At 38.5% G+C, this 144,179-nt stretch overlaps 6 protein-coding genes and 2 long non-coding RNA genes across 10 annotated transcripts in view; 6 read left to right on the top strand and 2 right to left on the bottom strand.

Annotated features, from left to right (window-relative positions):
- Nucleotides 1–92, top strand: part of LOC145804644 (uncharacterized) — a 4,628-nt gene extending 4,536 nt beyond the window's left edge. Inside the window, exon 3 of the long non-coding RNA XR_014346846.1 lies at nucleotides 1–92. This exon is cut by the window's left edge and continues 494 nt beyond it. This is a non-coding gene — a long non-coding RNA (uncharacterized LOC145804644).
- Nucleotides 1–3,655, top strand: part of LOC145804643 (uncharacterized) — a 16,357-nt gene extending 12,702 nt beyond the window's left edge. For both annotated transcript variants that reach the window (XR_014346844.1, XR_014346845.1), the window contains 2 exons: nucleotides 104–259; nucleotides 3,217–3,655. This is a non-coding gene — a long non-coding RNA (uncharacterized LOC145804643). The remainder of the gene's footprint in view (nucleotides 1–103; nucleotides 260–3,216) is intronic.
- A 15,807-nt stretch (nucleotides 3,656–19,462) lies between these two features.
- Nucleotides 19,463–32,881, top strand: LOC114262400 (kinesin-like protein KIN-12E). Of its 2 annotated transcripts, none has more exons than XM_028202758.2 (22): nucleotides 19,463–19,853; nucleotides 20,548–20,703; nucleotides 20,789–20,872; nucleotides 21,155–21,274; nucleotides 21,877–21,990; nucleotides 22,122–22,214; nucleotides 22,990–23,079; nucleotides 23,201–23,271; nucleotides 23,387–23,461; nucleotides 23,613–23,700; nucleotides 25,580–25,638; nucleotides 26,020–26,083; nucleotides 26,429–26,494; nucleotides 27,378–27,533; nucleotides 27,616–27,720; nucleotides 28,071–28,306; nucleotides 28,768–28,837; nucleotides 28,914–28,970; nucleotides 29,068–29,130; nucleotides 29,797–29,856; nucleotides 29,948–30,027; nucleotides 30,689–32,881. In XM_028202758.2, the coding sequence occupies exons 1-22, from the start codon at nucleotides 19,608–19,610 to the stop codon at nucleotides 32,769–32,771; spliced, it is 4,236 nt and encodes a 1,411-aa protein (XP_028058559.2). In that variant the 5' UTR covers nucleotides 19,463–19,607; the 3' UTR covers nucleotides 32,772–32,881. The 2 variants fall into 2 exon arrangements, with proteins under 2 accessions (XP_028058559.2, XP_082755454.1); XM_082899328.1 differs by having other exon boundaries at nucleotides 19,509–19,853; nucleotides 20,789–21,041.
- An 8,175-nt stretch (nucleotides 32,882–41,056) lies between these two features.
- Nucleotides 41,057–53,309, top strand: LOC114262401 (outer envelope protein 61). Its single transcript, XM_028202760.2, has 11 exons — nucleotides 41,057–42,041; nucleotides 42,980–43,210; nucleotides 43,844–43,900; nucleotides 44,040–44,168; nucleotides 44,500–44,577; nucleotides 44,700–44,770; nucleotides 45,221–45,270; nucleotides 45,392–45,590; nucleotides 50,068–50,626; nucleotides 51,556–51,699; nucleotides 52,759–53,309. The coding sequence occupies exons 1-11, from the start codon at nucleotides 41,751–41,753 to the stop codon at nucleotides 52,903–52,905; spliced, it is 1,956 nt and encodes a 651-aa protein (XP_028058561.2). The 5' UTR covers nucleotides 41,057–41,750; the 3' UTR covers nucleotides 52,906–53,309.
- Nucleotides 53,310–53,392: 83 nt separating this feature from the next.
- On the top strand, nucleotides 53,393–76,410 carry LOC114262402 (uncharacterized). The gene is made up of 3 exons (XM_028202761.2): nucleotides 53,393–54,821; nucleotides 74,707–74,870; nucleotides 74,972–76,410. The coding sequence occupies exons 1-3, from the start codon at nucleotides 54,194–54,196 to the stop codon at nucleotides 76,064–76,066; spliced, it is 1,887 nt and encodes a 628-aa protein (XP_028058562.2). The 5' UTR covers nucleotides 53,393–54,193; the 3' UTR covers nucleotides 76,067–76,410.
- Nucleotides 55,909–60,007, top strand: LOC145804645 (uncharacterized). Its single transcript, XM_082899330.1, has 4 exons — nucleotides 55,909–58,116; nucleotides 58,227–59,039; nucleotides 59,137–59,255; nucleotides 59,348–60,007. Exons 1-4 carry the CDS (start codon nucleotides 57,156–57,158, stop codon nucleotides 59,810–59,812), a joined length of 2,358 nt encoding a protein of 785 aa, XP_082755456.1. The 5' UTR covers nucleotides 55,909–57,155; the 3' UTR covers nucleotides 59,813–60,007.
- A 2,029-nt stretch (nucleotides 76,411–78,439) lies between the features above and the next one.
- On the bottom strand, nucleotides 78,440–85,677 carry LOC114262403 (uncharacterized). Its single transcript, XM_082899329.1, has 7 exons — nucleotides 85,534–85,677; nucleotides 84,264–84,615; nucleotides 83,366–83,857; nucleotides 82,111–82,608; nucleotides 80,563–81,072; nucleotides 79,533–80,027; nucleotides 78,440–79,180 (listed from the first exon to the last, which is right to left on the bottom strand). Exons 2-7 carry the CDS (start codon nucleotides 84,537–84,539, stop codon nucleotides 78,644–78,646), a joined length of 2,808 nt encoding a protein of 935 aa, XP_082755455.1. The 5' UTR covers nucleotides 84,540–84,615; nucleotides 85,534–85,677; the 3' UTR covers nucleotides 78,440–78,643.
- Nucleotides 85,678–98,045: 12,368 nt separating this feature from the next.
- LOC114262422 (uncharacterized) lies at nucleotides 98,046–99,619 on the bottom strand. Its single transcript, XM_082897088.1, has 3 exons — nucleotides 98,960–99,619; nucleotides 98,249–98,545; nucleotides 98,046–98,195 (listed from the first exon to the last, which is right to left on the bottom strand). The coding sequence occupies exons 1-3, from the start codon at nucleotides 99,617–99,619 to the stop codon at nucleotides 98,046–98,048; spliced, it is 1,107 nt and encodes a 368-aa protein (XP_082753214.1).
- Nucleotides 99,620–144,179: the final 44,560 nt, after the last annotated feature.

Consider the following 144,179-nt stretch of genomic DNA (forward strand, 5'->3'; position numbering starts at 1 on the left):
AGAATATATTTTGACCTAAGTATAATGTTTAATGAAAGCTCTCACCTGATTAAATTAGTATATTGATTTTTTTTTATTTTTTTATTTGGTGTGGGTAATGAAGCTCTGGGCAATCCCAGATGATGGGTGGAGCGAGCACACAGAAACTAACTACCAATGATGCATTGGCATATCTCAAGGCAGTTAAGGACATATTTCAAGATAAAAGGGATAAATATAATGAGTTTCTTGAAGTTATGAAAGGGTTCAAGGCTCAAAGGTTTGGTCATTTATTCCTTCTTTTACTTCCAGAATCTAAATAAAGTTCTCATTTAAACAATGTTAATAAAGTTCATATATCCTCTTTCTCAAAACAAAAGTTCATTTAAACAATGCTGTAGTCCAAACTCCAATGACATGTTATAAATTCTTAAGCGCCATTTTATTATGCTCTTTATATAACATGTCACTATATTAGGCTTTGATAGGAGACCCGAGAAGAACAATCCAAGTTGATCTTTTGGAGTTCCAAAAATTTCTGAAGTGCAGTTGCTGCAGCAAAAGTGGCAATATTATCCGTTATAGTTTCACCCATGTGTTATAAATTAAATGTTAGGTATTGAGATATTATTAAACATTTAATCAATGTAGTATATCATAACATTTAATCAATTAAAACTAAATGTTGTCTGCTATGATACCATGTGAAGTTATTTGGGACCAATTCATTTAAAGGCTTAATTGTTTTAGAGAGGGGTAATTTTATTTAGCCTTTCTGCACATCCCCCTTTATTTTTAGTGATTTGTTGTGCCTTTGGGTTGAATACCTGCGTTGTGTTGACAATATTACTCATTTATTTATCGAGATTTCTTGGGTGCGTGACATGATATGGATTCTTCTTTGTTTAGTTGCTAATGGGTTGAGATTAATTTTATGGGTTTTAGAGTCCTTTGCTGTAGTATCGTCGCTCTGATGATGCAGTGTCAATGTATCATTTGAAGAAGATGAACTGGTCACTTGGGGTTGTAAATTAAATTATAACTTGACAGAGCAGGATCGAAAAAACGAAATCGATTCACGTAGCCAATCCCAATTGATTGTAACATAAGGCTTAGTTTGGTTTGATTAGGTTTTTGGGTAGATGATTAATTTGTCTAAGCGAAGATAATTATTGCTCATGTTTATCTGCTTTACTCTTGACTTTTAGTCTAAAATTCTGTACTTTTTTTTTAATCAATGTAAATTTTTTTTTTTTGGGGGGGGGTGGGGGAATGGTGCCAAATCAAATGGTGGATTTTGCCAGGTGCATTAGGCTGTTGTACCTTGCTTTGCTTCAGAAAAAGCAAGCATTGCCTGTCCGTAGGAGTTGTGAAAATATCCTAATTGGAGATGGAGGGTCAAAATAATATGACTGTGAATGCTCTTCAGCAGAGAAGTATGCACTCTTATTTCCTTAATATGTCGGAAGCATGCAATTAATTACATTGGCCTATGAAATTGGTTAAACTATGATTCCCTTTAGGCAATAGAGTCCAATCAAGTTATGAGGAGCAACTTTTAATTATTCGAATATCAAATATATTTTTATAATTGCATTTTAATCTTAAATTTAAATAGTGTTGCGATTATAATTATATTATAATCCTAATATTATTTACACCGTGCCTTTAGGCACGGGCATACGCTAGTAACAGTATAACTTAGTGGTCTGATTTAGGATTTGTAATATAGAAATTAATTAGGGTTTGTATATATAACAGTATAACTTATATGTAATTTAGAAATTGATTTAGGGTTTGTGTGTATATATGACTTAGAGATTGATTTAGGGATTCTATTTAATTTTCTTTTGAAGCAAAAAATAAAATAAAATAAAATAATAATAATAATATGTTGTTGTTGTTGTTGTTGCTGTTGTTGTTGATATATACTGAAAAGGGTATGAGCATTCTGAAAACCTTCTTCTTGTTGTTGAGGTTGAGGTCCAGTCTAAGCATTATTAATAGTACAAATGAAAATCAGTTTCGGATCAAACTGTAGTTAGGTTATATAAGCTACTTCATTAAAGATGGAAACAAAATGTTACTTTTTTGAACTCCTGAGCCCACCTGATCCATAACATAGACGTGCTGAAAAAGAACTGTAATCCACCTGATCCATAACATATGCCATTGCAAGAGACCGAGAAATGTTTATAGCATTTAATCTCTGCTCAGCAGTGAACCTGTACATTTCCAATTGGTTATCCTTGAATGCTTGAACTTCCCATGATTTCATATCCATATATGGAGGCAAAGCATAAGATTCCTCAGGCAAAGGGCAGTGTTTTATATCATGCTCTTCCCTTTCAAATTCCATCTTAGGAAGTTCAGCAACCAAAAAACCACCACAAATGGATGTTTCACCATAGGAAAAACCACGGCTCTGCACTCGGGAATAAATTCTGCCTACAATTCAAATCAACATCGTCCCTAAATTTAAATTAATGAAGAGTGATCAGGAACAACAAAGAATGGAGGTTCAACTTATATAGGCACAGAGTCAGAAAAATATCATGCTTGTTGATTTGAAATGGCAGCTTCTGCCACTCTTAACCCTGTTGGAACACTAAAATTACTGATTAATATCACAATATCAGCTGCATTAACTCTTTCCGTAGACAATCTTTGGCCTCCCATGAGAATTGAACTTAGAGTCCATTTCATATATTTCCTTCTCTTAGTATTGTTCCAATTCCAAGCTGGTAGTTCTACTAATTTATTTATTACAGCTCAGTAATTGCTTAGATATTTGTAAACAAAAGTCTACGTGTCTGTATGTATATTAGATACAGAAAGAACTTCACCATGGTGAAACCTTAGACAATTGAGTGTCCCCATGCTGTAGGTGCCTTTTCCTGGACTAGAGTTGTATACTGTTTTTTTTTTTTTTTTTTGATAGAATTATATGGCCCTGCTTTTCAGACTGGGTATGCTTGTTCAAACTTCATTAGTCAGGCTGCTAGTTATCATGATGGTATAATATCAGATGTTCAATATTCTGCTATTTCAACTGAGTTATTTTGCTTTTGTTGATGTTGGTGTAATATCATAAACCATTTGTTGTTCATGTTGGGATGGTATAATACCAAAGTGTAGCTCTTGTTTGCTTCCATTTAATTCAAACCTTTCCTACTTTTTAAATAGTTCTCAGACTAATACACTAACTGATTGAGATTTGGCTTCATATTTTTGTAGATGTCAACTTCAAATGCTAGCGGCAGTACCTCAGATCATTTGAAGAACAAAGTGTAAATGGACAACATACCAACCGTCACCGAACAACTTCGAAGTATGGGTGAACACTTGCAATTTCAAAGCGAACAACTTCAAATTCAAAGCATGCAGATGCAAAAATTGCAGACAGACTTAAATCGAAGTTGGTGTTGCATTTATGAGATCTTTTGCTTCCTTGTAATTATTGTTGTATTAGTTACGAATATGTAATAATTTAAATAACAGTTAGAAGTTGAAATAGATGATATGTATGAAAATTTATGATATATGACAGTTATTTTGGAGGAGTATAAACATGTAATCTGTTATCTATTTGTTTGTTTGTTTGAAGAATGTTTGAACACAGGTTGTTAAAATTATGTTTGTTTGTTGGAGGAATGCTTGAACACGGGTTGTTATATGTTTGTTTGTTTGAGGAATGTTTCAACACAGGTTGTTACATGTTTAACGAATGCTTGTTTGTTTGAAGAATATTTTGACACAGGTTGTTATATGTGTTTGTTTGAAGAATGATTGCATAGGTTTTTTGTTTGAAGAATGATTGCACTGGTTTTCCGACACAGTTTTCTGCACAGATATTTTAAACACAGAATTTGAACACTAGTTTTTTAACACAGATTTTGAAGAGAGATTTTTCACATAGCTTGTTCAAGACAGATTTTTTCACACAGGTTTTTGAAGACAGATTTTTTCACTCAGGTTTTTTAGCACAGTTTTGAGGACAGATTTTTTTACACAGGTTTTTAGAGACAGATTTGATGACTGATTTTTTTAACACAATTTTGAAGACAGATTTTTTCACACAGGTTTTTGAAGACATTTTTTTTCACAGGTTTTTTAGCACAATTTTGAAGACAGATTTTATGACACAGGTTTTTGCAGACAGATTTGAAGACAGATTTTTTCAACACAGTTTTGAAGATTGATTTTTTTGCACAGGTTTTGAACACAGTTTTGAAGACAGCTTTTATCAGAGGTTTTTGCAGACAGATTTGAAGACAGATTTTTTCACACAGGTTTTTGAACAGAGCTTTGAAGACAGATTTTTTCACACGGTTGCACTCCATAAATTTGATTCAAACCAATCTCCATTTCTGCTCATTCAAAAAGAAGTCACCACTGTTCGAACCAATCTCCATTTCTGCTCATTCAAAAATACCATATGAAATCAATGATTTAATAGATTTATAGAATAACCTGTTTCATTACAATAGAATAACCTATTTAATAGAATAATAGAATAAAAGAATAACCTATTTCATTACCACTTACCCTTTCAATAACAAATTATACCAGTCACCCTTTCAATGATGTAAGCTCTTGTATGTTTCATTACAATAGATTATTCAAAAATTAACAATAGATTATAACATATTACCCTTTCAAAAATTAACAGACTATAACAATTATGTATGTTTTATACCCTGTATAAACAATATAATCCATCAATACTGAACCACTTGTATCCATTATTAGTGCAACCTATACCCTGTATAAACAATATAATCCATCAATACTTAATATATTATCAACCATTCAACAACGTGCACACATTTCACTTCCAACCATCCAAAAAATTTATATTCAACGTCCAATTTTAAATGTAATACAAATTCCATACGAACCAAGTATAATTCAACCCCAATAATTTAATTCCATACATAATAGAGGATTAACCAAATTTAATATCAAAAGGAAATCTATACCACACCAAAAATTTATTCTGTCCTCCTCTCATTAGTGCCAAAACTATCACTATGACTTTCCCGGAAAATCTGGGAAGTAGTTTCTCGAGCAAATCTAGTCACACGAGAGAATTTCTCCAATACTTGCATTGAAAGATCTCGAGCAAGATCCTGAACCTTTTGCATCCGCCTCCCATTGTTTTGTATATGACTGCCACTTCCATCAATCCATCAGTCCTCTCTGAATTATCAATCACCCCCAAATCATCAGCTGAGACTGATGAGGATAGCCCGTTACCAACAACAGCCCTAGGCAACTCCAAAGAGGACAGAGTTCTCTGTCCAAGAAAATAAAACAAAAACAAAAGGGAAAGAAGAAGAAGAAAAAAACACATATTTCAAATACAAATAGGGCAGACATGAAATATCAGGGTAAATGTATTTATTGTGAAGTGTTGCAGCAGTTAAATAAAGAAAATTAGATAATTGTTGGTGTAAACTTCACCTGCCCTCCTATTTCCATAAACCAAAAATCAATGTAGAATACATGCCAAAAACTAAAAGAAATACTCTATTTTTTGTAACTTCTAACAGAAGCAAGAAATGTTGGAAGGAACATAAAAGCTCTGACCACGTGACAGGAATGACCATCTGGTAATCACAAATCTGATTTAGTGTTTGGTTAGTCAAACCATTTATAAACATGCTACAGCCCCAAAGCCCTATTCAATCACCCCCAAATCAACCCTAATCCCTTCTCCTACTTATAAGCCTCTAATTTAACCATTACAATCCTAAATTACTCACTGTTTAGGCCATCAAATAACCTCTATTACGAAAATCCAACAAGCTGTCCTACATCAGCATCCCAACTAAACTGCTAAAACAATGAATTGTGTTAAACCAATAGCTGAGAATCCTATCTCGTAACCCTAATCCCAACCATGATAACAAAATTCTCTAGTCTTTTTAGAATCTCTCAAACAAGTGAATCCTGGAACACTCCAGTATATTCCATTAACTGGTATTTTTTCCCAAATAACCTGAATAATACAAATAATTCCTGTATTTTTCCGAGTTTCTTGAAATATTCAGAATATTTATGGAAGGAGAACTCATGTTTTTAAAATTTCTAAGCATACCTTGCATTGTTATTAAAAAGATTTCTCAAACTTTTCACAACTACTTGCGATATAGAATTATCTTATAATTGAATAATTGAAGAATCTCAAATTTATTACGATGATCCCAACTTAGAAATAAAAAACAAGGTGGACAAACCCGTGAAGGAATAATTTCGTTATCCAAAGCTGAATACGAGTATACAGACTATCTTTTGCCAAAGAGGTGATATCACTAAATATAAAAAATTAAGTTGAAACCAACTTTAAAACGATGTAAAACTGAATATGTATTGGAGACAAACATGAAAATTTTAAAATGGCCTAAAACCAAGAAATTACCTTCTGGAATATACATTTATAAGGGAGCCTTTACCATCGACAATTGGAATTGAACTTATTTGAGCTGGAAAATAGAAAAGGAAGATGGGTGAAATCGGTAATATAAAACTGTATATGCACCCCACATAGTTGACCAAAATTTAGATAAATTACTCGCCCAAGCAACAACTTAACTAAAAATTTCAGATAAGAGATTTGTAGAATAAAAAAACAGACAAAAACATAAAAATCAAAGTTTGGCTTTTACAACCCATCTAGATATAATGTTTGACTAATTAGCAATCAAACTAATAGATGGTAACACCAATTCAACTGAAGAATGATGATATTGGATCATTAAATGTTTTTAAAATATGGCAATGCATAAAGTAGCGGCCTAAAAGGAACATTTTGCAGAACCAGCAATTTCATGTAAAAAAAATAAATTGAGTGAAAAAATGTGTTCGTTCAATAACAGAAATCGATTATACTGCAATGTCACACTAAGAGAGAGAGAGAGAGAGAGCATGCAGGCACATTTTTTATTATAGAAATTGTTCGTGTGTGGGGTGCAAGTCAGGTATACATAAAAGTAAAACTTTAGGCTGAAATATTAGAAAAGTTGATGCGCACCTTCTATCAATATATTAAGAGCATAACTAAGAGTTTCATTGGGACGTAATGCTAACAAATGACCATGTGCTTCTCCAACTTCACTTTTCCATTTACCTAAAGGGAGGCTACCGACCGGTTGTCGTGGAATAGGTAGACAATCAAGATGGTTTTTAAAGTGCCTGCATATATCTAAGTTTTACGAGAAAAAGAGAGAAGAGAAGGTAAGCTATTAACAACATACACAATATTACTAGAGAATGGATCTTTAAATAACTTGACAAAGCCGCCCACATTTTAGTATTCCACCGAGGCATGCTATGTGTAACAACAGTGGGCAAGATTCCTCTATTGTTGAGTATATAATGGGAACAGTTGATATCTTATTTCGCAAAATCATCAGAGCCACATCTTTTAGAGACTCATCGGGACCAGCCTGTGGGTTACAGTAAAAGGGCAAAGAACTACAATATTAAAATCTATGAAACGCTACCATATGAGAATATAACCATATATCTCATCAATTGAAAAAATGAAAAACTGAAACATTTATTAAGAAATCTACCACCAAGAAATTCAAGTTTCCTTTACCAAGTTTCATGTGTGTGTTTTGCAAAAAGATGGGGGGAGGGGGGATTAGATGATGGGAACATGAATAAAAGCAAAAAGGCCCAAATCCCCTGAATATTCTATGTGGGCAAGAGCACTCACCCATATTAAAGGCCTACCAAACATCAGCTGTGCAGCCCTAAACGCTTCTTCATATTGTTGGGATTTCCCTTCTTTCCAGGCAGATATTGTATGCACTTCCAGCTGTTCATCAGTCAGTGTTGCACGATTTCTATGAAGCTGCAGAAATTAACAAGCAAACATAAATTGATTATCCAAAAAACAAACATCTCAAGAAGAGAGCATGACATACATTGAATTACAAGGGATGCAAACAACAACATAATAACCAAGTCATATCTCCAAAAGATAAGCAATGAGTTGCTAGTAACTGATTGTAGAAGTCAAATTGTCAAAATTGAACTATTGACCAGCTAACCAAATGCATGCACCATCAAGAAAGATGGGAGCCCACAGAAACAATGTGCAGTGTAAAAGCTGTCTGCAACTTACAGGTTTATGCTAGAATAAGCACCTAATTCTGGCTAGCAGATAAGAACATGCATTAATACCTCCATCAATATCAAAATGAAATCAGAAGCAGTCAGCATCCCCGAAATTTGTCTGCGATTGCTATCCCAGATTGGCACAACAGCAAGTCCCTGGGAAAAAAAGAAAAAAAAAAAAGAAAGAAGAAATAATCAACATGGTTAACATAAAAGAAAAATGAAAGCATTGATGCAAACAAGTTGAATTCCTTGAGGGAGAAGAAAAAAGAAAAGGAAAGAGAGCACATATATAACCTTATATACCCTATAGTTGGGTCAAATATTGTACTAAATTCAGTAACTGCCAAACATATTTCAAATCGAGGATAATGAGCATTCTGACACCTCCGGGTGGATTTGCTTGCCAGTGACCATCCATCGATTACTAGTACATGGATAATTATAGACACGTTGTATGTACAATATTTCATTAGCTGTTTGGTGACTTCTCTTGTATTAAATGCCTCTATTCTTGGATTAAGTTGGGTGTTGCAGAGATCAGCAGATAATTTCGCAAGGATAGTAGTTGAAGGTCTGTAATCGTCCCTTTTCACAAGCTTCAGAAGCAATACTTCTTTTCTTTTCTAATGCACCTGAGGAGAAGAATCTAAAAACTTTGAAGACAACAAGATCTGTACAGTCTTAAAATTGCATTTTCCAGATATCGTCTCTCTTAGATCTAAGTCAAAGCAGAACAAGATAAATTCTCTGTGATTTTGAATCAATTTGGTAATGGTATGGGTGGAACCATGAAGCGAGAGGCATGCCTAGCTTGATCTCTAGCCAATCCAGTGTTGTTTCTTTCTAATCAATACATTTTCCACCATAAATTATCAAATGATCAAGTTGTCTACATTTTGGACAACACAAACTTCATCTAAATAACAATGGTCTCCTGCTTAGATTCTTAAACTAGCTAATTTTGATCCCTTCCTTTGTGGTTGGTGTGAAGACTAAATAAAAGGTATGCTGAAGAGAAAAACCATTTTCCACTGCACAGATCTAACATACAGGGGCATGCTGGGTACAGAGTGTCAGGACCTTCAAGTCGTATGTATTCAAGATATACAAAATTCAAAAGCAACAGACTTCTAGGACAAAGTAGGCATGCTCAAAGAAGATCAACAAGCTTCCACATAATATGGCCCCCAAAATGATATCTTAGAATCTACTAAATGGGATTGGGAAAAAAATAATGATTCATATTGGTAGCAAAAGAAATATGTAAACATATTATAGAGTAACCAGCAATAACTATTTTAAATACCCACCTAAGAAGGAACGGATAACAAGACAGCTCCCAGTGAGGCATTTCCCTTCTTTACACTGCTCAAATCATGCATAAAACCCCTAGCGATGCCTATGCAAATTCTGATATTTGAGAATGAATCCTCGGGTATTCTGAAAGAGATGTAATCAACAAGCCTTTGTTCACGTGTTTTATAAGTTGTGACAGCCTCAGAAGCTTCCTATAGAGGAAAAGAAAACTGTTAAGAGTAATTTACTTGTAGGGGCTAAACATAAATTACTAGGCAGGCATCACCGAGGCACGATTATGTTAAAATCTAATCTCGTACCATATCGCAAATTGAACATATGGACATGCCTCTGTCATTCGAAAACTATTCATCATCACACAAAAAAAGGGTATAGGACCAAAAGTTTCTTCTCAGATAGCATAAACAGGCAGTAACACAATTTCAATGAATTTGCACTCTTATTAGTTATTAGTGTTTGTGCAGAGAACATATGAAAGACTCATAAAACATATCGAGAAACCATCATAAAAAATGAACCAGAGATGTAAATTAGCAACCAATCCAAATATGGTTCCCCTTTCTGCAAGTTAATATCCTGTCCTTCAGAGAAAATGTTCCAGTTATGAGATTCTCCTGTATTAAGTGGTGGTCAACTAAAATGTGCTTGAAGTTGCTACAATTGCGATAATAAAGAAGCCGTATCATCACGCTCTATATTAATGGTTTAAATTTACAAATCGTCATGCCAATCAACATCTCATAAACATAAATGGCAAAATGGGTGGATTGGGGCCCACACCAATTGAAGATGTGAGCCCCACTCCCATTGTGAGTAAACGGTAGAAAATAGAGCGTCTGTAATCTTATTCAAAATTTGATTGATAGCCACCCCTTCCAGCACAAAAGGTGATAGAGATCTAGTTCTTTAGACCATCCACTTCCGATGATATTTTAGCAAATAAGATGATTTGATTGGTCAACTAAGAAGGTTTTTATTTTTTTAAATTTTTTTTTTCACTATGCACCAACTCATAGTCATAGCTATTATTTAAATTTTTAATTTTTTTATCAGCAACTCATGGCTAATAAATTCCACGATGACAAGAAAAGAAGAACTATTTCAAACATACAAAAGAGGAATTACAAAGAAAACTTGTATTAAGTTCCACGAATTTCAAAGAAAAACAGATATCCAATTTATCATGCAACCTAGCATGTATCAAATTTGAAAGACAACCTTATGTGCTGAAGGACATACCTGGTAGTATGATACTGATGTAGGAAAACTTAAGGACGCAGATTTTGGTGAAGATGCAACTGGAAACAGTCGCAACAAATCCTCAAAAAGTATCTCAACATGCTGCTGATAAGGACATGGCAGAAGAAAATGCCTTTGTTCCATCCATAGCAGAGATAGTTGCTAAGCTTCCTCACTATGTTGTAATTGTTGTTCTTGTCACACCTTTGCAATCTATCCTCCCTGGAAATGATGAAGTCAGGGCCTATCACTATTCTAGCTCTGAATCTTTAAGTAGCAGTAGTTCATAACTCTAGCTCAATCGAAAGAGATTCCGTTGAAAAGATGGTGCTTGTTCCTCAAATCCTGAAACCCAAACTACTGAATCAGAAGAACAAAGGATGGAAAAGCAAAAGCCTGATGTTAGGCCTTAAGCTTCCTCAAAGCCTGAAACCCAAACTGCTAAAACAACAGAACAAAGGATGAAAGAGCAAGAACCTGGTGTTAGGCTTGAAGAAACCATCTCCAATATGAAGAGGCAAAGTCTTGAAGCTGAGGAAACAAACCCCTTGATCGACCCAAAACCTACTGGGTTACATCAAGTGTCTGATAGCCAACTCCCTTTAGAACACACCTTGCCACCTCAGGGTAAGTCTCCTTGTTTTATTTTCTTGCTGTATCTCCTTTTATTCTTCTGTTTTCCTAATCATGTATGCAGTAACCATTTGTAAGGCCATTTCTGAACTAGTCGATAGAACTTTTCTTGGGCCTCATCTGGGCCACATACTCCCAAAACATTCTGATCATAATCATGCCCTTGAGAGTGACCCTATCACAGAAGGTACCATTTACTTTTTTTTTTCTTTTTTTTGCTTATCCTTTTTCAGTTCCATATGACCCTAGAAACTTTTTAGGTCATATCCCTTCTTCTGTACTTCCCCTACTAGCTTCTTCAGACTCCCCTTCTTCTATTTCTGAACTAAGGTTATCATTTTTTGGGCCTTCTAATATTTCTCAAGCGCTACAACTGATTTATATTCCCCTAACAATGGATGAACCATCAACTCCTCCAATAGACATGGTTAGCACCACCGTCATTGTAACTCCTACCACTGAGGTTGACATTCAGACTTCTCAAGCAAGTCTTATCAAGAGCACCTCTTCTTTTCCTGCTACTACCACTGAGGTAACCTTTTTTTATTTTATTTTTTTTATTTTTAATTCTAGACTTCCATTATTATGCATTAATCTCTACATTAATGTGACCAAGCCAGGAGTTCTCCAATGGACTTAACTCCATATTTGCTAAAAAAGACCAGTGCCTTTTAGTTGTCAATAGCCAGTACTACCTATGAAGAAGGGTTCGACCAACTAACCTCTTCTAAACAACAAGAAATCGACCAATTATTCCTACTGCTTAGTCATTTTTTTGAAGATCTTGCCCTCACCAGGGTTGAAAACTTTCTGGCAGCTTTCAAAGTTTTCTACCACTAGCAGCAAGAATTTTAGATCTTGACCAGCTTCAAATCCTCCAAGACTTCATGGGTCAACTTCTCCAATACCTTTCTTTCATGACATAATTTAAAGTTCAGATTGAGGCTGCTAATGCACAAATGGCCTTTGTAAGGCAAGTTTCTCACACATTGGCCAGTGCTGCTGCTTTGCAAAGAAAGTGCCTTCATCAATGAGAAGAAGGCTTCCAATATTGCACAAATACAACAGTTGCAAGCAGAACTTACTGTAGCTGATACCTAGCAAACTCTCTTAATGAAGGAGCAGAGTAATATTAATCAACAAATGGACCAGTTGTTGGCAAAAGATGGCCCCACTGCCCTTAGAGATGTCCAAGTGAAGGCCAAAAGAAGGGCAATCCTCTCAGCTTGGGCTAGCTTTGTAATTGTTCTTCAAAGGGACTGCGATTTTTGTATTTATTTTTTCTCTTTTTTAGAATAGACATTAGAACTTTTTTTGTGTTTAAATTTTATAACGAAAAGAAAAATTTTTTATGCATGTCTTCTTACTTTATGCTTGTCTAACATTTTCCTACATGGTTGGATAATATTTATTTAAATATTTACTATTTATAACTTTCCTATGTGGGACCCCTTCCAAGGATGCAAGGTGATAGGCTCCTCCTCTAAGGACCTTAAAAACCTTAAATGGTCTTTCCCAATTTGGGGACCACTTTCCAAATTTTGGATCCTTACTGCCTATAGGTAAGATAGTCTTCCACACCAAATCCCCCTCTGAAAGTATCTTAACTTTTATCCTCATATTGTAGACTCTCTCCACTCTTCTTTTTTGGGCAACAAGATAGCTATAAGCCATAACTCTTTTTCCTCTAAATCTTGTAACTCAACCATCATGGCCTCAGTATATTCATCAATTGGAATATCATAGTGTAAGGCCACTCAACTAGATTGGACAATCACCTCTCAAGGCAACATTGCATCATGGCCATATACCAATTCATAAGGTGTAGTACCAGTACTGTTTCTCTTGGAATTTCAATAGGCCCACAATACATTAGACAATAAATTGTGCCAATATCTAGGGTTCTCCTCAATCACCCTTTCCAAATTATTCTTTATTATTCTATTACTCAGCTTGCCCATTAGGCTGAGCATAATAAGGTGATGAATTGAGGATTGAAATGTCATATTCCTTGGCAGATTCACTAATCTCTTCCCCATTAAACATAGTTTCCTGATCAACAGTAATCGATTGGAGTAGACCAAATGTATGGATTATATGCTTTTTCACCAAGTCAATTACATGCCCTTGGGTTGCTACCATCAACGGCACTGCTTCCACCTACTTGGTGAAGCAATTAGCTACCACCAAAAGGTAAGAATGCTGTTTTGAAGAAGGAGAAAAAATTTGCCCAATCAAGTCCATTGCCCATCCTTTGAAAGGCTATGGCTTTATCACTGAATGCAAACCAATTGCAAGGACTCTTTGAAGGCTATCATGCTTTTGGCATGCCTGACATCTCTTAGCATAGGCCATACAACCCTTCCTTACTGTAGGCCAAAATAAACCATACCTGTTGATCATTCACCTCATTTTTTCTCTAGCTTGATAGGCACCACATATGCTTTCATACACTTCATCCATTACTTTCATCTGTTCATTTTGGCTAATGTATAATAAGGTCATACCATCATGGGCTCTATTGAATAAGTCATATCCCATGATGACATAATTCAAGGTTTGATACTTAATCTGCCTACTAACCTTCTCATTGGCATTTATAAAATATTTTATCAAAGGATGTCTCCAATCCTCTTTTGCCACTTCCAAATTCATTACTGTCACAAAATTTCTCTTTTGGATCCTAATTATTCTTTATTGGAATCCTTTAGGAATCTTTAAACAAGAAGCCACTTGAGCCATTTCATTAGCCTCATTATTCTCCAATCGAAACATGTGCTAAAATGTCACATGGCTGAAGAAACTCACCAACCATTGAACCTCAACTAAATACTCTTCTAAGGCCTTGTTAGTGCACTTGTATTCACCTTTAACTTGCTTGATAACCAAATGTGAATCACCAAAAACTTGCAAACTAGTGATTATGAATTCTATAGCCAATTCTAAACCTATAATCAAGGCCTCATACCTAGCTTGATTATTTGATAAGACATGTCGTTCATCTAACTAGTAAGAAAATTGATGTACTTGCTCATTAGGGGCAACAAACACAACACCAGCTCCAACCCCTTCCTTAGTTCTAGAGTCATCAAACATTAGTCTACAAGGGGTGTTTTGTATACAATTAATTTCAAATAAGTCCTCATTAATAGATGAACAAGGGTGTTTAGCTAAGAAATCAACCAAAGTTTGGCCTTTTACGACTTTTTGAGGGACATACTTGAAACAATACTCTATTAGAGCCAACAACCATTTGTCTTGTCTTCCCCTCATTATGGGTTTAGACAACATGTACTTGACCACATTAGTTTGTGCCACCACAAATACTTCTAAGGGGAACATGTAATGCCTTAACTTAATGGCAGCAAAGTATAATGGCAAGCATAATTTCTCCATTGACTTGCTAATTCAAATGATAGAGCAAGCAACAACGAGGTGGAAAAAAGGCATGTTTCCAATCATATGCAAAGAAAAATACTGCAAATGGCTACCAGTTATGCTCTTGTCTCTTAGAAACATCAACAAATTATAGAGAAGGAAACAAGGAAAGTAAAAAAGAAAAAATGTTAGTGGTAAATTGTACTTACAATTTTTTTTTTTTTTTTTCTTTTCAAACTTGTTCCAGTTTTTCTTTTTAAATTTTTAGGATGTAGACCTAGAAAGCAAACTATTTTTACTCAAAATTGGAAAAAATTTAAAATAAAATAACGTATTCAGGGTTGGTTTGAGTAAAGTGTAGAAAATTCATATTTGAGAAAACAAAAAGAGAACAAGAGCATAGCTGCGAAGTAAAGAACAAGAGAGAAGGGCATTGAAATTGATTTCTGTCCGACTGTCTTTGTATCAATAGAATTTGGGTAAAGTAGATAGAGAGATAGAGAGAGATACCCAGCGAGAACATCGAAGTTGTTAGCAACGACCTTGAGGAAGCTTCCAGCTCTAGATCCCATCTCCACCACTCCACGATCTCACTCTTTCTGAATCAGAAGAAGAAAATAGAAACTGTTAAGAGTGAGTGAGGGTTTCGATCGTCGGTTTGTGAAAGTGGTTCTTTTCTGATTAATTATGAGAAAAGAAAATGATCTTCCAGGAATTTTAGCATTTGGATTGGCGAAATGTTAGTGGTAAATTGCTATAAGATTTTAGGGGTTTGTAATGGCAGTAAGACAGCCTTGGATTAACCAATCCAAGTCCAAATCCAACCAGGTATCTCAAGGTAAAAGAGGACCTGTTTTTAATATAGAGGAAGGGAGAGAGAGAGAGACCGAGATCGACAGAGACGGAGAGACCGAGATAGACGGATCGACAGAGAGATCGGCAGAGAGAGAGAGACCGAAATCGACGGAGATCGACAGAGAGAGACCGAGGTCGACGGAGATCGACAGAGAGACACCGAGATCGACAGAGAAGAGACAGATCGACAGAGATAGACCGAGATCGACGGACATCGACAGAGAAGAGACAGATCGACAGAGATAGACCGAGATCGACGGACATCGACAGAGAAGAGACAGATCGACAGAGATAGACCGAGATCGACGGAGATCGACAGAGAAGAGACACAGATCGACAGAGAGAGACCAAGAACGAGAGAGAGAGAAAAAAACCTGCAACAGCGGCAGTGGTGATTTGCGGCGGTGGCGTGCGACGGTGGCCAGCGATGGTTGGGTGGTGAGCGGGAGTGAGGTTTGGTGGTAACTGTTCTGTGTGTGTGGGTGAGAGACAGAACAGAGAAACCGTTGGTGGTAACTGTTAAGTGGTTGTCCCAAAATGTTTACTCCTTCTGTGTTTATGAACCTTGAAATGAAGACTTCCTCCTTTTTATGGTTACGTTGGTGGCAGTGGTTGTCCCAAAATATTTACTCCTTTTGTGTTTATGAACCTTGAAATGAAGACTTACTCCTTTTATGGTTATGTTGGTGGTAACTGTTCAGTGGTTGTCCCAAAATGTTTACTCCTTTTGTGTTTATGAACCTTGAAATGAAGACTTACTCCTTTTATGATTATGTTGGTGGTAACTGTTCAGTGGTTGTCCCAAAATGTTTACTCCTTTTGTGTTTATGAATCTTGAAATGAAGACTTACTCCTTTTATGATTAGTGAAACTTATACGTTTTGTAAAAATAAAACTTACACATTTTGTGAAGTTATTTACATCTTTTTTGAAATAACTTACACTATTTTTGAAAAGTTACTCATTTTGTGTAAGAATTTTTGACATAACATTTATACTTTTTCTTCGAACTTACACCTTTTATGGAAGCCCAACTTAAAACTTTTTCGGAAGTCACTTATACCTTTTGTAAAAAATAAATTCATCAAATTTATACCTTTTGCTTAAGCTTATACATTTTCGTGGAAGTGCTTATATTTTTTTTGAAAAGTTACTCCTTTTGTGTAAGAATTTTTGGCATAACATTTATACTTTTTCTTTGAACTTACACCTTTTGTGGAAGCCCAACTTAAAACTTTTTCGGAAGTCACTTATGCCTTTTGTGAAAAAATAAATTTATCAAATTTATACATTTTGCTTAAGCTTATACCTTTTCGTGAAAGTACTTATATTTTTTTTGAAAAGTTACTCCTTTTGTGTAAGAATTTTTGGCATAACATTTATATTTTTTCTTCGAACTTATACCTTTTGTGGAAGCCCAACTTAAAGTTTTTTTGGAAGTCACTTATACCTTTTGTGAAAAAATAAATTCATCAAATTTATACCTTTTGCTTAAGCTTATACCTTTTCGTGGAAGTGCTTATATTTTTTTTGAAAAGTTACTCCTTTTGTGTAAGAATTTTTGGCATAACATTTATACTTTTTCTTCGAACTTACACCTTTTGTGGAAGCCCAACTTCCGAAAAAACTTTAAGTTGAGCTTCCACAAAAGGTGTAAGTTCGAAGAAAAAGTATAAATGTTATGCCAAAAATTCTTACACAAAAGGAGTAACTTTTCAAAAAAAATATAAGCACTTCCACGAAAAGGTATAAGCTTAAGCAAAAGGTGTAAATTTGATGAATTTATTTTTTCACAAAAGGTATAAGTGACTTCCGAAAAAGTTTTAAGTTGGGCTTCCACAAAAGGTGTAAGTTCGAAGAAAAAGTATAAATGTTATGCCAAAAATTCTTACACAAAAGGAGTAATTTTTCAAAAAAAATATAAGCACTTCCACGAAAAGGTATAAGCTTAAGCAAAAGGTATAAATTTGATGAATTTATTTTTTCACAAAAGGTATAAGTGACTTCCGAAAAAGCTTTAAGTTGGGCTTCCACAAAAGGTGTAAGTTCGAAAAAAAAGTATAAATGTTATGCCAAAAATTCTTACACAAAAGGAGTAACTTTTCAAAAATGGTGTAAGTATTTTCACGAAAAGGTGTAAGTTTAAGCAAAATGTGTAAGTTTTCGTTTGTTTACACCTTTGGTAAGTCAACTCACAAAAGGAGTAAGTGTTCATAAAAGGTGTAAATAATTTCACAGAAGGCGTAAGTTTTCAGAAAAAGGTGTAAGTTTTCAGAAAAGGTATAAGTTTTTACAAAAGGCGTAAATTTTCACAAAAAATGTAAGTTTTCAGAAATCAGTTACGCCTTTTTCTGAAATTACTTATGTCTTTCGTGAAAATATATGCCTTTCGTGAAAATTTATACCTTTTTTGTGACCATCTACACCTTTAGTTATATAATATATTATTTTATTAATTTACTTGGAAAGTGACCTACTTAGCAGGTCACCAATGTATAAGTTTTCAAATATTTTTATATAACCCAATACATATAAATGTGTAAATATAAAATAAAAAGGTGTAAGTGCCTTGCATACCATATGCAAGGCACACATGAGAGAAGTCCATCTACTTATTTATCTACACCATCTTTATGTTCATGTGTCGTCTCACTATCTATCCATATGTCATCTATATGACGTTATCACCACACAAAACAAAAAAAAAAAAAAAACAAACAAACAAACCAACAAATGCTTCTTAAGCATTGTTTAATAAGGAAATGTGTAAAAAGTATTTTAAAAATATGTGAAAATATTGAAAAATGTATTGATTTGAATAAAAATATATTGAATTTAGTAAAGTTGTTTTGTATTTTTCATTTTTTTTTGATATTTTTATTTGTGTCCTATAAACACTTGTTAACAAGAAAAAAAAAAAAAAAAAAAAAAGTCAAACCTTAAACCAAACAACATCTGGCACTATGTGTACTTTCCTTAAGTTTTGTTTGGTTTCAATTTTAGAAATTATTTTTAGATAGATTTTCATTTATTTTTATTGAACTTTTTTTCATATTTTGATCATTTTGTTTAATTTTTAAATATATCAAAGATTAGATACATATAAAAAATAATAAAGTTTAGTTAAAATATAAAAAAAAAATCATTAAAAACAAACAAAAATTTGAAAACAAATGCACACAATTTTTTTGGTACGAATTTCCGTTTAATTTTAGTGATATTTTTAACATTTAAGTCATTTTTTAAATATGTATCTTAATTAGTTACATTTAAAAAATATAAAAAAATTTACTTAAAATATACACAAATTCATTAAAAATAAAAACTCATCTAAAACAGTTTTTGGGGGAAAAAAAAGGGTAAATCACATTGACACGCCTTGAGGTTTGGTCCAATTACAACTCACCCCTTGACGTTTTGAAAATTATATTTCTACACCTGTGGTTAATAGTCTCATTTCACAAACTCTCTGCTTATATAAAAAATAATAACTCTTAGTAAAAAAAACATAAGAAATTACATTGAAATAAAAAGTAAAGGAAATGTGAAAAAAGAGAGAAAGTAAAGCAAAACAAAAAAGAGAGACTATATGAGTTTAACATTTTCGTTTAGTCTAAATAATTTCAATGATAGGGGAGTTAGTGTAATTTTTCAAATGTCCAGAAATAATATGTATTAAACCTAAATCTCAAGAGTGTAAGTGTAATTTACCCCCAAAAAAATTCTAAATCCAAAACCCAAACGGTTCCTAAGGCCAAGTTTGGCTATCTTAAATAAGTACACACTTTTTATCTTTTTTTTATGACATCATCTTTCTACTTTTTTACACATTTTTTCATTAAAAAAAAATATACTTACTTAGTTCATCCCAAACGACCCCTAAAATTTGAAATCCCCTCCACCGTCCGATAGCTTCTCCCCCCAAAATCTGTGTCACATTTTCAAAACCACAACACGTCACAGATTTCGCTTCCAACTTCAACTCTCACAGTTTCTCTGCAAGGCCTAGTCCCAGACTCGCAATTCACGCCCCACCATTCCTAATTTCTACAAAAATCACAGAATCCTAAACGATGCCATTCATATCAGAGGCTGCGAGTGCCATAAAAAGCCGATTCGGGTTCCAAGACCAGTCTTCGGAGTCGATGCCGTCGGTTCGGAGCTCTCCTGACCTCTTGAAGTTGGCGTCCCACGATAGTCTCTTCCAGTCCTCGGCGGTTAGGGTTTTCGGCGAGAGAGATGATCTCGGCGCTGGACCGGTGAACCAGAGCTTTGATTTGAGTGAAGATCCTTCTTTCTGGAAAGATCACAATGTTCAGGTACTGATTTGTAATTGTTTTTTATCTGCATTTTGTTTGGTTGTCGAGAAAATGTAGGTAGAGAAAACAAGTAAATGCCTCAAATTGAACTCTGAATTAGCATAATACAACTACTTAGCTTAGTTTAGGTCAGATTTTGTGTTTTTTATTTTTTTTATCAGTTGGATTTGTGAAATCATGATCAAGTAGTTAACTTTGGCAACCTTTGACTCTGCTGAGAATTTTTTTGGTGATAGCTATGAACCATGCAGTCACATTGGGCTTGAAATAGAAAGAATTAGGTCATGCAGTACGTTGATGGATAATTGCTGTGGTTTAGATAACTGAACATGTCCAAATTGGTCTTATACCTATTGATAAGATACTACTTGAAGTTCTGAGTTTTTCTGCTACTATTTAAGGAATTTGATTGACACAGAAACAGCTTGGTTCTAGCCTTTAAGAGGCAGAGATTTTTTAAGACACAGAACTTTATGGATTTGATGAATAAGTTCTTTGATTCATATGGTTCAGTATCCAGCAAGATTGAAACTGTACTAATCTGAAAATTCTGTAGCTCATTTAAAAATATTAGATATTTCATGGTTCAGAGAGTATATGACATAATGATAAGCTATATTCAATACTGATTTTAATTTGGTTTTGTTTTTATTTATCATTTTATTTTGTTCTATTTTTTGTTTATGATATGCAGGTTATAATAAGAGTACGTCCTCTGAGTAGTTCCGAGATATCACTACAGGGATATAGTAGATGTGTTAGACAAGATAGCTGCCAGTCAATTACTTGGACTGGGCATCCAGAATCACGTTTTACCTTTGATGTTGTTGCTGATGAGAACGTTAGCCAGGTATACTCTAATTACTATTATTTCTTTCTTTTTAGTTGTTAATAATCTTTGTTATGTCACTGACTTCATTTCAATGATTTATCAGGAGAAGCTATTTAAAGTGGCTGGGGTGCCAATGGTAGAAAATTGTGTGGGAGGCTACAATAGCTGCATGTTTGCCTATGGCCAAGTTAGTACCCTACCTGTGTTTTCATTCATAATTATTATTTTTTGTTTTCTTCTCACGGATAATGAACTGTTTATATGTTATGTTTCCTCTACTAAGTAGAGTTTAGAGAGTGGAAAGTTTTCTTCTGTTGGGGTAGTGCTGTTCTTTTGAGCTTATTCTTGTTGCTTTGGTTAGTTTTACTAGTGTACATTTCTGTAATTTTTGACGATGATTTTTTCCTATATTGACTTATTTGATAGGTTGCATTCTCACATGCCATATTTTTTGTTGTTTTGAATGTAGACTGGAAGTGGAAAGACTCACACAATGCTTGGGGACATTGAAGGGGGCACCCGACGACATAGTGTCAATTGTGGGATGACACCAAGAGTCTTTGAATACTTATTTTCAAGAATTCAAAAGGTATGTGTTGCTTGAATTAAAATTACTTCTAAGGTTTTAAATTGAAAGTGGCGAAAATCTTAATTTTAGGATTAGAAGAAACATTTTCTTTAACATGACCTCACTAATTCATTGTGGTCTTTTGGGTTGTCAAGCACCCCAAAAAAAAAAGAAGCGCAATTTTTTTTTTTTTTGACATTGATATTGAAATGATTTAAGAACTTCTCCATTTGGGAAATTTTTTGCCTATGATATGTTCATCTGTAGTTATAAAGAAATATGGGCATTATGGGTCTATGGAATAGTTTTCTCGTGGTAGATGTATCTTCCCTTTTTTTCCCTAAAGTTTCTTCGATATGATTGTAGCTCCCCCTTAGTTATGAATCTGTAATAACTTGACTTTTATTTTTGTGCCAGGCCTTTAGATATGTACATAAGTGGCTTTTGCATAATGCAAAATTTTACTTTTTCCAACATTTATGTGCATGTTGAGCTTTTGGGACATGCATATTATTATCTAGTTCTTAAATTGAATTTCTTTTTCTTATTTTTGTGGATTAGTTCCTTCTATATCATGCCAAGATTCTAATGCAATGTTTCATGTTTTAATTGTGGTGTGGTAGGAAAAGGAGGCACGAAGGGAAGAAAAGTTAAAATTTACCTGTAAATGTTCTTTCTTAGAAATATATAATGAACAAATTCTTGATCTATTAGATCCATCCTCCACCAATTTACAGGTAATGATCACTAACATATTGAAATTTCCATCTATTTGTTTCTTATAATCTTTGTTCTATGTATATATATATATGTTTATTTTTTCTACATTGAATTGATTGCTCAAAAAGCTTTGATCTCAACATTGTAGATAAGAGAAGACACCAAGAAAGGGGTTTATGTGGATAATCTCACTGAGGCTGAAGTTACATGCGCTCGAGATGTGATTCAACAACTTGTGCAAGTATGCAATTAGGTTCTTAATTTGCTTCATTGTTTGATTATATAATTGCTAACTACTTTTAATTGTTTTGTTGCATGATTTGAATTGGTAGATGTGGTCCAAGTTATTAAGCACAATGTAATGTGTTGGATGTAATAATCTCATATAAAATACAGTATGTAATTGTTTAGAACACAATAGATGAAACATACAATAAATTTATCATACTCAACAAAAACTATACAATATCTATAAAATGCGCTTCGCTTCAATGAAGCCTGTGCCTAGCCTTGCACCTAGGCTCCAAGTGACTTTTCTGTCTCAGTGCACCTCTCGCCTTAAATAAAACCGGTATTCAGCTTTCCTTTTTAATTATTTTTTGTGTATGAACCTTGAATGCATTTTTTTTAGAAATATGAATATGTTAAGAAAGAAATCATCGACACATTTAGCATATACTCAATAAAAAATTATCTTCTATAAAGGAACCTGATATGCAATTTTAATAGATTATTATTCAAAATGTAAACTTTTTGAAGCTTTGGACATCAATGAGAATGCTACATATCTTGATATAATATGTTCACAATTAACTTTGGTTTTCTCAAGTTGGCCCTCAAGTTTATAGAACTTAAAAAATATTCCTCAATTTCTTGTTTATTTTGCTTTGGTATTTGGTATCCATGCTTGCTTATGGATGATCCACATGTTGTTGGACTAACAATGTGCTACATAACGGTCTTTTAAGGAACAACTGTTTCTTATCCTATATCCCACTAATGTAATCATGTTTCAGGGTGCAGCAAATAGGAAGGTAGCTGCGACTAATATGAATCATGCAAGTAGTCGTTCTCATAGTGTGTTTACATGTATCATTGAAAGTAAGGTGAGTAGCTCTCCTTTCTCTTTTTAATTTTCCTCCCAAGTCATTAAGTGTCTCGATGTTCTTGTTTTTCCAATGGTTTTTACTTGGGTGTTGGGATGCTAATTCAACGGTTCATGTTTAGTGGGAATCCCAGGGCGTAACTCATCATCGGTTTGCTCGGCTTAATCTTGTGGATTTAGCAGGTTCTGAAAGGTAACATCATTGGATGATGTATAGTGAGTACCTAGAAATGGGGCATTCTTGTTGACAACACGATTGAATCATATACCATGGATTTAACATAGTTATTATCCTTTTCAAATTGTAGGCAAAAGAGTTCTGGTGCTGAAGGTGAACGTCTGAAGGAAGCTACAAATATCAACAAGTCTCTTTCAACATTGGGGTTTGTTCTTCTTTCTTTTTCCATCCGTACTGTTGTAAAGTTAATTAAGAAGTTCAACATCTATCCTTTTGAAGGGTCATCGTGGGATTCGAATCTGATTTATTGTTTTCCTTAAATTGATATTTTATTATTTTGGTTTTGGGATGTTCAGGCTCGTGATTATGAACCTTGTGAATATATCTAATGGAAAGTCACTCCATGTTCCTTACCGGGATTCAAAGCTTACATTTTTGCTTCAGGTGAATGATGCAACTTTTTTATGATGGATGAGTCATATACCAGTATCATATTTAGAAAATTATGTATAGTTTATTTTGAATCTATGCTGATGCTGCAAGGCTATTCCAGAAAAAAAATCATGTATTGAGAGTTCGGAATACATGGTTCATGTACTGAGAGTTCGGATGATTGTATAGACAATACATGAGAGTGTAGAATAGATATTTTACATGTACTCAAGAGTTGTCATCTAGGACATAGGAAGTATTTCTATACAATAGGCTTAATTTTCTTTTAAACAAAGTATTTCTATATGATAGGCTTAATTTCCTTTTATTTTAATGCTCTTGAGTACATGTTGCTACTATTATGTGAAGTACTTGTAACTTCAAACTCAAACTATTTACAGGCCAAGTATAATGGATGTCATTTATGTAAAAAATTATATGCCCAACTCATGTAGAAGGATAGCGCATACAGTTTTGCAGTTCTTTTATTTTTGCTGATCAGAGATCCTCACTTACAAAAGTTAATTTATGAGATCGTTGAAAGATTCAATAGTTTACAATGTTCAGTGTTTCTTACTATTAAGGCCAAGTTTGGGAAGACTAAATAAGTGCACTTTTTGTCTTTTTGGACTAAAAAATTGAGGTTGAAAATATGGATGTTTGGGTTAACTTTTTGACTTTTTATTGAAAAATGTGTAATAAAAAATTGTAAAAATTGATTTGTAGGGAAAAATTTGAATTGGGAATTGTGCAGCCGTAATTGTTGACTTTTGGTGAATAGTGTTAACTTTTTAACTTTTTGAGTAACTTTTTGACTTTTTGGCTTTTTTGGGAGTACCCAAACTTAGCCTAAGTCACAAATTGTCCCAAAAGCTTAAGCTATTAGGAAAGGGACCCAACAATGTATATCGAGCTATCCAACACCGTCCCTCTCATGCAATCCCATCCCTCTCGTGCAATCCCGTCTTGCACGTGGAGATGCAAATAAACATACATAACAAATGTAAATGGAGAGACTTGAACCCAACAATCTATATCAAGCTAAGTTGTCCAACACCTACGATATATTAGCTTAGTTTGGAGAATGTTTGTCATGTGTAAAGCTTTGAGTTCTTCTTCTATTATATATATATTTTTTGATAAATAAGTATGTGGACTTTATTGAGAAAGTATCAAGATAATGCAAAGAATACAAAAGTCCCAAAGGGACAAAAAACACCCTCTAACCTATAACCTCATCCAAAAACTCTAAAAAACCAAACGTATCCAGATCAATTTTCATTTCTAACCAACTATACAAAACAGTCATAAGATGACTCTCAAGCCAACTAATTGTGCGATGAATCTCCTGAAATGTGCGCCTGTTACGTTCCAACCAAACTAACCACATCAAATAAAATGGGACCAAATACCACATGCCGCCATCGACGACCAACCCGAGCCCTGCACCAACTCCACAACATGTCCATCACCCGCCGCGGCTGAACTTAAACAATCCCAAAAAGAGAGAAAACAAAGCCCCACACACGGAATGCCACCGGGCAATGCAAGAACAAATGATCCACAAACTTTGCATCTGCACAACACATACAAAACCGATTTACTAGAATGTGACCACGCCGCATCAAGTTATCAATCGTGAGATTTCGACCCAAAGCCGCCGTCCACATAAAGAAAACCACCTTAGAAGGAACTCTTGGCATCCAAACACTCCTCCAAGGAAAATCCCGTCTCACCTCCCCCACCATGCTCCAATAGAATAACGAGACCGAAAAACACCCCTTAGTCGCAACATTCCACCCCAAACATCCTCCCCCACCCCAATCACACCTAACCCATACAAGTAACCCCATAACTAACCATTTATGTCTTATCTTTGTTTTCTTTTCAGGATTCACTAGGAGGGAATTCAAAAACGATTATAATAGCAAATATTAGCCCAGCTTGTTGGTTAGTGTTTCTTCTTTTATATTGCTTCTAGATTTCTGCTTCTAGCTCTGCCATCCATGCTTTGTGCTTCTTCTAGCTCTACCATCCACATAAATGGTTTCAAACCCTTTTCTTGATTTTTTTTTTGGCCCCAAGTTCTAAATCTGAATCTTACCTCCAGGAGAGCGAAGGCCAAGTTCATAGTTCTACAATTGTTATATTTCCTGAAACAGTTGTAAACTTCTACAAGCTGAGTCTTTTCAAATGACTGTAGTCTTACTAAAATTTTAAATTTGGCAAGTTGCACTCACAGCCATATATTTTGTTTAAACAATTTGTTCTTTTGTTTATTTTTGCAATAAATGGTTACTTTTATACAATTATTACTTGGGCCTGTTGCAGCTGTTCATTGGAGACTCTAAGCACATTGAAGTTTGCACAACGTGCTAAATTCATCAAGAACCATGTATGTAATCTTTACCTGGTCATTTTATATGCATTTGTTTTACTTATCATCTCAACATGGGATAGAAGTTTATCTGATTCTACAGATTGAGTACCTTTTTGAGTGTTAAACCTGATTTCACCACTCTTCACCACTCAAATATGTATCATTTGGGTCTGTTTTTCAATTTTTCTGCCTTCTAGTGGTTTTGAATGTCATTTGTGATTGTTTGTGACCTTTTGGCCTATAGGAGTTTGCTTATGTTTCTAGCTTTTCTGCCTTCTCAGCTCTTGTTTATTTTATTCTTCTATTTATTAAGATTATTTTTTAGAACTACTGCAAATGGAAAGCTTCTGTATTTGTCAGGCTATTGTGAATGAAGATGCTTCTGGCGACATCATTGCTATGCGGGTGCAGATTCAACAGCTTAAGGTATTATGCACATTCTGAATTTTTTGCCTTCATTTAATATTTACAATGAGATTCTACACTTCATTATATTATTTGATAATTGGTCTTATAAAGTGGCTTGTTTATAGAAGTTCATGTTTATCTAATATAGTAAGGTCAAAGCTGATTGTCCATTAGGTATAATAACATTGTAACAAAGCAACATTTAAAAAGTTTTCATTTGGAACTTAGATTAGATTTGGGATTTGTTTGATTTTTTTTTTAACAAGATGCTTACATTTTTGGTGGTTGGCATGTTAGTTACATGCCATTACCAGAATTTCATTTCATGTCATGTCATGTGCAATGCAGATTTGTTGCACATAGAGAGATGTTCATATAAGATTGAGTTTCATTCATTTGAAAATTTCTACATGCTCAAACTATTACAAATATGATTTTGTGTGATAATTTGATTAATTGGTCTCATGGTTGGTCACTCTAGATATAAGGTTTGTTATGATGTTACTTGGCTACCACTATATAATTTCTTACTGAGATGCAAATGCCCTACAATGATTATTGAAGATTTATTTCAAATGTCAGAATTGGTTGATTGCCATCCAGTAAGCTGTTCATATTGTATTTAGGAAATTGGCTTTTATGAATCTTTCCTTTCCAAATTGCTGGACAGCAAATTCACTTCACTTTGAAATTATTTAATTTTTTTTTCTTTCTATTTTTTTTTATTTTTCTGGGAATAGAAATTCTTATACTAGCCATAAGAGTGTGAAGTAGATAGATTACTTCTAATCACTCATGTCAGCGATGAGGTTGATAAATAATTGCTGATATGAGATTTTAGCTCATAGCTTTTGTGCTAATTCGAAGATTTTTATTTATTTATGATCTGTGTTATCTCCAGAAAGAAGTATCTCGTTTGAGAGGTGTAGTCAATGGGGGAGAAAACCATGAAAGTGATGCTTGGACAGTATCCTTTCCAGGATCTCCAGGATCCTTTAAGTGGGAAGGGCTTCATGGATCACTCAGTCCACTTGTATCTGATAAAAGGGTGTCACATGTATGTACCGTTCTTTCTTAAGATTTGGGAAAATGTTTCTGACATGTGTTGGTTCTAATTCGTGGTCTTTAACTTTTTTCAGAAGAAAGAATATGAAGTTGCCCTTGTTGGTGCTTTTCGGAGGGAAAAGGATAAAGATATTGCATTGCAGACATTGGCTGCTGAAAATAAGGCAGCTCTGCAGTTGGTAAGTTCAAAAGAAAATTCTTAAATCTGATAACTATTTGTTTCTAGACATGTGAGTCAATGCCCAAAGAATTTATCATGAGAACAGAACAGAGTCAATTGCTTTGAAATGATGAAATGTATGGGTGCCGCTTTCTTTAGGAGAAATAATTGTCTCATACCATGAAGTTATTTACAGATGTGGATTATATAGCCACCTAATGCTTCCATGTTTCTATTTTTGCCAAACAGTATTCTGCACTAGAATTTGAAAATGTCCACTTTTTTGCTCAAAAAAAAAAGAGAAAAGGATATGGTGCTGGAAATACTTCTGAAAAACTGAAATTCTGGAAATTTTTTGGGGTGAATCAGGCCAAACAAAGAGAAGATGAGATACAAGGCTTAAAAATGCGATTGCGGTTTCGAGAAGCTGGAATAAAGAGGTTGGAGGCAGTTGCTTCTGGAAAGATGTCAGCTGAGACACACCTGTTAAAAGAAAAGGAGGAACATTTGAAGGAAATAGAGGTCCTACGTGCTCAGGTGGACCGGAACCAGGAAGTGACCAGATTTGCCATGGAAAATTTGAGGCTAAAAGAAGAAATCAGAAGGCATGTAACTGTTCCTGTCATGCATGCTCTTCACTTTGTGAATAAATACTATACAAGCATGAAATAAACTGCAAAAATACATATTTGTGGGATAATAAAAAAAAGTTCAGTCAGCAGCTGTCCTGATTTAAGCCAAGCATTGAGTTCGATAATGATTGAGAAGTGACGATGACTGCTCATAGAATAGAATTATAACTAGGGTTGGAACTAAAAATATCTTTAACATCAGTAGGAAAGCCCTTTAAAGATTAACAATAAAAACATGATGTCAATCTTTCAGAAAGAGACAGGACAAAGTACTCTAGTTTTATCTGAAGAACACTAATAGGCTGTGTTATAAGTTTTTTCATTTATCCCATTAATTGTATTCTAGGATTATAAATCATTACTCTTCGCACAATTTATTTTGAAATTTTGAAAAGTTCATATTGTTATTGCTTATTCATGATCCAACATTGCAGATTGAAGTTCTTTTGTGAAGAAGGTGAATGGGAGAGGATGAATGAACAGATCATGATATTACAGAATAAGGTGGCTCCTGTATTCACACTTGCTTCTCATGTTCCTAGTTATGTATGCGAAACTTACCTTATAAGTTAACATGCAGTTGCTAGAAGCACTCGATTGGAAACTAATGCATGAATCAGATCCTTCAATTGTTCAGGTTGTTTCCAAGCATTTTTATATAATATGAAGATGAATAATTTTTTGCAGAGATTTATATTTTCTTTAGCAAAGCTTATGAATGTTTTATGCTATAGAAAGGCAATTCAGATCTGGCAACTGATATGCACAGTGATGGTAATCTACTGGTGTCCTCCCAGGTAAGTCCGTCAAAGTTTCCGACGTGGCTAATTTCTTCGTATATGATTCTTTTTAAAACAAAATGGAGACAATAAATGTATCTTGAATTTTAGGCTGTATTGTCAGTTACAGATTATCAATGTCACTGCATTGTCTTTTAGCTGCAAAACTGCTTGACCCATACTTCTACCTGACTAAAGTACTCTTTTTTGATCCACTCTCCTTCAAAACTCTGATTCACATGGAACCAAAAAACAAAAGGTTCATGTGAAAACCTGGACTTTGAGATGAAAACAGAAACTTAAGCATAGTTTTTAGAGTCTAATTTAATGGAAACAATGTGAAATTCTTTTTTCTTTTTCTTTTTAATCAGAATCCAGAAACTTTATTACAGAGCAAAATAACTTTAATTAATTGTGTGCTCATATACATCTAAAGAAAAAGAGTATTTAAATTACAGACTAAAGGAGGGACATATGCATATTTCTTACCTCATTTGAACACACTATACAAAATAGGCCTTGATTTTAACAGTAGGCTCACCAATTGATCCATTTCCATTTAGGCTTCAGTTTTAGCTTGTTTTGTAATACATTAAAAAAAAAAAATAAAAATTGGACTAATATGGATTAATTGTTAAATTCAAGTACTTACAATTTCTTTCTTATGATGCATATGTTGAACAGGAGCCAGGATCACCTTGGCGTACTTCAATTAATGAGGAAAATGAGTTCCTCCGCATGCAGGTAATCTACTTCAAATCAAAGTTATGTGCTTTAATTCTAAAGCGTGGTTACACATAAACTTCGTTTACAAACATAGAGAGTTCTATTACAGGCTATTCAAAACCAATCAGAAATGGACGCACTTCACAAGAAACTAAACTTCTGCTTTGAAGAGAAAGATGAATTGGAAAGGTAATATTTTTGTTAAGACTGGATTCTTCCTATTCATAACCAGTTTTAGCAATTGAAAGAATTCTGGAGATTTCCATATTTGGGTGATTATTTCTACCTTGTTTCCCCTACATATGGACTCTGGTACATGTGTTGGGTTTCGGAATGTGTATGCATTGGATTCATCTAATGCTCATGTTCAGGAACATTAGGGCACAACTATATTACATGTTTCTTAAATATTTTTATTTTTATTTTTACGGTAAAATGGTGCTTATGACCCTAACATAAAGCATGTTATATGTAAAATAGGAGCCTAATGCATACATATATATATATAGTAAACTTGAATATTTACATAGTCATACTTGTTGGGTGCATGCCCATGTAGACATGTTGAATGCATATTCCGTACCTTCACCCTAGTGTCAAATGTTGAACACGGAATTTCACAAATTTAGATGAGTTCATGGACATAGGTTTTCCCTTTATTTCTAACTGATGGTGCTTCTCTAATTAACAAAATAGAGAATAGTTATATGAAAAATCTTGGGTTCTTGTTCTTTAGTATATATTTTTTTCTTTCTTTCTATATTTATTATTATTATTATCTATATCTAATAGAAGCAATGACCTGTACTGTCTTTCTGGCCGCAATGTTCTCTAACTAAGAAACTTGCAGGCATGTTAGTGATTTGGTAACGGAGCTAGAAGCAGAGAGATCTTCCAAAGCACAGAAGGAAGAAGCACATAAATTGCAAATTGAGCTCCGTTCTCCAACTACCGATCAGATGGTCAACACTTTGAATGACCAGCTAGAGCTCAAGGCAATGGTTGATGCCATTGCAGCTGCAAGCCAAAGAGAAGCAGAAGCTCACGAAACAGCGATTATCTTGTCCAAAGAAAATGATGAATTGCGGATAAAGCTTAAGGTCTTAATCGAGGATAACAATAAACTGATAGAAATGTATGAAGGAGCAGTTTCAGAAAACACCGATAAAAGTGGGGATAAAGTTCAGAATTGTCAAGAATACAACACTGATGATCACATCAATAATTTCGACAGATTTGCTGAAAAGAAGTTAGGGGTAAAAATGGAAGGTGAAAACTTAGAACATCAACTTACTGAAATGCATGAAGAGAATGAGAAATTAATGGTTTTGTATGAGAAAGCCATGCAAGAGAGGGATGAATTTAAAAGAATGCTTTCTTCTGAAGGAGACATTGTTCAAACTAAAGGAGAACTTCATTGCTCCGAAAAGCTTGTTGAAGTGGATGAAGTGAAATGTCACAAGGCAAACGAATATCTTGTTTCTCGAGAGGCAAAACCTTTAAGAGAGGAAACTCGTTTATTTGGATCATACGTGCAGGATGGAGGAGAAAGTCTCGAGTTAGAGAGAACTGCTGGATCTGTTGAAGAAGAAGCTTTATTGGAGGGAGTGAATTCCTCAAAATTAAATATACAGGATAATTCCTGCCATTGTTCTGGAAATTCCCAAGAAAATAATTTTCTTGAGTTAGATGAGCCTCCGAGTCGAGATGGTGGGTTAACAAAGGAAATTGGTTTTCTTAGTTTGGACACACAAGATGGGTCCATCCCAGATACAGAGAATCAGATTGATACTGAAAATGATTCTATCATTGAAAACAACTCATTGAATCTCACTATGGTAAAGGTTTCTGAAGATTTGGATTTGGTTAGAATGAAGCTGCACAGAGCACAAGAGAAGCTTTTAAATTCTGTTGAAACTGTCAGTTTATTTGGGTCGCTTGAGAAGGCAATCACTGAGGTTGATACTCTCGAGAGAAAAATTCAAGCAGTGGAAGTTGCCATTCAGATGAAGCAGCAAGAGTATGCGTGCCTCAAACTCCTTTCTTGTGAGACAGATGAAAGACGAGCTCTAATTGATAGAAAATTAATGGCTCTCAAATACTCATTATCAAACTTTTCTTCGTCAGTTGGTTATTTTGAACAGCGGGAAGTTCAAGCAAGGGTAAGGTTCAATGCTTCATTGTCTTACGTGGATCGAAAGAAAGAGGAACTAGCCTGCCTTGAAGCCTGTAAGAATGAAATTGAGGGTGGTCAGAGAAAATTTCAACGACTTGAAGTTGAGGTAACAAACAACATTGCACAATTGATTTCAAAAATGGAGGAAGAAAATCAAAGGCTAGAGAATGAAAAGGTTCTTTTTGCCATCGATAATCTTGAGAAAAAAGACATTCACCCTTCCCAAAGAATTTGGCATTTGAGTGGTAAAGCCACTGAGTTACTCAAGTCTGAGGAAGAGAAAACCAGAACACAAACCGAGATCAAGCAAGCACGAGAAAAGCTTGTAATCCTGAGAAAGGAAAGTGAAGATTTGAAAAAGAAAATTTTGAAGGTGGAGAATGAAATGCAAATTGTTCAAACAGAGATACAAAAAGGATTGAAGTCCGTGGAGGAGATGGAGCACAAGCTTCAATCTGTCGTTCAAGACAAAGAGACGATATTGGAGATGAAAGAGAATGGAAGCATCGAAGTTGAAAATATGATTCTTGAATACCACCAACATACATTTGAAGCAGAGTTGAAGGAGGAAGAGATGAAGATCTTGGACGAAGAATTGCATATTGAATTTGACCGAGTAAGAGAGTTGCAGAAAGCGAAAGTTGCAGCAATTGAGAAAAAGAGCCAACTATTGGGAGTCATAAGGTGTGATTCATGCTTGGAAGAGATCCAAGATATTAGATTGTCAGTTATGGAGTTGTTGGAGTCATTGTTTTGAGACGACAGTTAAATAAGTCTTTTGTTTAACTGTCACCACACTATGAACACTATGTTGTTAAGATTGACAGTGATTTATGAGCTTTAATTAATGCAATCTCATTCGTGCAATCTCCTTAATTTATATGACTATTTTACATTTATTGAATATATAATGGAGATCCCATTACTCTTTTTCAATTTGATTTTTCTTGCAACATCAAAGAAGGAAAAAAAAATTGTATTGTAACCCTGCTTCTATATACTTAAGCCTAACTGTTTTTAGATCAAGTTAAAGAACGTGTCCAAATCACACTTTCAAGGGCATTTTTTTTTTTTTTGGCATTGTTCAGCCGCTTAATACTATTTTAACGGGGATTTTTTTTTAAGGTCTCTAATATTAAGATTTTATATCATAAAAGACACTTAATATTTTCATAATGTTTAAAGTCCCTCAACATTGATACAGAGAAAATTTAATCCAGAGAATATTTCTGGATACATCACAGAGAAAATTCCGAATTTCTCTGGATACATCACAGAAAAAATTTCAAATTTCTCTGGACATATCACAGAGAAAATTCCAAATAGGGCAAAGAAAATTGAAATTTCACTGGATTCAAACTCTTTTAACATATATTGCAAACAAGTTAGAATCTTTCAAACCCCAAACATCTGTAATCTCATGATGAGTTTAAAATTTACTCAAAACCAAACTATTGCACATCATGGTTGGTGAGCATTGAAACCAAGAAATATATACAAACAAACTATAGATTTCCAAACTAGAGAATTTCTCTAGTCCAAACCAGAGAAATTCAATCAAAAATTCAATCCACACCAGAGAAAATTTGATTTCATAGAGAAAATCTTACCAGAATTTCTTTAGACTCACTTCAACCTAGAGAAATTCACAAAACCCCAGAAAAAATTTCTCTGAATTTTTGTAGAACTTTTTAGTTCATAAATTTGTGGGTCATTTGATTAATGGTGAATATTGTAGTGGGTAATTCCAGTCTTGTTCAAATATGATTTTTGGTTTGTTTTAACTTATTAACAGTTGTTGGAATAAATTTATGTGATGACTGGTTTTTGAAGATCCATTCGGGAATTTCTCTAGATTTTATAAAGTAATGTGTCTTTACGATCGAGAGAAAATTAGTTAAAATGAACCCAGAGAAATTTGAATTTTCTCTGGTTTATAAATGAACCCAGAGAAATTTGAATTTGAATTTGAATCTAGAGAAAATTGGTCAAAATGAATCCAGAGAAATTTGAATTTTCTCTAGGTTGAACCTAGAGAAATTCTTTGGAAAGTCCAGAATTTCTTTGGAGAGAATTTCTCTCAAATTTCCAAAAGCAATTTTATCTCAAACACAAGAATTCAACAACAAAAACACTAAAATCAAACTCTATTCACTCACAAATTCTCATATGATCAAATTCAAAAAATAGAGACAAAGAGAGACTAACTAGAACTTCCCTGCAATTTCTCACCTCCATTGAAGAACTTCACAGTGGAATACCTCAAATAACACCCAGCATTCAACCCTCTACCTTCCCTACTAGGTTACCTCACCCGCCACCTTCTCCAAACACTCTCTATACCCACCACTACTCACACTCCTCCAACACTGCGCCAATCCATAAACCCCTTTCCCTTCTCTCACCGCAAATCCTCCGCTAACCATCGTTTCTTGAATCACATCGCTAATCACCTCCCCAACCCTACTCTCAAAACCTAAGTCCCTTACAACATCAGTAACACACTTTACAGTGTCTAGAGCCGAATCGACACTTTGATTGAAGAAATCAAAGCTCTCGTATCGTAAAAAATAGCCATCAAAGTAGATTCGAGCTGAGATTGAGGGGAGACAATGGGGGATACGGGTCTGACTCGTAGCGAAACAAATGAGATAGTCGGTGTGAGAGAGGTCTTTGAAGCATTGGAATAGGCCGAAAATGGTTGAATTGATAACAACACGCCGGAGACCATAATGTTCACGTAGCCCGTGTGGGTGAACCCAAACTTCTCGAAGAAGATCATAGGGCAGTCGTCCGCAATGATTTTTAGGTTGTTGATTTCGCCGATGTTCCCGAAAACGAGGAGGGAGATCAGGGCGGCCGCGAGGATCGCCACAAAGTGTGTTTCGACATTTTTCTAGATAGAGAGAGAGAGAGAGAGAGAGAGAGAGAGAGAGAGATCGTGACAATTAAAGGGTCATTGTCACGACCCAAACCCGCCCCTATAGGTTTAGCGTCGTAACCGGCCAGTAATCTTTAGATTATCAAAGGCCTCATAACATGATAATGTATAATTAGGGACTACAGAAGTAAATACAGAAAATATACATAGTCTATCGAGCTGTGAAGATATACATGAGACAGATAATCTTAGACTTGTATAAACATATGAGTGACGTCAAAAGATACAGTATTTACACGTCACTTAATGTACATAAAAACAGATAAACTTGTTCAGAGAGCAAAATAACAAAATCTTATACAATCATAATAACATAGCCACTAGACTTGACTTAATCTGGAACCTCATCGGGAGGCGCAAAGGTAGGTTGACATAAACTAAGACGCTAGGTCCTCAACTCTGAGCCTGGTTATGTGCCTGATCACTTGCATACATAATATAAATAGTGAGAGGGAGCCCAGTGAATAATAACAGAGTAAATGGTTAAATAAATGATATCCCATGACTAAGCTAGTTCACATTCGTATTCTTATTCAAATTATATACATAATTCAGAATTCATGCTTGGTCATATATGGTTTATCCATTAGCGCTAATAGATTATATACAGAGTATCATAGATTATACTTGTCAGTTTCATAAAGGAACCTCCGGTCGGGTACAGATAACTTGTCAGTTCCATAAAGGAACCTCCAGCCGGGTGCAGATAACTTGTCAGTTCCATAAGGAACCTCCGGTCCGGGAACAGATAACATATTTATCATAAATACTTATCGAAAATTAGACAATCATTCATAACATTTCATAAAACATACCTTATTCATAAACAGCAAATAATTTAACTTGAACATAACTTTACTAAGTTATTACTCACAAATAACCAGTGGCTCCAAATAGATGAATAAAGTAGGCAATTTGCTTAACTTGAGGTGCGTGACCTATATAACATGACAGATACATACATTGGAACACATGCTCGGATTATACATAACTTATTTCATTTGTTCTTAGTGTGTTCCTAGCCTCTATCCTCATCATAGTGTCTTGATATTGGCCTAGGAATGCCTAGGATGGAATGAGAATGCAAAAATTGTACTTGAAAACATTTTACAAAACTTGCTGAAAATAGGGTCTGCCCTCGAGCGTGGCTTTCTTCGCTCGAGTGGACATGCAAAATGTGAGGGTCCGCTCAAGCGCAACTTCCTTCGCTCGAGCGGTCTGTAAACTTTGAAAAAGCACTGGTTGCTTGTTTTTCCCGCTCAACGCTCGCTTGACACCCGCTCGAGCGTAAGAGACATGCCCTCGCTTGAGCGCAACTGTTGTTACTCAAGCGTGCTACAAAACGTAAGAACTTCTGGGAGCATGCATTTCACGCTCGAGCCAGTCCTTGGTCGCTCGAGCGGAAATGTGAGACACAGAGTGGTCGCTCGAGCGTGGAAGCAGAATTCTCGAATTTCTAGAATTGCTTCCAAGCTTCAAAACTCAATCTTAAGCATCAAAACTCGATTTTTCTAGGCCAAAACTTGAGGGAACACTTAGAAACTCATAAAACATCATGAATTAAGGATTATTTCAAGAAATCATGGCTCAATAGCTTGCCAATTGTGCAAAAATTCAACTTAAAATTTTATGAATGTTCCATGAACATGACATGCATGAATTTCTTTGAACTTAATCTTCTCAAAACATGATCAAATGCTACAAAACAACATGAAACTTGATGATTTTCCAAAATTAAGGTGAATTCAAGACATGCATGAGAGAATTCTTAGAAATTAAACTCAAAATATGAGAAAAAATGCATGCACGCATGGTATGGCTCAATACTCTTCATTTCTAATCCAATTCTTACATTAATCAACTCAAATCTCTAGAGTTCATGTCTTACACTTCATAGTTGTCCAAACAAAGGGTTGGATTCTTACTTAAACTTGTCAAGATGAGAGCTAGAAGTTTGATCCTTGAGTTCCTAAGTCCAAATTCACAAGTTCTCTAGCAATCTCAATAATTTGAGATCAACTTCTCTTCTTTCTCCCTCTCTCACGTTGGTTGTGTGTGTGGGAGCTCAAAATGTGTTGACATGAGGGAAAAGAGTGAGTAGGAGTACACAAGAAGCCTTATAGAGGCTTGTCTAATGGTAGATAATTAAGACTAATCAAATGAGCCATTAAATTAATCTAATTTAATTGTTCTGAATCGAATTTCAATTGGATCTACCATAAAATTCTAAAAATTCTAAATAATACGCAAATCAAGTTAATTTCTGAATCGGATGTCGATAAGGTTTTCAATTCGCAAACCGAATAAAAACATGAACAAATCTTTCTACGTTAAACAGATATAAACACAAATAGAGCAACACATGGTACGAATTTTCACGTTAATTTCTTGTTAGGCATGATTAAACATGGATTAACGTTAATTATGAGTCAGGGTTGTTACAATCATTGTAAGCGTGAGAATTTCATCAGAATGAGAGAGAGTCAAATTTCTCTGATATGATATGCAGGTGTGGATTTAGGGACCTTAGACATCAAAAAATAAGATTGTGGATCTCTTCAATTATTAAAAATATGAGAGGGACCTTAGACTAATTTTTCTTATTTTAACATTGCATTATTGCTTGCCAATAATAAACAATTACTTGAAAAAATATTTTTTTAAAAAAGGATTTGCCTCCTCTCCAATCCGGACTAGAGGGCACTATTGCGGGCCTTGATTTTTGCTTATTTTGATGATCTAAATGGTTTAATGTATATAAATTGTTGAGTATATTATCCGTGCAAAAAATCACATTGATTAGATATTGATAAACATTTCATTAGACTAAATTTCTGTCATCGGCAAATATAATTTTCAAAAAAGTTATGACAAAAATGTATTATGATCAAGTGACTATCGAGATTCGATTTTTTTTTTTTTTTGTAAAAATGATGTATTAGATAGACAGTATGAATTAAACGATTTGAATAATCAAGATAAGTCTAGATTAAGGCTCAAAATAACACAACAATACCCTCAAATGTAATCCAATAAGGAATAAGAAGCCAACTCCTTTAAAAAAAAAAAAAAGATTTATAAGTATGTTTTATGGTGATTTAAAAGCAAATTAAACCATACATCATTTGTTTAATTTTTAAAGGATAAATTACACTTGCACTCCTAAGGATTGAATTTAATACATATCACCTTGATGTTTGGAAAATTATACAAACCCTCCTGTCATTGTAATTGTTTAGATGGAATGAAAATATTAAATTATGCACTCTCTCTCTTCTAGCTTTGTTTTACTTCTTCTATTTTTTTTTTCCTTTCCTTTCCTTTGCTTTACTTTTTTTTTAAAATGTAATTTTCTCTATTTTTTTACCAGGAATTGTTGTCTTTTATATAAGTAGGAAGTTTGTAAAATGAAACTATTAATCACAAAGTGAAAATATAACTTTACAAAACGTTAAGAAATGGGAGGTAATCGGATCGAACCTCAAGATGTTAGGCCATCTCTAACGGTTCACCAGAATCATTATCAAATTTGAATTTGGATAAAAATGGCACCTTTTTTTTTTTTTTTTTGACTCCAACGGTTTCATCAAACCTGTATTAAATTGAGACATCTCAAATCTTTCACCAAACTAAGGATGCCTTGCACCTTTCAGCAATTTACTATGTATAGCCGTTGAGTGTAGATCCACCAGACGACCGGCTGGACATCCTCTCAGATGACCACTTAAGGCATAATTTGTGAAAAATTTATATTAACCAATCAATTGCCTGGTCGACCACCCCTCTCTCTAGACCCCAAATCCCATCTGATTTACGGTATCCTCAATCCTCTCGAGCAATTATTTGGGGAACAGTTGAATGTAAACCTAATCCTTCTTTCCGAAACATCCTAAAATAAGTCAAAAACAAAGGCTTTGTTTGGTTAAACTCTCAAAACACAATTTTTGAAAAAAATTTCCAAAATTTTGTTTGGTTGAAAATTTTTTGAATTTTTTTTCAAAATCACTTTCTCTCTCCTATACATCAATCAATCACTTTTTCTTTCACACACATTTACTCAACTACAACAAAATATCAAATCATCCCAAACTCCCATACTCCAAAACTATTTCTAAAATTACAACCAAACAAACTAAAAAAAAATTCTAAACTTTTTCCCTGAGATTTTTTTTTTAAAAATTTATCTCCCAAAACCAAACCAAACACACCCTTTTGTTTAGATTTTGGAATAAAATTTGCTGGCATGAGGATATTGATAATGAATTACAAGCTAATAAGTTTTTTTTTTTTCTTTTATTTTTATTTTATTTTTTATTTATTTATTTTTTTTTTGAAAACAAACAAGGATCACAACCAAAACAAAACAAACTAGGCCAACCTTGATAAAGCAATAAGAGCCAAAAGAGGGAAAGATATCCAGCCTAGTGGGGGGCATTCCTTAGAGAAGCCTGGGTCACCCAATGCATTGCTTTGTTTGCTGCTCTAGGACTCCAAGAAAGCAGCAAATTCAAACGATGAGCAAGTTGTTTGATGTCGAAAAAAAGTAGCACCACAGTCCCATGGAGGATCAAGTTCAGATACACTGAGGCGAATAACAGATTTGTTATCTCCTTCAATTTCCACCCCTGCAAGGTTGCGAGCAAGAGCTAATTGACATGCTAACCAACATGCGAGGGCCTCACCTTGGAGAGAAGAAGAACACACAGTCTTTTTGACCACACCATCCAGCAACCTACCATTCGAATCCCAAAGAATGGCAGCAATTGAAGCACGATTTGAGCCATTTTGGATAGCCACATCACAATTTATCTTAAACTTTCCAGCAGCTGGACGTCTCCAATTATCTTCCCTTTGATGATGGCTTCTGAATCTGTGATTGTGATCAGTCCCTTGCTAGATGCTCCTTGCATCAAATTCCTTTTTTGCCATCCCTGCTCGATGCAATGTGGAGAGCGGATCAACTGGTTTTTGAGAGAGAACAAATTCATTGCGTTCTTTCCAAACAAACCAACCAATCCAAGCAATTGAACTGAAGAAAAGATTACACTCCTTGCTGTCAGTGAAATACTCCATCATCTTGCAAGACCACTTCAAAATTGATTGAGTGTCTGACCAAGAAACTTTGTAACCAAACTCACACCCGAACCACACCGGTCTTACCCAATCACACTCAAATAAGAGATGCTCAACAGATTCCAGCTGCTTGTTGCAAATAGGGCAATAACCTAACTTAGCACATTTTCGTTTGAACAAATATACCTTCGTAGCTAGCCCATTCTTACACACTCTTCACTAAAAATGACGGATTTTTGGAGGGATAGTAAGAGACCAAATGAATTTCCAAAAGTTCTTAGGAAGCTGGAAAGAGGAAGACGGTCTTTGAATTAGCTCCCTTTCTTTCTCTTTTAAAGCAACATAATAACCCGACTTCACCGAATAAGAGCCCTTAGATTCAAACTGCCAAACCAAAGTATCCTCCATATTCTCTTCCGAAATTGGAATAGTACAGATGGCTTCAATTTCCTTCGCCGAAACTAAATTGTTAAGGGAATTAACTTTCCAGCTCTTGTGTACTGGATCAATCACATCCACCACTCTAGATGCTTCACAATTAGCTGGTCCTGGGGAACAAATTTTAAATCCAAGAATAGAAGGAATCCACTTGTCATCCCAAAATGAAACAGAAGCCCCATTGTTGACTTGCCATCAAACTCCTTCAAGCAAAATACTCCTTCCATGAATAATACTAGTCCACGCCCAGGAGGCTCGCCTTCCTCTCGAAGCATTAACGAAATTTGAATGGGGAAAATAAATACCTTTTAACATCCTGGCACAGTATGAGTTAGGAGGGCCATGTTAAACGCATTAAAATCTCAAAAACCCAGGCTTCCATGGAATTTGGATAAAGCCAGCTGTTGGGGTTGGCACCTCTTTCTCGAAGAAGCCAGAGAGATCAAGGCATGAGGACATTCCAATAAGTTGAAAAGCGTTGATAAGGGTAGGTGAATCTAGATTTTTCTTTGCTTCAGATGGCTGCTTTACACCGTAAGAGTTTGGCACAAAATCACTATATAAAAATAGCCAAACAAGGATTGAAAAACAAAGGGAAATGGTATATCACTCTCAAGTTCATTCGTACCATGTCTGTGTCTGCATGCATTCTCAAGGCTTCATCCTTTATGTGTGCATTTTCTTCATCATCATGAGGATCTTGTTTGAACCATTCGTCTCCTTTAATCTCTGCCATTGTTATCCGAGTAGCAGGGTTGGAAATATTTTTCATCATTATATTTTATTTTCCTTTCATTTCCTTTTAGCTCATTTTTCTCAAGAAATTTTTCTAGTAAATTTTCCTTGCAACTTAATGGAATTGCTTAAATCTAGCAGAAACAAATCAAAAAACATATCTCATTTCTCAGGCTATCGGTCATATCAATTTATTCTCTTGATTAAAAAATGTCACATTTTGTGAACTTAATCTTATGGCTTGGAGCATCTCATCTGGAGTACATTCTTTGTTGCAGAATTTTTATATTTCATTTGCTTTTGCCTATGTTTTGATGACAATTGCAAATTCACTGTTAAAATTACTAATATTAAAGAGAGAAATTCGTATTTTTTTTATTCAAATTTAATAAAATATTTAGTGAAAGAGTAGTTTACTCATTTTTAAATAAAAATACTTAAAAGGGTTTAAAAGGCCTTCAAAACATTTTAAAGTAACCGATGCTTTAAATTTGTGTACCCAAAACAAACACATACATACACGTATATGTATATATACATTGGTTGCATATGCCAGTATTCAAATTTAGATGCTCTCTCAATCGAAATCTAAAAAACCCAATCAAAAAATTCTCTCTGATTCTCGAAATTGTCTGTTTCCTCGAATTCAAACCGTGGTTCTTCGTTCGAACATTCGAAGAAATATTGCAAATTTGCAATTCAATAGTTGTTGTTGATCATCGATTGCGTGAAAGCGCTTCGAGAATGTTCAACGGAATGATGGATCCTGAATTGATGAGACTCGCCCAGGAGCAGATGAGTCGCATGTCGCCCGCTGAGATGGCCAGGATTCAACAACAGGTCACCCTCTTTTGACCTCCTTTCTCTGTGTTCGATTCAATTATGTTCGTAAATTCAAGAGTTTGGGAAAACCCATCTGCAATTGAATCTAATTTTGATAAATTAAATGTCTGATGTTTCTGGGTATGTTAATATTCGTTATAATTTGAATATATGTAGTTTTTTTTTTTTTGGTGGCTTATTTGGTTGTTTTTCAGGTTAGATTTGAAATTGGTTCAAATTGAATGACTAAAATCATGAATACTATCTTTCTTTTCCTTTTTTAGCTTTTCATATCGTAAAAGTCGAGCGAGTAGTAGGTTTTCAAAGCTTGGTTTGAAAACTCAACGTGCATGAAAATATGTTCAAGCTTAATTTGTTTACCATTTGAGTCCATTTGGTTCAAATGACTTATTTTTTTCATAGTGCTTATAATCAACTCAGGCCGAATAGTAGAGTGATCAAGCTTAGCTTGATAACTTAACAAAATATAAAATATGTTTAGGTTTGGCTTGTTTACATTACAAGTTGATATAAAACAAGCTTTTTAACCAAAATCGAGTTCGGGTAGCTTGGTTCATTTTACAGCCTATTAGCGTTCTATTTTTTCTAGTGTAGCGCTAACTTTTTCATGCGGGATAAGGCCCCCTACCAGAGTAATTATCCTGTCTTCTGAGAATTTATATTGGCGGTGTGCCTAACCAATAGTAGGGGCTAGAATAATTACATGGCCCTAAAAACAAGAAAATAGTAGAGAAATCACAAGATACAATTGGATGGGCACACGGCCACATGGTCTTCCTGACCCATGTGATAATTTATGCCCTTCCAGACCCACACTAGCTTCGTGCACTGAGACTGCTCTTTTAGTTATAATTTCCACACAACTATTGATCCTGTGTGTTCAATTTGAATTGCACTTTGTTTTTGATGGTCATGTTGCACCATTGACATTTCAGATGATGTCTAATCCTGACTTGATGAGAATGGCTACTGAAAGTATGAAAAACATGAGGCCTGAAGACTTGAGGAATGCTGCTGAACAGTTGAAGCATACTCGTCCAGAGGAGATGGCTGAGATCGGTGAGAAGATGGCTAATGCATCCCCTGAAGAGATAGCTGCAATGCATGCACGTGCTGATGCACAAATCACTTATGAAATAACCGCAACTCAGATGCTGAAGAAACAGGTAAGCCATTGCCATCTCGAAAATTCCCCATCTTTTTCTGAAGCCTATAAATTCATACACAACAGAATCCTACAGGCATCCTTTATATGCTGGTGAAGAAACTGTGTTTGTGCCCAATGATAGTTTTGTTTAAATGGAACGGTGAGATGTTATCAATTTGTCTGATTGAGTAATGTTAGGTTGCTTAAATTTTCTTAATGTCTTATTTGTAGATTGATATGAACTTGTAGTTTCTTGAGACTATTAATCAGGATTTATAACTGCTATTTTTCTACTCTTTGAGTATCTTCTCATTTAATCTTCTTTCTGAACCAAAGCACATAAATTAGCAAGGTTAGTACACCAAGAACTAAACAACAACAAAAAAAAAAAAAGAAAAAAAAAAAAGGATGAAGAAAGAAAAAATCTTGAAATTGGATTTTTTGAAATAAAGCAACAAGTGCTTATCTAAATCGAGTGTCCTCCAAATCTCCTTCTGCACCTTCCCTTGCAGTTTTCGCTCACATATTTATCACATGATCAGAGAGGCTCAGAAGTCATATTGCTATAGTTACAGTAAATACATCTGTTTAAGAGATGTATTGTCATCTAGCCATATACCATGTATTTATGGATTCATTCTCATTATGGCAGGGGAATGAGCTTCACAGCCAGGGCAGGTATAATGATGCATTGCAGAAATACTTGCTTGTAAGTGTAGCTTTTGATCTGTTTCCATTTATACATTTCATGTGTGAATCCACTTAGTGTATGCATCTTAAAGTTCTGCAATAATGAATTCTTATTTCCTTTTGTTCTTCTTTCTTCCCTTGTTCTTAAACATATTTAGGCAAAGAAGAACCTGAAAGGTATTCCATCCTCCAACGGAAGATCACTCTTGTTGGCATGCTCTCTTAACATGATGTCGTGTTACTTGAAAACAATGCAGTATGATGAGTGCATAAAAGAAGGAACCGAGGTATGGGCAAGTCAGTTTGAGTGATTTTGTCAGATCACGATTCTCAAAACATGCTGCGAACTAGGGTTTTAGTGGCAAATAACGAGTAGTTAAATTCATTGTTATGTTATCATAGGCTTAGGAAGAGGAAAACAATAAGCTCTCCCCACTCTCCTCCTTTCCTTTATTGCCTATATACTTTCTGCATATCTCGGTGGAGAGAGAAAAATGTTAATGTTATCATTATTTTTTGCTTGAGCATTGGATGCGTGTCATTTTTGAGGCTCAGTACAATTGTTTTGCATTGTTGAAGAAGGAAAAGTAATCAATTACATGTTTTTTATGATTACAGGTCTTGGCATATGACACAAAGAATGTCAAAGCTCTTTACCGCAGGGGTCAAGCTTATAAAGAATTAGGACAATTAGAAGTGAGCATCCATACATTCCAGTGACTGTTTGCAGTGTTCGCAGACTTCTGCTTCTTTATGTTGTTATGCAGTTATCTGCATATCTGTTTGTCTTATCTAGTAAATTTTGTCCAATATGCTAGAATGCAGTCTCTGATTTGAGTAAAGCACATGAAGTTTCCCGCGATGATGAAACTATCGCAGACGTCTTAAGGTATTTAAATTTTATGTACGTTGGGTCTTTTGGGTGAGCCATATTCATAAAACTTCTTTGGTAGATTTCTCTTATAATCCTTCATGGACTGTTCTCGCCTTCTTTTTTCCCTTTTTGCTTGTTTATCAGGCAGTAACGGCCTTGCCCTCTTGAGTTAAAGAGTGGATTATTAAGTGTGTGGTTGTTGTCCCTTTTATTTATGCTTGTTTTTAAAGCGTATCAAGCCTCTTATTTTTTTTTTCTTTTCTATATACATATTTTTTGTTCTGCTTGTGCCCAAATCTGATTTGTGCGCTTTTACTTTATTCATACTCTGTAGTACCTTATTTGTATTCTATACCTCATTGCCTTTCCTTGTTCAGTCCAGTGTTATACTGTTGACTGTGATAGCGAGTAAGAGACTAGGTGTTCCATTTGGCATGTAGTGGTAATGGCTGTCAATTGATGCAGGGATGCCAAGGAAAGATTGGTGACAGAAGGTGGTGGCAATACATCAAGTGGTATGTTGCTTTTTCATTCATTCAAGCTTTTCCCAGTACATAATAATTATGAAACCTCCAACAAATCCGTGTTTCATTTCTTGTAGTTTTACTGGTCTTGTTATCTTTCTGTTTTCAATAGGATTGGTTATTGAAGAAATAACTGAAGAAGAGCAGTCTGTGTCATCAGAAAATTGTGAAAGTTCAGCTAAAGAATATTTGGTGTCACAACCGCAAGAAACCAGTGGCTGCTCAAAGAGTCAGCCAGAGAGTAACACTGAGGCTCCTTCAACTAATTCAGAGTGTGTTAACTCTTTAAAAGATGATCCAGAAGCTATCAGGTTTGTTTGCATTAATCAAAAAATTGTTCAAGGGCCATTTTTGCTTTTGTCCAAGTCAAGGTTGTCAAAATCGAGATCCTACCTTGCATCGTTGGATAGGCTTAGAGGATTGGATTAAGAATTGTAAGATACTAATGTGAAAAGAAAAATTGCATAATAATAATTTTTCTATGAATAAACTTTTCTTAAAAGTACACCCAAAATAAATCACAATGGGGGTTGAATAGGCCAAACCTTAGGGCCATGTTTGTTTGGATAGACATGAGCTTGGGATTGGACTAATAATTCAATAAAATTATCAATCCGATGTTTGGTTAAACAACTGAAGTACGGACTAACAATCCATCCGGATATGGTATCCCACATATGATGGACTATTCAATCCAGAGAGGGGGGTGGGATATAAATTGGAGGACTAAGCCAAAGTCTGGATTATTAGTCCCTCCTTATAATCCTAACTCAATCCAAATACAGGATAAGGATAAGATACATAATCCAAAGGGATTCGTAGTCTTAGGAATATTAGTCATGGGAATGTTAATCCAACCTAATCCAGTCTGCCCAAGCAAACATGGCCTAGGGGTATTATTACCAATTAAAATTTCAAATTCATCAGTTAAACTCATTTCAATTCAATTTGCCAAGTTGAATATATCAATCAATCACAATGGCATTTCCAGACTAGGTATATCCATGGTTTTCAAAACTCAATTGCAATGATTTTTATGTTGCCATTCCAACTTAGATGTTCTAGGAAGACTAAATTTGGTATATTTTATGTTAAAATTGATGTATTATTGATTGTTGTCTGATTGATATATTTGTGATAGTTACAAATTCCTATATATAGAAGAAAATGTGGTAGTAGGTGTAGGAGTGAAGTGGAGGTGGTAGGTGGAGTGTGTGGTAGTGGAGGTGAGTGGAGGTGGAGTGTGTGGTAGTGGAGGTGAGTGGAGGTGGTAGGTGATGATATATTTTAACAGCCCCCCGCAAACTCAAGGAGGATAGAAACTAACCAACTTGAGTTTGGAGAGAGGAGCAAAACAAGAAAATACATAAAAATAAAAAAAGATAGGAGACACTGTATGGTCGTGTCAGACCGTTGGTGAAGACACTGTATGGTGGTGTCATAACATTGTAGAGGACACTGTATGGTGGTGTCATGACGTTGTAGATGACACTGTATGGGGGTGTCATAACGATGTAGAAGACAGTTTATGGGGTCATGTCGGACCGTTGTAGAAGACAGTTTATGGGGTCATGTCGTACCCTTGTAGAAACTAACCGGAATCAATGTCGGGACAGTTTACAGAGTCTTGTCGGACCCTTGTAGAAACTAACCGGAATCAATGTCGGGACAGTTTACAAAGTCTTGTCGGACCCATAAAGGAGCTAACCGAAATTAATGTCGGGACAGTTTACAGAGTCTTGTCGGACCCATAAAGGAGCTAACCGGAATCAATGTCGGGACAGTTTACAGAGTCTTGTCAGACCCATAAAGGAGCTAACCGGAATCAATGTCGGGACAGTTTACAGAGTCTTGTCGGACCCCTAAAAAGTCGCACCCTCAAAAGGTGTGCCCAATCTGTCAAAAAAGGCGTGCCATCAAAAGGCGTGCCCAATCCATAAAAAGGCGTGCCATCAAAAGGCGTGTCTATCAAAAGGAGCGCCCATGTTGTCGGCGAGCGCCGAGAGGCGCATGATGCGCGTGTCTGCCCGGCTATTTAACCAAGGTTGAGGCGGAGGCTGTGCAAACCAGTCTGAAACCGCCGAAAATCCTTTGAAAAAACTCTTCCGTTTCTGAGAAAGAGATTCTGGAACACTCTGTTGCCATTCTGTAACCAACCCTTCTCTGAAACACTCAGCAACCCATAACATGGCCTCGTCTTCCCGTTCAGCTACCCAGAATATGGCCTCTTCGTCCCGTGGTCTGCTCACTCTCTTTCCCGACCTCAACGAGTCAACAAGAGAGATAACTGGTGCGGTGGCCAGTGAACCTCAACCAAGCGCCTCTGGTTTTGCGCCGTTGAACTTTCCTATGCGGTCGGTGGAGCAAAAAATGGCAGTGCAAACAGATATTGAGGCCAATCAGTATACTTTGAAGTCATGTGTGGAGACCATGACGGCGGTCACAAACTTGTCGCACCGGCTGCAGAGTAGGACAAATGAGGTGCAGCAGTTAAACGCCCAACTGGCTCTGCTCCAACGCATGTATAAGGATGCGCGAGCAGAGATAAGTGTGTTAAAGGCGGAAAATAAGGAGCTGAAGCGGAAGGCAACCGTGATGTTCCGATTTGGAGGTCCACCGTATGCTGTAGTGGAGGAGCAGGGAGGAGGCAACTTGCTTGGTGGTCTAGGAAGCACGGAGGCAACATCGTCAAGGGCCGCGCAGGACGGAGGCAAGAAGAAGAGACCGGCGGCCGAGTAGAGAAGAAAAATCCCGCCTGGGGATATGGTTGTTTTGGTTTTTTTTTTTTTTTTTTGTAAAATTGTGATCAGGGCGAAGTCCCGATATGAATAAAATGAGTGTATTGTGCAAATCCGAATGGCTTGAAGGGACAAGACTGAGCAGAAAAAATAATGGAAAAAAGATTAAAAATAAAGGGAAAGAAAAATAAAAAAAGAAAGAAAGAAATAATAAGAATATATGTGACATCAAAAAGAGAGATTGAAAAAAAAAAAAAAGAGTGGTGCACGTGGGTTTCTTGGCCCACGGTTTTGGTAAAACCTGCAATGGGTTTGGTATTTTTTTTATTTTTTATTATTTATTTATTTTTTTTATGTATTTATTTATTTATTTATATATATATATTTTTGTTTTTTTGTTTTTTTGTTTTTGTGGAATAAAAGATAAAAAGTTGGGCGGTGGAAAATGTGATGATGGTGTTGGGTGGTGGAGAAAAGTTTAGAATAAAAAAATTTATATAAAATTGGGGGTAGTGCTTTATAATAATGAAAATAAAGGTGAGGTAGTGGATGTGTCTAGGAACTGCGTGTGAAAGATATATTGAATATGTTAATGAGAGTGCAGATTGGGGCTTGTATAATCCAGATTCCTTCAAATCCACTGAATGTACCTCAAGGTCCACTGAGATGTGTGGGTGTTTCCGAGAGATGCCGAGAGAGGGAATTTTTGGTGGCCGACGGTGGTTCACAACAGTCGACGACGGTGCAGTAACGGTGGTGGCTCGGTGCACAGAGAGAGAGAGAGAGAGCTTCGGAGAGGAGGCTACCGGTGGTGTTGGTCGCCGGTGACAACGACGGCACCTGGAGTGGCAGCCATGGGCAAGCTGGGTTTTGACCCTGTGGAGAGAGAGAAGGTCGTGCATGTGTCATTAGGCTCCCCGCTGATATAGAGACTCAATTTTCTCAACTTCTTCAGATGTGATAATTCAATAAGCCTACAGACATCATGTTCGACACTTTTGAGGTCACAAATGACAAACCCCTTAAGGACTTGGAGTTGGGTGAGCAAAGAAAGTTCCTGCGGCATATGGACTATCAAGTAGCACTCGGAGATGTCCAAGTGTGTTAGATTCTTGAGCTTTCCTATTCCATCTGGGAGCTTTTGCAAATTGTGACATGCCCCAAGGTTTAGGACCTTCATGTTGGTGAGGTTGGAGAACGAAACTGGAAGCTCTGGAAGTCTAGAGATTCCTTGCAGGCTCAAGTACCTAAGATATTTCATATTACTCAAACTTTTTAAGAAGTCCGTGTTACTTACTTCGATGTGATGCTTGATAGAGTTTTGCCACCTCCCTAGCTGAAGAATTCTGACAACTTCTAACTTCGCGAACCAGTGGCTTTGGAGATCTAGGTAAGATTCATTGACATTGAACAATGCCTCCAGTTTCTTCAGTGTAAGACTGTCCCCCAGCATATGCTGGGAAGATCCTTCTTCAGTTCTTACCAAGCATGCACGTCATTGTTGCAGACATGGTGTTCGACGAAATGTCCCAGAGGGATTTTGGGTTTGCTTCGGCGAGGTGGTGAAGAAGAGTGAAGGTATGTGTAGAGAATTTTAGCGGACTAGGTTGAGGTCCGGCGGGCGGCCAAAGCGAGGTTGCCGCCCGCCGGTGAAGCGAAAAATACTAAGTGCTTAACCTTGCTCTGATACCATGTTAAAATTGATGTATTATTGATTGTTGTCTGATTGATATATTTGTGATAGTTACAAATTCCTATATATAGAAGAAAATGTGGTAGTAGGTGTAGGAGTGAAGTGGAGGTGGTAGGTGGAGTGTGTGGTAGTGGAGGTGAGTGGAGGTGGAGTGTGTGGTAGTGGAGGTGAGTGGAGGTGGTAGGTGATGATATATTTTAACATTTTAAGCAACTCTAATAAGTTGTCTTGCATTTTGTTCACCTCTTCCACTTCTTTTTTGCTAAGTTTTTCTTTGCATTATGTCAAATTGTTGAGTTATACCATAAAGAAATTTTACCCATCCTAATTGTCCATATTTTGGGGTGTTTTTTGTAGATCCTTCCAAAATTTCATGTCTCATGCTGATCCTGAAACTCTTGCTGCTGTGAGTGGTGGAAAGGCTGATGGGGTATCACCTGATATGATGAAGACTGCCTCAAATATGATCGGCAAGATGTCTCCCGCAGAACTTCATAGAATGTTCCAGTTAGCTTCCTCCTTCCAGGGGGAGAATCCATATCTTAAGAGAGGTTCTTCGGATTCTGATTTCAACAGCTTCACACCTGGCCGAGTTCCCACTGATGCGGCACCTGACATGCTCAAAATGGCAAGTGATATGATGAGTAATATGTCAGCAGAAGATCTTCAAAACATGTTTCAAATGGCTTCATCATTGAAAGGGAAAGATTCTAATGGACTTGGATCAGATACTAAATCAAAACCTGCTGAAGATCGGGAAACTTTTGCAGTTAAGGGAGATCATGCTGGCGAAAGTAGTTCTTCTCATGGATCGTTTTCAAATTCCAGAACTACCCGTCAATCAAGCTTCCTCAACCCAACTGCTGATGTGCAAGAACAAATGAAAAACCAAATGAAAGATCCAGCCATGCGGCAGGTATTTGATCTCTGTACACTTGCATTTATGCCTGCACTTTTACATATAAGATGTGTTTGGACACCTCATGTTACTGAAATCATTTGATTGCATTCCATATCTGTCAAATTGAAATAAATTTTTCCTGCATCACATCTCAAAAAAATTCAGTTTTGCTTCACTTGTAGGACAAATTTAGGAATTCAGAAACTTACGAGCGTCTGAAAATTTTGGAAAACCGCATCCTTGATCATTTTGTTTCTAATTAGAACACAAAAAATGGAGAACATAAAACAACATGCTGGTGTTTCTTGAAAAAAAAGAATGAAAAGAATTATTTGGCTTACCCATGAATGAGGTAGAGACCATGTATATATGACAGATTCATGATACAATGTATGAAATGATATAAATAAGGAAACGATATAACTAAGGGAAACAATACTAAGTCAGTGATTGACACAATCACAGATTATATACATAATGCTAAAAATAAAAAGATTTTATTTACTCTAATTTCTATATTCAACAGAAAACTGGTTCTTTTAGCTTATTTTTAATAAATAGTTTTTGAAATCAACAAAACAAACCAAAGGAATTCTTGATTTTGTTTTCAGTTTTCTACAACTCTGATCTAAAAACTACGCCAAATATGACCACTATAATTCCTTGATCAAAAAAATCTAAAGGAAATTAAATTACATAATTGAAATTCCGTACTATGACTTCAAGTGATGATTCCATTACTTACGACTTTTAGTGATGAGTTCATTTTATAAGGTATGACTCCCTTTTTGTTTCACAATGATCTCTATTTGAAAGGATGGGATTGTGCTTTTATTTGTTAACTCGTGGTGAAATGATCTCTATCTAAACATGTCTTTGATAAATAAAATGTGAATGTCTCCTTATTTGCTTATGTAATTCTTAACTTGCTTACAAATTGGCAGATGTTCACATCAATGATTAAAAACATGAGCCCAGACATGATGGCAAACATGGGTGAACAATTTGGATTTAAGCTTTCTCAGGAAGATGCAGAAAAAGCTCAACAAGCGATGTCATCTTTGTCACCAGATGACTTGGATAAAATGGTACCTTCTTGCACAAATTATACTTTGTGACTTGATACATATTTGTAGTTCTGTTTGTCAGCAAAATTTAGATCATTGATATATTATTTTGATTGCACATTTGAAAAGTTATCATTTGGAGTCAGCTTCTTTCTTTACATGAGATAGATTTGATACATTCATCTCTATATAAGAATTTGTTGAAATCTGTTTTTTATTTTATTTTATTTTATTTTATGACGAATATTATTGCCAAGACTCACATCTCACCCAACATAAATATTATTGCTACTTTCATGTATCAGATTGGAGTTGATTTGAATCTCTATGCATGATTGTTCATTTGTGATGTTATTATTTACCTTCTACTAATAAACCTATCTATATTCATGAAATGGATTTTGTGCTGGAATTGTCTAAAAAAAGAAAAAGAAACTTTTCTGCCTAGTGTTTCTGCAATTTGAAATTACACATCATGCCTTCCTTTGAAGCCCTCACTCAAGTTGTAGTAACATGAGTAAATAACCGAAAGAGAAACACAGAAAAGAACCCAACCTTTATTAAATAAAAAAAACCTCAGTCAAATTCGTACTAACCTGAATATCATAGCTTTCAGTCTTGCTGAAACATACGTGAGCTTATGCTTGTGTTTACCTGTTAATTATTTTCAGATGTTGAAACGAAAGACCAAAAATAACTAGGCACTTTACGGAGTTTATGGTCTTCTCTTTCTCCCGAGGGGACAATGGCTAATCAATGCGATTAGCCCTTTTCCAAGCCTTAAGAGGACTATGTTTGTGAACCCATTGAGTTGATAATATAAATTTAAAACCTAACACAATTATTTCATAGTACATGAAATATTATAGTTTACATGGGCTACCTTAGTCATGAGTTGAGAGTTGGGAACTTGATAACTCATGCTTTTTGGAACATAATCTTTGATGAGTGCATCCACCAGGGACAAAATTGAGAATATTGTGTTGATTTTATGTCCTTGATCTACAGTTATGTGTTTAAGTGCTATGCGTTCGGCGTATGACCTTTTTTTATTCTTCTTTTAAATGAATGCTGTTCCAGATGCGATGGGCAGATAGGATTCAGGGTGGAGTGGAAAAGGCGAAGAAGACAAAAAATTGGCTGCTGGGGAAACCGGGTATGGTTTTGGCAATATTTATGCTTGTTTTAGCAATCATCCTTCACCGGCTAGGCTACATAGGAAGCTAGAGAGCAGGATGGTTTGTGCAAGCCATGGAGCACTGGAATCAATTTTCAACCTCCAAATGAACAAGAGAGAGGGTGTAAACCTAATTTTTTGTACCTTGGAAGTCGTCAGACCAGAGGAGCAGAATGCAGCAGGTTGAAGGGGTGTGGAGGTGGCAGCCGGGGGTGGCGATAGTGGTGGTGTGTTCAGTGGCTGAAACATGAAACCCGGGATTTGTTTTTGTATGTTAACTTAGTTATGTAATGAATTGTCAATTGTTTTGCAGTGTCTGATGCTTTTATAGTAAGTTTTAAATGGGAGCTGAGAAAGTACCTTCTAGAATTCTCACATGGGAAAGCCCAACTTCTATCATTCTATTACATTCTATTATTGAATTTTCAACAATCATAGTTAAATTTAATGAAAACTTATAAAGCCTGAAGATTGTTTCCTTTCATCAAATACGATTAAAAGAGAGATTTGGAAATGAGTTGAAATTTTAAAAGAAAATAATTAAGATTAAAATGGTTCGTATCATTTAAGTTTTTTTATTAAAATTTTACTCAAATTATCATTTGGAGGGAATATTGTGGTATTTGAGTTCAAGAATATCATGGGAAAGTCTAGCATTGAGATGAGGGAAATGAACTTAAAAGAGAAAAGATGTTTAATTTTACCTTTATGAGGTACGTGTAGTTAAGATAACATAATATATATATATATATATATATATATATATATATATATATATATATATATTTTGATTAATTATATCATTTCCATCACGTAATATATCAATTATATAAAATATTTTTTTTTCTTGATTATATTTGATTGTATCTATTTCTAACCCAATGTATACAAAGGAGTAAAGTACCAAATAACATATAAAAATCACTTACATCATCACATTCCGTCTAAGTTTATAACGAATCCCTGACAGCTTATTAGGGGGCACAGTGCAATGCAACTCAAATATCAAGGAGATCGATGTCATTTTCTTAAACTAGTGGGGGTGCTGTCTGTAATTTGTGTAATAGTAAGGAAAAATTATTAATTAATTCTGAAGGACCATAACAAAATCAATCCAAATCACCATAATCCTAATTATTTAATATAAAATTATAAATCTAATTTTTTTCGCCAATCATAATTATACATGTAAAAGTGTCACATAATACTTCGCCTGAAGCAACCAATAAATTCTTAATCAGTGTAATTTTCCCTATGCTAAGAGAACATTCACACACTCACAGTCCTAGTCATCTTCCTCTCTCAAAACCCTAAACCTAACAATTCAAAACTCCAAATATGGCAGCAAACCCAAAGAAAAGCTTCATCCCCCTCTTCCTCATTCTCTCTCTCTCCTCTCTATTCCTTTTCTCTCTCTACAACTTCTCACTACCTCAATTTCAGTCTTCCCAAACCTCCTTCAACCAAAACCAGTGTACCACTCCCACTTCACCTAATCACACCAATGCCAATTTCGTTCTCACCATCAAAGTCCTCGCCTTCGATCGCATCGCCTCTCTCTCTCGCTGCCTCCGATCTCTCTCCAATGCCCATTACCACAATGACAGGGTCAATCTTCACATCTTCATTGACCACTTCAAAATCACGGACGATTCAACTGATAATTTTGATGGAAAACTGAGTGAATCGCGTCGAATTCTGGATTTTGTTGATGGTTTTGTTTGGGAATTCGGTGAAAAATTGGTGCTTTACCGGACTGGAAATGTAGGGTTGCAAGCGCAGTGGTTGGAGTCGTGGTGGCCGAGTTCGGATGACGAGTTTGCCTTTGTTGTGGAAGATGATTTGGAAGTTTCACCTCTGTATTACGGATTTCTGAAGGGTTTGATTGTTAATTATTACTATAATGCTTCCAATTTTAGTCCTTCAATCTATGGGGCATCGCTACAGCGACCAAGGTTTGTTCCAGGTATTACTTCTTACCCATTTTGTTTGATCTCTTGTTTGTTTGATTGCTCAGAAAATGTAGGATTAGCAAAGAAAATGAGATTTTGAGAGTTGGAACTTTTCTTTTCTTAGAACTTGAGAAAACTGAAACAGCCATTCGATTGATATATTTGATGTAACTTAGCTAAACTTTGGAATTATTAAATTGGACAAACCTAATGGAAATTGCAAAATTTTGTGATTTTGCAAAATTTGAAAGGGGTTTTGAAAAAGGTAACAGGGATTAGGACTTTTTATGCAGTTGAAAGAAGTGGACATCAACTGTAAATTCAATTATCTAACCCACAGGAATTGCAATGTGCTATCTATGAACATGCCCTGCCGTTTAGAGCAAGATGGTCCTGTCTGACATATTGTTTTTTTTTTTTTTTTTGATTGGCACTGGGTGTCCGGATCAAAGCCCGACTAATGCCTTGGGGTGTACAAGTTCTCGGCAAGGAGTTTTCTAGAAGTGTACCATGGTTAATTCAAGGGTTTTTCCAGTGTTGTCAAAGTCGCGCCTAGGCGCACGCCTAGGCGCAAGGCGAGTCGAGTCGCACCATCTGCGCCTGTACAGGTACCAGGCGAGGCGGCTTGAGCCAGGCGAGCGCCTTAACCGCGCCTTTAGCAAGGCGAGAGAGGCGCAAGGCCCTCGCCTAGGCGCGACTGAGCGTTTAATCTGTAGATCAGATCGAACGACTCAGATTCGACTCAGATGAAGCTTTCGAATGGCATAAAATCACAGAGGATCAGAACTCATGTACCATATCAGCCGAATAGGACTCAGATTAACCCTAATTGAAGCCGTCTCTCCCTCTTTCGCCTCGCAATCGACTTCGAGCTGCTGGAGCTAGACTTGGTCTGCGACTACGACTGCGACACGAGCTGGACTTCGACTGCGACACTGGATCGACTTCGGCTGAGCAGGTTCGACTCCTTCTTCTTCGTCTTCGACACTGATCCCCTTCTCCTTCTTCTTCGTCTTCGACAGGTCGTCGTTCGACTTCAACATTCATTTTTTTTTTCCTTTTCTTTTTTCTCCTTCGGCTTCACAGGTTCAGTCCTCTCTTCTTTTTTTTTTTTTTCCTTTTCTTTTTTTTTTTTCAATTATTTGAGTTTATGTTTTTTCAACACTGGTTCAACCCATTATGATTATTACATAAATAAATAAATTAATTCATACATACATAAATAAAAAAATAGATACATTACATTACATCCATTATGATTATATTAAAATTGATTCATCATTATACTGAAATTAATTAATTGATCATTAATTAAAAAAATAGAAAATTGATTCATGAGTTAATTAATTCATACATTCATTACAGTACATACATTGAAACATAACATTAATTAATTCATAAATTGATTCATAAGTTAATTAAAAAAATAGAAAATTGATTAATTAATTAGAAAAGATTAATGTGTTGTGATTAATAAGAATTTAATAAGAATTTAATTGATTAATAAAGATTAATCAATTTATCAATTAATCAATTTATTGTGTTGTGATTAATGTGTTGTGATTAAAAAAATAGAAAATTGGTTGATTAATTAATTGATAAATTGATTCATAAGTTAATCAATTTATTAATGTGATGAATTAATAAATTGGTCAAAGTTTTTCTTGAAAAAATAATGTAACATAGGAATTAATGTAATGGAATGTAATGTTCATTAATTAATTAATTGATCATTAATTAAAAAAAATAGAAAATTGATTCATGAGTTAATTAATTCATACATTCATTACAGTACATACATTGAATCATAACATTAATTAATTCATAAATTGATTCATAAGTTAATTAAAAAAATAGAAAATTGATTAATTAATTAGAAAAGATTAATGTGTTGTGATTAATAAGAATTTAATGTGTTGTATGTGTTGTGATTAATGTGATTAATAAGAATTTAATAAGAATTTAATTGATTAATAAAGATTAATCAATTTATCAATTAATCAATTTATTGTGTTGTGATTAATGTGTTGTGATTAAAAAAATAGAAAATTGGTTGATTAATTAATTGATAAATTGATTCATAAGTTAATCAATTTATTAATGTGATGAATTAATAAATTGGTCAAAGTTTTTCTTGAAAAAATAATGTAACATAGGAATGAATGTAATGGAATGTAATGTACATTAATTAATTAATTCGTCATTAATTAAAAAAATAGAAAATTGATTCATACATTACATACATTAATTAATTCATCACATAACATACATTACATTCATTATACTGAAATTGTTTTTCTGTTATTTATTTTTTGTGTTGTGTAGTAAGTACTATTACTAAGTAGAAAATGACATCGGAAAGTAATAGAAAAGATCCGGCGTGGCAATATGCCCATTTGGTGGAGGAGAATAATTTAAACAAGTTTGAGTGTAATTTTTGTGGTAAAGTATCAAATGGAGGTGTTTATCGGGTGAAACAACACCTTGCGGGAGGTTATAGGAATGTTACTGCTTGCCCGAAGTGTCCTTCTCATGTAAGAGAAGAGATTAGAGAGTTCATGTCCAAAAAAAAGACACAAAAAGAAGAAATGAACATGTTGCCTGATTTTGATGACATGGACATGGAAGATGAAGATGATGATGTTGTTGAGATCAATGTCAATCAACACTGCAAGTTGACAAGTAGTAGCCAAGGTTCATCCAAATCCAAATCCAAATCAAAAATGCCAAAGAGAAAAGGGCCTATGGATGTTTACTTCACACCCAATCCTGAATCAGTGGTGAAAAATCGAAGAGACCAAGCAAAAGGGAAACAAACAAAAATTGATGCAAATGACCCTTACAAAAAAGAAATGAGAGCTCGGGCACTGCAAAGATTTGCAAGGTGGATGTATGATGCTGGTATCCCTTTCAATGTAGTAAATTATGAGAGTTTTGGACCAATGATTGAAGCCATTGGCCAATATGGTCCTGGTATGAAGCCACCGACTTACCATGAAGTGCGGGTTACCCAACTCAAAAAAGAAGTGAAACATACTGAAGATTTGATGAAGTATCATAAAGAGGATTGTGCAAAATACGGGTGTTCCATAAAGGCTGATGGTTGGACTGATAAGAGAGGAAGGACATTGATTAATTTTTTAGTTAATTGTCCAAGAGGAACCATGTTTGTTGAGTTGGTTGATGCTTCTAGCTATTCCAAGGATGGGCAAAAGCTATTTGAATTACTAGACAAGTTTGTGGAGAAAGTTGGAAAAGAGAATGTCGTGCAAGTTATCACTGATAGCGCTGCAGCTAATGTGTTGGCGGGTAAGAATATTTCCTCATTCCTTACATCAAAATTGTTTACTCATAATTTGTTTTGTATTTAAAATTTAAAAACTTGAAAATAATAATTCTTCATTATTGTTACATTATAGGGAGGTTTTTGGAAGCTAAGTATGAACAGTTGTATTGGACACCATGTGCTGCTCATTGTTTGGACTTGATGTTAGAAGACATTTTCAAGATACCTAGACTGAAAAAGACATTTGAAAGGGGTATTGCAGTACATGGCTACATTTACAATCGGCATACGTTGCTAAACATGATGAGGCGCTATACAAATTTGAAGAATTTGATCAAGCCTGCAAAAACTAGATTTGCAACCGCTTTTTTGACTTTGTGTAGGATGCATCAACAAAAAAACAATTTGAGAAAGATGGTCACCTCCGAAGACTGGACCTCAAGCAAATGGGCAAAGGAGCCACAAGGTAAAAGAATGGCACAAACTTTGTTGATGCCTTCATTTAGGAATACTGTTGTGTTTGCCCTTAAGGTCTCGGGTCCTCTTGTCAAAGTGTTTAGATTGGTTGATACTGAGAAGAAACCTCCCATGGGATACATTTATGAGGCAATGGATAGGGTAAAAGAATGCATTGCAAGTTCATTTGATCATAAAGAAGAGAAGTATAATGAAATCTTCGAAATCATTGACAAAAGATGGGATGTCCAATTGCATCGACCTTTACATGCAGCTGCGCATTTTCTTAACCCAGAATTCTTTTACCCAAAAGCGTTAGAGGTGCAAAGAGATCATGAAGTGATGAATGGGTTTTATGAATGCATGCAAAGGTTGGTCCCGGATGTCACTGTTCAAGATTTGATCACTAATGAGATGAGTATTTATATGAAGGCTGAGAGTCTTTTTGGCAAGGCTGTTGCGATTAGGCAAAGAAATACAAGAGCACCGGGTAATATATTATAGACTCATAGAGTTTATTTTTAGTAATACTTTTAGTAAAACTTAATACTTGGTAACAATTATTTCCAACTAGTGGATTATCGCAGCTGATTGGTGGGCATCATATGGTTCTTATACTCCAAACTTGCAAACTTTTGTTATAAAAGTCTTTAGCCTAACATGTAGTTCATCGGGTTGTGAACGAAATTGGAGTGTATTCGAACATGTGAGTATTTAACATTCTAACTAATTTTTTGTTGAATTCAAATTTTTTTTTTTCTCATTATATAGAATTTAATATCTTTTTAATACTTGCAGCTTCATAGCAAGAAAAGAAATAGATTGGAACAACAACGTCTCAATGATTTAGTGTATGTCAAATACAATAGAACATTGAGATTTAGGTATGACATGCGCAACACTCTTGATCCCATATCTTTGCAAAATATTGATGAAAGCAATGAGTGGTTGCTTGGGAGGATGGATGGAGAATCAGATGAAGATAATGAGCCTGTGTTTGATGATGATGATGGCTTGACGTGGGCTACTGTTACTAGAGCTTTTGGAGTAGAAGAAAGTAGCCATGCAAGTAGAGCAACAAGTTCATGCTCAAAGGCACAACCGAGGATATCTAAACCATCAACATTGACTCCACTTCAATTAATAGATGAAGAGGAAGCGGGTTCAGATGACACAGAGGAGGAAGATGTTGAGGGATACAAATCAACTGATGGAGAAGAAGATGATAGTTTGCTTGCCATTGATGTTAAGGATGATGATTGACTGACACCGACCTAACCTACCCTTTCTTTTGATATTGATGTTTTTAAGTGTTAAGTTAAGACATATATTAATATTTGTTGGATATTTATGTTTTGGATGTTTAGTATTTATGTTTTTATTTTATTAAATGTGGATTATTTGATCTTTGAAAATTGGAATGTTATGTAATATGCACTTTCATGGCTTTGAGAATTATTCTATATTTTGTCTTAAATCTTGATTACTTTTTATTTTTTAAAAAATTGTCTTACTACTATGAATGATTAGTCTATATTAATTTTTCTATTTTTTACGAATACTATGCGCCTTACTTCAATAAAGCCCGCGCCTCGCCTTGCGCCTTGCGCTTAGGCTCCAAGAGACCTTTGGCGCCTTAGTGCGCCTTGAGCCTTTAAAAACACTGGGTTTTTCCCCAGTCTGATGGCCCAAGAAATTATTAATACTTAAGAGGTTTCGATCTTTTAACCTTGGAGGGAGCACACCCTCAAGACCCAAACCTTTGTCACCAGGCCAACCCCTTGGGTTCGACATATTGCTTTATTACCTTTGAGAGGGAGATTAATGATATGGAGTTGTGCCGGACAGATTTGGGCCGGACAGAATTATGCCGGATAGATTTGGACCGGACAGAGTTGGGCCGGATAGATTTGGGCCGGACAGGCGTTGGGCCAAGTTGTGTGGCCCGGACGTGAAGGAAGCTGCTCGGTTAAGGCAGCGCGTGGATTGAACAAGCTGCGAGGATCTGTGGTTATGAAGCCGGGGTACCTGTTTGCTCGGCAGATAGGTTGACCGCAGACAAGCGTGAGTTGTCCCGAGCTCGGCTTTGCCGAGATGCCGCCGAGTCCGGTCCCCATTTGAGCTTAGCTGTTGGAGTACTTGGGCAAGAAGCGCAGCATGGCAGACGATGGCCGAGATGGTACCGACCGGCTGCCGAGCTCCCAGGTAAATGGGAGGGCAGTTGGGTTAGGTGGTGCCCAGCAAGATTTGTGCTGACAGATGGGATAGCAGCACCACGTGTCGAGAGACGGATGGGAGTGGATTTGGGGCGCAGAAGGTATATAAGCGAGTCTGCGCCCCCCTTTGCTTGGATGAATATTTTTTGTAAGGAAATTCTTACACGCAAACCCTCCTCTCTCTCTATCCTAAGGTGTGTGCTAACTTGATCGTCGAAGGGTTTTCCGGCCACACCGCTGGGTAGCTCACCGCTGTTGTGCTCGCAGATCGATCGGACAGACAGGAGCTTGGAAGAAAGGAATACGGGCTTGCCGGAATATTTGCTCCCCGTACAATTGGCGCTGTCTGTGGGAAAGTTTGACAGACAAAACCTTGTCTTCCAAGCTAGTCTGATCGCCGTCCATGGCGAACAACGACGAGTTTCCGTTGTCTGCCATAGACGGAGCCACACCGGAGTTCACCCGAAGGAGAGAAGGACCTCCCGCCATCCATCCAATGGCGGACTTGGAGACACCCATCGGAGGACAGACAGGAGACGCGCGGGATAAGCGCGGACGAAGTTATGGTCATTCACGAAGTCCGGACGGTCATCGGCGGCGGAGAGAATCACATGCCCGACGTCTGGAACACAAGTTGACGGACCAAGACGCTGTCATCCGGCGAATGGCGGCAGAGATGGAGGAGCTCAAGCGGCATGTCAAAGGGAAAGGTGTAGCTGGAGTGGGTGACCACAGTGAGCGCACCCCATCCCGCCGTTTAGGCGGTCAGAGTCAGCGACGCACTCCGTCCATTTCTATTACCAGAAGTTACCAGGTTGGTGATTCCGACGTGTATGCAGAGAAGTCTAGCGCGCAAGACAGCATCTACCGGCCCTCACGTCCGGAGACGACGTCGAGGTACTCTTACTCCGCTCATTCAGAGGATTTGCGGGCGGTCTTAAAGGAGCGGGCTCGCCGGCGCGAAGCTCAGAGGATACCGGCGTTCCAACGGCTATCCTACGGGGTTCACGCCAGCGAGGAGGTTAGAATGCCTCCACCCCCGCCAAGCAGCGCCACTCCTAGTGGATTCAGATTTGGCCAGGTTGAGTGCCACCCCTTTCTCCCTGGAAATAGAAACTACACCACTAGCCAAAGTTCATGCTATACGACGGGAAAACCGATCTCTACATGCATGTAAGTCATTTCCAACAGGTCATGGCCGGACATAGGCGGAATGACGCTCTTATGTGCCTCATCTTTCTGTCAAGTTTGGGCGAACTGGGCTTGAAGTGGTTTGAAAGGCTGCCGGAGGGGAGTATTGAGAGGTGGCATCAGCTGGCCGAAGCCTTTGTCACGCGCTTCAAAACCAACACAAAAACACCAAAGGAAGTCGATCATCTACTGAGTGTCAAGATGGAACCGAGCGACACATTGAAGGCATACAACGAGATCTTCAACGAGATCTTAGATTGGGAGACCTTCAACGAAATCTTAGATTGCCCGGTCAACCTTGCAATCACTTAATACAAGCATGGTCTCCCGGTCGGATATAGACTGCGGGACTCGCTTACCATGCACCAACCGACGTCCATGGGCCAGCTCATCCAGCGCATCAATGAGCACATCCGAGTCGAGGATGATGCGTCAGCATCTACCGTGAAGGCAACTCCGGTAGCAACAGACAAGAAGACAGCAGGTAAAGTGCACGCAGTTGGGCAAGAGTCCAGCCGCTCAAGTGACCGAGCAGAGGAATCGGACCGTGGCTCGAATCGCAAAAATCAAGGTAGAGGACGTCGGAATGACCGGGATGACTACCCCCGAGATGACGTAGCGGATGCAAACAGAAGGTTGAAGGCAGGGACTGGCATAACCACGGTCTTCAAGATTCCGATCTATCGCATACTTAGTGAAATCCGAGACGAGGAGTGTCCAGTTTCCTGCTAAGTTGGGCGATGGACAAAAGGGCTACAATTCGCGGTATCGTTGCACGTTTCATCGGGAGCGAGGCCACCGGACTGAGGATTGTTTGCCATTGAGGCAACACCTGGAAGAGCTAGTCGTGGCCGGGCACCTAGATCTTTACATTGATGGGGGCGTTAAGGCAAATCAAGTTCCGATTGATCCGCGGGGACCGGATGACCGGGATGCATCTCCTCAAGGGGTTGTGAATGTCATCCACGGCATAGTGGAACCAGCGCGTGTTTGCGAGCTCCGTGGTATGATCAAGAAGGCAGAGCACACGAGGGAAGTTTTGTCAGTTCAGCCTGCACTCAAGAGGGGGAAGACGGAAGCGAAAGATGTGATCAGTTTCTTCTCAAGGGACTTGGAGCGCATTCAGACACCGCACAATGACGCCTTAGTAGTTACACTTCGTGTCAAAGATTTTGAAGTGAAACGGATCTTGATCGATCAGGAAAGCTCGGTCGAAATCATGTACTACGACGCTTTCCAACAGCTCAAGCTCCGAGATATGGATTTGGCCCCGGCGACATCGCCGTTGGTTGGTTTCAACTCACAACCGGAGTGGCCTTTGGAAAAGATTATCCTGCCAGTCAAAACGGGACCCGTGGTCAAACAGGTGGAGTTCTGGGTATTGCAGGTGCCATCTACTTACGATTTGATCCTTGGAAGGGGGTGGCTTCACGCAATGCAAGCTGTGGCATCGACTTTCCACCAAGTAATGAGATTCCCCTCGGCTATGGGGGCAATCGAGGAGATTTGGGGCGATCAGGTCATGTCAAAGCAGTGCTTCGTGGCGGTCAACGGGTGCCGGGCTGCCAAAGGATTTGTTCAAATGATTGCGGGACCGGAGGACCAGGGTGTCTTGGATGATGTGGGCACCAAGGCCGAGGACAAAGCTGTCGAGGAATTGGTGGAGGTGCGAATTGATACAGAGCAGCTGGACAAGTTCTTCTTGCTCGACTCAAGCCTTACAGCCACAGAACGGACCGAGATGGTTGAGTTTTTGATGGCCAACATCGAAGTTTTTGCATGGTCGCTTTACGACATGCTCGGCCTCGATCCTAGTTTTATTTGCCATTATCTCAATGTCTTTCCCGGAGCCAAGGCAGTCATTCAACGAACAAGGAGATCGGCGCTGCATCATGCCGAGGTAGTTGCGGAAGAAGTCAAGAATTTGCTAGAGGCACGAGCAATTCAAGAAGTACACTATCCTCGGTGGATCTCAAATACCGTGGTGGTACCGAAGAAGAATGGGAAGTGGCGGGTTTGCGTTGATTACAAGACCGTCAACCGAGCTTGTCCGAAAGATAGCTTTCCTTTGCCTAGAATTGACCAGCTTGTGGATTTGACGGCTGGACATAACAGGCTAAGTTTCTTGGATGCCTACCGCGGCTATCATCAGATTGCCATGCATGGCCCTGACTGAGAAATCACCTCGTTTACTACACCAAGGGGACTCTTTTGCTACTGAGTCATGCCTTTTGGTTTGAAGAACGCCGGGACAACTTTTCAGAGGATGGTGACCAAGATGTTTGCTCCTTTGCTGGGCCGGACAATGGAAGCCTACATTGATGATTTGGTGGTTAAAAGCCGGCATCAAGCAGATCATTTGTCCGACTTGGCCGAGGTGTTCGCCATTCTCAAAAAGCACAAGCTACGCCTGAATACGTCTAAGTGTGCCTTCGGCGTGGGATCCGGAAAATTCTTAGGATTCCTAGTCACGAACCGAGGTATCGAAGCAGACCCTACACAAATCCAAGCCGTGCAAGAGTTAAAACAGCCTAGCTCGGCAAAAGACGTGCAGCATCTGGTCGGAATGGCCGCCGCGCTTAATCGATTTATAAGCCGGTCATCAGATCGCTGCCTCCCTTTCTTTCAGTCCTTAAAATCAAAGTTCTCCTGGGATGAAGAGTGTAACTGAGCCTTGGCCGAGCTCAAGGAGTATCTGTCTTCAGCGCCACTGTTGGTCACGCCGGAGCCTGGAGAAGAACTCTATCTTTATTTGGCCGTATCACAGCATGCAGTCAGTGCGGTGCTTGTCCGGGCTGAAGGAATCAAGCACCTCCCCATCTTCTATGTCAGCAAAACTTTGCTACCGGCAGAGTCGAGATACTTGCCGTTGGAGAAGCTTGCTTTGGCATTAATGATGGCTTCAAGAAAGTTGGCGCACTATTTCCATGCACATACCGTCATCGTCTTGACCGAGTTCCCCCTCAAAGCTTTATTCGAGCGGGCAGACTTCTCCGGTCGGATTCTAAAGTGGGCGGTTGAGTTGGGACAGTTTGATGTGAAGTTCCAGCCGTGCACTACCATCAAAGCCCAGACTTTGGCCGACTTCGTCGCCGAATTCTCACCTGAAACTCATCCGGTATGCCCGGTCGATATTACCGCGGCAGATGATGAGGTGCACGCAAGACCATCCGAGATACAACCAGTTGGGGGAGGTAGCGACGCGGAGTTTGCGCGCACCACTGAAGCACCCTCAGTTTGTACGGTTTTACCATCCGGTAATGCGATGACGGAGTTGAATATCACCGACTAACCTGCTTTGTCCGGTCCCGCATCACCAATGGGGGAAGAAATGGAACCACACAACTCAGAATCTGCGACCGGCATAATACCGCAACCTGGTGATTCGCCTACGGACTTGAGCATTGCAGATCAACTTGCTGAGTCCGGTGCCGAATCATCAAGAGTGGCTGAATTGGAAACAATCAACACAGAACTCGAATCCGAATGGCCGAGCAGTCGTGACCCCATCAACCTTCGTAACTCTTAGGACCCTTCACAATGTTGGAAGCTCTTTGTGGGGGAGATGTGGAAACTTTTCGTTGATGGAGCGTTGAACCGCCACGGTGCCGGGCTAGGTATCGTTCTTATCTCGCCGGATGGCCTAATTATTGAACATTCTATCACCCTTGGCTTCCCAGCATCCAACAACGAGACTGAGTACGAGGCACTTTTGGCCGGACTCAAAAGCGCCCTTCAGATGAAGGCTTCCGAGCTAATGGTGTACAGTGATTCCCAGCTTGTAGTTAACTAAGTCGCTGGGATTTATGAAGCAAAGGACGACAGAATGGCAAAGTACCAAGCTTTGGTCTGGGAGCACATCAAGCAATTTCAGGCAATTAGAGTTCAACAAATTGGCCGAGAAGAGAACAACCGAGCTGATGAGCTAGCCGGCCTCGCCTCAATGGTTGATTGTGCATCTCCTAACCTCCTATTAATTGAATTTCTTCCACGGCCGAGCATAGAGGAAACCGGACAGACGGATGTATTCTGCACCGCGCTAGGTCCTTTCTGGATGGACCCTATAGCCCTGTTTCTCAGAGATCGGATTCTGCCAGCCGAGAAGAAAGAAGCGCACAAAGTCCGGGTGAAATTAGAGCGGTTTTGGCTCTCTCCATCTGGAGCGTTGTATAAAAAGTCCTTCACCGGTCCTTATCTGAAGTGCGTGCACCCGAGTAGCGTGGAGGCCTCCTTGTACGAAATTCACGAAGGCATCTGTGGCAGTCACATAGGGGGCAGGTCCTTGGCCTACCGCACTATTTCGCAAGGCTATTGGTGGCCGTGCATGCAAGCCAACGCCCAGATATATGTTCGCAAGTGCGAGAAGTGCTAGAAGTTTGCGCACCAGATTCATCAGCCGGCCAGAGAACTTCTTCCCCTAACCAGTCCTTGGCCTTTTGCAATGTGGGGATTAGACATAGTGGGGCCGCTCCTAACAGCACCAGGCAACCGCAAGTTCTTCATCGCGGCAACAGACTACTTCACCAAGTGGGTTGAAGCCGAGCCTTTGGCGACAATCAAGGAGAAAGACGTGAAGCGGTTTGTCTGGCAGAATGTGGTAACACGGTTCGGCGTCCCTAAAATTTTGATCTCTGACAACGGCACCCAGTTTGACAGCCGCCTATTCAGAGGGTTTTGTGAAGATTTGAAGATGTAGGAGTTAGTCCAAACACGGGAAACGAGGGATGTTTCATACTCCAAGTGATGAAATGTGCCTCGATCCCCGGTTGTCGGCATTCTACAACTCCACTCCGGCTTACCCACAGTCCAACGGTCAAGCCGAGGCGTCAAACAAGACTATTCTTGACGGACTGAAGAAGAGACTTGAGAAGGCCAAGGGAAAGTGGGCCGAGGAACTTCCCAGCGTCCTTTGGGCATACCGAACTACCCCTCGGCGTTCTACCGGGGAAACTCCATTCGCTTTGGCTTATGACATGGAGGCGGTCATACCTTTGGAAGTAGGTATGCCCACTCTCAGAAGTGAAAGTTTTGAACCCGAGCTAAACGCCGAGGCCATTGCTCTGGAAATAGATTTGGTGGAAGAGCGCCGGGAAAAGGCTCTCATCCACATCGATGCCTACCAACAAGAGCTCTCAAGGAAGTACAATAAAACGGTGCACCCCAGACCGTTCAAAGTAGGTGATTGGGTTTTGAGGAAAGTTATGGGCAACACCCTGGTGCTAGGTGAAGGCAAACTAGGGGCAAATTGGGAAGGACCCTACAAGATAACCGGTCTGGTGGGCAAGGGGGCATACCACTTGGAGGATCTCGATGGTAAAGGAATACCCCGGCCATGGAATGCGGCCAACCTCAAACTGTAGTATTTCTAGCTTTTGTTTTCTTTTTATGCAAAGGAATTTTTTGCCTTACACTTCAGAATGTAATTCTTTTTGTCAATATATAGAGGTATCTTCTTTGCCTTAGCATTTTGATTGATTGCTTTGAATACTTGAGATTCTCAACCGAGATGATTTACTTCGGTTGAAAGAGTTGATGTTTTGTTCAACTTAGGTATTCTCAACCGAGATGATTTACTCCGGTTGAACGAGTTGATGTTTTGTTCAACTTAGGTATTCTCAACCGAGATGATTTACTCCGGTTGAAAGAGTTGATGTTTTGTTCAACTCAGGGATTCCAACCGAGATGACTTACTCCGGTTGAAGGAGTTGATGGTTTGTTCAACTCTGCGATACCAACCGAGATGAGTTACTCCGGTTGAAGGAGTTGATGTTTTGTTCAACTCAGGGATTCCAATCGAGATGAGTCACGCCGGTTGAAGGCGTTGATGGTTTGTTCAACCCAAAGATTCCAACCGAGATGACCTATTCCGGTTGAAGGAGTTGATGGTTTGTTCTATTCTATCAAAATTAAAACCGAGATGGTGTATTCCGGTTATACAAGGGGTTTTCAGTTCAGGCATACTCAACCACGATGATTTAGTCCGGTTGAAAGAATTAGTGATTTGTTCAACTTTGTTGTTCCCACCGAGATGTTTATTCCGGCTGCAGAACCTCAATTTTGTTAAATTTACCGAGGTGTTAACTCCGGTCAAGCTAGTTGGTGATTTGTGTAACTTAGTCATTCAAACCGAGATGTTTTGCTGAAGATAGAGTTGGAGAAAACCGTGCAAACACTTGATGAAATTAAAGCTTTTCATTGATAAAAAGTTAATACAAAAGGTGGGGAACTTAGCCCGGTTACATTTGTGGACAGAAAAAAGAAAACTAAACTAAAGGGGAGAGGTCTGGGAATTTCTCCTCAGCTTCTAGGTTGACCGTTGCTGTCTGGTCCTGGACACCGGTCCCAGTCTGGTCGGTTTGCCCCTGCTCGGTTTTGTCATCTCCCTTAGCGTCCGCCTCGACTTCTTCGAGTCCTTTCTCGGCCTCAGCCTGCAGCGCGCTGAAGACGTCATTGGCGTGTGGAATGAGGTAGGTCAGTAAGAAGACAGTCGGTGGAGAGGCAAACACGTCAGTGTCAGGACCTTGACCGAGCTGTTGACAGGCAGCCTTCCATCCAGCTTTGAAATATATGTCCTGGGTGGTGAAGACTTGTTTTTTATAGTTGTCTTCCGCTTCTTTGAAGCCGGCATTATTGGCGTCTTCACAATCCTTCTCCCTGGACTTCTTGAGCGCGTCCAGCTCGGCCTGGAGCTCGTCCCTCTTTTTCTCGGCTTCATCAAGTTGGCCGAGCAACCGGTTGTTATCGACATTGGCGATTTCAAGTGAGGACTTTGCTCGGCCAAGCTCGGTTTGGAGGCCTTGGACTTGGCTGGCAGTGTCGGCTGCTTTTTGCCGAAGTCGGTGGATGCGCTCCATAACCAGGTGCTACTTTTGGATGGCCTACAAGGAGAAAACTGGATCAAATTAGAAACCGTGCAAACACTTAATAAAAATTTCAGCAAAGGATTGAGGCTTACCCTGGCCATGGACTTGACTGAAGACTTCATAGGCCGAGTGTCCGGAACGTGGTCGCTGCGGACCACATCGCTCGGTAGGAGCAGGGCTTTTGAGAGATCAAAGGCAAGAAGGTGCTCTTTGTCACCCTTGATCGAAGCGTTCGCCGGGATGTCTTTTCCCCGGTGCTTAAGCTGCGGTCGCCAGGCTGGAATTGGGTCTGCGGTTTCTGTGGGTTGCTCGGTGGTGAGCTCGGCAACCAGCTCGGCAGTTGGGTCTGCGCGAGGCCTTTTGCTAGCCCGGCGAGCTTCTTGCTTGGATTGCCCGGCAGCCGGCGACGCGAAGGCAACTACAGGGCCGCTGGATTGACCGGCAGCTCGGGAATGGGAAACGATGCTCGGTATTTCGCCCGAGGTCGCAGTGAGCAAGTTCTTGATGCGACTCCTTTTCGCCATCTCCTCGGCCTCAGTTAACCGGATAAGTGGGACGTCTGGCAGAGTTGGATCTCAGGGCGGAGTTGGAGCACGGAGAAAGTCTGTAACTTTACTCTGGCGTGGTGCTGAGTATCTATAAGTTGGAACGTAGCCGAGCAATTCGTTGCAATCTCGATGGCTGTAGCTAGGGGTGAGCAGCGGATATACCGATCCGCCAAAACCGACCGAACCAAACCGATCCGCCGCATTTTGGATGGATGCGTGATGACGAGCGGACGGTTGCGGATTGATTTTCTCAAATCCGCCAATTTGGCGGACGGATGGCGGATTTGAGATTTTTTGGCCGCAACCGAACCGCCAAACCGCCAAATCGCAAGCACCCCTAGTAATTTATAAGACTTTGTATTTTTAATTTGTTTAAATATTATATTTGTGTTTTCAATTGAAAAAGAGTTTAAATATTCTGTTGAAAAAAAGTTTTCAACTTGAATATATTTTTTGAATTGAAAAAAATAAACGTATTATTCATATATATTTTTTAGTTTTTAAATGTAACTCTAAAAATAATAAATAGAAAATATGATATATGTTGGTTGGTTTTTGTTTTCAAAAACATATGTAGATGTAACAATACAGAGACATTCAATCTCTACTACTGCTCTGTTCATGGTTTTGGTGATTTGAATTGTTATTATATTTTAAGAATCACAGATTGTAATACTTTATGGGGATGAATCATACTGTGATTGTAATATGTGGATGAGGCATGCAGTGATCATGATATTCTAAAGTTTCAAACTTTTTTTCTTTAGATAAGGCATACAGTGATTGTAATATTTTTTTAAGTCATTGACGGTAATACTTTCTTTTTATTTTTTTTCTTTTTTCGTTTGAGGAATTGCACAAGTTGAATTATGTTGAAAATTTATAAAATTTTAAACCGCCAAACCGATTCGCATCCATCCGCCAAACCGCCAATCCGCTCAATCCACATCCGCCGGATTGGCGGACGGATGCGGATTGATTTTCTTCAATCCGCCAATCTGGCGGACGGATGGCGGATTGGAGGTTCCGTGGCCGCAACCGACCCGCGCCCACCCCTAGCTGTAGCGGAGCGCTGTCCGGATTGCTTCTGCGTTGGGGTATTGGTAGTTTGCTTGCAAGGCTTGAATTGCTGCAGGAGGAAGAGGAAAAATGGTTAAGTGCAGAATAATAAAGTGAATTGACCGAACAAGACAACACGGCTTACATGTGGAACCGAAGTTCTTGCTTATGAACCAGCCCGGTACCTCGGCTGTTTCATAATTGTCGGTTACCCAGAAGAAATCGTCATTGTGCAAGTCCTTGTCTGGTGTTTCGGTCACGATTTTTTCTTTGCCCGGCCTAATCTTAAGGTAATAGGCGAGCCGTCGCCGGTGTGCCCCAGGGTGTACTGCCGCAGTATCTCGGCTAAACCTAAGTTAATGCCTAGCCAGTTGTTAAGCTCGTGCACACCGTTTATTATTCGGTAGGTGTTGGTGGACACTTGAGTGGGTGTAAGCCCGATGCGGCGGAGGAACTCGGTGATTAGTGGGTTGAGTGGAAAACGAAGGCCTCCTTCGACGATTGATAGCACGGTGAAGGGGCACTCCCCCCTGCCCCAAGGCGTTGTCTCAATTTCTGCAAGCTCAAGGTGGACATCGGCCGGGATGCCGTACTCCTCCCTGAACGCAGCTAGGGCAGTCGGAGTATCAACGAGGAAGCGGAATTTCCCCATTTACGACCGGCTAAATTAGCTCGGTTTTGGTTTGGCACTATCAGGTGATTTGTGGCTGCTTGGTCTTTGGGAGCCTCAGGATTGGACAGTGGTCCCCTTGGACTCTGCAGGAAAAGGAGGGCAAGTGTAAGAGGGAGCGCGGTCGTACAAAGCGAGCTTGACTTTAGCTCGGTCATCTAGAGTGCCAAACCACCTCGGTCGTAGAGGCTCACAAGGAGCTCGGCCGCCCAAGCAGACCAGATTTTAGCCTGGTTGAGCGGCCAAGACCTTTGTTATCCCGGTTCTTGCTATGGTTATATCCAAGGTTCTGAAAAGCGGTTGCAGTCGCCGTAACGGTGGCAGTGGCGCGGTTGCGGTTGCAGGGTGTAAAGGTCGTAGCGTAACGGTTGCGGTAACCGGAACCGTGAATTTTTTTATTTTTCGCACAATTTGAAAAAAACTTACCGATACGCACATTTTTTTTCTATGATCATATTTATTGGGTTTTAAAATAAATATTGATCAATTTTTATAAATTTTTAAGTTTGATCCAATATATTTCATATTTTTAAATCACTATAAATTGAGTTTTTTACATTTTATTTTAATAATGACTTTATATTTTACAAAAAATAATCACTAACTATTATATATAAGATAAACAATGACAAAAGTAAGAGAATAAATAAAAGTCTAAATATATATATATTAATCAAGCCAAATAGATAATGACCACACTTATTATTATTATTATTATTTTCAAACAATATATAAATAGACACACACAAACAAAATGGTTGAGTGATAATAGCTGAATAGAATAACATAGCCTGCGTTTGGTTGTGTTTTGTAAATGTGATTTGAGAGTATGAGTTGTATTTTGAGTTTGTGTGTTGTAGAATTATGATTTGAGTGTAGAAAATTTGTTTGGTAAAGAGTTTTGGAAATAGTTTTGGAAAAGAGGTTTGATTTAAGTGGGGAATTGTTGATGTGACATTTGATATGTGATACAAAAATTTACAACTCATAACTAAACATACAATTCAAAATTATTTTAAAGCACATAAAAAATTTAAAAATTTTCAGAAAATATTTTTCCCGATTATATAAATGAATTGCAAAAAAAAAAAAAAAATCTGTACAGCAGAGGACATCCGGGCGGATGTCCCTAGGGATGTCCGGGCAGAAGACCCCATGGACATCCGGGCGGTCTTCCCTGAGGCAAAAAAATCACAAAAAAGAAAATATTTTTCCCGATTATATAAATGAATTGCAAAAAAAAAAAAAAAATCTGTACAGCAGAGGACATCCGGGCGGATGTCCCTAGGGATGTCCGGGCAGAAGACCCCATGGACATCCGGGCGGTCTTCCCTGAGGCAAAAAAATCACAAAAAACGTTGCTGATGCACAGAGCTCTCGGCAGAGATTTTGAAAATTGATTCCAGACACTCAACCAAACATCATACTGAAACACACCTGTAGAATTACATTTTCAATTCACAACCAAACAGAGCCATAGGTTTTACAATTTCAACAAATCAATAACATGTTCTTCATCTTCCCTATTCTCTCTCTCTATCTCTTGTTCCTCTATCTTCCCTCTTCTCTCTCTATCTCTTTTCCCCCCATTTTTAACTTTTTTTGTGTTTTTTTGAAAAAAGCAATTCGGAACCGTTACGTAACGGTGCGTAACAGGCCGTTACGGCACCGTTACGACCGCTATAGCAGCCGCTACGGCCGATACACCTGTGAATCTCAATCACACTGCAAAAGCGGCCGTAACGGGTGGCGGTAACTACCACAACCGTTACGTAACGGCATTACGTAACGGTTGCGGCCGCTTTTTAAAACCTTGGTTATATCTAACAGGTTATTTGCTCGGTCGAGATGGTTTTTTGGATCAAACGACGACCTGGAGCCCGGTCCGCCCCAGTTTTTCGAAGTTCATCAGCGAAAATGAAGAACACCATGAACAGTGGGAGGTTTGGGACGATTTCTATGGCCTACGTCCTAAGAACTATGTTTTAGTGCCCTAATGTGTGAAATATTTAAGAAGATAGCAACAAAAGAGGAGTTGAAGGACTTACCAGCGAAGGGCAAGGACTATTCCTTCGAGCACGAAGAATGGCAGACGAGGCTTGGAGAAAGGTGCTTGAGCTCTGAAGCGTCGGATCGCAGAGAGGCAGTAGGAGCGAAATGAAGAAGAGGGGGCTTGTATGTATAGACGGAGAAACCGCCAAGAATTCAAATTCTGGCAGACGGCTGGGTTGGCTGCTCGAGGTCCAATGGAAGCCTGCCACGTGTCCCCATTTATGACGACGTCAGAACTGAAAGGACAGGTTGAAGAGTCGAGGAGACAACCGGGCAATTTTTGAAGAAGAGAACGTCAACTGAGGAGTAGGAGCGAACAAATTTCGCAGACAGGAGTCAACTAGCCCGGTCGCCGTTTCGAATCATGAGGACCGAGGAAGTGTTATCCCGGTCGGAATATGTAATCCCAGTCACGCTTTTGCGGACGGAATTAAGGGGCAATTGAGAGGGAGATTAATGATATGGAGTTGTGCCGGACAGATTTGGTCCGGACAGAATTATGCCGGACAGATTTGGACCGGACAGAGTTGGGCCGGATAGATTTGGGCCGGACAGGCGTTGGGCCAAGTTGTGTGGCCCGGCCGTGAAGGAAGCTGCTCGGTTAAGGCAGCGCATGGATTGAACAAGCTGCGAGGATCCGTGGTTATGAAGCCGGGGTACCTGTTTGCTCGGCAGATAGGTTGACCGCAGACAAGCGTGAGTTGTCCCGAGCTCGGCTTTGCCGAGATGCCGCCGAGTCCGGTCCCCATCTGAGCTTAGTTGTTGGAGTACTTGGGCAAGAAGCGCAGCATGGCAGACGATGGCCGAGATGGTACCGACTGGCTGCCGAGCTCCCAGGTAAATGGGAGGGCAGTTGGGTTAGGTGGTGCCCAGCAAGATTTGTGCTGACAGATGGGATAGCAGCACCACGTGTCGAGAGACGGATGGGAGTGGATTTGGGGCGCAGAAGGTATATAAGCGAGTCTGCGCCCCCTTTTGCTTTGGATGAACATTTTTTGTAAGGAAATTCTTACACGCAAACACTCCTCTCTCCCTATCCTAAGGTGTGTGCTAACTTGATCGTCGGAGGGTTTTCCGGCCACACCGCCGGGTAGCTCACCGCTGTTGTGCTCGCAGATCGATCGGACAGACGGGAGCTTGGAAGAAAGGAATACGGGCTTGCCGGAATATTTGCTCCCCGTACAACCTTATTCTTGTGAAGGATCATACTTAATGGACAATAACTGAATTTATTGACCTAATCGCAAGGCGCAGCCCAATTAACATTTCTTGTTAGTAGTGAAAGTCAAGATTCTAGGGCTTATTAAATATCCTTTAAAAGTGCTGAACAGAACATTCCTGGCCTGTTGGTTTGGTTTTGTTTTGTTCTCATTTCAATTATCACATACCAATCAAATATCAAACTGCTGATTATAAAAGTTCTGTATAGCTGCATATTTTACTCTATTCATGTGATAGTTTCTGCAGTTTCGGGCATTTGTTAAAGTTCCTATGCCAGATTGCACTGTTAATATTCATCTTCTCATTCTATAGTTATCAAATTGTTTACTGATGTCAGGTAAACATGGAAATAAAATACAATTGGATAGTGGTACACGCGTTTTCTTGTACCAGCTGGTCGGCACTTGGGGCCAGCTTTTGTTTCCAAGGCCCTGGAAAGAGTTCCGTTTGTGGTATGACGCACACAAGGCCAAGGGCATCAAGCCATTTCTTCAGGGGATGGTAAATCAATTCCCACTTTACTTTTATAATTTTTTTGCTTTATCTAAGTCTAGTGGAAAATGGAAGTCAATACTCTTGCGTTAACTCCATTTTTTTTATAGGTGACAACAGGGTGGTACAAAAAAATGGGAGAAAGAATATGGACTCCTTGGTTTATTAAATTTATCCACTCTCGTGGGTACTTCAATCTGTATACAAACTTTTCACATGAGAGAGCACTCAGTATCTCCCATAGGGATGCCGGCGTTAACTATGGGAAAACAGCAGGGCCAGATTCATATTTACTGGATGAAAAATCTCTTGATTTCAATCTTTTGGAAATGCAGCCACTGAGCAAATTAAAGTGGTTTGATTTCTGTTTTGGACAGGTTCTTCCCAATATAGTTGTTAGGAGTTCCAATGAACTTGGGGCTGTTGTTCACTCTCGGCAGAAACTGGATTCTGTTATACTTGTGACCCTACAAAAGGTATCAGAGGCTGTGACAAGAAACTTGCTCTGCCACTTTGAGAGGCTAAATATTCAAAACTACATATTAATGGGTCCTAAATCTAATTTTTTGCTTGATCTTGCAAGACGAGGACATCCTGTGATTGATGTGGACCAATTTTTTGACCATATGAAAAACCAGAAATTGGTAGCTTTTCAAGAAATCAGCATGGAATTGATCAAGGAGGTTTCAGTGGCAAGCTATATAGTTAAGATGATATTAGAACTTGGGTATAGCACATGGGTGCTGGATGGGAACATGCTTCCAGTTAGTGGTGATATATTTTTTAATTCCACCAATCCCAACTACGATTTCTATGTTGGGAAGAGCTCTAAAGCTCTCCTTGTTAGGAACTCATTGTCCGCTCGGAAAAATTGGGTTGATGATTTTATCTACAAGGTTGCAATGATGGCAGGGTCTTTGAAAAGTAAAGATTTGCTTTCAGTGGATGACAGAAACTTTGTTTATGTAGTGGCGAAAGTATTAGAACAGAAGGGTGTGAAAATTAAGAGAATCGATAATATGGGTTTTGGTGTGAACATCAACACGAGTAATGCTGATCAAACATCTTTGGGGGATGGAAAGAAAATCATTTTCTGGTCATTCGAGATGAGATTAGATTTAATTCAGAAACGGCTTGAAGAATTAGGTATGTGGATTGTAGATGGCGATTCTTCGTGCAATGCTGTTGTTTGTCACCAGTCATAGCAGTTAACGGCAATAGCAAGTTTTTGACCACTCGGACCAGTGATTTACATACTCATTCTGTATTAATATTTTTTTCGCATTCTTTTGACCCCAATAGCCCCACCTAGGTCCTAATGAACAGAAGCTGAGAGTTAAGGTGGATGGCAATCATGTCACCCCATGAAGACTCGAACCCAGATCTACTTATCAAATCTAATGAGTGAGCTCTCACCCGCTTGGCTTATTGTTTTCCTCTGTAAAATTCACCAAATGGCTGCTGCATCCCAGCTTCGATCAAAGCTGATTATCAGTTTGTATTTGTGGTGGAGGAAACCATTTATGTTTGTGTTAATTGCTTCTTATAATTCCTTGCTTTCCATATTACCATTTTTTTTTTTTTTCTGAGAAAAGAAAATTTGAGTTTGTATGTTCTTCCATGCTTAAAACTCCAATGTAGGGTAAAATCTTTTGATGGAACATATTTTTGTTAATGTTGTGTAAGCCTATTTTAGATCAACTCAAATGACATAAAAATGATAACCAATGCCCATTAAAAGATGACAACATTATGAGACGACACCTTACCAGTCACTCAAACACACACAAGACAAGCACTTCACCACTCTTCCAGGCTAGCTCCATCAAATGCTATGTAATTACTTTGTTAGACAATATATTTAATGAAAGAGAGACTAATGCTAGTTCCACCTTACTACTTAGATTGGAGCCTAGTGTGTTAGAGCACTGCTTGCACTACAAGAAAATCCAGCTTTGGCGACTAAAAAATGAATTTTCGTCGCTGAAAGTAGGACAATCGGTGACTAAAATGGAATTAGTCGCCAAAAGTGTTCACTTTTGGCGACTAAGGCAATTTAGTAGCCAAATGCATAGTTATTGGCGACTAAAATCAATTTCGTAGCCAAAAGTAAGGGTTTTGGCGACTAAAATTCAGTTTAGTCGCCAAAAGTGCAGATTTTTTGCTACTAAAAAAAATTAGTAGCTAAAAGGAGGGGTTTTGCCGACTAAACCCGACTTTAGTCGCCAAAAGTGCTGTTTTTGGCTACTAAAAAAAATTAGTAGCTAAAAGGAGTTTTGGCTACTAAACCTGACTTTAGTCGCCAAAAGTGCTGTTTTTGGTTACTAAAAAAAAATTAGTAGCTAAAAGGAGGAGTTTTGGCTATTAAACCTGACTTTAGTCGCCAAAAGTGGCTGTTTTTGGCTACTAAAAAAAATTAGTAGCTAAAAGTAGAGGTTTTGCCGACTAAAACTGACTTTAGTCGCCAAAAGTGCTTACCCTATTTTTTTTTGTAAATATTTTATTTTTTACATAAAATATATTTTAAATAAAAAAAATTATTTTCATATATACAATTTTGTATTAATACCAATGAATATAGTATATAAACAATATTTGTTGCAATAATATTCATGTGAATTGGGAGTGGCGTAGTGGGTGAGCATGTGTTGGTAAAGGCGCAGTGGGTGCAAGTGTTGGGACACAAGTTCGAACCTTGGGGAATCCAGCAGAGGGAATTTTTTTTTTTCCCTGAAATAGTCTTTTGGCGACTAAAAGAGTTTAGTCGCCGAAAGGTGTACCTTTTGGCGACGAAAATCTTAGTCGGGAAATGTTTAAATAATAAATTAAAAAATCACTATTGGCGATTAAAAATTTAGTCGCTAAATGTATAATTTCAAAAAATGGAATTGCATTTGGCGACAATTTGTTTCGTCGCTGAAGACCTGTGAATTGGCGACTAACAGGTTTTTAGTCGCCAAAGGCATTGCCGACCATGGATTCGCGACAACAATGGCGACTAAAAGTTTTTGTCGGGGAAAGTAAAAATTCGACCTTTGGCGACTAAAAAAGGACCTTTGGCGACTAAAAATTTAGTCGCCAAAGGTGTATTTTGTTGTAGTGTTGTCAGCATTCGTTCTTGGATATAAATTAACTAAAAGGGCTGAGCAAAGGCGACATGTATGCAGTCTTACCTTAATTTTTTTTTTATAAAAATTTATTTATGAGACTCAAACCTGGATATAAATATCTAGTACCATCATATTAATTGGTGCATATTTTGGGATTTTTAAAAACAATAAAAAAATTAAGAGCAGCGTAAGCAACTCTTCGTGAACGTGGAGGATAACTCACCAATTTTCACTTTTGAGTTGCATTTGAATCATGAATTTGAGTAGGAATTTAGAAAGGGAAAGGAGAATGCAAGAAAAATTAAAGAAAAAAAATAGCTTGTCATCTTTTGTTTCCTTTTTAGATTCCTATTCAAATTCATAATCCAGACATAATTTTAATGAGAAAACAAGAGAGGAGGAAGAAAATGAGAGAGATTTCCATATTTGCATGAATCCCTCCCCTTAGCATGGATCTCATATTTGCCATTGATAATTTAATGCCATATTATTTATTTTAGAAAACCAGCCAAGACAACCAAAAATAAAACAGCAAATCAAGTCAATATACCAAAATATATATATTTTTTTCTCAACCCAAGAAGAAAACATGTATATTTCCACCCAAAAAAAAAAACTGAAGAAAACATCTATAAATATACAGAAAACCGGAAGGCAATCTAACTTTTTAAACTATTTTGATCGCAAGCGTTTCAATAACCACAGTTTTCTTAGCCTCTCATCCAATTTTAAGAACATCTTAGCCCTCTTCTCATCCAAAGAAAGCAACTCACATGCCTCGATAACGAGATTGTCATCGAAGCCAGGAATGTTCTGAACCATCTCGAACAATTCATCCAGGCACAGAGACTGGTTAAATCCAGTCAATGCATCGGCTATCCTACCAATATTTGCAGCCATGCAACTCATCATTTCCACAATCACAGCACTTACCTGTCTCTTCTTTGAGGGCTGTTTAGAACGTGACGATGAAGACGACCTGGCTCTCATCTGTTTAGATGACCATTGAGTGCCATCACCAGAATGATCTTGGCTCATTTCCTCGTTGATCATCATGTTCCTTAATGGGATTTCCATGTGCTCTTCGTTGTTTGAAGCGGGGTTGACATCGCATTTAGCACCAGTTGCGTGATCATTGCCAATGATAACACGCAACTCATCGTAGTTCTCAATTGATCTTGCTTGTAAAAATTTTGCATCGGGATGCATCTGTGGAAATACGAGTTAATTTAGCCCTGTGAAGTTGAACAAGAGTAGCAAGAACGCATTTGGAAACAACTTTTAGGATTCATCGATAATATGCACAACCAATACAATCTCTATTAAAATGTTTAAGCCTTCCATGAAGTCTCAATAAACCCATCACCAAGACAGACTCCTGAGGGGAAAACAAGAATTTTGAATTTCTGCAAAAATATCCATTTCAAGTCCTGAGGAAATAACATAGTAAATCCCTTTATTTATTTGTTATTGCCTTAAATAATCTTAAAGATGGCACTCAAGAATATTATCAAACACAATTTTAGACATCTCTACGAATTCTAGAGAACACGAAATGTACCTTGATGTATTCATTCCAAACGGAGTCATTTGCAACAACCATCTTTCGTCCATCATCCCACTCAAATCCTATATGACAGAGAAGCTCATTTACGAGCCTATACAGTTTCTTCCATGTTTTTAAGAGGCTCCTGATGTTTTCTTTAGTTAAATCAAGCCCGAAATTTTCATTTAAAGCCTTAACAACAGCCTTAAATGCCAAGGGCTTAAAATTTTTCTCAAGCTTATTCCCCATCTTCATTTGCTCAATTAGTTTCTTTGTTAAGCAACAGTCCATCTCATCCAACCATGACACATATTTCCCTTTGTCTTTTCCATTGTCACTTCTATTCTGATATACTTCAGTGTCTACACCTTCCTTGTCAGCAGACCAATCCAAGTTGGCTTCAGCATCATTTACAGAACACTCGATTGGATTATCATTACCGATGATGATGCACAACTCAGCATAGTTTTCAATGATCTGTCCTCTAAGAAACCGAACATCAGGATTTACCTATTTGACAACAACAAAAAAAAAAAAAATTGATAATAGAGTTGCGAATTTGTACACAATAAAGTAGTTTGACAAAAATTGACACCAAAACATATTATGAATTTTCAAAAATTGTTTCTGCCCCCAAAAGGAGAAATCCATATAAAAATAACTAGCGGTTGGCACACGCGATGCGTGTGCAATTTAAATAAATAAAAATAAAATAAAATATTTGTTGTATATTGTGTGCTAGTCAAGTGGTGTAAGAATCTTATTCATTTGACATAAGTCCAAAGTTCCAGTCCCCGCCTCTCATCAAAGTTCCAGTCCCCGCCTCTCATCTATCTATTTTTTATTTTTTTTAAAACAAAAAATGGGCACGTGGCAGCATAAGAAACCAAGGTTTCAGGACACCATAAGAGGTGTTCACTTTATATATAGTATAGATGAGGGCTTTTTTCCTTTTTTTTTTTTGCTCATTTGTTCACCAAACTAGGTTTTGAAAATTTTTCAAAACCAAATTCTGAAAGCTCAACCAGGCAGAGTAGAAATTTACCTTAATGTAGTCGTGCCAAACAGAATCATCTGGAATGACCATCTTTCGTTTCTCGTCCCATCTAAACTCACTATGGTCAAGGAGTTCCTTGACACAGCCATACAGTTTCTTCCATGTTTTAATTCGGCTCCTAACATGGTCTTTTGTAAAACCAAGCTGAAACCTTTCATTTAATGCCAAAACAGCTGTATCATATGCTTCAAGATTAAATTTGTTATCTAATTTATTTTTTTTCCCCAGTATCAGTTGTTCTACAAGAATCATGCTGAGGAAGCAGTCCATTTCGTTTGTCCACCTTATGGTCTTGGCTTGATCTTTCATGCTTCCACTATATCGAAGTGGTGATACATATATACCTTCCATACCATCTGAATCACCAGCCAAACTATGCACAATATCATCAGCAGTTCTTGAATAGCTTCCCATTGTGTAATTGTTGCCAAAGATAATGCACAAGTGATCATAGTTCTCACAAACCCTTCCTCGAAAAGGCCGGGCATCACGGTGTGTCTGCAGAGACGCATGTTTTTCTTTTAGTAAAATGATTGACTACACAAGTCCTGCCTAATTGGGACAGTTGAATGTCAGACTGAATGACATATGTATTTCAAAGTTAGATAAAGAAATAAATCAAATTCAATCCGGTCCTAAGAAAATTGTTGTTTCAGAGTTCAGATTTGGGTAAGAGTCATTGTACTCTATAAAAACAATAATAGTATTAACACTAATGGCATTTATTAGAGAGAGAGAAAGAGAGAGAGAGAACATATTTAGCAAATTTTCTAACTGTGGAAATGGATATATTGATTATGCAAACGAATGTGAAGCCAAGTCCCACATCGCTAGGTTACTAAAGTAACACATCTGTGCACACACATCATGCATACGCTTACATTAGATATGTACATACGAATCTTTTTTCCCATTCTCTTTATGACAAGAGTCATCATACATCTCTCGGATCATATAATTTCATATATAGGGAGTTCTATTATTCAAAAACTCAAATACTTGAACAACTCAGACCTTGCTAAATATGTTACAACTCCAAACGCTTTTTTCAAAATAATAATTTACTTTCCATAATTTTTAGATTTAGATTTACCATCAAAACTTAAATTCTATAAAAAGTCAAAATACTTGACAATGAAATACTAAAATTTTTTCAAGAATACATAAAAGTCAAAATACTCAAAAAAAAAAAAAAATATATATATATATATATATATAATAATAATAATGCTAACCTAATAGCCTATTTTAGTCTTTTATTTTTGTAAACAAAGCAAATGGGTAAATCTCAACAAAGAGACATAATAGTTACTCCATATGTGTGTGTGTGTGTGCGTGCATGTATGTACCACTCAACAAAACCCTGTCCAAACTATTTGAGGTCAGCCACATGAATCTTGTTTTGCCATTCCATTCTGTTTGGGACTGTAATTTGATTATTGTGTTTGTGTGTGTGTGTGCGCACAGGCGTATAAAAGAAACATGTGGATAAATTACAGAAATGAAAATTAACATGAAAATAAGAGATGTACAAACCATGATGTAGTCATCCCATGCTGAATCATCAGCAACAACCATCTTTCTTGTCTCATCCCATGTAAATCCTTCCTGATCAAGGAGTTCTTTTAGAATACCATTCTGTTTCTTCCAAGTTTTAAGCCTATTTCTAATGTGATCTTTAGTCAGGTCAAGGTGAAATTTTTTGTTTATAGCTGTAACAGCATCTGTACATACCCTGGACTTTAAATTTCTATCTAATTTATTTCCCTCTTTATATTGCTTTACAAGAATATTGCCCGAGCAGCAGTCCATTTCTTTTGTCCATATCAAGTGTCTAGTCTGCTCTTTTGTACAGCTACTCTGAATCTGAAAAGTATCAGTAGCCTCTACATCCTCGTAGCCTGGGGTCGAGCCCAACAAGGCATCACTATTTCTGGGACTAAATTCAAATGCAGAGTCATTGCCAAAAATAATCTGTAAATTGTCGAGATTTTCAACAATCCTTCCTCGATATAGCCTTGCATTCGGATGTGTCTGCATGCAACACAGATAAATTTATCAGTCACCCTTCTTTTTCCATTTCAGTGTTTTTATTCTTTCCATTTTCCATATTTTTGTTCTTCAGCCACATGATGAAATAATGCCAATTTCATGTCTTCGAAATGAAAGGTTCTTTGATATTCATAGCATTTAAATGAGTTTAAATACCCTCATCAAAATTCAGTTAGGAAGTAAGCTTCTGTACAAATATTGGTTCCGATTTCAAATATTTTCCAGCATTTTTTTTTTGTGATAAACAATGCTTTATTAAAATGTCATCAAGGCGATGCAAAGAATACAAAAAGTATCAACTCACAAAAACCTAACTAATCAAATCATCCACAAAATCGACAGAGGCCACCATTTATATTTTACACGAGCCATACAAAAATTAACAATCACAAAATGAACACATCGATTCCTTCTAAGTAAAGAATAATCAAGAGCCTTTAGCAATATTTTCACATACAGATTTGCCTATGAATTGGCCCTAACTGTTTTGTGAAATCAACACAAAATACAACCGGGCCAAGTGAATTGGAACAACCATACTACTAATATGCCCCAAACCTAACTCAGTTTGACAATTTCAATTCCATCTCCAACCATGATCCCTTGTACAAAAGAAAAAAGTAACATGCATGTGGATGACAAACCAAACGAATTTTCAATTTAAACGTCCACCCACTTCTACAGCATCTAAATGTCCCATAACATGCATGTGGAAGGAAAAAATAAATATGCTGCATACCTTGATATAATCACTCCACACTGAATCAGAGCCGACTACCACCTTTTGTGCTGCATTCCATTTGAACCCAGTATGAAAAAGGAGTTCCTTCAAAACCCCGTACTGTTTCCTCCAAGTCTTAAGCCGATTCCTAATATGGTCTTTACTTAGATCAGGCCTGAACTTATCTTTTAAAGCCGTAAGAGCTATTCCATATGCTTCACGTTGTAAATTGTCTATTTTATAGCCCTTCTGCATTTGTTCCACCAGAATCTTACTGAGGCAACAGTCCATTTCTTCAGTCCACCTTAGATTTTTTGCCTGCTTGTCATCACTCCTGATTTCAGGTACAATTGTAGACTCCACACCCTCGTTGTCGGACATAAAGTCTACATCAATTTCAGCACCATTGTCTGAACGGCTTGCTATTGCTTGATCATTGCCAACAATGATACACAACTCATCATAATTTTCAAAGAATTTTGCATGAAAATGCTTAGCATCAGGGTTGATCTGTCAGTGACATCATTTTTATAAACCAATAAATATAGTCATCACAGCTTGAAAATATGCAATCATAATGGAAAATCAGAGAATATTTAAATAAGATTTAATGGAAATATTGTGAAAGTAGTGACCTGCCAATGGTCACATATTGTGATCAAGAATTTCATTAATAATTTTGGGCAAATAATCAACAGTAATCATTAGTAGAGAAAGTTACACATTGGACAAATAGAAACCCACCTCAGAATCTGATATTGTCTTCTAAATTATTCAAGAATTTCAATTTTCAAAAATAATTTAGATATAGCATTTATCAAGAACATGCAAATTTAGTATTATAACCACTAAGATCAAATTAAGAGAGTAAAATAATTCAAAATTTGAAGAACTTTGTTAAATGCAAGAAAATTACCTTTATATAGTCACTCCACACAGCATCATCTGCAACTACCATCTTTCGAGCCCTATTCCATTTAAAACCTTTTTGAGCAAGGATCTCCTTCAAAAGCCCATACTGCTTCCTCCATGTCTTGAGACGATTTTTTATATGGTCTTTAGTCAAGTCTAGCCCAAAATTTTCAGTTAAAACTGCAACTGCTGCAGCATATGTTGCGGATTTTATAATGCTATCTGATTTGTTTCCCTTTCTTGCATGTTCTACAAGGACCTTGGAGAGGCAACTGTCCATTCCATTTGTCCATATCTGTATTTAACCTTCTCTTGAGCATTGGAACTTTGAGTTTTGTATACCTTTCCATACATTCCTGACAATACATAGATGAAGTAACAATACTGTCTTGTTATTTTACATGCAAAGAATAACATGTAATATCTAATTCATGGGTGCCTTCTTCCCCTACACTTCCTCTTCCATCTCCTAATACCTACGTATAATATCATTACCTGTGTTGCATAGTTAGACTCTCTCAATCTCTCCTACTATTGCTTTACAATCCTTACAATCCTTACATTCCTTTATCTAATTTATCTAACTCTCCTATTAAGAAACCTTCCAAATCATCATGAAGGCTATAATTTTATATCTTCTCATTTCATCAACTTCAAAAATATTTATCTTTAATCTACCAAAACAAACGTTTATTTTTACTTTTAATTGAAACAATTTCAAGTGAAAAATGCTTGTTATTACCTCGGAGTTAGTTTCTCAAGAATGAGAAAATTATACAAAATAAACAATATATCAATTATCAAGCGGTCAGTGATTCGGCTGTCTTATCAACCAGAACTGGACTGTGACATCATAATAAATTATCGGAACTCAAACAAAAAATCAATAATAACAATGAAAAAAGTATAATCAAATAAAATATACTCGATAGGTTTTTTCTTTCTCTTTTGGTTTCTTCAATGTACCTTTATTGATGTTCTTCAAAAGACTTGATTATACTCTAAATCATTCAAACACATTGTTGCCAAACCATACATTCAAATATATATATATTTTATCGAATTCTTGTAAACACTCAATATAAAGGGGTCAATCGAATTGTCCTCAACTGAATTTTTTCTATAATCATAAATTTTATTCAAAAATCTACAAGATATTCAAATGTATATAAATTCACATTACTTGCTAGTTATACATATATATATATATATATATATAGAGAGAGAGAGAGAGACATATGAGCATGTATATATATAGATAGAATCGTAGAAACCTGGGGATGAGAGAGAAAGCAGTTGGGAAAAATTAGCTCCGAATCACAACTCCCGCATTCGAAGTTGTGATCAAAATCAATGGAACTCTGTACTTGAAACCCTATGCCACTACGTTACTCTGTGTTTCTATGCAAGTTCAACGAGCAAATAACAAGCATTCCGGTTCATTCCGGTTCATGTCTGTATCTGACGGACCACCGGTTCTCACGGGTTCAGTTCACATATTTCGCACATTTTAGAAGCGTTTTTGCGTTGAGCCGGGTTTTGTCTTGTCAATCATTTATTGTTTTTTTCATTTTTCTATGATGGGAAATTGTTAATAAATGAAAGAATAATGCTTGGGACCCCCTTTTGGGGGTCACCCCCTCACCCCCCTTTGCCACGTGGCAGGGGGTGATTGGTGGAGTAGGAAAAAAAAGAAAAAGAAAAAGAAAAGGTGACCAATGAGAGAGAGAGAGGGGGTCAAAGGGGGTGGAGGAAAAAGGGGGGATGAATCATTACTCTAAATGAAATGACCCCGAAAATTGTACTGGTCAATGTGAATTAGTGTTAACAGTAATTGCGAGGAGAAAAATGATCCGATGACCTGTGACTGGTCAGATTTTTTTTTTTTTTCTTCTTTCCCTTCCTCCAATTACCAACTCCCACATGTGTGTGGGGGTGGTGGGGGATGGTGATTGAAGGGGTCTCAATCACTTCTATTGCGAAGGATATGGAAATTTATGAAATATTTTTATAAGGTATTGAATTTGTTTTATAGAATAATAAATAAATAAAAATATGATTAAAAAAGTCCATTATATTTCTTTTAATTTATTTATGCCTTTTGTTTTATTTTTGTATGGGAGAGAAATATTCGCCTCGCTCCGTACCTCCTTACTACCAAGCTCGTCTTATTCCGTTAGAACTCCATCGCACTATGAACAAAACAAAAGTGAGCTACCCGACAAGTGGGTTTGCCAGAAAACCCCTCCGACAGTCAAGTTAGCTTTCTAGGAGAAGAGAGAAGGTAGAGCACTTCTGGAGAGAGAGAGAGAGAGAGAGAGAGAGAGAGTTAGAAATTGCTTCATGTTGCTTACCTCTAACGTCTGCATGCTCCTCATTTTCAAGGCTGGTTATGTAGCCTCAGAAATTGTAGACGCACTAGTTCTGTTGTCCTACTCTAGACAGGCAGCTGTGTTCCCCTTTATGAGCCAACTCGGCATGGCGCAACATTCAATGTGGGTCCAGCTCGACTCAACACATCCCAGGAAACCTTGACCCAGCTTAGCGCTATGCTCGATGTTGACTCAGTTCGACCCAATGGTGCGCCTCAGGCTCTCCTTATACGGCCCAACACCACATTCCGTATTGGTATAGCTCGGCCCATTGCTTGACACAAATCTCCTTTTTAATTGCCCCTTAATCCCATATGAGCTGAACGTGGGTGGGATTACCCTTCTAACCGAGCTATTTATTTCGGCTGGTCGAAAAGACTCATGCCAGTGGTCTTGTCATCAATCAGTCTGTCGTACTAACAACCCGTCTTTTCGATACCACGTGGCCCCTTCTGATTGGTTCCGTGCGACCTCATAACTATCCATACTATCTCTGAAATTTGAAAAGTTGGCGCCTCTTCATCATCACCTATATATACGTAAGGTCAGATCTCAAACCCTATCACTGTTCATCTCATCTGCATAAAACCCTAAACCCTTGAGTTTCTGTCATCCTCCCCGCCTTCATCGTCGCCGCTTTCGCTTGCACCACTTCCAGTGTTTTCCATCTTAACGGACATCACAGTAGAAGTCGAGGTCTTGCTTTTAACTCTTTTCCATTGTTGTTCTTCGTATTCTTTGGGTTTTTTTCATTTTTCTTTATTCGAGACTATTGAAACACTGCCGATGCCCCTCTCGTGGGGTAAAATTGATAGGCAATTGTAGAAATTAGGCGAAACTGGAATAAAAAACACATATGGGGCCATCGTGGCCCTCATTCTCCTTAGTTTCAATGTATGAACTTCACATTTAGGATGAACAACATGAATTTTGGATAAAACCGAGCAAATTCTACTTTTAGATCCAAAAACATGATTGAGCCATGCTAAAACTAGTTTGTGGTTCTGTCAAGGGGCGGAGACCGCGCAAGGAGCTTGTAGGGACATTGAACCGAGCTAGGAAACTAGACGTTTGAAACGAAGACCCAAAACCAGTCTGAGACCTCTTGTCCTAAATCGAGCTATCACGCTTCACTCTGATAGCCGATCTAAAACGTTCTTTAACCTTAGAGCCGTGCAAAGTATGTTGCACTAATACTTGGTTTTAATAATGCAGAAACTAGGACCGACCAGGCACACCTTAACATCACCATCGGTGAAGCTCAAAGGCCGAGCGAATAATCACCTGAGCCGTTCAATTTTGACCGAGCTACTATCAATTTTATCATCCAAAATGAAACCGAGGTAAATGGGGAAATACCGATTTATGGTTAGTTCGCCTGCGGCAATGGCCGAGTTCCGTAGAGAATAAAACATTCCAGATGACGTCCACCTGGAGCTGGCCAAGAAAGGAGACACTCCATTGGGCAAATTGGACGCTTGCCCCTTCACGATCGTGTCCATTGTGGAAGGCGGCCTACGCTTTCTGGTCTAATCCTTGATCTGCGAATTTTTTAGGCAGACTACGTTGTGTCCAACCCAGGTGTCCAACAATACCTATAAGATAATAAATGGTGTGGCCGCTTTGAACTAGATCCTCGATTTGAACCTCGGCCTCGCCGAGATATTCCACCAGTATACACTTAGCAAAAATAAAGGCGGCTTTTGTTTGTACCTCAAAATTAGGAAGGGTCAAGCAAAACTTATTGAGGGTAACCTAGACAAAGAAATAAACGATGACAACTCCCTATAGGTGTTCGGCAATTATGAGGGCACCGAGGTATACGCAAAAATTTTAGAAGCGCTGGTGAGCAGCTTAGCACGGTTTGAATTTGTGTATTCGATCATTTTGCCGATCTAACACTTCGCATTTTCTGTAGATTACACAATCTTGGCGGAGAATTATTCATGAGCCAACCAAGAGGCCATCTGAGTTGCTCTGCGACATCCAGCAGAGGAACGAGAACCCTAAAAGCTGCTCGAATACGAATCGAGTTATCGTCATACAGCACCGCGCAAGAGCAAGGTCACTGTTTTTCTTCGTGCCCCTTTTTCGGAGCTGGATCCAAACCTTCTATCGATTAGACTTGTACCTCTGACAGCCGAGCCAAAAATGGCAAAAATTCGAGCTATCAAGTCAATGATCACCGGCAAGCCAAGCGATACTCCACCAGCTAAAACTGTAGGAGGCAAGTCTTCTCAGCAGGCAACATTTGAATCTGGCCCGGTGCTAGATCTGGCCAGCGAACAAAATACTGGCCGGTCAAAGAAGAGGCAGAGGCGGACACCAACCGAGAAAACATTGGTCGATGAAGATTCCACCAAGCTTGCTTCCGTTGAAAGGGAACAGATTGAACAAATCTTGGTCGAGCAACCTAGTCTTTTTACTATCCCTCCAGTCTAGACGCCCGAGCTGAAGTACAAAGGCCGAGCAATGACCACAACTGATTCGGTCTATGCCGACAAGGGTTACTCCCTTGGTTTTGACATGACCAAGGGTCTGCTCTTGCTGACAGATATGAAGAAACATGAAGAGCTGTTCGACCTTAAGGTGCTTAGGTCGGCAGCCAAATCCATTGTTCTAGTAAGGAAGTGAGTCTCGTTGCTTTATGTCATTGCTCGATTTCAGTGTACTGACTTCTTCTTCATTGTAGGCTGCGCAAAAAAACTATCTCACCTACAAGCATATGATCTTTGTGTCGTAGAGTTTACGGGAGGCCATAGCTGACAACAAGGCTAAAACGGCCGAGTTGGAAAAGTTGAAGGCCGCTGTAGACGTCCCCGAACGCCCCAGGAGGGTGAGTCCCGTTCTGTTCATTTTGGGGTCACTACAGCTCAGGACTCTCAAATTTGTCACGGTTCTAAGTCTGAACCAAAGAGTCCAAATCCGGCAAATCGTTTTGAGAAAAACAGATTTTTGAAAGAAGTGCCAAACATGGACTGCTTTTCTAAATACAAAGTCGCCACCTAAATGTTTTTTTAATGGGAAATTTAGGAAACCCTGACTCGGTGCCAAAGGCCACGTGTCCGTCATCACCAAAGTTGCCTCGGCTCGGGAACTTGGGTACGATTGGGGAAGGTCACTTCGTGAGCACCCCCGCTCGCCCGATCAAAGATCGGCCTCTACTAACCGTGATATCTATTTTTGAAAACTTTGTGTATCCTTATTCCGGTTATTAGCCTAGGTTACTATGTGATGTACACAACATACAAGTATAGACCGGGTCGCCCGAATTGGAACAAAACATTTCATGTTTGTTTTGGAAGATGGTTTGCTACTCGCAAGTAGGCTTAAAGTGTAGATTTTGCCACCCTCGGGTGGGCTTAGAAAAGATGGTTTTGCCACTATCTAGTGGGCTTAAAACTTACAGTCAATGATTTGTTCCAATTTAAACAACCCAACCTTCACCCACAGGCATTCAGGCAGTTATATCACATAAGCATATTGCCTCATGGTAAGCATGCTATCATGGCATTCACTCACATGCATGTAAGGATGCTAAAGCATAAAACTCACCGAGTACTCCAAGCCAAAACAAAAACTCATTAGAAATCATGCATGAATACTAAGTATACAGAAATGCCTAATACAACACATGCAAGAATGCAAACTATAGCAGGCTCAGCTATTCTACACATGGCATATGAAATGCTACAACTAACATGTATTCAATTTGGAATTGAAAGTACGATGCAGTTAGTATGGTGCGCCGAGCCCGGTGCATGCAAAACAGATGAATGAATGCAAACATGCTATCATACTGTATGCTAATTAAAATATGCCCTAATCTAACCATCATAAGCGGATAAATAAAAGGGAGAAAGACGTGGGGTTGGAAGACATACAACACACACACGCACACTTATTACAGTTATGCCCTCGCGCAGAGGGTCCGAATAAATATACAGTCCCGAATAAAAGAATATTACAGTCCAAATATTACAGTCCGAATAATATACAAATTCCTAATTAATTAATCAAATTAACTAAGAAAGCTGTAACACTGGCGTGCAAGCCAGGGACTGCCTTGCTTCTGATGAATGATGTATGTTTGGGCTGCCTTGCGCGGAAATTCACTGGGATGCCCCAATTAGCCTATGTTTACACCTTTTCTTGAAATACGCGCCAAACTCTAAAAAGTTGCTGATTCTTCATTTGCTGCAACAGAGAGCAGGAAAGGGGCATAGCAATGTATTTTCATAGATATATGCATGCCTCGATCCTCGTGCCACCAATCACGCATATCGATGCATGATGGCAGAGGAGTCGAAATGTGCAACTTAATATAGAATGAATGCACGTGTAAACACAACAAGAACCTAACTCCATCATGGATAATCCGGAGTGTCGGTGACTGGGGATGGAGACACGTTCCGTCACTCGGAGTACGAAACGCACCTCGTTTCCCGTGCCCGGGCTAACTCCTATCCCGAACACGATGCAATATGCATGATATACATGAATGCAACTAAGATACAGCCTAGCATGCACAATGCTATGAAAATGAGATGTCTCGAAATGCGTGCACACGGGCACGCAAACTGAGGAAATGCATAAATGCGATCTAAGATACAACCTAGTATGCACTATGCTGTGAAAATGAGATGCCTCGAAATGCGTGCACACGGGCACGCAAATCGAGAAAATGACATACGCAATGCAAATGACATGGAAATATGATATGGGCTTACACTAACATGAGAGAGCCTCAGCCACACTCACATAAGAGGTCGGTGGATGAAAATGAAGAGCCTCGAAATGCGTGCACACGGGCACGCAAACTGAGGCAACGGCATACGCAATGCAAATGACATGAAAATATGATATGGGCTTACACTAACATGAGAGAGCCTCAGCCACACTCACATAAGAGGCCGGTGGATGAAAATGAAGTGCCTCGAAATGCGTGCACACGGGCACGCAAACCGAGGCAGCGACATACGCAATGCAATATGGCTAAAATGGCATATAGAATGCAACATGGACTTATACTAACATGAGAGAGCCTCAGCCACACTCACATAAGAGGCCGGTGGATGAAAATGAAGTGCCTCGAAATGCGTACGCACGGGCACGCAAACCGAGGCAATGACATATGCAATGCAATAGCATGGAAAATGATATGCAAACATGCTAATGGAATTCAGCACTGAAATATGGGGGAAAACAGCCCCGAAATGAGGCGAAAGTACACCCGATGCATGGAATTTCTCCCGAAATGCAAGATTAAGTACGTGAAATGGCTTACAGCTATACAAAGCATGCATAATTGGTACATGGAATGGAAAGACAGAATTAAGACAGCCCCAAAAAAATCATTTTACAATACAAATCATGGCCAAACAGCAAGCATAAATAGGGCAAAACTAGTATGCAAAAATGGCCCTAAATATGAGATTATGAAGCAACTCACAGCTGCTGACTCCAAACAGGTTAGGGCCCTTCAACAACATTGAAGAGGGGCCAAAAATAAGCCACTTTACAGAACTGTAAAAACCTCAAAAACAAACATAGATATGGCTAAACTCTTATGCAAGAAAATGGGTCAAAAGGTGGCCAGAGAGGCAAGTGGCATATGCAAAGCCCAAACTGAAAAATTCCCTTCTACAACATTGAAGAGGGACCAAAAATATGCATATTTACAGAACTGTAAAAACCCCAAAAACAAATATAGATATGGCTAAGCTCTTATGCAAGAAATGGGCCAAAAGATGGCCAAAGCACAAAGTATACTAAATATCCATCAAACAGCCAAAGGCCCTTAATGAAACATGAAGAATGGGCCAAAATAAGACTATTTTAAGTTCTGTAAAATGACAAAAAATGAAAGCATAATGGGCTGCCAAAGCATGCAAGAAAATAGCATTCAAGGAAGATATTGAAGAAGTGAAAGATGGGGGGCTCAAACAGGGTTGAGCCCTTAAGAAAAGGTGAAAAAGAGCTCAAAATAATGACCTTTTCAGTTTTGGTTGGAGCTCAAATCAGTAAGAACGTATGGCTAAGAAAAGATACCAAAATAAGCTCAAAAAAGGAAAAATACTACTTACCCTTGAAGGCTCGACTTTGGTTGCCTCTTGGCTTGAGTTTGTGGCTCCTCAGGCCTTGGAGAACACCTTCAAACTTTTGGAATGGAGGATGGAAGGGTGGGGGTTGGTGGTGTAGAAGAAATGGTGGTGTAGGACTTGGAGGTTTTTCAAGGAAATAAGAGAGATGGAGGGAGATTTGTGTATCAAGGCTTGAAGACCAATTTTTCCCACCCTTCTCACCAATGCTGCCTGCTAGTTATATGGACCAAAAAAAAAAAAGGAGTAAAGGTGGGGGAAAAGGAGGCAAGCTTTCCCCCAAAAAATATCTCCCGGATTGAGATATTTTCTGGGGAATACAGCTATACAGGTAAAGTGCCTATTGCATGGATCAAGGCCGGCTGATTTTTGGACTTGCAGGTGGCCGACCGGCCACCTCCCTTAGCCGGCCAGCTAGGGGTCAAGGTCAAGTTGAGTTAGTGGCCGGCCACCACATAAAGATGTCCTCCCATGTCTCCTCATCACAACCATGTGGTTCAAAATTGGCAACTCTGAAACAGGAGAGAGAACAAGCCATTTTTAAGAGGGGTTCAAAAGGGTCAAATGGAATTTCTGGCCAGCCATATGATATTAGGATCCTCCCATGTGTGTACAACACAAATATGTGGTTTGGGGTTGAAGAAAGTGGCCCCAAGGTGTTCAACATTGGCTCGGAAGTAAGAAAAACGGGTGTTGGAGGGCGAAAATGGAATATAACTGGTTGCCAAGATAATTGCTGGCCTCCCACCCTCCAGTGACCTTCCTGGTGATGAAACAGAGGCACCTGCCAAAAATGAACGAAAACCGATGCAAAACGAATGCTCGGGGGCCAAAACACGCAGTTCGGGGTCCCGAAAATGGGCTGTTAAGCACCGAAAGTGGCGTTTGGCCACGAAGTGGGTTTCTCAGACCCCAGTGTCCCTTGAAAGGGAGAAAATAAGATGTATGCCAAAATTTAGAGCAAACGGAGATGGTTAAGCGGTCCCGAACCGAGGCACACGGCCAACGGTCCCAAAAAACCGGAAACCAGGCTCCGAAATGGGCAAAATGGCCTACGGCCACCAAATGTAGCCCACGGCCACTGAGAGATGGTCTACGGGACCTCTCCCTCCCCTTAGGAAAAGAAACAGAGAAAACTGAGTCTGGTTCGCAAATCGAGGCAAGGCACAAAAGAGGGTTCGGGAGTCCGGAGGTGGGGCTCACGGCCGCGACTCTGAGGCTTCTGAACGAGCATAATATGTAGTATCACCGAGCGCTCAACTGGTGACGTCTAAGTCTTAAGGTCGGTCAAAAATGGGGCGTTTACAGCCGCTCACGCCGCAATATCGATCGAGCGGGACCAGTTGGCTGAGAAAATGGCCAAGGTAGATAAAGAAAAACAAGCGACCGTGCAAGTGAAGAAGGCAGGGTATATCGCCGAGCTACGCAACCTCCACGCTGCTCATGCTGCCGAGCTGAAGAAAAAGATTGATGGCACGGAGGATCGTGGCTATGCAGAAGGGGAAAAAGTATATGAACGGCAAGTGGCAGGAACTAAAGACATCTTCTTTCAGTGTGGTTGGAAATCTGATGCGAAGCAACTTGGCTATGGGCCCGATTTAGATTTTTTTAAGAATCCTCCACTTGTCTTCATTTCGCCGTACATGTCAGTCTACGCCGTGACCATTCAGTAAAAAATGATTGAGGCGGCGACTGCAGCTGTTGAGATCGAGGCAACGACCCTTCCTCTGACCAAAGAGATTCCTTTGCCAGTCATCGCGGAAGAAGAGTCCCCAGGCAGCAGCCAGGCCGAGCCAAAACCTAACCCGGTCCTTGGTGCTGGAGAGTAGATTGCACCGAATGCGATTGAGGAAGATCCAGCCAATCTGGGGGATTCTATTGACGTAGTAGACTAGGATGCTTCTCTGGGTCCTCTGTATTTTTTCCTTTTTTGTTGTTTCGCTTTTGACGTAACCTAGCTATGAGCCCTACCTTTGTAACCAAACTGTTTCATCAATGGAATATCAGCTTCTTTTTGCTTGCCATGTGGATTTGTTTTCTCCAGTTTACTTTCTTCAATTTGTCTTCCTTGTTTGTATGATTCAAACTATGGCTTTTAGTGTTGTCTAGATAAAATTGCTTGGATTAACTTTTGAATTTGCATACATGTAAAATTCACTTTCAAAATCGGAGAAGTATAACTGTCTCCCTGGTGAGCAAGTTCACCTTGGTTGGAGGGAAAAAACAATCCATGAGTTGGACAAATCGCAAACTCATTTCCTGGCGAGCAAAGTCAGCTCGAGGTTAACGAGCAAAGTCGGCTCGGTTTTATAACAAAAGTTTGGCAGGACGCCAACTTTTTCCTCGGCGAGAAAAATCAGCTCGGAGGACACTAACCCTTTTTGGCGACAAAATCAGCTCGGTTCAAACACATAGGTTGGGCAGAAGACCAACTTTCTATTAATGTTAGCAAACTCCGCTCAATAGAGGCGAGAAAAATCAGCTCTGGAAAATATGAGCAAAATCAGCTCATAATAAGTGAACACGGTTGAGGATGGCACCAACTGCTTACACGACAGGCAAAGTCAGCCTGGTTTAAGAGAAGTCAGCTTGGTCTTATGCCCTAATTTTCTGCACGGTGGATCGTCGCAGCTAGGGCCAAATTGCCCCCAACACTAAGCAGCTTAACACTTTAATACAAAAACACATAATACAAAAGAAAGAAGTGGCTTTTTTCCATTACACATCAAACATTACATGTAGTGGCAAAAGGCCAAGTTTCAAATAACAAGGAAGAAATATTACATTTCAAAAGTAAAATAACTTGAGGTTAGCCACATTCCATAGCCTTAGTATGGTTTTGCCGTCTAAGTCCTCCAGATGGTATGCCTCTTTGCCAGCCAGGCCTATTATCTTGTACGGTCCTTCCCAATTTGCACCCAATTTGCCCTCACCAGGGACCAGCATGTTGCCCATCACCTTCCTCAAGACTCAATCCCCAACTTTGAATAGACGTGGATGCACGGTCTTGTTGTATTTCTTGAAGAGCTCTTGTTGGTAGACCGCAATGTGAATTAACGCCCTTTCCTTTCTTTCTTCTGCTAGGTCCAACTCCAGGCGATAACTTCACCGTTCAAGTCAGGCTCAAAATTTTCAGACTGGATAGTTGGCATGCCGATTTCTAAGGGTGTGACTGCCTCCATGCCATAAGCCAAGGTGAATAGAGTTTCCCCAGTTGAACGTTTTAGGGTGGTTCGGTATGCCTAGAGTATGTTGGGGAGTTCCTCGGCCCACCTCTCTTTGGCTTTCTCCAGTCGCCTCTTCAGCCCGTCTAAGATAGTCTTGTTTGAAGCTTCAGCTTGACCGTTTAATTGAGGGTATGCCAGCGTTAAATTATAGAACTCAATCTTCAACTCTTCGCAAGATTCGCAGAAGAGTTTCCCATCAAATTGTGCACCGTTGTCCTAGATGAAAGCCTTTGGGATGCCAAACCAGGTAATTACATTCTGCCAGACGAACTTCTTTACATTCTTCTCCTTTATGGTGGCCAATGGCTCGGCCTCGACCCATTTGGTAAAGTAGTTAGTAGCAGCAATGAAAAATTTGCGATTGCCCAGCGCGGTTGGAAGCGGTCCCACAATGTCTAACCCCTATAGTGTGAATGGCCAAGGACTGGTTAAGGGAAACAACTCTTTGGCCGACTGGTGGATCTGGTGAGCGAATTTTTGAAACTTCTCGCATTTACGGATGTATTTTTGTGCATCGGCCTGTATGTACGGCCATCGATAGCCTTGAAAAATTACTTGGTATGCCATCGATCTGCCCCCAATGTGGCTACCGCACATGCTTTCATGAATTTCAAAGAGAAAAGCATCAACCTTACTGGAGTTGACGCATTTTAGGTATGGTTCAGTAAAGGATTTCTTGTATAAGGCGCCAGATAGAGAGAACCAAAACTGCTCAGACTTAGCCCTTATCTTGTTGGTTTCCTTTTTCTCGGTAGACAGGACTCGATCTTTTAGGAAGGTAATGATTGGATCCATCCAAGATGGTCCCAAGTCGATGCAGAGTACCTCGGGTGCCTCTGGTTCCTCAATGCTTGGTTGGGGCAAGAATTCTATCATCAAAGGATTGGGGAAAGCTGGTTTGCATAGATGCCAGGCCGGCCAATTCGTCGGCTTGACTATTTTCTTCGTAGTTGATTTGTTCCATTTTTATCGCGACAAACTCTTTGACCTTAACGCATACCAGCGCTTGATACTTGGCCATCATTTATCCTTGGCCTCATATTCCCCAGAGACCTAGTTGACCACCAGTTTGGAGTTGCTGAATACTATAAGCTCTGATGCCTTCATTCGTAGAGCGATCTTCAGGCCGGCAAGAAGGGCTTCGTATTTTGCCTCATTGTTGGACGCTGGGAATCCAAGCGTGATAGCATGCTCAATGGTCAGTCCTTCTGGCGAGGTCAATACGACCTTCAGCCCAGCGTCATGTCTGTTGGAGGCTTCATCGATGAAGAGTTTTCACATCTCACCAATGAACAATTTCCAACAGTCGAAAGGGTTTTGAGAGTTTCTCAAATCCAGGGCACTGGTCGGTTCCGTGTGTAGCTTTACTGCATGCGCACTCGTTTGATCAGTTGGTAAGTCAGCCGGCACTTGCTCTGCCAACTCAGAATTATCTTGCTTGGCTATTGCTTGTCCTTTATCTTCCTGTGGCAACGTCAACATTATGGGCCATGCAAAATCTGCATTAACCCTTTCCCTTTGCTCGGTGTCATACGCCAAGTCTATTGGATAGACGGGGTGGGTGCCCGATGCAAATTCCACGACAAAATCGGCTAGGGCTTGTGCTTTGATAGTTGTGCGTGGCTGAAACTTGATGTCGTACTACCCCAGCTCTATCGCCCACTTTAAAATTCTGTCGGTGAAATCTGCCTTCTCAAAGAGCACCTTAAGTGGGAATTCAGTTAGCACCACTATTGTGTGGGCATGGAAATAGTGTGCCAACTTTCTAAAGGCCATCATGAGGGCTAGGGACAATTTTTCAAGCGGAAAATATCTTGATTCAACTAGGAGCAGTGTTTTGCTAACATAGAAGATGGGGAGATATTGAATTCCCTCAGTTCGGACAAGTACCGTGCTTACTGCATGTTGAGAAACGGCCAAGTATAGATAGAGCTCTTTGCCAGGTTGTAGGGTGACCAGGATTGGGGTGGAAAAGAGATAGGCCTTCAAGTCCTTTAAAGCGCGGTCGCATTTTGCATCCCAAAAAAACTTGGCCTTTAACCTTTTGAAGAAAGGGTTGCAGCGATCTGATGACCGGTTGATAAATCTATTCAGCGCGGTTGCCGTTCCGGCGAGATGCTGCACGTCCTTTGTGGAATTTGGTCGCTCCAACTCTTGGATTGCCTTGATCAGTGAAGGGTTTGCTTCTATACCCCGGTTTGTCACTTAGAAGCCTAAAAACTTTCCTATACCCACACTGAAAGCGCACTTAGAAACGTTCAAGTGCAATTTATGGCACTTAAGGATTACAAACATTTCTACTAGGTTAGGGAGGTGTTGGGACTCATCTTTGCTCTTCACCACCATGTCGTCAATATAGGCTTCCATAGTGCGGCTGAGAAGAGAAGCAAGCATTTTGGTCACCATCCTTTGGAAAGTCGCACCAGCATTCTTAAGACCAAATGGCATAATCTTGTAACAATACAAGCCTCTCGGCATGGTGAAGAATGTGATCTCTCTTTCTGGCTCGTACATGGCGATTTGGTAGTAACCGCGATATGCATCAAGGAAGCTGAATCTGCGGTGACCAGTGGTAAGATCCACCAGCTGGTCAATCCTTAGAAAGTTGTCCTTCGGTCAAGCACGGTTAATCGTCTTGTAATCGACGCATACCTGCCATTTCGCATTTTTCTTCAGCACTACCACCATGTTAGAAATCCATCTGGGATACTGCACTTCTTCGATCGCCCCAGCCTCCAGTAAGTTTTTGACCTCCTCTGCCACTACCTCGGCATGGTGCAAGGCTGAGCACTGTGTTCTTTGTATGACTGGTCGGGCATTGGGAAAGACATTCAATTAATGATAAATGAAGCTTGGATTGACTCCAGGCATATCATAAGGTGTCCATGCAAAGACCTTAATATTGGAGACCAAAAAGTTAACGTAGTCCAACCGCTAGGTGCTGGACAACGATAAGCCCAAGAGAAAAAATTTATTCGGGCCGCTTTCGTCAATTCGAACCTCCACCAAGTCTTCAATTGAATTTTCTTCGATTTTTCTTCCCACATCTTCCAGAACCTCCTTGCCTTCTGGTCCTTCTATTATCTGTACGAAACCTTTCGCTGCCCGGCTGCTGTTGACCGCAATAAAGCATTGTTTTAACATGACTTGGTCTCTCCAAACTTCTTTTATTTGCCCGGCTGGGCCAGGGAAGCGCATGGCTTGGTGATAAGTGGAAGCCACCGCTTGCATGGCATGCAACCAACCCCTCCCCAGTATCAAGTTGTATGTGGATGGGACTTTCAGTACCCAAAACTCAACCTGCTTCGTGACCGACTTAGCCTTGACTAGCAATATGATCTTCCCGATTGTCCATTTCGGTTGAGAGTTTAAGCCGACCAAAGGAGATGTTGCTGGGGCCAAGTCCTTGTCCTCCAACTTCATCTGTTTGAATGCGTCATAGTACATGATCTTGACCGAACTCCCCCGGTCAATCAGTATTCTCTTGATGTCAAAGTCCTTGACGCAAAGTGTCACTACCAGAGCGTCATTGTGAGGGGTTTGAATTCTTTCCAAGTCTTTCCTCAAAAAGGTCATGATGTCCTGCACCTCGTTCTTCCCCTTCTTTACGGTAGGCTGAATAGAGATCACTTCCCTCATGTGCTCGGCCTTCTTAATCATCCCCCTGAGCTCGCAAACTCACGCGGGCTCGATGATACCGTGAATGACATTGATGACTCCTTGGGGTGCCGCATCCAAGATGGCAAGGCCATTTGTAGACATCTTATTTTTGATCGACCTCAAGACTTAGACGTCATCGCTTGTGCACTCGATGATTATGATTGCATATGTTCGTTTTGAGTGCCTGAAATCCTCAGTGAAATGCCCTGTCTTTGAGCCTTTAAAGCTTGTCCATTTTGTACTTTGTTTCGGACCAAAACCTTGTTGTTTCAAGCCTGGCACTTGTGATCTGTTGGCCACCACCATACGCTGTCAGCCATGGGTCATGGTTGTCGGCCATTGGCGTGGCCGGTCGGCCACCAATGGTGGCCGAAGGCTACCAGTGTCTTTTTCCAGATATTTTGTTGACAGTTGTGCCAACTGCTGGCACACTTAGTTGTATCTCCCTACACGTGTATGGTGGGATGTTTCTAAGCTAGAGGCATGTTTTTCTATATATATAGGGGTTCTTCCCCCATTTTTGACGGTTAGAAAATTTGGAACCAAATTATCTCCCTCCCTCTAGATTTCTTTCTCTCTTGTAATTTTATACACATTTGCTCACAAATCCTACACTTTTGCCTATACACCCTTGATCAAAGTTACTTCTCTTTGGACTAAGGTTTCTTGAGACTCTCTTTGTGCTTTAGAAGGTGGTTGTGGCTTGCTTTGTGGCCTAATTTGTGCCTTGGCTTCAAGAGGTATAACACTTCCCTTTTACACTTGTTTTGCATATTTGTTTTCCCATCTTTTCCAATTGTTTTTGGGCTGATTTTGAACTGTAAACAACTCTGTTTTTGTGGCCTAAAAGTATTGGTTTAAGGCCATTTTCAGTTAAGGGGTGGTTCACCCTTCTTACTTTTTTGTTTGTAAAGTTTTTGTGTATTTGTTCACCACTTTCAAACCAACTTTTTTGGGCCTTTTAACCACTGAATTTCAGAGGTTTTTTAGTGATAAAAAACTCATTTTGAAGTCCAAATTTGGAGGGGTTAGCCTCCCCTCCTTGTGTCTTGTTTGCATGTCTAGTTAGCTTTATGTGTTAGCATGTTTTTCTAGCTTAACTTAGCTCAAGTCCAGCATGTTTTAGCCTTTGAAATAGCTTGCTTTAGCTCTGTTTTGGGCTGGTTAGTTCATTTAGGTCTTGTTTTGCATGGTTGTAGTGTAATAGTCTTCACAAGTTAGTGTTTTAGGGTCTTAGACATCTCTTGTTTGAGTTGATAGCATATTTTGGCGTTGTTTTTCACTCCATTTCAGCACTATAATCTATGCAACCTCCCTCTTTGCTTCACTCTTTCATTTGCTTTTGAGGGTTATTTCAAGCTTGGGATCCTTTAAGCTTGAGATTGAGGTTATGCTTAATGGTTTAATCCTCTTTAAGGGTTCACTACCAACGGCATGATCTCTCTCTTGCCTTACATTATCCCTTGGTTGACACTTCTTTAATCTTAAAGGACACTCACCAATGGACAAATTAATTAAAGAATGATTTGGTAACTAAAATGTGTAAACAAAATTGGCAAGTAAAAGTGGTAAGATAAGCACTTCTTTGCGTTGCATTGCATGTGTTCAAATCTGATGTTAGTTTTGAACACAAGGAAAATAGAACATTTCATACTCAAAAGTGATGAAATGTGCCATTTTCCTAGGTCTCCATTGCCCTTGATCATGCATGATAGGGTGATGGTCATTTGAGTCTTGTTTGTGCATTTATCGAACTTGTACAAACTTGGTTCTTTGGCCATCATGCATTGAAATTGCTTGGTTGATGGTTTGAGAGTCAAGAGTATCACTCCTTTGAACTTGTTTGATGATAAGGAGGGTAACAGTACAAATAAACCTTCAAAAAGTACACTGCTTTGCTCTGTTCGCTCTTTGTAGCTAATCGGCCACCATTAGTAGCCGACCGGCTATCAATATTGGCCAACCGGCCCCACTTTCAGCCACCAATGAAAATTCAACAGAGTGTTTTTGAAGAAAAATAGAGTTGATCTGGAGAAGGAGAAAGTGTAAGTGCTTCTGTGCAACAGAGGCTTATAGCAGCAAAACAGTGGCCTTTCGGGTGAAAAATCGAGCATGCATGCATCCCTCGCTTCCCGAGGCCATTTGGTTAATTTGCTTAGTGTCAAGACCCAAACCCGCTCCTATAGATTTAGCATCTTAACCGGCCAGTAATCTTGTGATTACCGAAGGCCTCTGAGACAGATTAACAAAATATTAGGGGCTAGCGGAAGCAAATAACAATGTATAACGTCCATTGAGCTTTCAGACTTATATGAGACAGAAAAATTTTAAACTTTTTATATACATATATACACATTATCTTTAAGTCATCATATATATACATATTTAGACAAAGAGGTTTAGCCCTATTTACAAAACACACAAGACTTGTTCAACCAAACACGAAAACAAAACTTAAACTTTAAATCATATAGCAATAATCACTTGACATATTCGGAACCTCTACGGGAGGCACATAGGCTGGCTGACAAAAACAGATTCTAGGTAGATGCCTCTAAGCCTAGTCACGCGCCTGATCACCTACATACATAAATAATACAGTGAGCTAGAGCCCAGTGAATAATAACAGAGTAAATGTTTTAATGAATGAGTCCGTACAGATTCAGAAATCATAATTCAGTTTCGTATCAAATTTATAATTTGTCCAGATCATATACGGAAATCATAAGTCATGCTTAAGCATACGTGATACATCCGTTAGCATTAACAGAACAGAATAGAACGTATACACGTGAAGTTACGAATAACCAGTTCCATAAAGGAACCTCTGGATCCGGGTAACAGAACAGAAGCTGAGCCCCCATGACGGGGCCTCCGGTACGGGTAACAGAGTGCTGACAGATTAAGTTCCATAAAGGAACCTCCGATACCGAGTAACAGCCAACAGATATCACATGATGCTAAGGATGTCACGAGTACATATCAGAAATTGGACAGTCATTCATTGTACAGAACATAGCACTTTAGAAAACAGATCTCATTTTATCACACAGAAAATAAATACAGTTGAACATAACTTTACTAAGTTATTACTCACAGATAGCTGCGGAAGCAAATCAGATGGATTAGACATATCAGATAAATCAGGCAGACAATGGCGCGTGACCTACACAAACACATAATATATACACATTGAAATACAATATTACTCCATTTATCAAACTTGACTTTCCTAGTCTTTTTCCGTCTAAACAGTCTGAAGTTCTACTATGCTTATTCTTTCTCATTCAAATAAACCGGGTTCTCATTTCACATATTCTTTCATTACTAAGTCCTTCTTTTCCAAATAGATTGATCTTTTACTTGACTTCTTAAACAATTATTACTAGATGAATGATTCATTCTTCAACTAACTAATCTATGTTGATTGGTAGTTTATTAATCTTTATTGAGTCATAAATCATGTCTAGAATGCCTTGGAAAGAGATGAGAATAAAATGTGAACTAAATGCAATTTTCCAAAATATGCTAAAAATGGGTCTTCGCTCGAGCGCCACTTTGGTCGCTTGAGCGGACTGTAAAATTTGAAAAACTACTATGAGCTCGATTTTCACGCTTGAGCGAGACTTTCCTCGCTCGAGCAGACAACGTAAATTCTGAAATTTCAAAATTGCAATTGAAGTTCAAATTTGGTATTCAAAGCCTCAAAACATGCACTTTTGGTACACAAAAATGGAGAACCATTGGATAATTTAGTAAACACTTTCAATTAGAAATCATTCATTCAAAATCATGCTCCAATTGTCCAAATTTAGTTTTAACTCATCTTCTTTACATCAACCCACAATTCTAAAATATAAATTAGACTTCCCAACCTCTTGAAATTCCATGATGTATATAATACAAATAGATTCAATTTTATTATTAATAACAAAATCAACTTAACTATGAATTACACAAATCAATTTCTTAGAAATTCAACTTAACTCAATTTCTAACCAAAAACTTAATTTATAATCATGGGTGTTCTAAAACGTATCTAAATTGAGTCGAATTCTTAAATTACATCACATGCATGGATTGAATAAAAATCTGATTATAAAATCGAAACTTTAGGATTAATTCCAAATTAATTTCCACAACTATGAGTCTATTTAATTTCTTACTTAAAACCTTATTTCTTACAAAATCCATGAGACTAATTTCATAACTTTCTTAATTCATGATGCATGGAGGATTATCTAAAACATGAAATTAAAGTTATAAAACTCTTAGAAAATATTTGCATGTATGAAATTAGGGTCAACATTCAAATTAATTACATCCAAAATTCTTTTAATTCAATATTAAGTTCAAAATGTTCATGAATTCATAATTTCCCAAAACTTGCTCTCCTTATAACCAAACATGAAATTAATTCTCCAACTTTCTTAAAGATTCATTGATGCATGTAAAGATGAAGTCCAAATTCATGAGGGATAACACAAATTAAACTTACTTGATAAATTTTCCCAAGCCCATTTCCTTAATCTCAAGCTCAACTCAATTTATTTTAACCTCAATTTAATTCGTAATTATACATGTTCCAAAATATGTTTAATTTGAGTCAAATTCTTAGATTACATTACATGCATGGGTTAATAATTAAAATCAAAACCCATATTTATTCTTTAATTCTTCCAAATTACATGCATGCAGAAATAAGGCCCAATTCATGCAAGATTACAAAAATTAAATGCAAAATAATTAATTTCTAAATTGATTTCCATAAATTGAACATAACTACATGAATTCATCATCTTGCTAACTTCTTCTATTTATATGAAATTGAATCCAAGTTTAACAAATTTAAGAAATTATAATTCATACTCTTGGTCCTAACTTGATTTTACATGCAAACCCAAATCTTAACAATTTATAATTGATCTACAAAGCTTTATTTTAATTCCTTCAAAATTCATGATGTATGTAAGGAATCACCATCTTCTTAACATGCTCAAGCAAAATACATGTAATGGCCCATAAATCCAACTCTATACCATAGGATCTTCAAGGTTTGAGAGACAAATCCAAGCCAAACTTGAGTTTCTTCTTCCTTTTCTTCGCTTTTCTCTTGGTTTTCCTTCAAAATTTCCAGCAAAGATCTAAGGAATTGAACTGTCCCTCACTCACGGTTCTCTCTCTCACCCACGGTTCTGTCTCTCTCTCTCTCTCTCTCTCTCTCTCTCACGGTTTTGCCAAGACAAATATGAAGCACAGAATGCACTCAACAATTAATAAGTAGATTTACATACTCTCTCTCCTCATGTACACTTATAAAACTTGAAGGTTTAATAATCTATTATATATATATAATATACCCCCACAATGTTAATCAGTTTAGTATAGTTAAATTAGCAACTGGTCATTCATTAGCTTAATTAAGCACCCTCTTGATTCTTAATTAATCTCAATTGATCAAAACTAATCACAAGTCTCATGTAATTTAATTAGTCTAATTGATTTTAATTAAGGTCCAATTAATTATATTTAATTTTTACCATTCTGAATCAGATTTTTGATCAACTTCCAAAAAGCTCCAAATATTAAATTAGACTTATTTCCATTATCAATTTTGATTTCTCAAACTATTTAGGCCTTCAATTTCTAATCAGACTTCAAATTTCTGTCAATAAATTGCATATCTAAATTGGACACCTCATAAATAAATTTAATTCGTAATAATCACAATTCTCAATCCTCATAATTTAATTAACTTAATTTTCTCCAATTCAGATCTAATTAATCGAATCTCAATTTTATTAAACTGAATCAAATATTTAAGTAAACTCCCAAATAGGTCCGTAATTAAAATTAAATTGACTCAACTTCTTAATTTCACTTCTTTAAACCATTTGGACCCTAATTTTCTAATTCCAAAATAAATCTTTAATAGAATCATATATGATTCAGATTCCACAATTCTCACAAATCCCAAATTAAATTATAATACTCGGCAATTAAATTTCAAATTCTCTTAATTAATCAGGTACTAATCATTATACGTGATGGGGTCGTTACACTTAGTTAATTAGTTGTAGCTTATTCATGCAAATATTGTAACTATTTAGCTTAGATAGTTAATTAGTTCACGTTGTGTAATTAATTAATTAAATAGCCTAGTCTAATTGATTAATTAGTTAAGTATGTTGTAATAATTAATTAGCTTAGAGTAAGCTTTTTATTTATTCAAAGTGTTGTAATAGTTAGTTAAGTAGTGTAGCTTAGCTAGTTTCATTCGGACCCTTCTTCGCGAGGGCGTAATGTTGTAATAAGTGTGCGTGCATGCGTGTATATTTTTCCAACCCTACGTCTTTCTCCCTTTTATTTACCCGCTTTTGATGGTTAGATTAAGAGCATGATTTTTCAAATTAGCATACCTTATACTTGCATCCATTCATTTGTATTGTATGCACCGAGACTTGGCGCATCATTCAAATTGCATTGTCATTTCAAATACTTCTTTGAATACATGTTTAATTGTATATTGTTCAAATTGCTTCATATGCCATATTAGTAGCCGAGCCTATTAATTGCATTATTGCATGTGTTGTATTAGGCATCTTGTATAGTTAGGAATCATGAATGTTTTTCTAATTCATATCTTCTTGGCTTGGAGTACTAGGTGAGTTTTTAGTGGTTTAGCATACTTGCATGAGTGTGAGTGATTGCCATGACTAACATGCTTGTCATGAGGCTAAATGCTTATTTGTTAAACTGCTTGAATGCCTGTGGATGAAGGCTTGTTGTTTGAATTGGAACGATTCAACAAATGTATGTTTTAAGCCTACTTTGTTGAGTGACAAATCATGTTTTAAGCCCACTATGTTTGGTGGCAAATCCGCAAACTTTAAACCCATTTGAGGTGGCAAATTCGAACCATTTTCACAAACAGACATGAGTTGAATTGTTTCAAATTGAGCAAGCTAGTATATATTTGATTGTGCGCATCATATAGTAATGTTAGCCTAATAATCATAATAAGAGCACATAATGTTTATAACATATTATATCATGATTGGTAGAGGTCAATCTTTGATCAGGCGAGCTGGGGTGCTCAATTCATGACCTTCCCCTCTCGTACCTAAGTTCCCAAGGCAATTTTGGTGATGACGGACACGTGGCCTTTGGCACGAGTCATGGGTTTCCTAAATTTTTACAAAATAAAATATTTAAATGGCGACTTTGTATTTGGCAAAGCAGTCCAATTTTGGCATTTTTGATCCTAAAATCAAATTTCCAAAAGATTTGCTGGATTTGGACTTTTTGGTGATTATCAGTTTCACATTGAACTTGTGAGATTAGATTCAGAACCGCGGAAGTCCGAATTGTAGGGCTTCTTTCAAACCTTTCGAAAGGGGGCGCGAAACGGCGAGCTACACCATTTGGTTCGACTTGCCCTTGTGGAGCGGTCCTCATGCCTCCGTCTATATACTGGTCTAAGTGCCCAGCTGTAACCAGCTCTTCCAGGTGTTGTTTCAGAGGCACGCAGTCCTCTGTCGAAAGTGCAGCATTATCTTGAGTTGAATCCCCTCTGTGCATCCCCTAACTTTGCTAGCCAACGGACATATGGCTCACCTTGGTTTTCACTGAGGATGCAGTAGATTGGAATCTTAAAAACAGTGGTGATACCGGTTCGTACCTTCAATTTTCTCTTGGTATTCTCTTCTTCATTGCGAGGAGCATTAGCCCGGTCACTCTCGTGTCCTTTGTTTTTGTCATTGCGGTTAGCACTGCGATATTGTTCACTAGCTCGGTTATTAGGGCAGTTATCCTCTTACCCCACCGAGTGAACCTTCCCAGCCACATGTTTGTTCGCCGTAATCGAATTTGCCTTCTTGGTTGTGGTGGCGATGGCAGCATCATCCTCAACTTGAATGTGTTCGTTTATCCGTTGCATCAATGATTCCATGGTTGTGGGTTGGTGTATTGTGAGCGAGTTTTGCAGTCTTTGTCCGACTGGCAAACCTCGCTTATATTAGGCGATTACCAAATTGGTGGGGCAATCCAGGATCACATTGCAAGTCTCCTAATACTTGGCATTGTATGCCTTCAAAGAACCGCCTGACTCCATCTTGATGCCTAGGAGGTGGTCGACCTCATTGGGCGTTCGAGTGTTGGTCATGAATCTAATGACAAAGGCTTCAACTAGTTGTTGCCACCCCTCGATACTCCCCTCCAAGAGCTTTTTGAACCATTTCAGCCCCAGTTTTTCCAAACTTGTTGGGAATATGAGGCACATCAAGGCATCGTTGCGCCGATGGCCTGCCATTACTTGCTGGTAATGACTAACGTGCATATACGGATTTGTTTTCCCATCATACAACGTGAACTTTGGTTGATGGAATCCGGTAGAGAGGGGCGTGCTCTCTATCTCTGGAGACAGTGGGGTGGCGGTGAGTCGTGCCAAGTCTCTGTTCACCGGTGTTGGAACCACCACTGTAGGCGGCGGCGGTGGCATGGCCACCTTCTTACTGCAACGGATTTGGGGACTCAGCCTTTGCAATGCCAGCACTCTTTGGGCCTCTTTGTGGCATGCTTGCTCCTTCAGTACATCACTCAGGTCCTCCGAACTAGCGGAGTAAAAGTATCTCGACGTCGTCGATGGACGCGAGGGACGACAGCTGCTGTCGCACGTGTGGGGCCTCTCCACTGATGGGTCAGAATCGCCAACTCCGTAGCTTGTGGTGATGGAGATCGAGGGTGTCCCCTGTTGGTGATGATTGTCAGAGCGACGGGGTTGAGTGCGCTCACTGTAGTCGTCCACTTTAGCAACCCTTCCTTTTAATTTGTCGCTTCAATGTCTCCATCTCAGCCGCCATCTTTCAAATAAGGGCATCCTGGTCTCTAAGTTTGTGCTCCAGGCACTGAGCATGCGATTCTCCTCGTCGTCGGAGACCCTCAGGACTCTTTGAATAGTTAGTGCTCCTCGCGTGTTTGTCTAATGCATCCCTGGACTGCCCTTTAGAGGAGGTCTCCAGGCCCACCATGGTCGGAATAGCGAGGGGGCCATCTCTTCTCCGGATTAACTCTGGAGTGATTCTGTCGACGACGGACATCGGTGTTTCGTCAATGTTTGCCATGGAAAATAGTCAACAAGGCTTGTAGAATAAGGTTTATCTATCAAAGATTTTCCCACAGATGGCATGAATTGTACGGGAGAGAAATATCCACCGCGCTCCGTACCTCCTTACTACCAAGCTCGTCTTATTCCATTAGAACTCTGTCGCACTGTGAACAAAACAAAGGTGAGCTACCCGACGGGGGGGTTTGTTGGAAAACCCCTTTGTAGGTCAAGTTAGCTTTCTGGGAGAAAAGAAAAGGTAGAGCACTTCTGGAGAGAGGGAGAGTTAGAAATTTCTTCAGGTTGCTTACCTCTAAGGTCTGCATGCTTCTCCTTTTCAAGGCTGGCTACGCAGCGTCAGAGATTGTGGGCGCACTACCTCTGCTGTCCTACTCTAGACAGGCAGTTGTGCTCCCATCTACACTTCTTACACGTGTAGAGACCAAAACCTCCAAACAGTGTTTGTCGCACCGTCAAACGGTATTGACGCATACCAGGAGTGGATTTATGTCATGACCCAAACACAAACCCGCCCTTATGGATTAGAGTCATAACCAGCTAGTAATCATTAGATTACCTGCGGCCTCTGTCAGAAATCGAGTCATATTCAATAATAGGGGGCCAAATTACAGAAGCAAAATTTACAAAGATTATCCAATGAGCTGTGCATACATGGCTCAACCGAACATTCTCATATTCATATAATAACTCACACCATGCGAACATTCATATTATGTATGTAATACATACATTCATGATCATTCGATAGTCAGCATTAACAAAACTAAGGATAGAATTGGTCATACGTGACCTCAAAAGATCAAAGGACAAGTAAAACAAAAATAAGGCCTCTTGCGTGAGGTGACCTTAGTTGACCTCTCAAAACTTGGTTTCTCATTGCTTACTGGGGTTGAGGTTGGACATCCTATTACTCACCTACATACATATAAATAAGGGGTGAGCTAATGCCTAGTGAATAATACCAAAGCAAAGGAGTTCATGAACAAAATTCTTATAATCATAATTCACTATTACGTTTAAAGATCAATAATAAAGCAAAATGACCCCAGGTCCTTTCTATCATTTCTCAAACACAAAACGACCTCGGGTCCATGTAGCATACATAACAACCTTAGGTCCATCAAGGGCAAAATGACCTTGGGTCCAACTTACACTTAGAATGACCTTGGGTCTGTTACACACGGAACGACCTTAGGTCCAACACTTACAGAACGACCTTAGGTCCAGTACTTGCAGAACGACCTTAGGTCCAATACTTACAGAACGACCTTAGATCCAATTCATATACACATTTATTGTGTGCACACATTTGAATCTATGATCATATCCATTCTTGTATCCAGAACGACCTTAAGTCCATATCTTTCCTTATCCCAAACGGCCTTCGGCCCATTTAATAATCTTGCAGAACGGCCTTAGGCCCAATCTACATCCTTATTGAATATACTGAATGACCTTAGGCCCATTTCATACTCATACATTGATCGCTTCGTATATTTCAATTCGAATTGAGTGATTAGAATGCTCATTCATAATATCACTTCAAAGGATTAGAACCTTACCATATAGGCATAGCTTAGAAAATAATGCGTATACCAAAAATATCTTTGCTAAGATATTACTCACCGTGTTCCGGTGCTTGATTCATCCTTGCACTTGACCCTACATAATTTATAACACAATGGGTCATAATACCATTCAATCCGTTCTTCAGTTTGCTTAACGCTCTTAGGCTTCTTTCGTGATCTTTAATTCATTTACAATGTTCAATGCATGCCTAAGAGTGCTTAGAAATGAAAGAGATCGGAAAAAAAAATCATAAAACAACTTTTCAAAATTTTTGAAACAGGGTTCTCCGCTCGAGCGTAGCTTTTCTCGCTCGAGCGGACCCCCTTTGGTCTGCAAAAGTATTGGTTACCTCATTTTTGCGCTTCAGCATGACTTTGGTCACTCGAGCCGAGAGTAAAAACATGTGAGTGGGTGCTTAAGCGTAATTATTCTAGCTTGAGCGGATACCAACGTTTGCAAAACTTCTGGGAGCTTGATTTTTACGCTCGAGCGGACATGACAAATTCTGGAATTTCCAGAACTGTGTTTAAAGTTCAAAACTTAATTCTAAAGGCACAGAACTCATATTTTTTGTCACGACCCAAACCCGCTCCTATGAGTTTAGTGCCGTAACTGGCCAATAATCCTTGGATTACCAAAGACCTTTAAACAGAATAACTTATAATTAGGGGTTACGAAAGCAAATATAGAAACATACATAGTCCATTGAGCTGTGAAGACATATACAGGATAGAAATTTTTTAAACTTTATACACATATACGTGATGTCATAATACAGTAGTCTTCATCACATTCATTACAGATATAGCCAAAAAGGACTTAGCCTAATATACAGATAACAGAAAACTTGTTCTACACCCAAAGGAAAACAAGATCTTAAACTCAAGCCATTTAAACTTGACTCACTCATAAAAAGAAACCTCCTCGGAGGCACAATGGTTGGCTGGCTGACAAAACTGATACGCCAGGACCTCAATTCTGAGTCTGGTCATGCGCTTGGTCACCTACATACATAATATAAATAGTGAGCGGAAGCCCAATGAATAATAATAGAGTAAAGGGTTTAATGAATGATGTCCATCACAAACATAATTCAAATCTTATTGAACAGAAGCATATCTATATTCGTATCAGAAACAAAATCATAAACATATTCATATCATGAGTGGTGTATCCGTTAGCATCAAACATATCTCTTTGGTCAAGCTTATTAAGTTCTACATTGGAACTTCCGGTACCGGGTAACATATTTCATACATGAGTCATGGTATTGTTTTCCCTGGGTGAGGGCCTGTGCTATGGTATTATTTCCCCCGAGCGAGAGCCTGGGTGTAATAACCCTCACCACTGATTACCGTTAAACATTGATTACCGATAACTGAACTGATCATGACTGATAATCGAACTGAATGAAATATTGAACTGACTGACCGAATTTGGAAACTGAATTGATTGAGTATATGTTAGTTAATTGCATCCTATCTGTTTGACCGTATGATTATCTGTTCATGCTTATATGTATAAACTGCTAATTGAAGGCCTTATCGGCGGCCGAATCAGAAACCGATTAGTGTTCTATGATCGTCAGAATTAATGTGATTTTATGGTATAATTATCTGAAAACTGATTAGGTATGATTAAATTAGATTAAAATGAGTTAATTGCAGAGTTTGCCATAATTACCAACTTGCCACTAAGTGGGCCACTCACACACACACACACATGAGCCTTGTATACACTCCACGTATTGATTAAACCCACATTTCTTCTCACATTTTGAGCCTCAACCGACCCTAGAGAGAGAGAGACTTGAGGAGTTGGTTTTCATCTTGAATTGCTTGAAATTGCTTGAGGATTGAAGTGTTGATTGCTACTTTGAGCTCCTAGACCTTAAGCACAAGACTAAGGTAGGACATCCATCTCCTTGTTGTTGTCTTAGAACTCATTCTTGCACATTTCATGCTTCAATTGTAGAGCAAGGCCACGTTTTGGTACATACATGTTGTTATAGAGTGTAATTCATGCATGCATGTTGGAATTAATGAGTTTGGAGTTGAATTCATGGTAATTGGTGCATGCATGTTCATGTTTATGTTAAATCCATGATTTCACCATGTTTTGAAAAGAATTGGCTCCTTAGAGCATCAAGTTGGAGCTTTGAATTGATTTGAATTCATGCATGTTTGCATGTTCTTCATGTTCTTGAAAATGGTTTGAAATTGAGTTTGAATTAAACACCCTTGGGCTATGATTTCTCAAATTGAGCTTTAAAACATGTTGTGCTATGTGTTTATAAATGTTTTCCAGAAAATGAGCCCAAGAGGATCGGTTTTGATGCATTTTAGCTTGAGTTTGAGCTTGGAGGTGCAATCTGGAATTCCCAGATTTCGCACTCCCGCTCGAGCGGGGAACTTGGCGCTCGAGCGGAGAATCCGAGCATCCAGTATCTCTGCACTGTTTTACAGTACGCTCGAGCGGAGGATTGGGCGCTCGAGCAGAATCATGTCTCACGCTCGAGCGGGAGTCGAGCGGAGATTTCACCCATCCAGTACTTTTACAGTACGCTCGAGCGGGAAAGTTTACGCTCGAGCGTGTACCTTTGTTGCATGACCGCTCGAGCGGGGAAACCTGCGCTCGAGCGGGACTCTGTTTTTCTGAAAATGCTTTTAAATGTACATCTTTGCATCCTCATCCCATTCTAGGCATTCTTAGGCCTAGTTTAAGACATCTTAATGAGGATATAGATGTAGAACACACCGAGGCAAATTAGGGATTAAGTCATGTTTTTTTTCCCAACTGTGTAGCTTAGTGTGTTCAACCTGTTAACTGTGTAGGGTTGGCGACTGGAGAGACACGCTCTAGCATACCGTAGCCCAAACTCTGTGAGTAACAATTGTGTAAAGATATGTTCAACTGATATCTTTTGAATACTGAACTGAACTGTTTACTGAACTGGTATTACTGAATGAATGTATGTCCTTTATTTCCGAACTGTACTGTGGCATCCTTAGTACCTACTGTTTACTGTTACTGTTACAGAGATCTCTGTCGGTTCCCTCGTGGAGCCACTACTGTTTACCGACTGATGGCCATCATTACTGTTCGGTCTTTTAAGACCTACTGTTACTGTTATGCTAATGGATGTACCACATATGACTGTTTACTGTACTGAACAACTGAAATACTGATTGAATTGAACTGTTTTCATTACTGTAAGGACATTCATTTTAACCCCTTTACGCTTTATGTTATTCACTGGGCTTTAGCTCACTGCTCATATATATATGTAGGTGCTCAGCCACCAGATCGGAGCTAGGAGCGTGGGTTAGACTCCAGTTTTGTCAAGCCAACCTTTGTGCCTCACTGCGAGGTTCCGAGCCTATCTGCTAAGGCTTAGGGGTGTTTTAAGAATTCCCCCTTCTGTACTGTTTCACTGTTTTGTATAGACTGACTGTTCACTGTACCGCTACCTAGGGTTGAGTCCCTAGTTTGAATAAATGTAAATATTGTGCATACTGTTCTGTACTGTTTATGTATGAATGCATGAAAAATCTTTTGGCATACAGACTGTCACAGCTCATTGGACATTGTTTAATTACTGTATTGGCTTCCGCCAGGCCCTGTACTCTGTTTTACTGTATTACTGTTCTGCAGGCCTTCGGTAATCTCAGATTACTGGCCGGTTACGGTGCTAAACCCATAGGGCCGGGTTTGGGTCGTGACACTGGGCCATGGTATTGTCTCTCCCGAGCGAGGGCCTCATGACCATAAGCCACAGTATTATGTCCCCTGGGCGAGGGCCTCTGCTAAGGATACCACATAAACATTTCAAAGAAGTGGATCATCATTCATGTAATCACATAATAGCTTTTTGTATCATTCAAAAACAGTTCATATAATATCATAATGTTCAGAAAGTATTTCATATCGAACATAGCTTTACTAAGTTATTACTCACAGATAGTTTCACAAATAGCTTGGCAGCAAACCAATGGATCAATCGCTCACGGCCAGTGACCTACACCAATCATAACAGATACATATACTGAAACACACGCTTGGATTGTACATAACTCATTTCATTTTGTTCTTAGTGAGTTTCTAGCCTTTACTCTCATTGTCTTAATCTTGGCCTAGAAATGCCTAGGATGCAATAAGGATGCCAAAATGCGCCTGGAAACACTTAACCAAACTTGCTAAAAACAGAGGTCCCGTTCAACTTTCTTTGCTCGAGCGGACATGTAAACATGTAAGGGGCTGCTCAAGCGTAACTTACTTCGCTCGAGCAGTCTACAAACTTTGAAAAAGTATTGGTTGTGTGATTTTCACACTCGACAGACGCTCGACGGTTGCTCGAGCGTGAGACTCAAGTCCTCGCTCGAGCGCAACTCTTGTTGCTCGAGCGGTCTGCAAAAACATGAAACTTCTGGGAGCTTGCATTTCATGCTCGAGCGAACTTCTGGTCGCTCAAGCAGAAGTGCAAGATCGCAGAGTGGTCGCTCGAGGGGAGAATCCGTCGCTTGAGCAGAGAGCAGAATTCTAGAATTTCCAAATTACTCTTCTCAGCTCAAAACTCAAATTCGAAATTGTAAAACATGGTCTTTTTGGCCAAAAACTTGAGGAAACTATGGGAAATACTTGTAAATGGTGAAACCATGATAAATTCAAAATCATTTCACAAAATCAAGGCCCAAAAGCTTGCCAATTGTCCAAAACAAAACCCAAATCTTTGAAAACATAATATCACATATCATGTATGTAAAGGTATAGTTCCAAGCTTTAAAAACATGATCCAATGAGGTGTCTAACTCAAAAACATGTTGAATTCTTAGAAGAAGATCAAGATATGGACATGCAAGAGGAGATTCTTTGAAACCAACCTCAAATTGTACTCAAATGAACATGCATGCATGGTATGATCTATGTTCCTTCTTTCTAACTCACTTCTCATAATAAACTACTCAATTGTCTAGAATTCATAAATTCACCAACTCAAAAACAAGATCAAAGGCTTGAATTCTTACCTTAGCTTGTCAATGTAAGAACTAAAAGCTTGATTCTTGTTGTTCTAAGTCCAATCCTTTCAATTTCTAGCAAATTCTTTGGTTGAGTTCAATCTCTCCTATCTCTCCATCTCTCACGTTTGTCTCTTGAAGGCTTAAAGATGATGAGAAAAAGGTGGCTTAAGTGGTGTGTATAGGCCTTATATAGGCTTAATTAGTCGCTTAATTAAATTAGTGCTTAAGCTACTCAATTGGACATTAATTAATCTAATTTAATCGTTCAAAATCGAATTTTAATTGAACCTGCCATAATGTTCTAAAAATTTCAAATAACACATAAACCAAGTCAACTTCGTAATCGGATGCCGATAAAGCCTTTAATTCACAGAACAAAATAGAAATCCAAATAGATATTTCTACATTAGACAGATATGAGCACAAAAAATGCAACACACATGCAATTTCCTCATAATTTCACTGTAATTACTTATTAGGCATAATTAATCATGGTTAGCCAGCTAATCACAAGTCGGGGTTGTTACAGTCTTCCCTCTTTAAAGAGTTTGGTCATCCAAACTCGAATTACCTTTATTTTGGAGAATACCGGATTCAACGGAAATAAGTCAGGGTATCTTTTCATCATGTCTTCTTTTGTCTCCCAAGTTGCATAGGTTCCTCCGTGATTTTTCCAATCAATCTTTACCAATGGAATTTCTTTGTTTCTCAATCTTTTGATTCGACGATTCACAATTTGCATTGGCCTCTCCTCGTATGTATAATCATTTTTTCGAAGCACATGAGCCGGTTCAATATGTAGTGGATCTCTCAAATAATCCTGAAGCATAGAAACATGAAAAACATTGTGCATATATTCCATGACTGGTGGTAAAGCTACCCGATACGTCACTAAATTAATCTTTTCAAGGATTTCATAGGGTCTAACATATCTTGGTGCCAATTTGCCTTTCACGCCAAACTGTGTCTGGCCTTTCATTGGAGTCACTTTGATAAATACGTAATTCCCGACTTTATATTCTCTATCTCTTCTTCGGACATCGACATAGCTCTTCTGGCAGCTTTATGCAATTTTCAGTCTTTGTCGGATCAATTTCACATTTTCAGTTGTTTCTTGTACCAGTTCCGGTCCCAATAAAGGTCTGTCACCTACTTCAGCCCAACAAATCAGAGAATGAGATTTCCTACCATACAAAGCTTCATAAGGAGCCATTCTAATGCTTGAATGATAGCTGTTGTTATACACAAATTCAGCCAGAGGAAGGTAAGTCTCCCAATTGCCTTGAAAATTTAACACACATCTGTAACATGTCCTCCAATGTTTGAATGGTTCGTTCAGATTGGCTATCTGTCTGTGGGTGATAAGCACTACTTAATCTCAGCTCAGTTCCCAAAGCTTGTTGCAAACTTTGCCAGAATCTCGAAGTAAACTTGGGATCTCTGTCAGATACTATGGACACTGGAACTCCATGTAATTTCACAATCTCGTTGACATATAAGTTAGCCAACTTGTCCTCATTATACAAAGATTTGACAGGTAAAAAGTGAGCAGATTTAGTTAAACAATCAACAATGACCCAAATAGAATCCATACCTCGAGAAGAGCAAGGCTACCCTACAATAAAATCCATCGTAATATGCTCCCATTTCCATTCCGGTATTGGAAGTGACTGATGTAATCCAGAAGGTCGTTGATGTTCAGCTTTAACTTGTTGGCAATGTAAACATCTAGCCACGAAGTCAGCAATGCATTTCTTCATTCCAAGCCACCAGAAGTCCTGTCTCAAATCATGACACATCTTTGAGTTCTCTAGATGCATAGCAAATTTGGAATTATGGGTTTCAGTCATAACATGTTTCCTCAAATTAGAATGGTTCGGTACACAGAGTCTATTCTAAAATTTCAGCACACCATTTTCAACCACAAATCTCGGCTTCGGTTTTGAGCCAATTTCTTCAATGATTTTCTTTAAATACTCATCTTCATATTGTTTCTCATTGATTTCTTGAATGATAGCAGGTTGAGCAGAAATAACGGCCATGATCCCACATTGTTCACGCAACACTATTTTAATCTCATTCTTTTCCAAGTCACACAACAATTCTCTCTGACTCGTGAGCAAACATGACAAATTCCCGATAGATTTTCAGCTCAATGCATCTGCAACGGTATTTTCCTTCCCTGAATGATACAGAATTTGCAAGTTGTAGTCTTTTATCAATTCCAACCATCTTCTCTATCTCATGTTCAGTTCCTTCTGAGTAAAGAAATATTTTAAACTTTTGTGATCAGTATACACTTCACAAGTTGCGTTGTACAGATAGTGATGCCAAATTTTCAAAGCAAACATCACAGCTGCCAGATCAAGATCATGAGTTGGATAATTCTTTTCATGAGGACGGAGTTGCCGAGAGGCATAAGCAATTACTTTCCAATTTTGCCTTAGCACACATCCCAAGCCTTTGTAGGAGGCATCACTATTGTGGAGAAGTGGTTCAAAAATACTCTTTGGATTCAGTAGGACGCTCGTGATCCTCAGCTAGTCACCTAAAAATGAATGAACACTCCGGTCGGGGGTGTCAGAATTAGCACTCCGATGGATAGGTCAGTGTATACTCTCTTGGTTGCTTATATCTCAAGTTAAACTTACTTGTTCTCGCCTCCCTCTTTTGGCTGATGCTCTTCTTATTTATAGTCGTCCTTGATGTTGATGGTTGGGTCCACCTTTCGTCCAATGAACAATCGCTCATTTGGCTATCTCTTCATATTCAGCCCAATTTATAACTGATTCAGAGGCTGATCTGGATATTCGGCCTCTGTCCCTCGGGTCTGGAGTCGTATAGTACATGATTTGATTTCCTTCTTTAATATATTCGGATAACCTATGTAGTAATTTACTCGGCCCCCACAATTGCCCCCTAAACATCCTACTAATGTCAGTTAGCCGGCATGTTTGGTTTTGGACTTAGAGGGTCAAAAAACATGGCGGTTTCCCTTATTCCAATGCAAACGTCAGAACGCCTACTCTTTTTAGGCACGATTACAATTTCCCGCCCCTTCGTATGCTTCATTCATTTAATACGATTTGAAACCGTGTTGTCTCTTCGTTTGCATGCCTTTTCGAATGCACAAGGTTTCTTGTTGCTTGTTAGTTCACCTCCATCGCTTCACGCCCTCTGTAACCTCTTTCTGTTCTTCATTGTCCTTATTTCTTGTAAGTTTTTCTATCTTCTATTTCGACTCATTTTCCTTATTTCTTTGCTGTTTAGAATGTCCACTTTACCTGCTATGATGGCGAAACATCTGAGAGCCCTTCTTTCGGCAAATTGAGTCTCTAGTTTCCATTATCATTTTTTCATTCCTGACGACGTCCATTTGTCACTCTTGGCAGAGAGCGTGATTGACACAGAGAGGACTGACGAGAGTACAATCATCTTTCCTCTCCTGCCAATTGCTGAGGGGGAGTTTGTTTCCGCCTTCATCCCCTTTTGATGGCTGTCCTTCACCATTGGGATTTAATCATTTCTCAGCGGAACGTAAATTTTTATAGAATGATAATGGAGATTGTAGAACTAAACCAGCGCCTTAGGCTTAACCTTGGAATCCCTGCAATTCGGCATTGTTATGCCTTGGCCAAATCCATTGGTCGGCAAGGGCGCTATTTCCTTAGGGCCAAGGACACCGACCATCATCTGGTGACAATACTTGCCAGCTCTGGTAAGCATGTTGATGATGTCATGGTCGTTGTTCGTGGCAATTGGAAATTCGGCGAGGGCGAAGATCGTCACGATCCAGTGCCTAGGCGAAGGGGCGAACCAAGTGGCCATTTAATCCCCCACGCGTTTTCATTAGATATTTACTTGGTTCAACTTCTACGTACTTACCGTTTTATTTGTGTAGGAAACGATTTGAAAAAAGTTCTCGTTTCGGCCAACAAGGATGCACATGCACAGGATTATGGTTCTTATAAATTATAATTATTTGATAATTTAATTGAAATTATTTTAAGTGGATAAAATAATTTTGAAAACAGAATTTCAATGAGTATCATTCAAAAAGAAATTTTCTTACTTGATAATAATTCAACCAGTGTACTTCTTATATAATTCGATACCTTGTGCAATGGCGTCTCTAGTGTTTGAATTGACATAAAGTCAAATGTCTTTTCTTTTGAGTTTTTTCTACTTGGGGTTGTCAGTTTTTTGTAGAAGGTTGTTTTCGGCATGGCCTTCAGGTTACTTCAACGGATAATTTGTTTATTGTGTTGTTTTCAACATGGGTATCATCTATACTATATATTAAGCAAAAATAAATTTTTAACCTCAAGCTTTGTAGAAGTTCCAATTTTCTAATCTAAATTTTCTAATTTTTTGATTTAAAAAAAAAAAAACTTTAGCATTTGTTAGCTTATCCCAACCCTCAAGTCTTACCCTCATAATAACACTTTAATGCATTAAGAACAAGTATAAAAAAAATTCTTTGAAATCCAATACATATGAATTCCTTGACAAGTCTCAACTCATATGATTATTATCTCTCATAATAACACTTTAATGCATTAAGAATAAATATAAAATTTTTTTATTGAAAAGTCCAACACATATGATTATTATCATAATATTAAACTTTAATATAATATAATAAATAAAAAAGAGACATTTAATTCCTTGAAAAGTCTAAGACATATGATTATTATCAGAATATTAAATTTTAATATAATATAATAAAAAACAAGAAGACATTTAATTCCTTGAAAAATCCAACACATATGATTATTATCAAAATATTAAACTTTAATATAATATAATAAAAAAAGAAGACATTTAATTCCTTGAAAAGTCCAACACATATGATTATTATCAAAATATTAAACTTTAATATAATATAATAAAAAAAAAGACATTTAATTCCTTAAAAAGTCCAACACATATGATTATTATCAAAATATTAAACTTTAATATAATATAATAAAAAAAAAAAGACATTTAATTCCTTGAAAAGTCCAACACATATGATTATTATCAAAATATTAAACTTTAATATAATATAAAAAAGGAAAAAAAGAAGACATTTAAAAAAAAAAAAAGACATTTAAAAATCGCAATTCACATATATAGATAATTGTAAATATATTAAGGAAAATGGGGTTTCTAAACCCCAAGCCTTATGGGAGCTCCAATCTCTCAATCTTAATTTTCTAAATTTTTGATTTAAAAAAAAAAACTCAGCATTTATTTATTTGGTCAAAATTCTCTGATCAGCATTTATTAACATTTTTCAATCCACATGCCTGCATTTATTGATTTGGTCAAAATCCCTGATTAGCTTTTAAAATTCCCTCATACAAATAATTATAGATACAAATACACATATGATTATTATCATAAGATTAAACTTTAATATAATATAATAAATAAAAAAAAGACATTTAATTCCTTGAAAAGTCTAACACATATGATTATTATCAGAATATTAAATTTTAATACAACATAATAAAAAAAAAGAAGACATTTAATTCCTTGAAAAGTCCAACACATGATTATTATCAAAATATTAAACTTTAATATAATCTATATTATATATTAAGCAAAAGGAGATTTTTAAACCCAAGCTCTGTGGAAGTTCCAATATTCCAATCTAAATTTTTTGATTTTTTGATTAAAAAAAAAAAACCTTAGCATTTATTAGCTTCTCCAAACCCCCAAGTCTTACCCTCATAATAACACTTTAATGCATTAAGAACAAGTATAAAAAAAATTCTTTAAAATCCAACACATATGAATTCCTTGACAAGTCCCAACACATATGATTATTATCCCTCATAATAACACTTTAATGCATTAAGAACAAGTATAAAAAAATTTTATTGAAAAGTCCAACACATATGATTATTATCATAATATTAAACTTTAATATAATATAATAAATAAAAAATAGACATTGAATTCCTTGAAAAGTTTAACACATATGAATATTATCAGAATATTAAATTTTAATATAATATAATAAAAAAAGAAGACATTTAATTCCTTGAAAAGTCCAACACATATGATTATTATCAAAATATTAAACTTTAATATAATATAATAAAAAAAGAAGACATTTAATTCATTGAAAAGTGCAACACATATGATTATTATCAAAATATTAAACTTTAATATAATATAAAAAAGGAAAAAAAAGAAGACATTTAAAAATCGCAATTCACATATATAGATAATTGTAAATATATTAAGGAAAATGGGGTTTCTAAACCCCAAGCCTTATGGGAGCTCCAATATCTCAATCTTAATTTTTAAAAATTTTGATTTAAAAAAAAAAAAACTCAGCATTTATTTATTTGGTCAAAATTTTCTGATCAGCATTTATTAACTTTTTTCAATCCATATGCCTGCATTTATTGATTTGGTCAAAATCCCTGATTAACATTTAAAATCCTCTCATACAAATAATTATAGATACAACTGCACATATGATTATTATCATAATATTAAACTTTAATATAATATAATAAATAAGAAAGAGACATTTTATTCCTTGAAAAGTCTAACACATATGATTATTATTGGAATGTTAAATTTTAATATAATATAATAAAAAAAAAGAAGACATTTAATTCCTTGAAAAGTCCAACACATATGATTATTATCAAAATATTAAATTTTAATATAATATAATAAAAAAAAGAAGACATTTAATTCTTTAAAAAGTCCAACACATATGATTATTATCAAAATATTAAACTTTAATATAATATAAAAAAGGAAAAAAAGAAGACATTTTAAAAAATAAAAATAAAAAGACATTTAAAAATCGCAATTCACATACATAGATAATTGTAAATATATAAAGGAAAATAGGGTTTCTAAACCCCAAGCCTTATGGGAGCTCCAATCTCTCGATCTTAATTTTCTAAATTTTTGATTTAAAAAAAAAACTCATCATTTATTTATTTTGTCAAAATTCTCTGATCAGTATTTATTAACTTTTTTCAATCCACATGCCTGCATTTATTGATTTGGTCAAAATCCCTGATTAGCATTTAAAATCCTCTCATACAAATAATTATAGATACAACTCATGCATAGTTACTGCAGTAGCCTTTTTAATTTTTCCTGTAAACTATAGTTGGTGATAAGATTGTTAAATTATTTTTATAAAAAATCTTAAAAAACATAATTTATATATTAAAAAAAATTAAAATAAATATAAATATCTATAATTATCCCGTGAATAGCACGGGTGATAGGTTAGTTCTTTCTTATTTCTTCCATATTTAGATGGGCAATTGGTGTTATCAAATATTAATAATGAGCTGATTTCTTTTCCCTCCCAATCCTTCCCCTTTTGGAGAGATTCAAAAAATGGGTTTTCAGAGAAATCTTTTTCTCTTCATTTCTTTCCATTTCTCTCCTCTTAAATAGCCAAGAGAAATTCATTTCTCGTCAATTCACCCCATCCAAAAGGACTGTAAAATCCATTTGTCTTGTGAATTTTTTAACAACATAAATATGTTCACACATAGAAAAACCTTTTATATGTTACTTTTTAATATTGATAGCCACCATAGACTCTGGGATGGTTTTATATATTACTTTTTAATGTTACCTTACATCAGTCTTTTGTATTCAAATCGCATATTTCTTTTTTTTTCTTCTCCCATTGCATTGAAAGAACATATTAAAAAAAAATGATTCAACCCCAGACCCAAACTAGAGATAAACACACTTTCACTTCTTCTTAACCCGAAATGGGAATGATTGTGTGTAAAGCGTTTGTAGGGCCACCCGTTGGTATACTATATGTATATGCATCCGTATAATTCCTTATAGAGATAAACTAGAGATAAAACATGCTTTCACATCTTCTTAACCTGAAATGGTTGGGAAGAGGAAAGGTTCTGGATTGCCAATGATTTTATATTGGGTCATTTAATGGATACCCTTGGTGAATTTTAATTGGGGATTCTTTGTGAATTAGAGTCCAAATCCAAGTAGGAATTGACCTAGAGTTTAGATGTAGCTATGTAATCGTCTCTTGGGAGGATTAACATAAAACTCAGAATTATGGGTGTAGTCAATACTCTCAAATAAAAAAGGGAATTGATCTATGGTCGACGTTTACTGATTCTATTCTTCTAGATGCGCTTATGTGTTCTAAGTTCTAACATTTGTACATTTTTTGCTATTTATTATTATTTTTTTTTGTAAACGCATTTGTGTAAAACTTTGGTTTCAATCCATACACTCGATTTTGTTAAGCTCTATTTGTTATCCACTTTTTGGGGTCCAGTTCATCTTGAAATCTGAAAACTTATCTTTGGTTACTTTTGTTTGTAATTGATTTTGCTATGTTTGTCTGATTCTAGATGCTTGCTTTTCATTCCCAAGTTTTAAATTCTCATTCCATCTTTCAATGGAAGAACATTAAACTATTGTCTGTACCAGCCTTAAAAGTGTTTTGAAAATAGGTTTAAAAAAGGGATGGCTATATGTTAGCTATTTTTTCACTATTTTATATGGTAAGATATTATTCATATTTATTATTTTTTTAATGTATATATATATATATATTCCTCAAATTGTTACCAAGGATAGAGTAATAATAATAATAATACAAACATCAAGAATATGAATATATATAATTTGTGAGAGGGTAATTTATAGGCAAATTGGGCCGAGCTGGGTAATGGGCCGTTGTGGGCCACAGTAAAAAGGGCTTGGAGATAGCCCGGTCCAGAGAGAGCTTCGGAGTTAAGCTCGGTCCATGAGAGCTTTACAGGTAGCTTGGTCACCACACGCAGAAATAGCTCGGTCGTGGCATATTGCAGCTAGCTCGGTCATACTATGTTGGGTCGAGGTATGTTGAGCTTTCCTCAGAACCTTGCTACTGGTTAGCTCGGTCCAAGCTCATGGTGGATAGCACAGTTTCGGACAACCCAGTTGGAGTGTCAGCCGAGGTACACGCGCAGTGAAAGGAAGAACCGAGCTAGCTGGAGCTCGGTCTAGTCTGCGGTTTTAGCGTGGCCATGTTATCTCGGTCGTATGGGCATCCAACCGTGGTAGAACCATCTCACTTAGTTTAAGCAGTGAGGAGGGTGTTGAGGGATAAGCATTATCTTTCAAGAATGTGATTCCTAGGAGGACTTTACATGGGGGTGTAAAAGTCCTACTAGGATTGTGCCACACAGAACCTATAAAAGCTTGTAACATCACCTATGGAGAGGTAACACAACTTTGATTCTCGAATACACAGAGCTTTTGTCTATTTGTCTATTTTGCTGACTTAGGCATCGGAGAGGTATCCGGCATACACCCGCCGGCTAGCTCACGTTTGTGTTTTTAGGAAGTAAAGCAACGACGTTTGGAGGAGCGCGGACTTGATCAACAGGATTATACGAGAAGATTATTTCTTGCTCGTACAATTGGCGCCGTCTGTAGGAATATCAGACAAAGAACAAAACCTCTTGATCAAGTTTCCCTCGCTAGTTGAATGGTGCACAACAAAGATTTGCCGTAGTCCGCCATCGACAGAATCCCTGGAGGAATGCAAGGGGGAGGCGGAACAATAGCCCCCGTCGTTCTCGCTCACAAAGTCCTGAAAGGCAAAGGTAAAGAATCGACCCTCAAGCTCTGGAGGATCGTGTAAAAGAGTAAGATGAACTAATAGGGAAGATGGCGGCAGACATGGAGGCAATGGAGCGCCAGATCAAGGGAAAAGGGGTGGCAACAGGAGAGGGGCACAAAGGCAATACGCCTCCTCGCCACTCAGAAGATCGTGGTAGACATACCACGCCATCGCAAGCAGAGAGTAGGAGCATCAGGACAGGCGACACTCAATCAAGAACTTCCAGAACTCGTTACTCCAGGTCTGAGAGAACGAAATCATTGAGGTCTTACACTGAGGGAAGTACCTATCGGCCCTCACATACGCAGCAGACATCGTCCAGACAAACGGAGTTGCCTAGATCGTCCGACTTACGGACTATGCTTGAAGAAAGGGCACGACGAAAGTAGGATGCCAGGGCACGCGACCTGCACAGAGTTTTAGCCCATCAGCGGTTGGCTCCTCGGACGCATGGAAGCATTGAGGTTGGAATGCCAATACCGCACCTTGCCTACGAACCAACAGATAAAGCATTGGCAAGACTACATAGCTCGCCATTTGTTCCGGTGATTGAGAACGCACCATTACCCTCAGGCTTCATCTAGCCTAAATTTACCACGTACGAAGGGAAGATAGACCCTTACACGCACCTAAGCCACTTTCGCCAGGTCATGGCAGTATATCGGCGGAACGAAGCTTTGATGCGCATCCTATTCCCATCCAGATTTGGCGACCTAGGTTTAACCTGGTTCGAAAGGCCACTAGAAGGCAGTATAGCCTCCTGGGAGCAATTAGCGAAGGCGTTCGTGACAAGATTCAGAACGAACACCAAGACGCCAGTGGAGATTGATCAGCTACTCTCCATTGACATGGACGATAAAGAAACATTGAGATCCTACAACAGTCGCTACTGGGAGACGTTCAACCAGATAGGGGACTGCCCCACCAATCTCGCCATCGCACAATACAAAAGAGGACTTCCAGTCGGAAACAGATTAAGGGATTCGATTACTATGACTTCACCCCTCACAATGAAAGCCTTAATGGAAAGGGTGCACCAACATATTCGGGTGGAAGAGGATGGCGCCCATGCCAAGGCAAAATCTGGTGCAACAGCAACACCAGACAAGAAGACTACAGCGAAGGTCAATACGGTAGAACGTCAAAGCAAGAATAGACGAGACAGGCGAGACAACGAAAAGGACTGAGAAAAAAGATGGTTGAGAGTCCGCACTGCCATTACCACGGCATTCAAGAAACCAATCTACCGGATTCTCAGTGAGATACGTAATGAATCTTTCGTCAAATGGCCAACTAAATTGGGAGAAGCACAGAAGGACTAAGAAGAAAGATCTCGGTGCACCTTCCATAAGGAAAAGGGGCACCGCACTGAAAACTGCACGCCGTTGAGACAGCATCTGGAGGAATTAGTGGCAGCTGGTCACCTAGACCGGTACATAGAAGGAGGGACGCAGCCAGCCCCCCAAAACCACGACCACCCAGATGGAACACCAAACGACGCCCCACCTCAAGGCGTGATAAACGTAATACATGGGGTATTCGAGCCTGAGCGAGTATGTGAGCTCAAGGGCATGATAAAGAAGGCTGAGCACTTAAGGGAGGTATTAAGTGCGCAGCCCACCACTAAAAAAGGGAAAACAGAGGCCACGAACGTCATGCCTTTTTCAAACAAGGACTTGGAAAGGATATATTGCCCTCACAACGATGCACTGGTCGTCACTCTCCGCATCAAGGATTATGACGTCAAGCGAATTTTGATTGACCAAGGAAGCTCATGTGAGATAATGTACTACGAAACTTTCAAATAGTTGAAATTGAAGGACAAAGACTTAGCACCCGCCGTATCTCCCCTGATCGAGTTCAACTCAATGCCAGAATGGCCAGTCGACAAGATAATCCTCCCAGTCAGAGCTGGAAGCATGACTAAACAAGTGGAACTCTGGGTATTAAAAGTGCCCTCCACTTACAACATAATCTTGGAAAGGACATGGCTGCATGCCATGAGAGCGGTAGCGTCAACATACCATCAAGTCATGCGGTTCCCCAACGAAGCCAGAGTAATTGAAGAGGTCTATGGAGACCAAATTATGTCCAAGCAATGCTTCGTCATAGTAAATGGCAGTCGAGCTGCCAAGGGGTTTGTTCAGATGATAAAAGAGCCCGAAAATAATGAATTGTTTGCGGATGTTGGCAAAGCTGCTGAACAGAAGGCAGTAGAAGACTTGGTACAGGTAAGAATAGATGAAAAGAACCCGGATAAGTTCTTTTTGCTTGGCTCATCTATGTCCAGCACTGAGAGAATAGAGGTCATGGAATTCTTAACCTCTAACATCGAAGTGTTTGCCTGGACGCTGTATGACATGCCTGGTATTGACCCAAGCTTCATCTGTCACCAATTGAATGTCCACCCAACTGCCAGACCAATTATACAGCGCATTCACAGATCGACACTCCACCATGCCGAGATAGTGGCGGAGGAAGTAGAAAACCTACTAGAAGCAGGAGCTATCAGAGAGGTGCACTACCCCAGATGGATCTCCAATACAGTGGAAGTGCCTAAGAAGAATGGAAAATGGCGTGTCTGTGTGGACTACAAAATGGTTAACAAGGCGTGCCCAAAAGACAACTTTCCTCTTCCACGGATAGACCAACTTGTAGATCTGACGGTAGGACACAACCGTCTTAGTTTCCTCGATGCGTATAGAGGCTACCATCAGATCGCTATGTATGAACCAGACCAGGAGGTCACATCTTTTACAACGCCAAGAGGACTGTACTGCTACAAGGTCATGCCCTTTGGCCTAAAGAACGCAGGGGCAACATTCCAATGGATGGTCACCAAGATGTTTGAACCATTGTCAGGCAAAACAATGGAGGCTTACATCGACGACATGGTGGTCAAGAGCAAGGACAATAGTGACCATCTCAAGGACCTAGGTGAGATGTTTCAGATCCTGAGGAAACGCAAGTTACGCCTTAATGCATCTAAGTGTGCGTTCGGCGTAGGATCTGGCAAATTCCTAGCCTTCCTGGTAACCAACCGTGGCATAGAGGCAGACCCTTCTTAGATCAAAGCAATCCAGGATCTAGAGAGGCCCAACTCAGTAAAAGAAGTACAGTATCTCACCGGTATGGCAGCCGCGCTAAACCGGTTCATAAGTTGGTCGTCAGACAGATGTCGACCATTCTTTCAAGCATTGAAGGCCAAGTTTCAGTGGGATGAAGAATGCGATCATGCCCTTGAAAGTTTGAAAGAATACCTGTCTTCTCCACCACTGCTAGTGACCCCGATACCTAGAGAAGAACTATTTTTGTACCTGGCAGTCTCACAGCACGCAATTAGCGTAGTATTGGTCTGAGCAGAAGGAATCCAACATCTGCCCATCTTTTATGTTAGCAAGACATTGGTGGGCGCAGAAACTAGGTACTTACCATTGGAAAAATTGGCCTTAGCCTTGATGATGGCATCAAGGAAATTGTCGCACTACTTTCATGCCTACACCATAATCGTCCTCACAGCTTTCCCATTAAAAGCTCTGTTTGAGAGGGCGAACTTTTCTGGGTGAATTTTGAAGTGGGCAGTGGAGTTGGGACAATTTGACATCAAGTTCCAGCCCAGAACCGCGATAAAAGCCCAAGTCTTGGCAGACTTTGTCGCAGAATTCACCCCAAGAAGTTATCATATCTGCCCAGTCGACCTGACTAATACAACCGAACTAGGGTTAGAAGTTGACGCCGGAATAGCGCAACCCCTGGTGCAGGATACCCAGTCAGACCCTAAGGCAGACCAGAGTAAAGTAAGGGAGAAAGAAGCAAACCAAGCTACACCAAGCAAAGACTCACCAGCAAATGAAGACTTGGTACAATCAAATAATGAGGGGCAAACAACAAGCATGGACTTTGAAGAAAACACCAGCAACACTCAGGACCCCAAGGCATCATCCGATCCCTCTACCTGCTGGAAGTTATTCGTAGGAGAGATGTGGAAGCCCTTTGTGGATGGAGCATCCAACAGGCATGGAGCAGGACTCGGCATAGTCCTCATCTCACCAGATGGCCTAGTAGTGGAACAAGCAGTCAACCATGGCTTCCCAGCATCAAACAACGAGGTGGAATATGAAGCACTTTTAGCAGGATTGAAATCAGCATCCTACATGAAGGCCGCCGAGCTAATGGTTTACAGTGACTCACAGCTGGTGGTAAACCAAATTTCAGGTGACTACGAGGCAAAGGACGACAGGATGGCTAGGTACCAAGAATTAGTCAGAAAAGAGATCAAGAAATTTGAAGTAGTGCGGATAGAACAGATTAGTAGGGAAAAAACAGTAGAGCGGACGAACATGCAGGCTTTGCTTCAATGGCAGATACATCCGTTCCACATCCGTTACTGATTCACTACTTACCAAGACCAAGCATTGAAGAACTTGAAGTAGAAGAAGTATGTTGCACTGAACTAGGCCCTTCATGGATGGATCCCATCATAGCATTCTTAAAAGACGGCGTCCTATCGGAAGAGAAGAAAGAGGCCAACAAAATAAGAGCAAAGTCACAGCAGTTTTGGCTCTCCCCATCAATGGCCTTTTACAAGAAATCCTTCACAGGACCTTATCTAAAGTGTGTCCATCCCAGCAAAGTTGAAGCGTTCTTGTTCGAGATACACGAAGGTGTATGCAGAAGCCACCAAGGAGGAAGATCATTAGCTTACAGAGCCATTTCGCAAGGATATTGGTGGCCATACATGCAAGTAGATTCAGAGAAGTATGTCAAGAAGTGTGAGAAATGCCAGAAGTTTGCACACCAAATACATCAACCAGCCAGAGAGCTTTTACCTTTAACTAGTCCATAGCCCTTTGCAATGTGGGGCTTGGATATAGTCGGACCACTTCCAGCAGCACCCGGCAATAGAAAGTTCTTTCTCGCAGCAACAGACTACTTCACAAAGTGGGTGGAGGCAGAAGCACTAGCATTAATAAAAGAGAAAGATGTAAAAAAGTTCGTCTGGCAAAATATCATCACTCGATTTGGCATACCGAAAGCTCTGATATCTGACAACGACACTCAGTTCGACGGCAAAATTTTCAGAGGCTTTTGTAAAGAATACAAGATAGAGTTATATAATTCTACACCAGCATACCCCCAAGCTAATGGCCAGGCAGAAGCATCAAACAAAGTCATCTTGGATGGATTAAAGAAAAGGTTAGAGAAAGTAAAAGGCAAGTGGGCAGAAGAACTTCCTCATATTTTATAGGCTTACCGCACCACACCTCGGCAATCAACCGGAGAAACACCCTTTTCCTTGGCCTATGGCATGGAAGCAGTAATCCCACTGGAAATGGGCCTCCCCACAATTAGAAGTGAAAATTTTGATCCAGACTTAAATAAAGAGGCCATAGTATTAGAGCTTGACCTTGCAGAAGAAAGAAGAGAAAGAGCATTGGTTCACATTGCTTCATACCAGTAAGAGTTATCCAAAAAGTATAACAAGACAGTGCACCCAAGGCAATTCAAGATTGGAGACTGGATACTATGAAAAGTAATGGGAAACACCGTGTACCCGGAGATGGCAAGTTGGGGCCCAATTGGGAAGGACCTTACAAAGTGGTCGGATTAGCAGGAAAAGGGGCATACCACTTAGAAGATGAGGACAGCAAAGCCATCCCCAGGCCATGGAACACTGCCAATCTCAAACTATTTTATTTTTAGCTTTTTCTCCTTAGTATTTATAATTTTCTTTTTTCTTTCTCAATAAAACAAGTAGTTTCTTTTCAGTATAGTTGCTTCCTCCTGTAAAAGATTGTTTTAGTGAGTTAGGAGCACTGTAAGAACAGTTAGCCGGAATAACCAACTTTGCATTCTTTTTAGCTAAGATCAGGATCAGTGCTGAAGAGGTTGGCTGGAAAAACCAACACCCCTCCTAAGTCCAGGATAAGGATCCAGGCTACAGGACGTTTGGACGAAATAACCAAACACTTTACTCTGGGTTGGCAGAAATAATCAACTTAGAGGTTCGCTGGAAAAATCAACACCCCTCCTAAGCCCAGGATAAGGATCTAGGCTGCAGGACATTTGATCGGAATAACCAAACACTTTACTCTAGGTTGGCAGGAAAAACCACTTGGAGGTTGGCTGGAAAAACCAACACCCCTCTTAAGCCCAGGATAAGGATCCAGGCTACAGGACATTTGGTCGGAATAACCAAACACTTTACTCTAGGTTGGCAGGAATAACCAACTTAGAAGTTGGTTGGAAAAACCAACACTTATTATTCTTTATCCAAGATAAGGATCTAGGCTGAAGAGGTTGGCTGGAAAAACCAACACTTGTTGTTCTTCAGCCGAGATAAGGATCTAGGCTGAAGAGGTTGGCTGAAAAACCAACACTTATTGTTCTTTAGCCAAGATACGGATCAAGGCTAAAGAGGTTGGCAGGTATTGCCAGTCAGATTGCAAAGCTAAAATCGAGATATTTACCTCGGCTGGAAAATGTCATACTACATTCAGAATACTTTTGAAAAGTAAAGGCAAACATAAGAATAAACCGAAATAACAGTTGAAAAACAAATGAAGCTTTCATTGAAAATTCAAACCAAGTACATAAGAGGGGCCTTAGCCCGGTTACAACTCTTTGTCCAAAAGCAAAAAAAAAAAAGAGAAAAGTACAGAATCAAGTAAAAAGATCATCTAAGTCAGCATCAAGCACAATCCGGTCTTCACCCAGGGGTAGCTCGATTGTGGCAAGCACCCCTTGCTTAGGCTTGGTCGAAGGCATCACATCAGCAGGCAAAGGTGGGATGGAGACTTCTGGAGTGGGGGAGGTGGACTGGAGACCGGGCTGAGTGTTGTCTTTTGGAGCCTCATCCTCATCTTCCTCCATAAATTGTTGCTGAATGGTAGCAGCATACTCCACCAGTGAGGCCGGTATGAAATATGGAGGAGGATTGAAGACCTCGGTCTCAGGTACATGACCGAGCTGCGCCACAGCCCCCCTTCACCTGCACTTAAAGAACAGATCTTTCGCAGCCTCGCACTGCTTGATGTACAAGGCTTCGCCCTCTTTGAAACCGAAGTTCACTGCATCCTCCAGCTTTTTTTCAAGCTTGGTTATTTCGGCATTCTTTTTCCCTTCAAGCTTGGCTAGCTCGCTCAAATATTTGTCTTTTATCATGGCCACAGCCTTTTGTTTGTCTGCCTCAGCCGAGCTAACAAGACCGGTCAGATGATCATTCTCGGTTCGTAGCTCGACTATCTGTTTCCTAGCCTTTTCTAGCTCGGCGGTTTTTTCAGTTACTTCGGCCATAGCCTGCCTTGTTGTTTTCCGAAGTTCCAACACTTGCTTGTGAGCGATATGGTTCTTCTATATGGCATACAAAAGGATGGAAAGAAACTTTTTAAGTACGACCGAGCAGAAAGTTGCAAGAATTTGAAAGATAAGCAAGTGAGCTACTTACCGGCACCATGGATTTTGTGGAAGAGCGAAGGGCCTTCAGCTCGGTTAGGTGGTCATGGTGCTCCATGTCAGGTGGAAGACAAACACTCTTGGCTAGATTAAATGCCATTAGGTGGTCTTTTTCAGTGACCACTGAATCAGTATCCCGTATAGCACGGTTCTGAAAAGTGATTTTGGGAGCCCACTTGGAAGAGTTAGCTCGGTCAGAGCGCTCCGGCTGTGGGCTTGGTGGAGGGCTTGGTGGAGGAATGGTATCCTCTTCATCAACAAGGTGTGGCTCGGTTGTAGAAGTCCGAGTACGCTTGTTTGGACGAGATGAAGAGGGTTGATGGGTCGGTAAGGCCACCACGGTCTCTTGTGGTTGGCTTGCTAGCGGTACCTCGGCTTGGTTTGTTTCGGTTAGAAGGGCCCTCACAGCTCGTTTCTTGGCCATCTCTTGCTTAGCGGTTAAAGGGATCAATCTGATTTGGGGCAAGTTTGGGTCCGGTTCAGGAGAGGCTTCCAATAAGAAGTCAGTTACCTTGGTCTTTCGTTTGCCACTATATCGGTAGGTCGGTTGAAAGTCCAATAGCTCGGTCCAACTTCGGTTTGGATATTGCAGGGCGGTGCGAAGTATATTCAAGTTGGGGTAGCTGCATTGGGACTTGAGGAAGTTCAAATATGCATAAAAGAAGACAACAGCTAGTATGGTTTAAGATGAGAAAACCGAAGTAAAGAAAGGCATAGTATGAAGCCGAGGTAACTCTACCGGCTACACCCTTGTTCCAATTTATTCTGTCAGCAGGGATCTGGGCCTGTTGGTCCTCAAAATTTCCAGATACCCAGAGGAAGTCATCATCATTTACGTCTTTATCCGGGGTATCCTTTATTATCTTTTCACGTCGGCGTCTTATTCTTAAATAATAGACCCATCCATCTTCGGCGGAGCCTATAGAATATTGATGGAAGAGCTCGGCTAAACCGAGATTATGGCCAGCCCGACGGTTTAGCTCGGCAGTACCATTTATTATACGGTAAGAATTGGTGGAAAGTTGGGTTGGGCAAATGTTGGTCTGCCTAAGGAATTCACAGAGAAGAGGCTGTACAGGGAATCTTAGTTCGGTTTCTACTATGGACAGAAGGGTAAAAGGAACAAAGCCGTGTTTTTCCCATGGTATGATGTCCAGGTCGGCTAAGATGAGATGGACATCATCAGGGATGTTATAATCCTTTCGGAATTCGGCCATGGCACCTAGTGAGTTAACTAAGAACCTATACTCTTCCATTTATGGTTTAAGTTATAAATAAGTTAAACAACACTGTTAGCTCGGTCGAAGTATGATGCTGAGTAGCTCGGTTGAGCGCTCAAAGGAGTGCCTAGGCAACCTAAGTCTGCAAAGTGAAAAACAAAGGTGTTAAGGACAGATCGCTGGACCGTGCTACAAAAAACAAGGGCAAGATAAATTAAGTCCTAGCTCGGCTACATAAAATGCTACCAGTTTTTAGCTCGGTTTATGCAAGGGGCTTTTTAGCCCGGTTGAGCTTTTGGGGCAGCACCCGTAGTTCGGTTTGAACTAAGGGAGCTGGTTCAGCCCCAAGTTTTAGCTCGGTCGGTGGTTAAAGCTATTGGGGAGCAATCTTAGCTCGTCTGAACTAAGGGAGCTAGTTTAGCCCAAAGTTTTAGCCCGGGCAGCGATTGAGGTTTTCTAGCATAGTATTGCGCAAACTCAGTGCGATTCGATAGCTCAGTTAAAAGAAGCGGAGGGTCCCTAACTTGTGGAAACTACAAATGTGACGTGAAGTTTCAATTCAGTTATTGGGTATGGCTAGGAAAGCACCTAATACAAACAACTTCCTAGTGCGGTTGAAGTATGATGTTGGATCAAAATCAGTGTTTCTCAGGTTATTCATGGAGTACCAAAGGTTCTACTACATGGTTTTTCCCAGAAATATTGTAGCAAAAGTGGAGTATGCTTTGAAAAAACATACAAATAAAATATGCTATGTGTTGCAAAACAAGTCCGCAAAGAACAAAAAGGAAGAGGATTCGAACCACTTACCAGTTCAAGTTGAAGAGGCTGAAGACGAGAGCAACGGCAACAAGAACACGAGCTTATACAGTATAGAAATGGGGTTACAGAAGCTCAAGCAGGAGAGAGAGAGGATGAATAGTGCAAATGAAGGGTTTCAAAACAAAGGGTTTTGTTTTGTGAAAATGAAGGAAAAAGGCGGGACTGTTCAAAAAATTACGGAGTACGAAGACGACTGACAGCTGCATTGGGCCAATAACAGTTCGCCACGTGTCTATCAGATGGGAATCGATTTAGTTGCAGCGACTGAAGAGACGTTTTGACCGGACAGACACAGCTCAATATGAATTTAGCTCGGTTGGGAAGCTAAAAGCTTTTAGCTCGGTTGGAAGGCTAAAAGTTTTTTTTAGCCCGGTTGGAAGGCTCAAGTTTTTTAGCTCGGCTGATAAACGGGTAATCCCTATCATGTTGCGCAGATGGAATTAAGGGGCAATTGAGAGGGTAATTTATAGGTAAATTGGGCCGAGCTGGGTAATGGGCCGTTGTGGGCCACAGTAAAAAGGGCTTGGAGATAGCCCGATCCAGAGAGAGCTTCGGAGTTAAGCTTGGTCCATGAGAGCTTTACAGGTAGCTCGGTTACCACACGCAAAAATAGCTCAGTCGTGGCATATTGCAGTTAGCTCGGTCATACTATGTTGGGCCGAGGTATGTTGAGCTTTCCTCAGAACCTTGCTACTGGTTAGCTCGGTCCAAGCTCATAGTGGATAGCACAGTTTCGGACAACCCAGTTGGAGTGTCAGTCGAGGTACACGCGCAGTGAAAGGAAGAACCGAGCTAGCTGGAGCTCGGTCTAGTCTACGGCTTTAGCGTGGCCATGTTATCTCGGTCGTATGGACATCCAACCGTGGTAGAATCATCTCACTTGGTTTAAGCAGTGAGGGGGGTTGCTGAGGGATAAGCATTATCTTTCAAGAATGTGGTTCCTAGGAGGACTCTATATGAAGGAGTAAGAGTCCTACTAGAATTGTGCCACACGGAACCTATAAAAGCTCATAATATCACCTATGGAGAGGTAACACAACTTTGATTCTCGAATACACAGAGCTTTTGTCTATTTGTCTATTTTGCTAACTTAGGCATCGGAGAGGTATCCGGCACACACCCGCTGGCTAGCTCACGTTTGTGTTTTTAGGGAGTAAAGCGACAACGTTTGGAGGAGCGCGGACTTGATCAACAGGATTATACGAGAAGATTATTTCTTGCTCGTACAATTTGTATACAAAATAAGCGACTACATTAACATTTGTTAATTTAAAATAAAACATCTATAAAAATAATATTTAATTATCGAAATCCCACCACCATATTATTTTGATAAAAATTTTATAAGAATATAGTTTGTATAAGAATATCATTTTATTTTTTAAGTTCAATTTTATTCACTAGTAGATATATTGTTTGTTACAACAATTTGGATAAATGTTATTTATAGAAATGCCACGATAAGACATTTTGTGCATGGGAGTATTGTGAATCAAATTGCCCTAAAGAAGTTTTATTTTTTTTATAATTGAAATTATTTTAAATAAATACTTGTAGATATATTGTTTGTTACAACAATTTGGATAAATGTTATTTATAGAAATGCCACGTTAAAATGTATCGTACGTGAGAGTATTGTGAATCAAATTGCCCTAAAGACTTTCCACATCTGACAAATTTTATTTAATTTAATTAATTTATTTATTTTTTAAACTTTGTTGTTTTAACTATAACTGAAGACACGTTTGATCACCCGAAAGCAAACATGTTCTTAGCTAGAGCGAAATCAATCGTTCGTCGTCTGAACAACGATGGCCTTATTCATCTCTATAGTCAGCTCGGGATTTGTCAAGTGGTTGCGGAATGTTTTCCTCATCTCCAGCATGTCGAGTTCGATCCAACTGAAATTCCTGTATGGTCCTTCTACAACTTGCATCCCCCTTTAACATTCATCGGTCTTTGTGGTAAACACATTTTCTTGATTTGATTTTATTTAAATTTACATTTGACTTTTGAATTGTTGGCTTATTTAACTTTTTGATGAAAGAAGTTTTTTTTTTTTTTTGCTCATCAGATACAGTGGTCAAGTACAATGACTTCATTCGGGGTATGGATTCACCACTAAACATGAGGACTCTTCTAAAGTTTGCATTTTCTTTATCTTAGTTATACATTTTATTTTTTTCCTGTTGCATTTATCAAAGTCGTGTTGTTGTTAGCATTAGAAATTAATAATAAATAGATTTATGGAATTAAAATTGTTTATAGTTTTATTTTTAAAGGCACTTGAAAATGCCCACTTAAAGAAGAAAAACGAAGTGTCTTTCCTAGGATGGCAAAAACTGCGACCCACCCGACCCTAATGTGACTTGTGTGGGGCCATTAAAGGATAAAGTCAGGTTTGGGGTAAGCAAGGGTGAATCTGCTCCGGGGATGGGGATGGGGATGGGGATGGGGATGGGAGAGGGTAACCTTGACCTGATTCTAAATTTCTGATTATGCAAATAACTCCCATTCTATTGCTTAGTTTCCGAAATATCCCCAATTAGTATTCTAGTTTTTCTTCCCTTTGCGGATTAAAATACAGATGTATAATAGACATCTGTACATCAATTATAATTAGCTTCTTGAGCCTCGGGCTGCTTTGGCCAAAACATGGTCCTGATCCTATCTACTTTCCTAATCTCAATATAGCCAAAAACAGTACATAACCATAAAATATCATGGATTATGGAATCAACTTCTCTGTTTTTTGATCTTCTTTCGATTAACTCCTGGACTAACACCTTGTACTCAGTCCAAATTTCAACTGCCCTGAAACCTTCCTGCATGCACCACTGTACAGCTGCTAAGCAAACTCTGGCTTCTGCTACTAGCAGAGAGGATGTGAACAGAGGCCTACATTGTTGATCCTCCTCTCTGCCCTAATAGTTTAAGCTTACCCAAGCCATCCTTGTTGCACATGAGTCTCACACCCAAGCTGCATCCACTGTAACAAGCTTTCTATTTTCATCTGCATTATAAAGAAGATGATGAGAATGTAAATGAAAGTCAGTGTAATCATCCTTCCACAGTCCATAGATAAAATACTGTATTCGTCTACACTCAAAAGTTTGAATCCTTGGCCTCGGATCAGGATGCCCATAATTGCTTTACTAACTCTATTGTAATTCTTACATGCACCAAGTTATTATCAAAACAAACCCATTTCTGACGTAACCAAATTGCCATAAGATAAGGCTTTAATTGGGCTCCTTACTAGTGGACGGTGGGATTGATCCTCTACATTAGTCGGTCCATTAGGCCAGATATTGAGTTAAATAATAATAATAATAATTGCATCACTATCTGGTGCCAGCCATAGCCAACTTCTAAACCATTCCTCAAAAGTTTACAGCCTGACCTTGCTCAAAGTCTAAGCCTAACACTAATCCCTTCCATACCCACTTGAAATGGGTGCATTCAAAACAATCCATTGTTTCCCCCCTCCTTCCACATCTAGGACAATTCTCATTCTTTTCCAAGCCTCTATTACTAAGAATAGATTTAACAGGTATAGTGGCCCTGTTTCGTATAGCTCTACCAAACAGGGCTAGTGTGGTGAAGTATTTTCCAGAGAAAGAGGGCCCATTTTGGAACCCCCACAATTTTTCTAGATGTCACTTTGATTTGGAATGAAGTATGAACCAGGTGTTCCTCCAAGTCCTGGACTCGCAATCCATGAGGTGTGAGATAGGGAAGATTGAATTAATTTTCCCTTTGACCATTCTGCAGTACGGATGCCTCAAGATTGGGATCCATTGTTCCTGTTCTGCCCTATTCCCACAACCCATCTTCGATCCCTTTTGGCGGTTCCTTTTGTAAGATTTAATAATGCATGTAACTATAATAATAATGCGGAATTAAACTTTACAGGATCTTGAATTCAATACAACTCAAGAATAAAACGAATATACCTTTGTCAGCCATTGAATTAGAGAAGTTGAGAAAATACCCCTTTAGAGTTGAACCTTTAATTTTGGCTCACCTTCTTCTCTCAGTCTCTCTTAATTAGGATGACTATAAAACTTAAAGTGATGGAAAAACAACTCATGATATGAAAGGGGAGTCACCCATCCTTATATAGAGGAGAGAAGAGGGCCAGATAAACTCTATCAGAAGAATTCCTAATCCATCAAGGTTTCCTTCTTATCTTAGAAGAGTGATTATATTAAAATTCTATTTACTAAACTTGATCTCAAATATTGGCTTTATCTATTTGTGGAGTCCAAATAAATTAAAACATGTGGAAAATATGTAGGCTATTGGGCCACACTAGAAAAATAAATCCAACATTCTCCCACTTGGCCCATTAAGCCGATTATGATGCAATTATGAGTTTTTTTTTCAAAAATATGCAACTTAAAAAATTTTGACTCATTGGATTCCACACTAAAAACTTTGACATGTGATCACGAATTTTAAAAAAAAATAGCCAATAAGTTCAGATATATTAGAAACTATAATACTGTGATTACTTCAGATCACCAATGTGAGTCATAGAGGTTATATAACATTTATGTCATATTTCCTTCTATGCACCACACCATTGATAACCTTCACCAACCCAGTCCTTTATTGGAATATATAATTATTTGCCTGAAAGGCCCCTGTAATTTGTCTTGTTAAGACATTTCCTGTTTATCAATATTCAAAATAATGTGTACACACGCTTTTAGAAACAGGAAAAACAGAAACAAAATTATTATTGCGCAAATAGTGTCAAAAAATAAGCACTCATGATTAACCATACACATCAAGGGTTGCTTAAAAGACCCATCCTGATAACATGCTCTTTGTATGTCTTTGGTGGCAATTCCTTTGTGAATGGATCAGCAATCATAAGAGAGGTGCCTAAGTTTTCAATTAACACTTGTTGTTTCTGGACTCTCTCTCTAACAACCAAGTACTTTACTTCCATGTGTTTAGAACCACTGGAGTACTTTCCATTCTTAGAGAATAAAACTGTTGCGGTATTGTCACAATATATCTTCAGCGGCCTGGCAATTGAGTCAACAACACCAAGTCCTGAGATGAAATTTCGCAACCATAAAGCATGATTTGTAGCCTCAAAGCATGCCACAAACTCAGCCTCCATAGTAGATGAAGCAATAGTGGACTGCTTCACACTCTTCCATGAAATTGCTCCACTAGCTAGTAGAAAAACAAAACCCGATGTAGATTTTCTATAATCAAGGCAACCAGCAAAATCTGAGTCTGAGTATCCGATAACTTCCAACTGTTCTGATCTCCTATAGGTGAGCATATAATCCTTTGTTCCCTGAAGATATCTCATAACTTTCTTTACTGCTTTCCAATGTTCCATTCCAGGATTACTTTGGAATCTTCCCAACATTCCAACTGCAAAACTAATATCTGGCCTGGTACATGTATGGGCATATATCAAGCTCCCTACAGCTGATGCATATGGAATGTCCTTCATTTGTTTTCTTTCCAAGTCATTCCTTGGACACTATTTTTCACTTGATTTATCACCCTTCATGATGGGTGCATCACCGGCTGAACAAAACTGCATATTGAATCTCTCCAAAACACGATCAATATATCCTTTTTGAGATAGTCCTAGCAATCCTCGAGATCGATCCTAAAGATCTCTATGCCAATAACATAGTTTGCCTCACCCATATCGACCATTTTAAAGTTCTTGGAGAGATATTCCTTGGTTTCATGCAATAAGCCAAGGTCATTACTAGCTAACAAAATGTCATCCACATATAGCACCAACATAATGAACTTGCTCCCACTAACCTTCAGATATATGCACTGATCAACTGCATTTTCCTTAAATCCGAAAGAGGTAATGGTATCATTAAACCTTAAATACCATTGCCTAGAAGCTTGTTTAAGGCCATATATGGATTTTTTTTAATTTGCAAGCTAAATGTTCTTTACCTTTCTTTGCAAATCCTTCGGGCTGCTCCATATAAATTTCTTCATCCAAATTCCCATTTAAAAAAGCAGTTTTCACATCCATTTGATGCAACTCTAGGTCATAATGAGCTACCAATGCTAGGATGATTCTAAGCGAGTCCTTCTTAGATACTGGAGAGAAGGTCTCTGTATAGTCTATGCCTTCTTTTTGAGTAAAACCTTTGGCAACAAGTCTGGCTTTAAATCGTTCGATATTGCCTTTTGCGTCACGCTTGGTCTTGAAGACCCATTTACACCCGACCTTTTTGCAGTTATTAGGCAATTCGATGAGATCCCAAACACTATTCTGTTCCATGGTATTTAACTCTTCATTTATAGCATTGACCCATTTAGAAGAATCATCACTATTCATGGCTTGTGAAAATGAGACTGGATCTTTGTTAATCCCAATATCAAAATTAGATTCCTGTAGATACACCATGTAATCATCTGGAATGGCAGGCTTTCTTTCCCTCTGAGATCTTCTCAGAACTGCCGGTTGTGGTGGTTCTACAATATTTTCAATGGTGGTATCTTCATGAAGTGGTGAAACATGAGGCGGTGAAGGATTTTCATCATGTTGTTCGTTTTCCACAGCCTATGAAATAGTCTGAGGAACAACAACTTTTCGATAAGGGTCAAATGTTGGCACATCTACCCTAATTTCCTCGAAATTCACCACTCGTGTTTTCTCACTCCCACTGATTTCACCATTCTCTAAGAATCTAGCATTACCAGTCTCCACTATCCTCGTACTGTGATTAGGACAATAAAATTTGTACCCTTTAGACTTGTCTGGATAACCAATGAAATATCCAGATATTGTTCTTGAGTCCAACTTTTTCTCTTGTGGGTTGAAGATTCTTGCCTCTGCTGGACAACCCCAAATATGTAAGTGTCTCAAACTAGGTTTCCTACCAGTCCACAACTCAAAAGGAGTTGTTGGGACCGCCTTACTAGGAACCCTATTTAAGATATACATTGCAGTTTTTAAAGCTTCACCCCACATTGAAATAGGTACAATTGAGTAACTTAACATACTCCTAACCATATCTTTAAGTGTACGATTACGCCTTTCAGCAACTCCATTTTGCTGTGGCGTACCAGGCATTGTATATTGAGCACAAATGCCTTTCTTTTCTAAGAATTTGGCAAATGGGCCAGGATTTTGGCCTGACTCATCATATTTACCATAATATTCACCACCCCTGTCTGATCTCACTATTTTAACCTTTCTATCTAATTGTCTCTCGACTTCAGTTATGTTCACCTCAAGGATGTCAACAGCCTGAGACTTTTCATGAATTAGATACACATATCCATAACGTGAGAAGTCATCTATAAATGTGATAAAATATTTTTCACCACTAAGACATAGGATGTTGAGTGGCCCGCAAATATCTGTATGAATTATCTCAAGAAGCTTATTACTTCTTGTGGCACCTTTCTTGGTGTGTTTGGTTTGCTTTCCTTTAATGCAATCCACACATATCTGAAAATCAGTGAAGTCTAGGTTTTCCAAAATCCCATTCTTCACCAATTTTTCAATTCTATTTCTGGAGATATGCCCCAACCGTCTATGCCACAAGATCGATGATTTTTCATTAATTAGACCACGTTTTAAACCAATATTCGAATGCAGAGTTACTAATGGTTGTGCAAACTCATGATTTAAGGTAATTTTATATAAACCATCACATAAATTACCAGAACCAATCACTTTTGAATTAAACATTAAATTGAATTTTCCATAATTAAATAAAACTGAATATCCAACACGATCCAATTTGGATAACGAAACTAAATTCCTAGAAATTGAAGGAACATAAAAAGTGTCTTCTAGATCCATCTGATGACCCGTCTCTAAGATCAGTCGATAGGTTCCTACAGCTATGACTTCAGCTTTGAGACGGTTCCCCATATAGACAAATCTTTCACTTTCCTTCGGTTTCCTGGTTGAGAGGTATCCCTGCATGTCATTTGTAATGTGGGTCGTGGCCCCAGAGTCAATCCACCACGTATTAGAAGGTACTTCAGCAAGATTTGATTCATAACAAACAAAAGAAAATTTCTTACCTTTCTTTTCGAACCAAGCCTTTCGCTTGCTGCAGTCTTTCTTCACATGTCCCTTCTTGCCACAAAAGTAGCACCTGACAGTGAAACCATTCTTAGCCTGATTTTCTTCCCCAGGTTCATTCTTTTTCTTTGGTGGATTTTTCTTTGATTTTACAAACTTACCCTTCTTTTTCTTTATAGCTCCACGAGTTACAGCCAATGCAGTTTGACGTCTTTCCTCCCTCAACCTCACTTCCTCCTGAACACACATATTAGTCAGCTCATTCAAATTCCACTTATCTTTATTGGTGTTATAGTGAATTTTGAATGCGCTGTATTGTGATGGAAGTGAGTTGAGAATAAACTGCACGAGGAAAGTTTCATCAACTTGCATTCCTAAAGTTTTAAGCTTTGCAGCTTTGTCAGCCATATTGAGGATGTGATCCTGAACTCCTCGGTTGCCATCATATTTCATTGTTATCAATTCAGCCATAATAGTGCCAGCAAGTGACTTGTCAGCAGATCTAAATCGATTTTCAACAGCCTTTAAGTATTCCAATGCATTAACAGTTTGAGGTAAGGAGGTCTTGATGTTATTTGCAATGGTCATCTTCATGAACATCAAATTGAGTCTATTGGACTTTTTCCAGGATTCAGAAAGGGCAACTTGTTCTGCAGTACTATATTCATTAATGTCTGCAGGTTTATCTTCAAGCAATGCCATATCGAGGTCCAACACACCCAGTGTAAACTGAACATGTTCATACCATTCCGAAAAATTCGAGCCAGTAAGTAGAGGGACGCCCGATGCAAGAGAGTGCAATGAGGTGGGAACTTTTACTGAAATAAGATAGAACAATATACATATTAAAGTTTTGAGAATTATGATGAACTATTGATATCACATAAGTTTTTCCTTTGGGCAAAACTTAGGTATATCTATTGTCCATTCGTCAAGAATCACTTATGTAGGTCTAAAGTAATTTATGCAATTTTTCGGCTAGTCATGTTACCTTTGGGTATTCAATTCTAATATTTCAAATTACATAAGTTACATTATCCTACCAAGTTTATAATTATTTGAAAGTGACTCTCCTTTGGGCCAGTCTCAATCTCCTAATTATAACTGCAATTGAGAATATTATCGACCTTAATGTTACCCTTTTTAACAATTCTTTTATGTAGTTCTATATTCATAAGTTTTACAAATTTAGGCCACTTTGGCAGCTACTAAATTAGTAAACCCTATGAACACGGAACTAACTAACAATATTCTCTATTCATTAATTTTGAGTTATTTAATTATCATTAATTCAATCACAATTTTAATGAGATCACTATTTTTTTATGATTTCTAAAATTTCTTTTATGTGATTGCTATTACCAATATAATAATAATAACTCTGGATGAACAGGAATATTTATATATGTATTATAGCAATCATGAATATCTAAAATAATGGTTAATAAGAATTACACCTAATATGAATTAACCACTTTAATATTTAATATTTAATGTCATAAAATTATATCATGATATCAATTTTAAATCATGAAAATATATAAATATTTAACAATAATAGACAATAAGTGTGCATAATTAAACAAAGCAAAAACATAATCCTTTAATGTGATACAATCAAATAAATATATTTATTTAATAGTCCGAACGATTCAGCAAAATTCTAAAATTGCTTTT

This window comes from Camellia sinensis, chromosome 12 (assembly GCF_055761805.1).
Source record: "Camellia sinensis isolate YWXY chromosome 12, ASM5576180v1, whole genome shotgun sequence".
NCBI lineage: Eukaryota > Viridiplantae > Streptophyta > Magnoliopsida > Ericales > Theaceae > Camellia > Camellia sinensis.

Excerpts from the sequence above, each read along its gene's own strand:
- LOC114262403 (XM_082899329.1), bottom strand. The coding sequence starts at position 84,539 with ATGGACAGTTGCCTCTCCAAGGTCCTTGTAGAACATGCAAGAAAGGGA. Across the intron at positions 82,609-83,365 it reads TGTGGAGTGATTATATCAAG|ACACATCCGAATGCAAGGCT; the intron begins GTATGCAGCATA and ends TGTTGCATGCAG. Across the intron at positions 81,073-82,110 it reads CATGGGATGACTACATCATG|ACACACCGTGATGCCCGGCC; the intron begins GTTTGTACATCT and ends GCGTCTCTGCAG.
- LOC114262422 (XM_082897088.1), bottom strand. The coding sequence starts at position 99,619 with ATGATTAAGAAGGCCGAGCACATGAGGGAAGTGATCTCTATTCAGCCT. Across the intron at positions 98,546-98,959 it reads CAATTGAAGACTTGGTGGAG|CTGGTGGATCTTACCACTGG; the intron begins GTTCGAATTGAC and ends AGGATTGACCAG. Across the intron at positions 98,196-98,248 it reads CTAACCTAGTAGAAATGTTT|TGTGGGTATAGGAAAGTTTT; the intron begins GTAATCCTTAAG and ends GTGCGCTTTCAG.
- LOC114262400 (XM_028202758.2), top strand. The coding sequence starts at position 19,608 with ATGCCATTCATATCAGAGGCTGCGAGTGCCATAAAAAGCCGATTCGGG. Across the intron at positions 27,721-28,070 it reads ATAAGGCAGCTCTGCAGTTG|GCCAAACAAAGAGAAGATGA; the intron begins GTAAGTTCAAAA and ends GGGGTGAATCAG. Across the intron at positions 28,838-28,913 it reads TCATGATATTACAGAATAAG|TTGCTAGAAGCACTCGATTG; the intron begins GTGGCTCCTGTA and ends GTTAACATGCAG.
- LOC114262401 (XM_028202760.2), top strand. The coding sequence starts at position 41,751 with ATGCCAGTATTCAAATTTAGATGCTCTCTCAATCGAAATCTAAAAAAC. Across the intron at positions 44,578-44,699 it reads AAGAATTAGGACAATTAGAA|AATGCAGTCTCTGATTTGAG; the intron begins GTGAGCATCCAT and ends CCAATATGCTAG. Across the intron at positions 44,771-45,220 it reads ACTATCGCAGACGTCTTAAG|GGATGCCAAGGAAAGATTGG; the intron begins GTATTTAAATTT and ends CAATTGATGCAG.
- LOC145804645 (XM_082899330.1), top strand. The coding sequence starts at position 57,156 with ATGACATCGGAAAGTAATAGAAAAGATCCGGCGTGGCAATATGCCCAT. Across the intron at positions 59,040-59,136 it reads AAGAAATACAAGAGCACCGG|CTGATTGGTGGGCATCATAT; the intron begins GTAATATATTAT and ends GGATTATCGCAG. Across the intron at positions 59,256-59,347 it reads ATTGGAGTGTATTCGAACAT|CTTCATAGCAAGAAAAGAAA; the intron begins GTGAGTATTTAA and ends TAATACTTGCAG.
- LOC114262402 (XM_028202761.2), top strand. The coding sequence starts at position 54,194 with ATGGCAGCAAACCCAAAGAAAAGCTTCATCCCCCTCTTCCTCATTCTC. Across the intron at positions 54,822-74,706 it reads GCGACCAAGGTTTGTTCCAG|GTAAACATGGAAATAAAATA; the intron begins GTATTACTTCTT and ends TACTGATGTCAG. Across the intron at positions 74,871-74,971 it reads AGCCATTTCTTCAGGGGATG|GTGACAACAGGGTGGTACAA; the intron begins GTAAATCAATTC and ends TTTTTTTTATAG.